We start from the raw sequence: 111529 nt of genomic DNA, 5'->3' as shown, positions 1-111529 counted from the left end.
TTGCAGTGCTGTATCGTGGCCCAGTGAGAAGTACCAAAGTGCAGTTGGCTCCAAAATGAAAATCCACACGTGAATCACACAGTACAGAACGGTCACTTCAGAGGAAAAATAAGGTCAAGCAAACAGCAGGATTAAGTTTTGCCTTTCTGCTCAACCTGGTTTACTGTCCTTCCAGTTCTGATAGTAAAAAATCATCTCTGCTTGGAAAGCTTGGAAATCAAACCAAACAAACTTTGAAAGAAAAAAAAGTAAAACCATATTTCATCCTGATTGAACACAGCTCTGCTTATGTTTCAGACCAATTCCTGGTGTGAAAACTTCTCCTGACCCACCCAAACGAACAGTCCTGAATTTATGGAGATTTGTTTTCAGGTTCTCTTTGCTCCTCTGATGCTGTTTTTCAGCCTCCTCTCCCCTCCTTTCTGCTGCATTAAATTACAAACACTGCAATAAAACTCATTATCACTAGAAAAGGAAATTCTTTCCATGGGAATTAGAAATCAGAAGGTCCAGGAGGGTTTGTGCCACTTACCCTGTGCGTTTGGTGATGGTCCCCAAAGTCATTGGCTGCTTGATTTGAGCCAGAGGCAACACCACAGTCAAACTTGGCAGGGGCAGCAGTCGAGGGTTCCCAGGGTTGTTGTTGGTGAAGTTGTTGTAAGTGTCTTGGCTGTTCAGTTTACCTTGATGGGACAGAGATGGAATAAATCACATTACTGGAAATTTATCTTCATTTATCGTTTCTAAAACTGGCTGAAATAAGAGGGGAAAAAAGAGCAAAAAAAGAGACAGGAAAAAAAAAAGAAAGAAAGAGTTCCTGTTGCAATAAAAATACCTACAAAATTCATCTTCAGGTAAAAAATAAACAACAATAGAAGAATAAATATATGAGGCCAAGGAAAGATTCCCTTCCATGGAAGGGAAATTTTTCCTCCTGCTGCTGCTTGCCTGACAGTTTTGCCCACCAAGAAGTTTTTGAGTTGTATTTGAAGAACAAGCTCTGGATTCCAATTCTCTATTTTAGGAAAAAAAAAAGGGAATATCAGGAATTATTTTCCTAAAGTACCACATACAGTGTTGGTAATTGGGAGCCCTGGAAAGGTCCCTTTTGCTGTCTCCATGGCTAAATACACACAGAAGAGTCATGAGCAGAACTAAGGCTGGAGGGAAACATCAAGTAACGATGAATTAAAGCTATGCCAAAATACATGTAAAAATCAAGACAGTATCAAAAAAAAGTAATAAATTTCAGATTCATTTAAAAAAAAAAGAAGAAAACAAACCTTAGGTACTGAGGAAAAAAAAGGAAAGGGAAAACATAACGGAAAAGCCCCAAGAACCCTAAATTTAGCTTGTTTCAAAGAGGTCTGTGCTGGCTCTGAGCCCAGCCTGGATATGCTTTCTTACTCCCTCTATCACTCTGTAGTCACAACCTTTCATTCTGCAGTTGGAAAAGGAAACTAACTCCAAATTTCATGGCCGGTAAAGAAAGAAATGTGAGGAAACCCAAAGAAAGAAGCGAAACAACAAAAAAAAAAAAGGGGCCAGTCTGTTTGGAGCAGAACCCAAAGCACTCTGAAGAGCAGAGCAGCCCTGAATGAAAAGGTTTAGATCATTAACTTGTTTTGCTGTGGCCTTGCCACGCCGGGAACCGCTGGCTTTGTTCGGGCTCCAAAGGAGCCACACTGGGAATGAGGTTCCTCAACAAGCTCATTCTGCACAGCCCCTGCCCAAATGCCAGGCCCAGCCACACAGTCTGCAGCCACCTCTTCACAACCAGCACAGCAAAGGCTTTCTCCCAGGAAGCTGCCTGAAAAGCCTCAATGGTACTTCAGATGGATTGAAAATAGGAAAAGGAAGGCGGAAAAATCCTAATGAATGTCTCAGCATCCTAAAGACACTCGAGGCTTCCTCTCCCTTTCTTTTAATACGATGGAGCTGGAAGCTTAGGGGGGTTATTGGTTTTTTTTCCTGCCAAGCCCCCAGACCTCTGCATCCCAGACAGGCACAATGAGAGAAAGGATGAAACCCCAAGGTGCGTTTTGTGTTGGATTTCCATATGCAAAACCTTCAGCTGAATCAATGAAATACTTGCACGCAGAGAAATTTACAGACTCCTTCCTACATGAGGATGAGCTGCTTTGCTTCCATACAAACTGAGGAATCCCAAGGATGCTCAGAGAACTGCAGGATTAAGTCATCACTTTGAAGTTTTCTATTAATTGTAGTAACGACATCCTACAAATCCTTAGGCTGATACAGAAGAAAACACAGAATAAACCAAAACAAAAATCACTAAACTATAAATAGAGAAGGAAAATGAAAAAGAAATACTGAGTGGAACCAAAATCTAAGATGATTTTGCTTTGAAAAAAAAGCATTCAGGGGGTCAAGCAATTAATTTGTAAATATATATTTGGAAGTAGAACTTAATCTGATGTATACAAACATCAGTAAAGAACTAACTAACCCTAAGCTCATTGCACAGCACTTTGCAGCAGAAACATGAGCCAGAAATTCAGCTCTGATATGACAAATGAAAGAGCTGCAAATACCAAACATATGTCCCAAGAACCATTGCCTGCCAACCTGTATTTGCTGCAGAGACATTCGGTTGCTTAACTGCACAGAAATGGAATTACAAGTGATACAAGTCAAAAAATTAAAAGCTGGAATGCTACGAAAAGGAGAGAAATTATTTCTGATGGCAAAGTTGTTCTTGAAGATCTGCCTGTAATAAAATTAAGATGGTGAGGATGATTAAGGTTAAAGAAAACCCTCAAATTTTCTAGTGTGCTGCTGTACCCACCCACAAGTGTGACAAATTCCCCCTCCATTCCTCCAGCCCTTCTAAGTAGGAAGCTGTTCCTGCAGGAAACAGGAGTTGTGTGTGCTCAGGGCTGGACCAGGCCAAAAGAGCACAAGGAATTCAGTCAAGCATCAACATTATTCCTACAGCTCAAGCAGTTCTCAGCCACTGTCAAAGCCCAGCAACAAACAAGCTAAAGTATAAATCTGCTAGAAATATCCAATCTGTTTGATAGGGCACAATCCTGAGCTCAAGTGCCCTCGTGGCATGTGACAGTGCCTCAAAGTGTAAATGCTGACTTGGTTGTACACTGACAGCTACACACAGATCACATCCTATTGACTACTTAAGGAATACTTTCCATGGTAATTAGAGAGAATTAATTGTCACCATCACGATTCCAGGGCAAACATGCTCTCTCAAGGATCACTCTGAACATTTCCAGTGGAGCATCCTGAGTGAAGAGACACTTTCCCTTGGTCATCACCCAGAACATGAGCTTAGCTTAGAGATTTTTCAGCTCAGAGTTCAAGAGCTGTGTACAGAATACATCAGAGCCAGTTTGGGCTGAGGTTTATTTTCCCATGTGCCTGCATTGCCTCTCAGCTTGGGCTCAGGACTTGTATTATTTCCACTCAAATATTTCAGACCCAAGGTCCAAATTCCTGATCATGGCTAAACCCAAGTCACCAAACTCCTACACTTAATCCTAATTCAGCCTTTCAGACTTCCGTTGGAGAAATATGAAAGGAAAAAAAGTCTGTATTCATTTAAGTTACTGGTAAATCTCATTAATTTTACTAAGGGACTTGAAAAAGCTGAGGATGTTGTGCCTATGGAGTCTGACAGAAGTTTATTTACAAGTGCAGCATCACATTGGATAAATGTTGCCTACTGAGACCTGGAAAATCCAATCCACTGTCACCTCGTCCCCCAAACCTGAGCCACATTTTTCCAGACATTTTATTCCACTGATTCTCAAAGGGATTAAGTTGAGGAGGAAAGTGAAGAAAGAAAACAACAATGGGCTTTGTTGGGAGCACCAGGGTGAATTCCCAAACCAACCATCACTACCAGACACACTTCCACCGAGGAGAGAAGGGAGGCCTGGAAGTGCCAGACAAAAGAAATCCCAGCAGAGAAAGAAAAAACAAATTAAAAGTACCATTATAAAATACAGATGCTCTAAGGAAAATAAACTTGGGAAGATTTAGTGGTTTCTGACAAAGCTGGACATCTGTGGAAAAGCCATCAGGAGCAGCTCCCAGGTATGGCCAGATGGGATCAGAGTGCTGAGGCATCACCTGTCTCCTTCCCACAGCCCTGGAAGAGACACCTCAGCTCTCCACACACCTTCACCACTGCAGGGGTCATTACCAACAGCTAAACTGTTATTTATGATCACTTTATTTATCGACCCTTTAAGATGCTCTTCAGGTCTGACCAAAGATTTAAACATTTCATCAAATCTCACATTTCTAAGTTTTCAAAGTCTATTTTTGGATGTGAAAGAAAAGTTATACCAAGGGGAAAACATTCAAGACTCGCAGGCTTCTAGGCTTGTGCGAAAAGCAATCAATCAACTCAAAGCAATTAATCCAGTGACTTGTCCTCTTCTGATCAGCTAAGAGCCTTGATGAATTCAGGCCAGATTTCAAACTGCTCCGTGCTGGAGCACAGTACTTCAGGGCACTGAGGAGAGAGCAGGAAACCAGCCTGATCTTTGCAGCTCCTAATGACATAATTACACCCCCAAACGCAGCAGGGCAGAGATCCCTGCCAGCCCCAAGACTTCCAGGGACCCTGAAAGAATCCTGCTGATGGCTCTAGTGTTCCTCTGCCCTGCAACTGAGTCCACACACAGTTAATGCAACCAAATCACTTCTTACCTGGTTTAAACTGAGGTTGAGTTCTCAGTCCCACAGATCCCATCGGTGCACAGGCAGCAGCCTCAGCCTCTCCAGCAGAGAGGGAACTCACTGACTCACAGCCAAACTTCAAAAAAACCCCATACCCTCACACCTAAGGGGTGAAAACAGCACTCCCCCACCAAACTGAAATTTAACCCTTTTCCCCGTTAAATTTCAGCATGGACATGACATGTCTCCCTGGCCAAGTGTTGTAGGATACTCTTAGGCATAGAGAAATTCCACCCTGATAGTGAGCAAAGCAACAAGAACTCGGCCCAGACATTTGGTTCTGGTAGGAAAGTAATGACCAGAAGGATTTTAGTTTCTCTATACACTTCCCATGAAAAACTAAAGTGGTATTAAGCACCTCTCAGCCTTACAATAAAATGCTTCTATGTTGATTTTTTGGTTCATTTTTCTTCCATTACTCTAACACCAAAAGCTTAGTAACACAGTGTCATCAAAACCCAAACCCCACTTGATTAGCTTTTACATCTTACAGTATTTAACAGACTCCATTTCAAAGGGTCCCACGTAGTCTACTGACATTAACACTACATATAAACATCTATAATTTGGTAAATAAAAATGCAGTAACTCCAGGCTATGCAATCATGTGGAGTTACAGGAAAATGAACCGTGTTTGGCCATTATTTCTGTTCAGTGTAACACTGAGGAGCGAAATATTCCCTAATCACATAATGCAAAGGAAATAAAATCCATGCTCACTGGCAAGCAAAAAAAAAAAAAGAAAAAGAGGCAGGAAAATCAGAAGTGTCATGGATGTGATGGTTTATTTTGCTTTGCTTTTGATTCAATACAAAAAGTTTCCCGGATGAGAATGGAAAGCTTCCCAGCTCCAGTGCCAAGACTTTCACCCTCATTTCTGACCTTTTCTCAGACATGTTCCAGTGTAATCTGTAATCTCCTAGAGTCGGAAGAGGAAGCAGCAGCGCCCTGGTGAGAAATGCTGCCTGCTGACCCCGTGCAGGAGCAGAGGAAGCAATGCTGCCGCTCCGAGCCCTCTGGGAAGGCTGGAGAGACAAACTCAACAGCATCCCGAGAAACACGCCCTGCACCACGAGCCCCAACTCCTGCCAAAGTGAGGCCTTCCTTTCATGTCCTGCTGGATCCAGGCAAACACGTGCTACCTCGCTGTGTAAAATGTTAGAGGTTTTCCTAGAAGAAGTCAGGAAACAAATTATTTTAGCCAACGATCACCTCTCAATTAAAGTCGCATTGCCACTTCCTTCAATTGTGTCCTATCAAATTGAAACTCATTTCACACCCTAACCCTCAATGCTTCCAGCACAATTAGACCCATTAAAGGAGGAATATTAAGGCTCAGCTACACCATGTGTACACACAGCACGTAGCTACTGAGAGCAGCTTTTTCTCTCAGCTAAACTGGTGCAAGGCCAAAACCTATTACTAACTTGATTCCACTGGAGAAAACAACACAGCCTGTTGTTTTTGTAACATTTAAAACTGCTTGATAGCAAACCTTTGGAAGCACAGCTGCTCTGAATCTCACCACTGCCCTGAGAAAGCAGAACTTGCTCTCTGTTTGCAAGGCAAGGCATGTGATGGCAACAGGCTCCTAGGTCAGAGTGCTCTGCTGAGATGTGCAAGCACCAGCCCAAGTGTCTCAGCCACTGATGAGACAAAATCCTCTGCCCTCTCACCCAAACCCCTTGAACTTCAGCTCTTCCAACTGCTCGTCAGCCTCATCCACTCAAAATCTCCTAAGACTCCCCTCCTCCTTCTGAAGTTTTTCTTCTGCTATCATCAATTTCAGAAACTTTGTCCCTTGGTTACAGTGTCCCACTGATGCCCAATAGTTTCCTCTTGTCCTCAGCAAAGGTTAGGAGAGAGAAGGAACTGCCATGAACCCTTTGCTGCCTGTACCTCTACCCGGCCAAAGATGGAAAGAACAGTTCCAACCTGGGATTTATACAATTAGTGATGTAGAGCTGGTCATTTCTCCTCCCTCCATCACAATTCTTTTCCTGCATGGAAAAGAAATCACACTGCCAGTCCAGAGGAATGAAAAAGGAGAGGAAACCATTCTGCCAGAAGAGCAGCAGTGTCCCAAGTGCCACAGCACCTCTCACGGCAGCTGTGAGGACATCCACAGTGTTAACTGCCTTGTTAACTATTTTAACTGACACAAATATCTGCTTCTTCCCTTGCCATTTCCCATGTTGTACAGACACCAGTTTGCTGTGCTAAAGCTGCTCAAAAAGCCACACGACGAAGGTGTCGTGAAGCACTTCCTCAGAAAACAAGCACCACACGTACAGATCTGGCATAAGAAACATCTTTCAGGATTTATTCAACTAAAAATACTGTTGGTGCAAAGACTTCAGTCCATTTTTGGGCGGAACTGAAAATGAACCCAACACAACTGGTCTGCCAGCTGCTGGCTCCAGGTTTGGCGCGGCCGTAACTTCAGCTGGACTCTTCCAGATGGTGGTTACCAGCCAAACCAGCCAAAGTGGCCATCCCACTCTTGGGCCATCTCCAGCACTCTCCAGGCACAGGCAGGGATGGCTCCAGACCTTGCCAAGCCCTTTGAACCAGCACCTTCAACTCTGCACAGATGGAAAGACTCCCAAGATTGGTTTCTGGTAGCTCCTGCGGGTGTAGCTACGCAGTACTTCACAAGCAAAGACGAAGGAGCAGTGTCATCCTCCCCACCCTGTGGTGCCAAGCTCTGGGCCAGACTGTGGCTGTAGCTCCCACAGCCCTGGAGTTGAGTTTGCAAACTCTTCAGAGCACAATGTGAGCTCAGAGCAGCGCTGCACTAATGAGGTTATCACACAGGCAGCCTCCGGGCACTGCCGACAGACTCTGCTCCTCCAGCTTCTTGCACATGGGAATTCTGCTCACACTGTCTGCTGGTGAATGATGAAGCGCTTGAGAAAACAAGTATGCACTATTGCTGCCCCTTGTCACGTCCATCAATCATAATTCATATCAACACAGCTCTGAATTCAAAGCCTGCTTTCAGGGATGGCTCCGAGATGCCTCAGCATTGAGAACTTTGGAGATTTGGGTGTCTCAGGCTTCTCTTCCAAATCATACAGAATAAAATGATCTTTAGGAGCTTGATTTTTTTTTTTTGATTGGGACAGCACTGTCAGAGAGACTGATCAGACTGTCTTAGAAACTGCAAAATGACTGGGCTGGGAATGTCTGAAGGACATCTCTGTGTGCAGCTGTGTTGGGTGAGGAGACAGGGCAAGTTTAGTAACAGCTCCTTACCTAAAGGGCTGAGTATTGATTATAAACTACATGTTTCTAAATCTGTGACTTTTTCCTCACCTTTTCCTCTCTGCCTGATTTCCCCTTGCTCTAGCTGTAACCATTAGGACAAATATTTTTGCATCTGAATTCAATCCGGGCTGAATTCACAGAATTTATCCCAAGTTATGTGGAAAAAAAAAATAAAAAGAGCCCTGAGAACCACTGCATTTGAGAACCTGATAATAATATCCATGGGTAATTATAATAAATGGCTTGTCTGAAACACCCCTAGAATAGGAACTGGAGCAAACCAGAGCAATCTCTCCCTCTTCCACCCACCACACACCCTCAGCAGCTCTGCTCTTTTACCCATGACCGTTAAGGATGTTTTCTGGCTCCGTGACAGCATCGTGACTCAGGTCATGAGAAGTGTCAAAGATGCATTTCCTTGAGATGGGAAAAAGCAACTGATTTTAACAGCCCACAAAGACTAAGCGAAAAAGAATAAGCCCAATCAGCATATTTAAGGGTAAAGAGAAACCTTTTCGAAGATGCAAGTATATTTTATTTACGTTTCTTTCCATAAAGTGTTCACGTTTTTCCAGGCTACCAAAAATGCACGGTTGATTTAAATGCCTGACTTAAGAATAATAAACTGGAAAAGAAGACCCCAAGGGCAGCACCCACTCACTGCAGGACCCAGTGCCAGTTGTATGGACAGGGAATCTGGTTCAGGCTGCAGGCACGAGGATTCCCTGGATTCCCACCACACCTCCTGCCAGGGGAAGCAGAAGATGTTTGGGCTTGAACAGCAGGTCCATCAGATAAAATGATTGTTCCCACCAGCTCTTGTCCCATTCCTTCCCCTTGCTGGTTACTAACACAGAGCTTCACATGCTTTCACCTTCCTTCATGCCAAACCCTCACCAGACAATACCCTCAATACTTCAACCTCCTCCTTCAGCTGATACAGACCCTTGAAAAACTCGATATGGTACTTTCTCACTTTGTGGTCAAACATATTCCAGGTTTGTATCAGGTGAGCAGAGCTACTTTTTGCCATGTCAGTGGCTGCAGCTCCCTTGAGCCACTTGCACTCCTTGACCCACCAACAAATGTCTGGACCGTGTCACCTCCCCTAGACTAGACCCCTCTTCTCCCAACTAATTCCAGCCTTTCCCCTTTTTGGACACAAATATCACACAGAGAACCTTCCCTGCATCACTCCTTCAGTGACCAACTCCTCAAAGCTCAGTCTCAGTGATGGTTTTTATGCTGATCATCCTCAATTCTCCTTAGAACACTGTATGAGTGTCTCTAACCCTCTGCACAGACACAATGTCCTCACTTAGAGGCCATAAAGCTAAGCACATTCCTCCTCACGGATCATTAACATCATTATTTATCAATTTCCAATTGGCAGCTGCAAAACCCGATCAGATCAGCTGCAGGATGTCATTACTCCTCACAGTGTGTGAGAAGGAAATGCACCAGCCTGTCGTTTATATTCCTGGTAACTGGATGGAAAAACATGGGTTTACTGTAAATTAATCCCAAAATGTCATTTTATTGAGTCATTTTCAGAGAAACACTGAAAATTCCAGCTACCACTTCTTGGCCTCCCTCAGTACCTGCCACTGACACATCAGCACGCAACCCTATCAAACTTTGCTTCAGTTTGATGTCACCAAGACTGAAATCATCCATCTCAGCTAGAAAACTTCTGTGGGACACACATCTGTGGTATTCCAGCTCCTCTCTGCCTTCCCCTTCCCTTCCTCTGCTTCAAACTCACAATTTATGTGGAATATTTGTCACTTCTCTTCCCAATGTCGAGGCAAACGTGCATATGCCCCAGTCTCTGATCTGTGCTGTCTACAGAAACCTGTTTTAAAACACTTTATGTACAGACATGAACTTCCCTGGTGACACAATTTATCAGTCTATTTCCCTACTTATCTGCAGGGAATGGATCTTTTCCTTCCACTTCAGAAACTGCCCAAAATAGACCACCCACCTCTGTCACTGCACTGATTCTTTATCCATTAGAAAAAAAAAAAAAAAAAAAAAGGGGGGGGGGGGGGGAACCGAAGGCAGCTAAAAACACATCTCACTTACAGGCAGTAAAAGCTGCTGGCCACTTCCCAAACTGGAGCTTCCAGCTGTTCCCACCTCTTCTCCCAGCCCTGCACGTGGGACCTGAGGGCAGGAATGGTCTCCCAAAGTCATGAGCAGGACATTCCCAGCAGGTGAATGAATTTTGCTATTCCCAAGTGCCTTAAAAACATGCTGAGAAACTTCAGGTGTGACCCAGAGAGAATGGCTGGGAGCTGCAGGGAACACATTGCCCAGAGTCTGTCCTTGTAATTCTATATTCTAGATGATGTATCATAGGTTATAGATCATATTCTGTTACATATTCTGTATTTGCAGTTATAATTTCGTACCTATGTTCTATGTTATGTATTATACATGATGTATTACACATGATGCATTATATATTGTGCATTCTGCTATTTATTATGTATCTGCAATCCTAATTTTGCAATTATGTTCTACATTGCACAGTATATGGATGTATTATGTATTCTATTCTGTAATATCTTTTGTATAGAATCATAGAATCATAGAGATAGAACCATTTCAACCCCTAAAATTCTACTATTCTATTTGCAATTTTGCAAGTATGATCTGTATTATGCACTCTATGCATGTATTATATATTCAGTATCACATCAGTGGTTCTTATGGGGTAATTAAATAACTCTTTGTGCCCACAGGAGCAGCTCAGTGTCTGTGTGAGTGGAACCAAGGCTCGATTCTCATCACCACCATCTATCTGCAGGTGTGTGGCACAGCCCAGGAGCTCCTCAGGAGTTCCCTGGAGAATCAGGAGGTTGGAGTCAGGTGGGGGTTGGTCTCTTCTCCCAGGCAACCAGCAGCAGGACAAGAGGGCACAGACTCAAGCTCTGCCAGGGGAGGGTTAGGTTGGATATTAGGGAGAGATTTTTTCCAGGGAGAGTGATCAGACATTGGAATGTGCTGCCCAGGGAGGTGGTGGATGCCCCATCCCTGGAGGTTTTCAAGCTGAGACTGGATGTGGCACTTAGTGCCATGGGCTAGTGACCACGGTAGGGTTGGACTGGATGATCCTGGAGGTCTCTTCCAACCAGGTTGAGTCGATGATTCTATGACTCTGCTGAGCCAAGCTCATCATAGATGACCCGTTGTGTCCCCAGCTCGCCCCGCATGGCCGGGCGGACAGCGCCCCCTGCCGGAGGAGGAGGGAGAGGCGCTCAGGACCCGAATTTCTCCTCCGAAACGAAGCTGGGAAAGGAATTCTTTCCTATGACATCTAAATAATTTTTTTTTTTTAAATAGCCGAAGTGTGATGCTGTGGAGAAACATGAGAATTACACCGTGATGAATGTTAAAAGTACATTAAGAAACACGCAGTTTGCTGTTTTCACAAACTCTATATCAATGACAAAAATTATGACAAAAATTAAATGGCAAAAAAAGAACATCAAGGGCAAAAAATTAAACGTAACAAAGAGCTTTTAAAGCACCGTGTTCAGGCGAGTGAAACTCTCCAAAGGAACTGCCCTCGGGCGCTCTAAGTTGTTATACAGTTAATTTTCTTTGAAACTATTTTTGTCTGCCTCTCTCTAAATAGGTGGTTTCTTAAGTGAGTGTTACTTAAAGGAAACCAATCTGTTTTTCAGGAAGGGCTGATGATGTCAGTCCTTTCAACTCTGCTTTCCCATAAGAATTCTTCTAGTAAAAGGAGTTTCGCTCTGGGAAATAGCGAAAAGTAACGTGAAAATATTTCAAGCATCCCGGGCTGAATGTTTATCGAGCTTCCAGTTTTATGCTTGGATTTTTGTCATGTTGAGATTGTAACAAATGAAGGAAAAGTGAGACCAAACCTGCTGATATTTCAAAGCAAAGATTTTGCAGTGAAAAACGTGCCGTGCTGAAATATTTATCAAGAGATTAATACAAGCCTGAGTGCACGACTGACAGAACGAGATGGTTTTTCATCAGTCTGAATTTATCCACTCCATCTCAGCGTTGCTATTAAACCCCAAACGGAGCCACGGTGTGTTACCAACAGTTTTTTTTGCAAAATTGATCTGTCCAAATAAATACTTCAATCCCCAACAAAATGCAAGAGAAATTCAGAGAGTATCTCGTTATTATGGAGTGGTTTTAGTAGGTGCAGGATGTGGAGTTGTAGCTCCAATGTGTGTTTAACTCACTGTGTTATGATTTGTCCTGATACTGGAAATTCCAACAACAGAAACTCTGAGCAGAGCTACAGAGACTTTATTTCTCTAACTGGTGGTGCAAGAGTAATGATATTAACACACGGCAAATTTTAATTTGCAGAGTAAATATAACAAGAGTTCTATATAGTTTTCGATCTTCCACATAAAGCACTGCATTTTTACAGCTAAATGCTCCTTGCTAGTCCCACAGAGGTGTCCTGAAGAGGCATTTGCATCATCAAGGACTTAGTTCTGCTTTAATTACACATCCCTCAATCCACACAATGTACCTGTGACCCAGGTAAGGACCACAAACCCCACTGGATACAAGCAAAAAGGTCACACAAGGCAATATTCTACCCTAATGTTCACCCCTACGACCAAGTGATGTCGTAATAGTCTTATAATAGTAAAAGCCCATAAAAGGATCCCAACCTAACTCAGATATTCCTGACAACTCACTCTGGCAATCCAAGGGAATGACAAAAATACAACCTCACTGGATTAGCAGACAGAGCAGCCCAAACAAAATCTCTGTCGGCTATAAAAGGTGCAAAGGAAATATCTTTTTTATCAGCCTCTCTTTAACAGTTTACTTCATTCTGGTGGAAAGAACAAAGCCAAACGATGATTCACTTGGAAATGAAATCATCCCCACCCCCAGTAAAGGCTGAGCTGGGTGGGTAAACAGTTCCTGGGGTGCTCCACTCAATGTAAATAGATTGCCTTGCTACTATATACACAGCAAACAGTTTCAGTTTGAGAGCAGGAGGGAAAAAACAAGTGAGAAAAATACGACAGAGCCTGAACTCCGAAAATATTTACAAGAACAAAAGCTAATCACAAGTTACCATCAATAGGTTACAACTGCTAATCATTAGATAACAAGTGAACACTTTGTGCACAGCAGTTCAGCCTTTTGGCCTAAGGTTGTAGCAATGATATGATAATGCAAGAGAAATATTATCAGAAGGATTAACAGCAGCTTTTTAACCTTAGGGTTTACTGAAACCTTTCTAGACTGCAAAGGATGTAAGAGGAAAATCGTGATGACATGACTCTGTGCAAAAAAATCCTCCAGTTTACCACAACCTCAGCCACTTAACCAACACTGGCCCAGTGCTCTCCAGGACATGGTTTTATTTCCTTTATCATCTGCTGCATTTAAAGGGATGATTAAGGAAAGTAAGTTATTCCTCTTGAAGAAAAGTTCAAAATTAAAGTAACTGCACACACAGGGAACACAGAGATTATTCCTGTTGTCACACAGCAGAAAGCTGATGGAGAAAATCAGCTGAAGATTTACCAGCAGAGCAAGTTAAAAGGAAAGCAAAGCATGAAACCCCAAACTGCTCTTTGTGTCTCACTCCTGTCACCACTGCCCTAACTCCCCCAAACAACAGTAATTTACCATCAGAATATGGGAAGGAGCTGCTACAATCTGAATAAACACATATTAGCTCACAAATTAAAATGATCATCAGGCTCTGGCTAATCCAGAGGACACACACACACACACACACACACAGTTCCTCTGTTCAGTCACTATGAACTCACACAATAAATATTACCCAAAATATTACAAGATTTTACCAAATAGACTCTTTCAAACCAAACTATTTTATCTCCTTTTCCTGTTATTTTTTAAGCCAACTCCTCCACACAATCCCCACACATTTCTCATGGAAATATTTCATAGGAAGGTTTACAAGTTACCAACACACAGTCTTAGCACGTGTCCAGGCCCTTCCACAGTGAGGAAGTGATGAGCACAATCTGTGTGAAGTCCTCCAGGAACCAAAGTCACTTTCCTGCCTTAATTCTCAGCCCACGTGCAGCTTTCCACTGGAGCTAAGTGTTTAAACAGAGCTCAATTTCAAGCAATGATGAGTGCACAGAGATCTTGAAAGAAATCTGATTTATTATCTTTCAAGGCAGACATCTGCAAACTGAAGCTTAGGACCCCTGAGACACTCCCCTTGCTGCTGTTCCCTTTCCCTCAGGAACTCATCCTGTCTCCTACCTAGACACTCTGCCCACCACGGAGCATCCTGGAGCATCCTTTAAACAAGAGTGCTAAATCTATTTAAAACTTCAAATGTACCTCAGAGTACTGCAAAGGCAACGATTTACTGCAATTTCCCTTGACAGAAAACAGAATTGGCTGGATGAAAGCTACACAAGTTGCTAGTTCCTTCCTCTCCTCTACATGATGCCAATGGTTAAAAGGGATGGGATGTGCCACAGCAAACCTTGACAGAACTTACCCAGCCTGTGTCAGGCCTGTACAGGGATGAGAGAAAGGAACATGGTGCATCCACAACTGTCTCCAAGGAGAAGGAAACTTCAGATCACGTTTTGGGAGCCTTCCAGTGGCTCCAGAACAGCCATGCACAAACCTTTGTTCGGAACAGGCCAAAGAAAGGAGAGGATACAGAGGCTTCTTCTGAGACAAGTCTGTTTCCCCTAATAATCACCAAGCCATGAAACAGTTCCTTTGATTCAGAGATCCCACAAAGGTTCTCTCTCTAGCAGAAAGCTCAGCACAGAGTTGGGCTTTCAGGAGCACCAACCCTCCTCATGATTCAGGAGGTTGGACCATATTTACTGCTCTCAGGCTGGAAATGGGTGGCTGCCCCTAACAAACTGCTGTTTAAACATTCACTTCCATGGAAGTTGGGACTTACTTAATAGAAAGGGAGGCATAAGGATGCAGCAAATCCCAAATCCAAACAAAGCAGCTTCTAGCTCAGACCTCATGGAAGAGAAGGGCAGGAAGAATGGCAAAGACAGAACTGAAGAAGTTAGGACAATGATTTCTGAAACCTTTTCCTGAGACTTCCCTTTCACATCCTTTGAGTTTCCCCAAAGCACATGGAATAATAGAATCCTCAAGGCTGGAAGAGACCTGGAGATCAAGTCCAACTGTTAACCTGTCACTCTGCTGTAACACACATCCATCACAGGACCAGGATGCACAGATCAATTCCCACAGATTTTTTACCTTTGCACGTTGTCACATTGCTCATACACACAAAAAGGGAGAAAAATCTGTGCCATGAACTTCCCACTGCCTTATTTCCACATTTCTCCTCCAGCAGTGTTTACTGGAGATATCCAGATGTGCTTTGTGATCATTGAGCAATGAGAATTTTAGGTAACTGCACTTGAACTCAGACCACATTCCTGACCCTGTGCTAGATGGAAACCAAACTTGGAACCTAAAGACCCCCAAACTTTCAGTTCAGAGTGGAAATTATCAGCACATCTGTGATGGCATCATTTACTTACATGGCAAAATTAGAACAGCAGTGACAGGTTGATGCTTGGACTTGATGAGCTTAGAGATCTCCTCCAACCTTGATGATTCTCTGAACCTTGTGGAGCATTTACACCTTATACGAAGCTAATCGACAACACAAGGAGGAGGAAAACAGGTCAAAGAGTGGATTTACCGTGGAGTGGTGATCCAGAGGGGCTGCTTGAGAGGCCTGGGACAGGGCTACAACGTCCTCCTTGCTTCGAGGTGAGCTCCTGCTCAATCTCTTCCAGCCCTGCACTCTTCTGGAAGCGACTCATGCGATTGACGACGCGCGGGGACATGTGTGTGCGCACGCAGGGCTGTCCTCCGTAGGGGTTGATGGGGAAGACGTGGGACGTGCCCCGGAGGGTGCTGACCACCACCCAACGGCAGTCGTGGCTGAAGGAGATGTCCTGGACCTGCAACACAGCAGTGACATGGCATGGAGTCACCAACACGCACAGCTCAGGCGCAGGAAATGGGCTGAGGTGTTTGAGACTTCACTGGAAATCACAGAATTTAAGGGTTGGAATGGATCTTACAGACCATCCAGTCTCAACCCTCCCTGCCCTGGGCAGGGACAGCTCCTCACTAGATCACTCAAAGCCTCATCCAGCCTGGCCTTGAACACCACCAGGGGCAGGGCAGGGATAAAATCCCTCATTTTAGGCAATAACTTGAACTTTGTGTATATATCAATACTTAGTATTCAGGACATGTTATCTAAATCATACATATTATTCAATATAAGCTGCAGTGCAACACCCAGTTCCAAACTTCATGTGCTTTTCAAAATATTCTGAGATTTTCCTTGCCAACAGGCCTGAACTTCTGAAAACAACCCACACTGCAAAGTGCCACAGAAAGCCACAAGAGCCTGGTGGAATTTTCAAACAGAACTGAGTTCTAAAACGAGCTGGGAAATTGTTTCAATTACATGTTTTGTATTGGCTTGTTTAATTTTTAGAGATTACCCAAAAAAGGGGGAAAGGGAGGGATGAGGAAAAAGGCAGAGATCTCACCACTGGGCCTGAGATTGATAAACACTGGCACAAGTCTTATTTTAGCTTTAAATGGTCAGTTCTGAAGCAAACGTAAAAATACAGTTAAACATTTTCCACTGTAGTTACTCCTTGCATAGATCTCAGATATAAAGTCCAGAAGGATTTAATTCTCTTTTAAGTTGCTTTACACAAGGCTTTGATGGAAAGCAAATTCTTGGTCCTGAAGGAATGCTTTAAAAGAGAGATTAAAGTTTGTTTCCAAGCCCGTCCTGGCAGACAACTCAAGAAAACAAGTAGTCGAGGTTAAAATGATTTATCATAGAGAAAAACAAAGCCCTAAAACAATTCTTCCCAACATGTTTTTAAAGGTAAAAGCTGACTAAAAAGACCCACGGACACAAGTGGGATTTACCACAGCAAACAAATATATAGATGAAGGATTAGTGTTCATTAGACTATTAAACAGCATAAATGAAATCCAATTCTTTCAGGTTTCATTGAGGCCAGTTTGACAATACACTAGGCACTCAAATTGGAGTAAACACTGATAAAATCGGACAAATATTCCAGAAATGCACTCCAGCTATTCCAGACAAAAGCAGCAAAGTATTCATCAAAGTACAAGTTTCCAACTGAGCCCTGAAGCCCTGGAGATAAAAAAAGGATTTAAGCCTTGTGACTGGTGACAAGATATTTGGCTGACAGACTGTCAGGACACGAAATGCTCCACCAAGAGCACAGAGAGAGACTCAGACCCAGCACTACACACCTGCTCCCTTCACTTTGGTGATGTACCCAATGAGCTGCTGGAGGAGCAGCTAAAGGAGCTCCAAAAAACCCGACAGGTTTTGGCACTTTCAGTGATTCTGCTATTACTGCCCTAAAGTCACAGCACTCAGAGCTCCGAGTTTGCTTACAAAGTGTTTCACCTTAATAGATGGCTGCAAAAGGATTAGAGACCCCACAGGGATTAACAAGAGCCAAAAAAAGAAAGCCCCAAGCCGTGGAGTCAGGGGAGAAACGATGGCACCAGGAGTATTTCAGTACCTGAAGGGGAAATTCTGCTGGTCGAAATCAAACACAGGAACTGTATACAACTTTTCCCTCTCAGTTACAACAGAACTATGAGATGACAGAGGCAAAAAATTCCACCTCGCTGTGCTACGTAACAGAAATTTGTGTTTCTGCTTTCAGACTCAGCTTGCAGTTCCTTAGGGTTATGTTGGTTTAGAAACTACATACAACAGCCCTGGCACATGACAAGCCAAGCCAAGAAACTGGGAAACAATCACTACAGGATGGTTGGTTATTTTATCTCAGTGTAAACATTGCACAGAAAAAAAAAAGTATTCCTGGTCTACAGGAAGAAAGTGTGGAACTGTGTCATGCAAAAGGCTCTTTGAAACAGTGATCAGACTCTGCAGGCAGTGGGGATCGTGGCTGAAACCACAGAGGCAGAAAGGGTTTAATAGTAATAACAAGGAAAAAAAGTGTTGACAGATGAGTGTGAAATGAATTAAGATTTATAGGAGCAGAGCTATGAAACTCAGTGGCGACAGAAAGTACTCTGGGAGCTACCACTGCACACACAGTGATTCCACCTCTCTCCTGCTGGTCCCACACTGTCCTTCCCAGACAAACAACGAGCAGCAGAACCACAGACACTTCCAGGAGGGAATTCAGAGAGTATTTCCAGTTTCATACCAGGGCATGAATTAAATACACTCCTACCCAGGCTGTAACTCTCCAGTGGACCAGGCTGAGAGGAGAATGCTCATCGTGGCTGTCTCAGACTTCAAAAAATCAGCTGTGTGTGTCCATGCAAAGCCCTATAAATCAGTGCTGCTCTGCACCATGCTGTTCTGTGCATTACACAGAGTTCTTGACTGCTCCTCATATAAACAAACTGCACAGTGGCCCATTAGTGGTTTTCAAGTTTATGCTAAGCGTTGCAATTTATTGCTGTCCTTTAGGTTAATGTACTATTATTTCATGTATTTATAATATATTTCTGGATTTGTTGTTAATGATGATGTAATGTTTAGATACCAGAGATCAATCAAGACCCCATAGTGTTTACAGATATATGTTAATAAAGTACAAAGTACAGCAGATCTCTCACGATGCAAAGTTTATTCTATAGCTCAAGGTCAACATCACATTTAATACTCATGTCTGTAATTCAAAATTATATCTATCCTCTTCTGTCTGGGCCAGGAAAGGGAATTACAGACCTGAGATTTTGTTTAACTTGGGAACCCTTAAGACATTTTCAGCTGCAATGCTAAATCTTTTTGTGGGAACATCAGTGCTGTCTCCCAGCTTCACTGCCATTGCTTCCTCCTCCTTTGTGAGCAGTTTGGTCCCTTAAGCTTCACACTCCATTTCATGCATCCAAAAGTCTTGGTGAAATCCCTGGATATTTGAAGTCCTCATTAGAAACACCAAAGCCTTTTCTGGCCCAAAGGAATGCACTTAAGGCAACCACAGAATGTTCTAAGGGTAACTGCACATCCTCCAAGTCACCCATGAGTAAACCAGAGCTGCTGTGACTCCTGTCCTCAGCTTCCTTCAGTCTGTCACTTCTCTCACCTTCTCCATTGGGTTCACACAACCCTTTCCACCAAAGAGTTCACCTCTAACCTCCATAAATTTCTTTCACTCTTCCACTGTCTTCATAGAATCATGGAATGGTTTGGGTTGGAAGGACCTTAAAAATTATTCAGTCCCACCCCCTGCCATGGGCAGGGACACCTCCCACCAGCCCAGGGTGCTCCAAGCCCCATCCAACCTGGCCTGGAACACTCCCAGGGGATGGAGCAGCCACAGCTCCTGAAGCTTCTTTTTTTCCAGGCCGAACAATCCCAATTCTCTCACCTTTTCCTCACCTGTTCCATCCCTCTAATCATCTCTGCCTCCTCCAGACTCACTCCAACAGGTGATGTCCTTCCTATCTTCTGTTTTCCTTCCATTACTCTTCTATGCTTCTAACTTCCCCTACCCTATTTCCCTGTGTTTCAAACCCTGTGATGTAAAATCCTCCAGAAAACTGAATGAACATTTAGCTGCCATACCCAGAGCAAGACAGTCAGGTCATTCAATCTATGGAGTCACGTCATGTGTCGACAGCCCTACTGGAGATCAGTTTTCAAGGCTGCACAGATCAAAATATCAGTTCTGAGATTCCAAAAATGTGGAGGAAATCACCTGAACCAAAGGCTTCAAAGCTGACACACTTGTTTTACAGAGTGGAAATCTACATAAGGGTTTTTGCTGTGTTTTTCCTGATTCCTACAGCTTCTCCAGACTGAAACACTACACTGATGAGAACATATACATAAAGCAAATAAAATTAAAGCATCCCAGCCATGACTGAAAGCAAGCAAAACAGTAAGGGCAGCACATACACCTATTTTAGGGGCAGCTGATGGGAGCTGGCTGGTCAGAGCTTGGCTGCTGACACAAACACGGGCAGTGACCTTGTTTACCAGTGCTCTGGGAGTGAGTGGCAGCACACACCCAGCAGCTCCTGCATTTCAGGCCTTCCACAAGTTCCTGCTCCTCTCGCTGGCTGCACAACACTCCCATGGATACTGGCACTGATTCCCTTAGCAGGGAGAAGGAGCTTTGCTGAGCTATCACAGCCAAATCCACTCCTGATGCATGTGCATCATGCAACAGTTAGAATCACAGAATCAACCAGGTTGGAAAAGACCTCCAAGATCATCCAGTCCAACCCTACCGTGGTCACTAGCCCATGGCACTAAGTGCCACATCCAGTCTCAGCTTGAAAACCTCCAGGGATGGGGAATCCACCACCTCCCTGGGAAGCACATTCCAATGCCTGAGCACTCTCTCTGGAAAAAAATCTCTTCCTAATATCCAACCTAACCCTCCCCTGGCAGAGCTTGAGTCTGTGCCCTCTTGTCCTGCTGCTGGTTGCCTGGGAGCAGAGACCAACCCCCACCTGACTCCAACCTACACACCACTATTTGAGGCACATCACTAAAGTATTTAACTATTCTGTGCAGGGAGATGGCAGAGAGAAAAACCAGTATCATTAAACAATGAGAAAGAGCAGCAGCACTGAGGAGGTAAGGGGCAAAATGCATTAGAAAACTGGTCTGTATGGGAGTTGTTTTGGTTGAGAAAATTAAGGAAATGATGTAGCAACGAACACAAATGAAAAAATAATAAAATCATGGACTGCACAAGATGATTTATCAGACACACACAGACTCAACTCTGTCTCTGAGCCCTCAAACCTGATTTCAGTTCTATAGAAAAGCAAGGGCAGGATCTGGGCACAGTGAGACATCCACGTGGGGCCTGGAACTGCAAATGCCTCTGCTCAGAGCTCTGTCTCCTTAGTGTACTCCAGCTACTCCTAATTGCTGCAGTTTCTTACTGTCTGCTCTCATCAAAGACTCATCAACATCCCTAAATCAATCTTTATTATTTCAAGTCTGTCCCCAGCTTCTTCCCTAGAAATAACAGAGTCTTTCTTCCAGGATCTATTTCAAGAACTGCAACTACACAAGTTTGTCAAAGGACAGGAAGAAATTTCTACTGACCACAGAGGTTCCCATCAAATGTTTGAGAGTCGTTCCTATGTTTTGCTACCTGGACATGGTATGTGACACAGCCTTGAGCAATCCCTGTGGAATCACATCCCAAAACCATTCACACATTCCATAGAAATCACATGTGTTCCATGGCAGCCCAGGCTGGAATGCTTTCCTCATTCCCTCTGTTTACCTACACGGCTGAAATCGGTTCTGGAGGCAGTTGGAGTCAGAATAACACAAACCTGACAGGCTGAGAGACTCTGGAGAGCCCTGGCCAGCAGCCTGCTGATGCTATCTGCACGTTTATTTGTTCTAGGCTGAGATAACACTGTTTTCAGGGATTTTGTTTTCTCTGTTTACCATTTCAGATCAAAGAGAAAGGATCATCAGGTGACAGCCTGACTTGCATCTGCAAATAAATGAGCTCCCTCAGTTCAGAACATGCTATACCTTCATCAGGAACCTTCTCAAGTGCTCTTGGGTAAAAATATGAGTGCAGCAAGTGTTGACTCACAGTGCAAGAGGTGAAGGACCAGAAAATGTGTCCTTAACCCAAACATACACCACATACACAGGCACATTTTTCCTCTTTAAAGCTGAACTGTGCATGGAACCTCTAAGAGCTTCAGTTCTCCCTCTGGCACTGCTGAATACAACCAGTGCTTGCAAAGGACCTTCCTGATGTTACTCAGAGCATCAGACATGCTGCTTTTTGTTCTCTTAAGGGAAAACAAATAAAATCTAAAGCATAAGTGGCACTTAAAGGCTAAAAGATATTAGTCTAATGTAACCAAACAGTGACTTCTGTCTGTGTTTGCAGAACAGTGACTTTGAACGTTGTGACCTTGGGACTTGCATCACTCCAACCATTGAATGGTCTGAGCACTTCACATTCTTCCATGGCCATTGTCCTCACAATTCCCCTCTGAGGCAGAGGTCCACTTTCCATCTTACCCCATCTTCATCTGAGTCACACGAAGAAGCCAATGGCTTTGTCAGGAACTGGGAGATCTTCACAGTCCTGACTCAATGCTGGAGTCAGTACATCAGGCTCCTGCCTGTGTCTGCTGCTCAGCGTCAGCAAATACAACATCATTTGCAGTAAGAGCACTTTAAAACTCAATAACACTCAGTTTCACGGGTCAAAGAGAAAAGGAAAGCCATGCTAGGAACAGGAGCTGTGAGGAGTCAGGGAGAATGCAGTACTCACCCTTCCTTTGTATCAAGGGCAGGGGAAGCTCAAAGCCCTTACCCAGAATGGTACCTAAATCTCCCTCAGCATGATCAAATCCTGAGCTGGCAGGGCACACAGGCCCCTAAAGAGAAGATCACTGACAGCTGACGTGTGGGTGCCATGGAGACACTGCTTGACTGCAGTATTTGATCAGAAAACACCATTATTAAATCACAACACTTGTCTCTTTTCCTTTAGCACACACAAAGTATGCAACTTGTCCACCTGAGATGCTTCTGTCTAGGAAGAAGAGATTTCCTGTCACCTTCTCTCAGGAGGCAGATGAGACATCCAAGCTACTGGTCTGCCCTCCAACCACTCCAGACAAGGTAAAACAGAGACTGGGAATTCAGCAGCCCTGCAAACTGGGATACTCCAGGGCTGATATTCCAAACTGGGTGAAATTACAGGTCACACATTGCCATAACCAGATCTACCCATCAGGATTTGGAACACCAATAAACTGGTTCCCATAGTTCTGCTCCAAGTGAAGTTGGCCTGTCATGAATTACACTGCAGATCCAGCACTTCTTGGACAAACTGGTGTCACAGAACACTCCAGGTGCAGCCAGTCTGTGCAGAAACAGCAATCCCATATAGAAACTTCCATGTGTCCAGAGCTCAGCCATGCAGAGAAGTACCTGAAACTTCTAGAAACACCATCCATGTACCACTTCTTTGTCCATGGACTCAATGTCTTAGAATGTCAGTAGTGAGTGTGAGCAAGGAACACACTAATGGATCACAAAGGAAGCAAAGAAAAATCACCACCTCAGCCTGTGCAAGAAGGAGATGTGGGTAAGTGTGGGGTGAAGCTCTGTGGGCAGAACCTCATGTGCCAAAGCAGATGATTTCAGCATGGCCATGGAAATCCCACATGCAACACAGGCATAATGATGATGTTTAAACAATTTATAATGGGTACTAGCTAAACAAATCCTGACACTGATAATCACTCATGTCCATCAACACAAATTAGAACTTTTTATAGCTGCAGTCCAGAAGGTGACCTTTAAGACCATTGGCCTTGATTCACAGTTAGCTTTAAACCAGGGGGAAGAAAAAAAGGAAAAAGGTCTGGTTGCAAATGTGTAAACACTGTTCTAACCAGAAAGGAGGTACAGAGGCTCCCAGTGTGGCTCTCAGAGTATCTGCATGGAGAATTTTATATTGAACAGTCTCCAAAACTCTTGTACATGAAATTTATGGAACAAAAGAGCAGCACCACCAACCACTCTTCTCACTAAACAACTACACATGCTGTTACTGCAAAAGGAAAAGATAAAACAATCCATCATATCATGCAAATATTTTAAATGCTGTGTATTGAGAATCACAGGTACCAGTGCAATGTTGTTGAACTACCCAGGGAGCTGTGAAATCCACCAACACACCTCAGACTGGCTAGAATTTTCTCCATTTTATGCCATTCCAAAAGCTATACTGTTCAAATCCCAAATGCAAACTGTGTGGCAAACTAGGAAAAAAAATTTACTATGTTGATCCTGAGAATTTTAATGCAATGCTTTCATGGAGATGCTAATACTATATCCCAAAAAAACCCTGTGTATCAATAAGGGTTTCTTCTCTAAAACATATTCTGGTTGGTTTCCAATGTGTGCCTTGAAAACAAATTTATCAGCTGTAAAAACCAGAAGAACATCTTTGTTCCTACTGACTGGGGTCCTGTGCTTTGCTTTTCAATATTGAGTCTTTGTATGAAAGGAGAACAAAAATAACTCTGAAAGATTAAGCTCATTACAGGACCTGCTCACAGAGCTGTGTGTACACAGATCTCATTGCTCTTGCTGTTATTTATACAGGTTACTTGTTACTACTAGATATGTTAGCCCATATGCACAATTTTTCCTAATTCCTTCTCACTTTCCAGACTGGTTATTCCTCCTTAGAGCAAACCTTTGCCTAGAGCAGCAATGACACTTTTCCAGAACCTTTCTTGAAACTCCCAATCATTTAAATCCCAACAGATCAAAGCATCATCAACCACTGCTACATTCCATAAAGCTTTCAGATTCAACTTCTTACAAAGACAAAGCAAAAAAAAAAAACTTCAGGGAAACTGCACAACTCATAGGAAAAAAAAAAGAGGAAAAAGGTTGGAAGGTGCTCAGGGTACCACAAGAACCCAAGCTGGAGTGCTGGGGTGATCATCAGAGCGCCCGAGGCCTCTTGCTGTCACACTGCTTTACATCTGCCAGGCTGTCACAAGCCTGTGCTGTCAGTGTGTAATTGCATCAGCAAGTGCAGGACTCGTTTCTTACCCCGTGGTGACATTTTTATTTGTGTACTTGAAGCAGGTTGCTCAGCAGTTACTCGGTGCTGCGAAGGTGAGGCTCTCCCAACGCCTACCAGGAGTCGAGCAGAGCCACAGCCAAACCAGCAGAGGCAGCTCCTTCTTCCCACTTCAGCACTAAAGCAGTTTACTGAGCATTGTTCCAATAAGCCTTTCAGCCTTTTCCACCCTTGGCTAATATCCAAACTTTGGTCTCGCATCTTTCCGAGTGGGATTTTTTTCCGCTGGGGAGTTAAATAGGTATCACCAGAGTCCCAGCAGGTTCCCTCACTTGGCTAAGAAAAGTTAATCACAGCCTTTTGATTAACTCTTCCTTTCAGCTCTTTAATTTGTCTGTCTGTGGCTTTTCCCCACCAAAAAGCCAAGCAAAGCCTGACAGTTGCTTCACGGGCACGAGACAAATGTTGAACATGTTACATGAGAAAAGGTTAAGTGCAAACACAGCCAATAATCAGAGCTCTTTGGAGGCAGTGCCAGATCTGAATAAATCTGACAGCACCTCATTGCAAAGGGCAAGAATTTATTATTGTCCAGGTTAAACGCCCTGCTCTTATCCCTTCTGTGGCTGGAACCTAAGAAAGGCTCTTTGTGTGCCGAAACCAACATTAAAGTGCCAACATACACAGAATCTATAAGGTGCCTGGGGATTATTCTTCAGCAAATAGTTTCACTTACTTTGGCTTCAGTCTCTCCCCTGTGAAGTGTGTACAAATGATGGACAGCACTTTGTGAGGATGACCAAGGATGTGTCAGGATTTGGAAAACGTGGAAATCGTGGCCTAATGTGTCGGTTGTGACCAGCAGCATCCCTGGGTAGAAACAAGAAACACAAAAGCACAAGAGGTTAATCACTGCAAAAGGAAAAGGTTGAGAATGTCTGTCAGCAAAGTTAACGTGGCTTACACTTGGGGTTTTGGAAACAGAAGAAAACAGACACAGAAAATCACTGAACTGAAAGGGATTCACCTCATAATCAGAACTGGAATCACATTATCAACATTACTACTTAATCATGAATAGAGTATTAAGCATTAACATAGTATGACAACACAAATCTATAAAAACTGACTGAATAATCTGAATATTCTAACTAAATCTGAGAACTGTGTGACCGAGATGAAGCACTGAAGTGATGAATGTCACAGCAAAACCCCAAAATGCTCTTCCCTGGGCACGAGCCAGGCTGGAAGAGACTGATGTTTCCAGAATCACAACTTCTGGAGAAGAGACAGTACCAAACCTCAGCCAAAACAACCCAAGTGAAAGAAACTGATTTATTGGTGAAAGGAGCAAATCAGAGCTGAGAGCTCTCGAGTGAAACACTAAATGAGGTACTAAGTTCATTGCTAACAGGTACTGAAATGATTCAATTCCATCAGCACAACCACAGTAACTCCTGTTTGCTGCTCACCTTTATCTCCCACCATGTGTCAGGCAATAACCCAGTTTGTAAATGTTTACAAACATATCTGAAGTCAATTTGCCATAAATTTATATCAATTTATATCAAAGTATTGTGTACACATAAGAAAAGCACAGCAGAAGTTAGGGCTGCATTAACAACTACAGGTGTATTTTTCTCTCTCAAACTCTCCACATTACTATGTTTTCCATGAAATTTTTTAAGTTCTCACCCAAAGGAACTCTCTGACATTCAATTAACATCAAGTACAAGGTGATTTTAGCAGTTTGACAGTGATATTGAGGTGCCTTCTAAACCATTTTCGAGGTACCAATCTATGAAGGAAAGCCAGGAATTCTCACATAGCTTTGATGGTTCTCCACATAAAGCATAGCTGAAATCTTTCATCCTTCAGGAAGAGAACTCAGTCTCCATGTTCTACACAACATCTCTTGAGAGGATAAATGATTAGCTCATTGCTGCCATTAAAGAGCATTTGGTTCCTCAGTTTATTTACACGTGGCCCCACCATTTGTCTTTGCTGCTCACAGACACAGGGCACGTTTGAAAGCTTTCTCACATCACCACTTGGAACATTGCAGAATTCAACTGGAATCAAATCCTCTTGTGTACAGAGCAGCAGAGAAACACTCTCTTAGCAAAGATTAAGTTTAATTAACTTTTCTCCCGGAACACCATTACATCACGAGATCAGTATTGGGTGTTTTCCCTCCATGGAAATCCTGGAATTCTCCTTCCCTTAAGCCCAGATGGAGGAATTTCAGTGGGCAAAGCCTTGACTTGTTGGCCCAACGTCACTCCCCAGTGCCACTGACGCTGGAGCAGGTTTTGAGGGCACATGAGGCACAGCAAAGTCCTGACACCTCCAACCAGGGCTGGTTATCATCAGAGACTGTGTGTGGGCACGAAGAGGCACACGAGAAGACATAGGAAGAGGCACATGAAAGACACATGAAGAGGCACATAAAGAGGAACACAAAGAGGTGCACAAAGAAGCACATGCCTTGACTCCTCTTGCCCATAACTCTCATAAAATAAAGACCTTGTGAAGATTAAAACAGACTTTCAAGAGGATGAGGCCCACCAGCAGTAAGGTACGAAACCAGAGAGATCCAAATTGCATTCAGAGACAAATTTCCCTATAAATTTCCCCTCTGCTTGACCACTGAGGCTGGCAGGGCTGAGGCAGAGCGTGAGGCCACCCAAGCTGCACTCAGCCTTTCCCTCAAAGTCACACAAATGCAACATCTCAGGTCTGACCTCAGCAAGATTCCCTCCAGCAGACATACTTTTACTGCTGCTCCGATGCCGAGAGCTCGAAATGAAAGGGAGTTTGTTATGGAGCTGAGAAATCCGTGAGTGCATTGGGGTATTATGTTTGGGCGGTAAGGCATGTGAGCTGAGGTTGGGCTGGATGTTAATGTTGGCTTAACTGGCAATTTCCTTGATTTGTAGTGACTGTGTTGATAGGAAATACAGCTAAAGTTGCTCTGGTGCAAGGCAGCCAAGTCTTTCGTGTGGGATTATGCACACAATTTGCATTAATTCTGTTCTGCAACATCACAAACTGCACTTCCCTCCCCGTGAAGTGTGCGGTCCTGGGTAAAACACGGCGTTTCCAGCAGAGCAGGCTGGAAGCAAACAGGGCTTTGTGTGCTTTGGGCTGCCACTCTTACTGCACTGAGGATATTCCAACAGATCTAATTCAACCCAGCAAGGTTTTATCTTCTCTGTTCCCATCGTTGCCTCTCCTCACACATTAGAGAGCTTCATACACAAGGGGGAGTATTCTTCAGATCCTGTTGGGTTCGGATTCCTGATGGATAGGACCTATGGAAAACGAGGAGCTGGAGGAGATGCCTCAGCAAACCTAGATTTGTTTTCTCTTCCCCCAAAGCACCAGAAGTGTTTTACAAATCCAGACCCAGGGCCGAGTGCACCCCAAGATCCCAGCAGTGTTCTTCATGAGCATCCCATCACATGGCAAGGAAGATCGTAAAAAAGAACTTTCAATGGGCCAAAAATCCGACTGGAACTGGAGACAAGAAGCTGTGCAATAAGCATGAGCCAGTGAAAACACTGAATTACCATCCTGCACTGCCCATCAAATCCCCTGGTGTTCAGCTAACCAGGACCTCGTGGCAGTGCAGGTGTCTGCGGACGGCGCTGTAAGCCCCACGACATGCAGACATGGTATCGTTTCACCCTCCTCCAAAAGTCCACAGACCTTTGCCCAAATCTGTAACCCTCTATTTAACCCTCTGTTTAACCCCAGCAGGACACAGCCTGAACACTCAACTTGGGCCCAAACAGCACAACTTGTGGCACACGACCCCACAGAGCCCACGGTGGTACCTGCTGGTTCCTTTGGACACACACACCATGTCCAAACAGCCTTTCTGATCAGTTCCAGATGATGCACAGAGCTCTTGGTTCCATATTCATATGCTTTGCCTTCAGGTTTTTGGGGGCTTTGTGTTTCTTGGATTTGGTTTTGGGTGTTTTTTCTCTCTATTTTTGCTAACTCGAAGGAGTAGAGAGGTGAAAGATAATACATTTGTGGGTGGAAAGGAATTGACTTAAAAATAGAAGGATGGGTGGTATCTGATCTGGCAGTTTTGCATGCCTAATCCAAACTCCTGCTGCCTGTCCTGTTTGGAATACATGCATTTTAGTAGATGAAAGCTGAGGGAAAACAGGCTCTTTGCTTGTATTAGCCTCTTTTTCAGTAAGTTAAAGAAGGACCTTTCACACTCCCAATTTGCATTTGAAGAGCAAACAGAGGAACTCGGATCAACACAGAGGTCCCAAGCACAACACCACAGCTGTGGAAGAATGTGCATTTGTAAAACAGCATTTGGAAATATCTTCCTCACTCCTGTTATTCGACAATAAATCACTGATGTTTTAGAACACTGGACTTGGGTTTCGTGGTGGTATTTTCCAGCTCTCCTTATTTCACCCTGAAGAATCCCAGTTTTCCATGATCACAGCTCAGCCACTTTGCTTCTCTCTCCATCTCCCTGCAACTCCCCACCAGGAATACCTAATCCCAGTGGAGGAACATGAACTGGAATCTTGGTGGTTACCTCACTTTCACTTTCAAGTGCAGGAAACTTCAACTCAGCTTTCTAAGCTAGAGACCTTGTGACAGTTCTCCCAAAAAGCTGTTTGGACGGAAATAGGGGTTAAAGCTTTCCTAAGTTCAGACCAAAATGTTTTCTCTGATGATGTACTTTATAGATGAATAATCAGAGATGAAAAGTGAATAATTCTCGAGGATTTCTTGCTTATTTTTCAAACTGGCATTAATCCCTGTTTAACAGATAACAGCTGAGATCCATTGAAGTCTTGCACACACAGGACTCAGTGGAAATTTATGTGTAAAACAGACATTATTTAGGATGTTTCTCGCTGCAAAGATTCTGATTTTGCTTATCCACAGGACGAGGCTGCAGCCAGATGAAATGAATGACTGTTTTACTGTGTGGCTGTTTTAAATCCACCGCGATGATTAAACCCCAGTTTTAACGGAACAGATATCCTAGATGAGGGGAAAACAAATTAGCAAAGCTTTGTTTTTACCTGCCCTAATTTACAGCTTCCTCCTTTCCCTGCATTCCCCTTGGGAAACCATAAAGCTTCTTTCAGGATAGAAACGTCTCCAAAAGAACACAGGGAATATCTGCATAAAAGGCAAAACTAGTACAGATGTAGACTGTGGGTTAAGAGCTATTTATGCAGTATCAGAAGACTAAACCAGACTCTGGCCAGGCCATAAACTAAGCCCACGCCCTAAATGAGGTGCCAAGCCACAAAAAGCATTTGCGTCAACTGGGAATACAAGGAAAAGAAGGACTTCTAATTATAGGGCCTGGAAGCGGAAGCCCAGAGTGATTAGGAGTTGAGGCGCTGCTGTATGTTTATCTGGGAGCTTCCTCCTGCTCTCTCTGGGCCTGGGTTTGATAGATGAGGGTTGGCCTGAAGGGTGGGACTGGAGCTGCTGCTGGTACACAGAGTTCTCCTCAGTCTGAGGGAGAAGGAACGCTCGGGATTCTGTGGCCTTGTCGGCACATAACTCTTTGCAGCCAGGCGTCACTGGTCAGCCCCAAGGGCAAATTAGAGAGCTGCCAGTCCTGCTCTGAAATCTGGGAAACCTGAGCTGCCCAGGCATCCCCACCACATCCTATTTATAACACCTCCCGAGCTGCAGAGCTGTTGATTGCACACGAACCAGGTCTGCGCAGCGGAGCAGAACGAGGAACTTCAGCAAGGCCATTTTGGGAGGGACAGGAGGGATTTCCACCTCCCCAGACAAGGGCATTGCTCACTGAAGGACTCACAGATGTCACAGAGTATTGGAAGGGACCCATGAGGATCCTTGACTCCAACTCTTGGCCCTGCACGGGACATCCCAACAATCCACCCTGTGCCTGAGAGCATTGGCCAAACACTCCTGGAGCTCTGTCAGGCCTGGGGCTGTGCCCACTGTCCTGGGGAGCTGTTCAGTGCCCAAACATCTCTGGGGGAAGAACCTTGTCCTGACCTTGGAAAGGTTGATGCTCTCTCCAAGATCATCCGAGTCCAACCCTACTGTGGTTACCAGACCATCAAGTGCCACATCCAGTCTCAGCTTGAAAACCTCCAGGGATGGGGAATCCACCACCTCCCTGGGCAGCACATTCCAATGCCTGAGCACTCTCTCCTTAAAAAATCTCTTCCTAATCTCCAACCTAACCCTCCCCTGGCAGAGCTTGAGTCTGTGCCCTCTTGTCCTGCTGCTGGTTGCCTGGGAGAAGAGACCAACCCCCACCTGACTCCAACCTCCTGTCAGGGAGTTGCAGAGGGTGAGAAGGTCTCCCCTGAGCCTCCTCTTCTCCAGGCTGAACACCCCCAGCTCCCTCAGCCTCTCCTCCATTTGTCTTGACAATGTTTCAAGTTGAAAAACAAAAGTCAAAATAAACAGTAAAACCAAAGAATTATTCTGTCATTAAACAATCACAGCTCAGTTTACCCTCAACGAGTGTTCTTCTGCCCACTTGCTCCGATCAATGGGAAGAACTTCTGCAGAGCCTTCCAATTTCCACCTCTCTAACTGTTAACTCAAGGCCACTGTCACGTTTCAATATAGAACATTTAAATAATCAGAGCAGTTTCAGGTCTGTTAAAGGTGCACTCAGGCATCCTAAGGGGACACAGTTTAATCTGTTTTACTGCTGGCCCAACATTAATTTTCTCGTTATTAATGGGTGGAAAATCTCTTTTGCAGCCAAGCAAGCATAATTATTTTACATTTTCAATGTGTTGCACTTCACAGCTCTCAGCTGCTAAGCTGGCAGCAGGAACACTCCTGGAAAGCAGATCAGTTATTTACCACATTTAAAAGGAAAAAAAACCCAACTAGGTATTTATAAACCAGCACCATTTCTTAGCTGTTTATTCATTGAGCAGCTTATTTGAAAAGTTTTTCTCTGTTGACACTTAAATTACTGTAATGGAACAACAAAATCAAGGTAGAAAAGTGAATTGAATTTGAGGAGTTCACTGGATGCTCCAATGGATGAAGAACCAAGGATTCTATGGACTATTCTCCTCCAGCATTGAGATACTGCAAGACCTTCAGTGACAGCTTCTCAATCCTTCCATTTGCCTAAAATCCACTTTCAACCCCCAATGTTAAAAGTCTGAAGTTCTCACAATCTTTTTCAACCTTTCCCAAGTCACTGGATCACAGCTGCACCTGGAGCTTTCTGCTCTGTGCTTTCCATACTGTTTGCAATCCTCTCTCCCATCTCCTCTCCCTCCTGCTGGAATTTCACATCAGTCATCTTGAAAACTCTCCCACTTCTTGTTCCCTGAGAACTCCTTTCTTCCTTTCCCAACCTGCTCCTTTGCAGTCTTCCTTACCACCTTGCCCCTAACTCCACAAGGATCAAGTCTTACACTCTCCACCTTTCCTGCCTCACGTAGAAGCTTCTCTTGGTCCAAGAACACATCCCACCCTGACCAGCCAAGGCAGCTGTGTGAATTGACACTTCTCTGTGCAGCACATGCAATAATACCTGTTAATTCTGTGTGTTGGAATGTACCTGCCCCATCCCATTGATTTCAAAGCTGGAGCAACTCCCAAACTGAGGGTGGACTTAGCTACAGCTACAGAAATGTTGCAAGTATTGTATTTTCAGTTTGCTTTTCAGGGCTTGTAGTGAAAGATATTGGGTCTCTCACTCCCTCTGAAGCAGTGAGAAGCCAGGATAGAATTGTCCACACTGCACTGAAGAGTAGAGAAAAGCTTTTACTGAGGAATGCTGTCCCAGGAGAAGACCACCACAAAGCTTTTGTAACAGAATGTCCTTTTCAGAGGCTCTAAGGCTAGTTCCTTGCCTTAACAAATTGGCAATTGAAGCACAGTCTCTACCAAAAAAAAAAAAAATCAAAGAGAGGATAATTCTCATCTTTCCTGGCTGCCCACAGCCACCTACTGGGTTTGTTGTACATATAGTTCTTGGCAGTGCAGCCTTCCCCCCACAGCCTGACTGAGCAATGAGGCACAAACCTTACAAAAACAGAACTGAGTGATTTAAACAACCTTCAAATAGATGTGCAAACTTCGAGCCTTAACCCAACTCCCAAAACAAACACCAGTAATAGATACATTTGCATGGATGCTCCTGGGAAGGAGGGATGAGAGCACAGCAGTGACAGCTCTCCAGCAGTGTGGAACACCAGGCTGAGTCCAACTCCAAGGGAAATCCTGACTCTGGGAGGTCCTGCAGCCCTGTAATAAGTTATTGCTTGTACTGTCACAGTTACTGTGCAGCTAGGACTTTTTGAAGGGATTCATGTCAAAGGCTGTGCCAACTGCACCACAGGAGAGGGAAAGGAGAAGACACATCTGAAGAGCAGCAGCAGTACTGTAGCTCCTGGAGCATCTCCTCTGAGACCTGTGGCAGGACAGACATTAGACATCCTGGATGGAGACCAGGAGGCTATGACCAGTTCGGGTTCTGCACCGACAATCACCACAGGTCACCAGAGGAGTTAGGACCCACACACCATTCCCTGTTCTGTTGGCCCTGGTAGCTCAGCCCAACTTCCAAAATCGGTCACTACATTATTCTGTGTAACTTGAGGCTTCCACAGAAAGTGGAACTCGAGGAAGAGCAGCACTGCAGCTCACACTGAGGATGGTCAGAACACTAACAGATGTCGTGGCATCCTGCAAAAAAATCAAGCTCAACATTTGCATGTCAAGACTCTAGAATTAGTGAACATATCTACAATTTAGGAGTAATTTCTACACCTTATTTTATCTGCAAATTGTGAAAATGGCATATATATATATATATATATATATATATATGTTTTCACATTCTGCTTATTCCACATCCTTAAGGTCTCATGACCAAAGAGCATTACAGCAACCACTGTGAGCCTCACAAAGCACCTTCTGCACGGGATAAAATGATGTTAGAGACAGGAACACAAACATCACTTCCAAACCTTCATTAAAACTGGCACCAACCAGCTAAAATTTAAGCTATAAACTCACAGTTCTTGTCCGTATCTGTATAATGAGCTTGTCAAAAATCACCATTAATGTGTGCAGTGATCAATAATTTTGGCATAAATTGGTTTTAACTGGAATAATTACAGTTGATTATAAAATATTCTCCTAGACATGAAAAGAAAACAGCTGATTTGGGCCACACATTTGTTGGCTGAAATCTTTAGTGTCAGGGACATCTAAAACTTGGTGGCTAAAATCTCATTAACTAAAAAGCACTTTCTTAGGCAGCAAACAGAAGTTTTACATTGACAAAATACATTATTTCCCTCTAAAAATTTGATGGTGTCACTAGCTTACTGTTTGTATTGGAACTAAAACATGGAAAGAAAATTGTGATTTATTAGTTATGCCTCGATACACAATTCAAGTTGCTTTTCTCTGTGTCTCAGAACAAGCAGCTTTTGGGTAAAACAATTTATTTGTCGTGCCAAATCCAGTCCAATCAGCAACTCGAGTTAACCTACAAAAGAATATTCATCCTTGTGCTTCATATTTCTAGAAATCCTAGAAAATCCCAATTTTATGACCCTAAACTCTTCCAAACAAGCAGAATTCATGTGTCAGTGCAACACTGAGTCCTCAGCAAGTTCTATTTTCAGCTGATCTCAAAATTTCCATCCCACATTTTGCAGACAGAAGATACTACTATAGGCAACAGGTTTTAGCCTTAAAAATACAGTAGAGACAGAATGAAAACTCAGAGATTTGGTTATTGGTCACAATTTTCATGGCTGGTCTAGACCTAAAAGCTGCAGCATCTTCTTCCTGTCCCACTCACAGCTCAGCATCACCCACAGCCTTTGCACGAGGAGGGAAGTGAAGAGAAATTCTCTCAGTTCCATCTCTATTAAACCTTTCAAATTCCAAATAATCTACTTTTTACCTCCTTTGAGACACCAGTAAGAAATGCCCAGATATTAAAAATGCATAAGTTTGACAAGCAAATAAAAAAGTTAAAATATAAAAAAAAAATCAATATTTTTAGCTTCAGTGCTTATAACATTTAATTAAGCCTGGCATGGCTATACATTTTTCTGTTTTCCTAAAGGGTGGAGAGGAAGGTTAGAGTTTATCATGAAGTTTGGGGAATAGAACTGGTAAATAAGGTGAAAACCTCTGTCTGGAACTGATTTCTGAAGCACTGATCTGATTTCCTTCCTCACAGACTCTGTTTTTATTGTATTATCTATGGCTGTGGAGATCTTGCCCAAGTGTGGACAACAATCTCTTTAGCAACTCATATTCAGCTTGAGCACAAATAAACCATTTACAATTTGCCTTTAAATGTGGCCAAGCAAAGACAATTGACAGAAACAAAGCTGCAGCTCAACAGACTCTAAGCTGACTCTTAAAAACACATTGACAATCGCTGCAGCATGGAGAGATGTGTCTAATTTACACACAAGTTGGTTTTAATTATCACAGTTCATAAAGGCCTTTATACCTCGGATCTGTCTGAGTGAACAGAGAGGATTCAGCTCGGTTTGGATCCTCCTGAAACTCAGCACACATCCAGCCTGCAAAAAGGACTCAAAAGCAGATTCCAGGCTGCTTCTCAGTGGTGATTTACAGTGATCCCAGTCGGAGGAGCCTCCCCAAGTGTGATGCTGGAGCTCCCTCACCACCCAGCGCGAGCCCCGGCTGGGGCACTCCCTGCCAACATCATAAATGCTGCCATTAAAATATTTGTTTTAATTCTGACCTCAGAGTCACAGCTAATAAACAAGAAAGGCAAGGAGAAATTGAAAAACAAACTGAATGCAGCTGTTGGGACTGGACATTTCACAACTGGGTTTAACTGCAGCCACCATGAATAGCTGCCATAGAGCAGAGCCAGGCAGGGTTTGCTCTTTGCTTGCTGCACGTGTAAATTTAACTGGATTTTTTACCTTGCCCTCTGAGCTGGGCTGCAAACAGTAGGAGCTGTTTGCTGGGGGTTCCTCAGCAAGCACAGATGGAGTTTGGGTCGTGTCACTGTCATCGTCCTCACACAGCAGTGCCCAGAGTTTGTGTGGGTGTAAAACATGTTTGTGTGAGTCCTGAGCTCGTTTCAACACAGCCACTGCCCAGGAGATTCATCTGTTAGGAACTCTTCAGAAAGGCACTACAGACTCACACAAGACACTCGATGCAGAGGGTGAAACGTGAAGTTTGTGCTGTTCCACAGATTTCCCCAAACCTACTCTTGAAATGTAAACTATTCTGGCTTTTACACGTCTTCACAAAAATCACCTTTCTGGAATGCACAGCATTAGAAACACTAATTAGATAATGAGGTACCTGAACATCCTGGAAAGAAATCCATTTAGAGCAGGGAAAAGGGAGTCACATCATGTTAAAGTTGTAGACAGAAATAATCAGATTATTAAACTTTAGGATAGGAAGACGATCAGATTTTTCAATTTCTTTTGGAACAGATTCCTTGAGTACAGAGGAAAACACAAACAATTACACCTTGCAAAAAATTAAAGCACATTGATGTGGTTTTAAAATATTTCCTCCTCCTCTGCTCAGCTCTCAGGTTTGGTATGTGAGGAGATAAGTAGCACCTCACAGCCCTCCAAAAGTAAACTCTGTTTTCTGTGTGTGGAATATTTTAATTACAAAGTAAAAACAAAACCTATAACTATTTATTTTAAATATGTGGAAATCCAACTTCCAAATCATTTATGTCCTTATATTGAAATGTCTTAGGAAAGTAAGGATAGGAGGGAGATCTGAATCTCCCAAATCACTCTGCAGTCGTAATTCCCAATTCCAGTTCAGACTGCAGTCCCAATCCCCAGTCCAAATCCCACTGCAGTCCCAATCCCCAGTCCCAAATCCCACTGCAGTCCCAATCCCCAGTCCCATCTCAATCCAGGACATTTGCTTCCACAATTCAGCTCTAATCCCAAGACCTTTCCATGAAAGTGAAGCAGTGAATCCTTTGGCCCCGAATGAGAAGGAGCAGCAATACAGCAAAGCCTGTGGATGAATCCATGCAGGGAATTTCCCTGGCAGCCCCTGCCAGGCTCTGGGCAGATTGTGTCTGCCATGGGAACAGGGAGCTCATTCCCATGGAGCACAGCTGACATCAGGACTGGTGAGGTTTTCCCTCCTTTCGAAATCACAGTGTCTAACACAACCTTATGAAAAATGAGGCTATTTGCTCAGCTCCCTCAGCCTCCAGTCTAGACACTCTCCAGTTCAGACTAATCCAGTTTACCATTGAGCAACTGATTCCAACTGTAACATTTAATCCTTCCCCTTCCCTCTCCTGTTTCCAGCCCTGCACACACTCACAGATCCTGGCAGACTCTCACCCACGATTTAAAAACTTTGCTGTAAACATCTTCATTTCAGTCACCCCCTGTGGGGTGTTCCTTCCTCCTGTGAACTTCCAAAACTGAGTCCAGGTCACCTCCATCCAGAGTTTATAGAAGGAGCTCCTGGTGATTCACGTTAGGGAGCAGAGAGGATTCCTCTGCAACTAATGACCAGAACATTCTGCAAATGGTTTGTGTCCATTTTTTAATTATATGGATATATATATATAAAACATAAACATATAAAAATATAGGTAAATATTATATACATATAAAAGTTTAAAGCCTCCTAATGATAAATTCTCATATAATGTTGCACTGACAGAAAAAAACCATCTGAATAACCACGAAAATATTTGCTGAAATTTTTCATCCTGGCTACATTTTAAGTAGGGTAAAAATTCAGCCATAATAAATAGAGACTTCAAGACCAATAGTGCTGTGCTGCACCAGGTAAGAGAAAGTTGTAAAGAAAGAGAAATCCAACCTGGCCTGGAACACTCCCAGGGATGGAGCACCCACAGCTTCTCTGGGGAACCTGTGCCAGTGCCTCAGCACCTCACAGGGAAGAATTCCTTCCCAATATCTAACCTCAATTTCTCCTCTTTCAGTTTGAACCCATTATTTTTAATACCTTACATTTACAGCCTGGAACAGGCCAAATCACCCTTCCAAGAACTGGAGGGAGGCTGTGCTGTCCTGCAGATCACAGTAACACAGCACATGTGCTCACCCAAACAAGGGTATCATGTTGGTGACACAACCTGCAACTCAGTGCAGCTAACACATCCCAGATAACCCTTGAGTGGCCAAGGTCTGTTGACTATAATCCTATACTGTGTTTCTGGACCCAACCCAAAGGTATCAAGATTTTCTTCAGGAAAAAAAAAGAAATAAGCAGGGAAAATATGAAGCACAGGTTTGGGAGCAGAGCTGCACTGATGCAGTCTGAATAATTAATCTAAATTACCTGATGTGAATTAGCAAACAGCACTACATGCTGTCTGGACACTCTGCCCACAGTCAGCTGGACCTCAGTTCAGCCAAAACTCACTATTCAGGCTAAAAATAAATCAGGCCAATGTTAATGCTAAGTAAAAGGATCCACACAAAGGCTTAATGTGATTTTCATTTAATAAGTGAATTAAAGTAACTGTGCTCAGAGTCTCTTTGTCAGTATAAGCCTCTTGTTTCCACTACACCAACATCTCTGCCAGAGCTACATTAATAAAGTCCCCAGACTATTAATATTACTTCACTTCCTTCTATTATTTATCCTCATCTTCAGAAGTTTTCATAAAAGGCTTAAAGTCTTGCTAAAAGTCAGCAGCCACCTCCTTTGTTCAGAGCCAGGGGTGGACGTGGTGCTGTGACTCTGCTGCAGCAGCTGCTCCCACAGAGCACGACGTGGGTGCTCAACAGCAGTGCAAGTTATGACTTACAACTCATCCAACTTATTGGCCATTCCCAAGCTGCAGGAATTATCCTGCTGGTCATCACCTGCACTGTGGCCCCACAGCTCCTTCCTCTGCCATGAAGTATCTCACCACAGGCTGTGGTGCAAATATCACTTCATGGGAAGGGGTTGTGGTAAAAAAAATAAATCAATAAATATCACGTGTCTGTGCTACTTATTAGGCAAATAAATGGCAAAATCCAATCCCTGTTTCCTGCTAATCCACAGCAATTCTTGCATGGCACCTGGCAATGCTAAATTTATTTCATTGATTCAATATTGGAGGGATGTCTAAGAGAAATAAAACCCTGAGTGCAGCAGAAGAGAGACCTTATCTTCATGTAAGTCACTAAAGCCACCACTGACATCAAAGGCAGTGTATAAATAATCTTGATTTTTGACCTGTGCAGAGAAAACTGACACTGTGGAAGAAAATGATACAGGAAAAAAAAAAACCAAGAAGAAAACAACTAACAGAGCCAAGTTACCTGAACTGGGCACTTGGAATTGCATTTATTAAGCTCACTGATGATGGGCTCACATCATCATTCCCAGTTTTACCACTGGACCCTGTTAGCTCTGCTTCCCAAAGACTCAGCAGCAAACAGCAGAGGAGGACCAATTCTTGTTCACTTTTATTGACCTACTCCATGTCTTACCTCTTAAAATGAAAAATGCCAAGCAGAGAGGCCGTAACAACACATGCAGGGACCTGGCTCTCAGAAATTCCACAGGACTGAGGGATTTTGGGAATGCCTGGCTCCAAGTTTTCTCTCCCTCCACCCCCAAACACCCCCAGCAACCCAATCCCTACAGCAAACTAAACCAGAGAAATCCTGAGCCACCAGGGACTGCAGCTTTTCTGCTTTATGGCTTTTTTATTTTTCCCTCTTAATGCTAAACATGATTTGCTGCATGTTTTAGCCTGAGACTTTTACAGTCTCCCTAAAATCAACTGCCTCAGAAGCTGTTATTAACAGAAGGGTCTGGAAGAGATATATGCAGGGCAGCAGTAAAAAAAATCCAACTCTGGTGCCTCCTAAATATGCTCCGAAATGATATTTCAAGTTGGTTATTTTATTAGTCAACCAGTTTCAGAGCAGCCATGGATCTAATACAAAAAAATAAAAAAAACAGTTAAATGTATGCAAAGTTTCTCTGAAAACCTCAAAAAAAATCATATTTTTTGGGGAACAAATACCTGATTGCCACTTACTAACTGTAGGGAGTCTCTTTGCTGCTGTTGGATTGTTTTCTGGTAATCCAACAGTGCAGCAATATATTCCCAGGAGCTGCTCTAGCCATGACACCCACACAGTGTGTACTCTTATTTTATCACAATTAACTTATCCCTAGCAAACTCCTTCGATATGAAAACATAAACAGCAGAAACCATAAAAAAAGAAAAAGAAATGCCTCTTACTGGCAACTGATACCTTTAAATCCCAGCTGAAAGTGGCTGTGGCACTGCTTTGCTACACAACAATCCTATCTCTCCCCTGACCCTCAGTGCTTTCCAGAGTCACTCAGGACTTGAGTTTGGATGTTTTTACACACAATCCTACCAGTTTTACACACCTGTGCAGCTCCAAGGGTGAGACATGATGAAATGAAGCTATTTACCAGCCACAGAGGATAAACAGTGGAGTGAAACAGAGCAATGTTTGCCTGCACAGCCCAAGTGAGTAGTTGCTGTGTTGCAGCAGCACAGACCCTGCTCGAAATTCTGAGCAGAAGTGGTTTTTCCCTGCAGCCAGCTGAGAGATGAGGACAGTATCAAACACCACCTCTGTTTGTTCTCTGTAACCAGCTCAGCCTGATTGCCAGTAGAGCACTGCAGAATGGACTGAGAGGATGTGAGTTCCAGCCCTGGCTTCAAACAAAATCCTGCCTTGATGTTAAATAAGGCACCCAGAACCCTGTGCTAAGTGCTGCTCTGACTGGAGGCAACTCAGGGAAGAGTTTGCAGCTGCTTTGCTCTTGCTGTGCCCAGCACATGAGGTACGAGCCATCCCTCCTGCAAACACCCCATGGCACACACCACTTGCAAGAGGTCAAACACACCAATTAAAGAAGTGTTTTGCCACTAAACATCTTATTGCACTGCTAGATCTAAGGTCTAAATCTAGATCTCAGATCTAAATCTACAACTCTGCCATACAAAGGATTGTGACTGCAGCACCTGAGCAAACCAAAGGACTTGATCAGAATAAAAGTATCCCAATAACTTGCAAAAATATCCTTCGGTTTCAAAAACAAGAAGTTCATTGGGTTTTGCACAAACATTCTGCTGCCCTGACATTTGTATAACCATAAAAACTGTCTCAAGGAGGCACTTAATTAATATCTCTAAGCCATTCTAACTTAAGCAGCTGCATTTATTTCACTTTATTAGCATTGCTCAACTCTAGGTATTATCCTTCCTACAGAGCACAAAGCAGGACGAGTGTTCTGGAATAGCTGATTCTCAGTTCAGTGCACAGAGCTCCACAAAAACCTCTCTGAGAAGCCAAGGCAGCCAGATGAGAATACAGCTTTTTCTGTCACAACCTCCCAGGGAAAACCCTGTGAGCTGCACAGTACTATTAAGGAGTTCTGACACAACAGATGGGGTGTCAGAGTAACACCAACTGGTCGGCAAAAGTGAAAACATAAATGACAGACATTTAGTTTTATTCTTTGAAATGTGACTTCACCCTCAGCATCTTCATGGCATTTAGAAATTGTTCATTTGGGCAAGGGGAAGCTGATGACACCAAGCTGTGTGGGGCAGTCACAGCTGGAGGGAAGGGATGGGACATCCAGAGGGACCTGGACAGGCTGGAGAGGTGGAAGAATGGAAACCTCATGAGGTTTAACAAAATGAAGGGCAAGGTCCTACATCAGGGCCGTGGCAATCCCAGGCACAGCTACAGGTTGGGTGGGGAAGGGATTGAGAGCAGCAGTGAGGAGAAAGACTTGGGAGTGACAGTGGATGAGAAGCTCAGCATGAGCTGCAGTGTGAGCTCAGCACAGAAAGACAATGGAATCCTGGGTTGAATCCAAAAGAGTGTGGGCAGCAGGGCAAAAGAGGTGATTCTTCCCCTCTACTCTGCTCACTCTGACCCACCTGAGCACTTTCCTGACTGCTGCTGCCACCAGCCAAAATGTTCTTTGTCTATAGATAATGAATATGCTGATTGTCAGAATAAGATCTATTAATCCATGAGGTTTGTAGTTCTCTCTGCTGTCCCTGGTCACTGTCCCTTTACAAAGAGCAAGGAGAGAAACAGGTACTTTTGAGGAGTTTCTTTAAAGTATTTCCAGATCACAGTTGGTTTCACTCAGGAGAGAGAGCAGAATCACGAACTCTTCATCAACAAGACCCATAATGGCAGTGTAAGTTACTTTAAAACCAGGGAAATGATTAATGTAATGGAGAACCACGACGGTACCTGCAACTCCTCCAAAATCATGGAGCACATTCTTTGATAAATAAAATATAAATAAAGGCAGTGTTTACTGTCTGCATCTCATCTGCATCACATGAAACAGCAAACTGACTCACCACTGGGGTTAAAAGCCATGCAGCAAATAGGTTTCTCATGTGCAGGGAAGTGAGCCACGATGCCATCGCTGTCTGAGTCCTCACTCACAAGCACCTGTGGCAGGAAACAGAGACAAAGGTTAGGAAGGAAAACCAAAGAGAAAACACCAACTCACTCATCCAGGAATGGATGTATTAGATGTCCACAGTGGGGTGAAATCACAGTGTAGCTGTAATATATCACATACAATACACATAACACAAACAACCCTCTGTTATTTTTTCAGGTAAAGAGGCATGAGACCTGCTCTGATAACCTGATATGAACTAGAGAAGATTATGCACTTCATACCTCGATTTCCTATTCATTTAGCCTATTCTAACAGGAGCAAATAGAAAACTATTCCTGGTTTGCTCCAGGAATTAGGAGTGGCTGTACAGCAGCTCATTACAGCAGGAGTCTGTGCTGTGCAGGGGAAGAACAGACCAAAAGCCCAAAGAAAGTGGGTTTGCTTTCCATCAGTCACACAGGTGGGAGCACTAGAGGCTGCATCCTGCTCCTGCTGGGGATCTGGCTTTGCAAAGGACACAGGAGATGCCAAGGACTGGGAGTGTTGTGGAAGCAGCTGCATAATAGCAGCTAACATGAATTTTCTCTGTCTTGGAATTGCCTCAATGGCCTTGAAACAACAGAATTACAAAGGGTATTAATAAAACCCCTTAAAAAAAAGCATGGTCTCATGGAACACCTTCTTGTGAAGAAAAAAGGAATGAAAAGCTAGGAGAGTTTTCACAACAGAGGGAGATTCAGTGAGGAAGGAAATACATCTCCTGGAGGAAGGGACAAAGGATGAGGTTTTGAGCTTTAAACAAAAAGCCTCTTTGAAGCTGATAAAACTCCTGGGCCAGGCAAAAGCAAAGCTGACTGTGAGGACACAGAAAGGGACACCCAAAAGGACACAGCATCAATGTCCAACTGCATGAAAAGCAAAGACACTCTTAAACTGATAGAAAAGAACCAAAAGCTGTATGGGCAAAACACATGCAAGAGCTGTAGGAGGATTTTATTCCTTGATTGCATCATCTGCAAGGCTAAATGAAGAGAAACAAAGGGGAAAATCTGTCAGAAAAAGACTTTAGAAAGGGCTTTGTGGTGAGCAAAAACCACCTTCTTAACAAGATACTGCAAAACTGCCCATTCCAAATTCAGAATAATTTGTCTGCTGCTTCCAAAATAATCTGAAAGGTTTTTAATACTTCCTATTCCTAACAGATATCAAAATAACGTGAGGATATTTTTATGCTTCAAAAAGAGAAATCATCTTTAAATGCTTAGAGCAGTCACGTAATGTGGATGGAGAGGCCTGAGCCTGCCTGACTCGGAGTGCTCAGATGACTTGGCACTGTCACATCAGCACAATTATGGTTTTGCTTTCCCTTGTCAGCATTTCGTGCTCATTCCAGAACCACTAACCAAAGGGTCTGGAGATCTTCCGAAGAGCTTTTCAAAGAAACACTGTTCTCCTCTCAGCCTCTATAAACGGCACTAAATAACTCCTCTCCATCATCTTTCTCACAGCTCCCACTTTTGGGCTTAGCCTAAACTTTTTGCCCTAATTAAAGGTACATGAGAATGAGAAAGGAACAGCATAGAGCAGCTTCACCAGAGAAATAAGAAAGTATTTCAATCCAGTTGTTAAAGAAAAATATTTCATCTAGAAATGTGTTGGTATCAACAGGATGTAAATCATGGCTAAACACAGTTCTGTAGGATATTTCACGTGCATCACCTTTGCAGGCTGGAAACTAGATTAATTCAACTTGGCTTGATTTGAAAAAGAAATCAAAACTGATAGATCTGCTGCTGTTATCACCCCTGAAACATAACCTCCTGCTCAACACACAGCAAACAATCTGTGGCAAAATAATCTTTAGCTTTCCTCTAGAAAGAAGCTACAAAGCAAACATTTTACAACAGTAAAAACTGTGAAACACCTCAATTGGAGAATACAATAAAGCCTAATCTATATTTATATGCTAAGTGATTCCATATTTTATTATTTTTTCTTTTTCAATCACTGCTTAAAATGAACTCCCTGAAAAAAAACCCACACTGTGTCACTCCCTACTCACCAGCCACAGGATGGACATTCTTTGGACTCACACATGGAAACAACACTCCCTTGTGCAAGGGAAGATGAAGTTGAAAAACTGTTTTGTGCCTTTATAAAATGGCATGGAAAAATTAAATCCTTTTTGGAACAAAGTGCTTTTTTTAACCCGAATTTCTATTTCACTTTCAGGCTGCACTGCAAGATTTGTCCTGTCCTTCCCCTGCTCTTCTGCAGTGCACACCTGGGGATAACACACATCACATTTTACAATCCCAACACTACAAAGGAAGGGAAAAAAACATCCAAGGAATTGGACTTAACTACACAATCACCCAAAGAGGAGCCTCTTGTCCCTCCCAAACCCCCCACCAAACCTAACCCTGGTTCCCATGCTGACAGAGCTTGTGCAGCTTTAAATCTCAGTGGGATTTTCCCCTTTTTATACAACTGAAGGAAGTCAGAACGATGGTGCTCTAACACACAACGCTTTACCCTGGAATATTTTCTGCAGTAGAGATTTTTACAAGGATCTAAGTGCCTCAGTGCAACAGAGTCTGTAGCAACAAGGATAGATCAAATTGCTCAGATTTCGGGTGGACAAGGATGAAGACTGGAGCTGGAGAGCAATGAAGAGGTACCCAAGGGCTCTGTCACAGGCCTCACAGATTTCAGAAGCACTTCTTGCAGAAGCTGAAGTGGAAGATGCTGCCTGCAAAGTCAGAGGGGAGCTATAGGGTAAAAAAACATCAACTCCACAGCCACATGGCACCACCAGCTCCTCTCGGCCAGCTGATGGTTTCTGACCACTGGAAACAGCAGAGTTGGAGATTTTTCCTGGAAATCAAACCAGAGGGACAATTTCCCTAATAAGATGTGAATTGCTGTCAGGGAGCTGGAAGGAAGCAGCTCATTCAGCTCCCCAGAGCAGGCAGAGCCCACAGGAATCCCGAGGCTGCCATCCCAAACAGGCTCCTGATCCAAGGTAGTGGCCTCTAACCACTCGACCATTACAAGCAAAATCATCACAAAGTCTCTCATTGAGGAAGGTGCTTCAATCTTAGCATTACTCTCATAATTGCACAGTCACTGAGGCTCATCAGGATGCTCCTTGCAGAATTCCCTAAAAACAACTGACAAGAAAGAAACACTAGGACTCTTCTACCAAGATGCCCCTGGAAATGAGCACTCCTGGTGCCCAGAGAGTATTGAGAGAGCTACAACATGATTTTCCAAAGAGCTTCCAGCCAGCAGAGCCCATGGATGTGCCAAACCAACACCACAGCTCCCAGGACAACTCTGTTACAACAGAGCACTGGAGCTGATGGAGATGAATCCAAGTCTCTTTATCTCTCCCTAAACCAAGGAGACAAAACACCAAGGGCATCGTTCCATTTACAGCCAGCCACCACTGTTTGCTTTGAGGGCAAGAGATAGCTCAAGCCAAAGCTTTTTTCATCCTGTGCCATATTTTTCTTCATCCCTTGTGTTTTCCATACTGCTGAACAGAAGCCACTAGTAATTATGCCTTCAATTATTTTAATCTTTAAAGGCAAATTACACCACTTATCCCAGCGCAGACATGTTTTTAAATAAAACATGAAAGTAACACAAATAAAAATGGGCCCAAATCGAATCAAGCAGCTCCTATTCTTAATACAATTAAGAAAGAGTAATCCCATCATCATAAAAACAAATCGCTTTGGCAATATTTAGAACTGGGAATATTATATCCTGAAGAGATGTTTGGTGTATAGTTAAGATCTTCATTGCTCTAAATAGCTCGAGTTGGTGTTTGATTCAGTTCTGAGGCACAAACACCAACCCCCTCTGCCCTGAGCCCCCATCAGCCTCCCCCAACTTATAGCCAAGGTCAAACATCAGTGGGAAAGGGCTAAAAGTGATAGATCTGTGGCATTAACTACTGCTCTCCTTTTAATAGGATCCAGCATAAACTCAAACCAGCCTCACGCTCAGCCTGAACCATTTATCTGAGACAAAAATGTCTTCTTGACAAAAACCAGATCTCCTTTAATAAAAGTGAGGCAGACAGTATTATGCTCTGAGGGAATCCTGGTGCTCTTTTTATATTTCTGTACATAAAAAAAAAAAATCTTCTGTAATACACAGAGATATAAAAAAGGGAAGAAAATCGAGGCCAAATATCTGAGCAGCAGATTAGCCTTTGTGGAAACTGCCCCTAAAATAAAGCCCTGGTGTTAATGACCAGTGGAATTACAGACGTAGTTAAAGTTTTATTATTGAAGCTGCTTTATTCTTTGAGCTTCTTTTTGCTTCAGACCAAAATTTCACAACAATTCCTGCTCCTGATAAGCATCGTGGTTTGGTTTGGTTGCTATCAGCTCCTCACCAAAGGAAAACCAACTTGAGGAACTGCAGCTTTGTCCTGAAAATTCCTCTTTAATGCAATCAAAAGCTGATGAAGAATAGGAGAAAAAGCCTCAAAAATGCTTTAAAATATGACTAGATCAACATGTTCTCTAGTTTTTGGGAGTTACTTTGACAACATGCCCTGAGCTCCCTGAGCGCTTGGCGATGTCCCCTCGGTCTCAGCTCTCTGCTGAGGGCGCTGAGAATCGACTCCTGGATTTTTAAGTGACCACAGATTTCTCTGTCAAGTCCCTGTTAGATGCTGAACAGATTTGCACTCAGTCCCCAAACTGGTGTCTCCTGAGCAAGGCCATTCTGGCAGCTGCACGTGGGTGGCCTAGCGGGTGAATTCATTAAGGAATACAGAAACAAAGGTCGAAAGAAAATCATTTTTTCTTTCAAACTCAAGCCAATAAAGCCTCACACATTTAATTCCAATTACTGAAAAAGAGGACATCTGTCCAGCTTTAGTTTGATCCATCCCAGCTAATTAAGGGATTCAAATAAATACTCGTTACCTCGAGCTGAAAAGTTTGCTAACACTTCATTAGGAGGAAGTTTAAACAAGCACACGACCTTGTTAACATATTTTGGTTTACCACAGACTTACTTGGGCATCTCGATAATTATTTTTATTCCTTTTACAAATATCTCCTGACAGCCAATGTCAATAATTCCACATTCCTCTGCATTTGCTTAATGACCTCATAATTCCCATTTTCTCCAAGTAGAAGCACCAATTAGGAGAGTAGGAGCTATGACATAACTGCTGGGGAGGAGAGTTTATTACGATGGCTACCTTTGTAAGGTTTATTAAATAGATTTTCCCTATGGATTTAATGCTGGAAGATTAACATTAGGAGATTCCTTTGGTCTTTGACTGTGTATTTTTCAGCAGTGAGTTTGCATTTCACCCTCTGCCGTGGCAGTGCACGAAGCACAGCGAGTTCCAGCTCATGGTCCCTCGATTTGATGCCTTTGAAATGGGAGAAATCATAAAATAAACTAGTGAAAACTTCAAGCTGGAGTTAGTCCTTCTGGCTCAGGTCCAAAACATGTTCCTTAATCGTCCCACTGGCAAATAAATTGATGTGTTTGTACACACAGAGCAGTTCAGTCCATCCTCAAACCCTGTGCTGTGCTCAAAGCAACAGAACAAGCACTTGCATCGTTGCTTTGCAAGCCTTTAAATACATTCACTTACTGAAAAACCTGATTCCCCACTGAAAAAAGTGCTTATTTCTCCCTCAAAATGACCTGCTTGGCTGCCTGAGATTTACTGTCGTTTTCTCTCTCTTTCAAAAACAGATTTCTTCCTTTTCTTTTTACCGTATACTATCTTACAGATCTATTTTATTACTTGCAAATGATTTTATTTCAACACCCAAATTCTTAGTTAGGCTGTGCAGGTCGATTGAAATCTTTATAGAGCTGAAGGAGGGATTTATTTTATACCAGGAGGCCACTGATGATAAGAAAATAACTCCTTCCTCCTTCTGAAATTCCCTTCAGTTACAGGGACTGAACCCCTTGAAAACCACACACAAATCTCTACAGCTGCTAACACATCTCTGATGAACAGGACAAAAGGCTTTCCAAGTGTTGATTCAGCCCAGAAAACACTTGGTTGGCATTACCAATTCCTGGGGTTTCCCAGTGCATTCAGGAAGCCCAAAGCTGGTGATGGGCACAGCCATCCTGCAGCAATCAAACAGCCCAAAGAGGCACCTTCAGCACAGCAGGAAGCAGAAATTGCCACTAAGTGTTTGTTTGGTCCCACTCAGACCTCGTAATTCCTGGAGGCTGAAAACTGGGATGATAAGGCAAGGGGAAATAGCTTCAAGTTGTGCCAGGGGAGGTTCAGGTTGGATATCACAAGTGGACATGGCACTTCATGACATGGTTCTGTGGGCATGGTGGTGTTCAGTTAAATGTTGGACTTGAGGATCTTGCAGGTCTTTTCCATCCTTAATGATTCTGGGATTTTATAAACCAGTTTTCTTGATGGAAAAACCATCAAGAAAACCAAGAGTGACCTCCACAAGGCAGTCACTGTAGGGCAGTGGCTTTCCCTAAGACACTGACACTGGGCTTGGCATCAGCCAACCTGCTCCATCACTCTTCCATTCAGCCCAAGTGCTGGGAATGATACAGTTTGGATGGCTACTGTCAGCAACAGAAGAGTAAAATCATTCCAGGAACAAACAGAATGAGGAAGACCCTGTGGAGCTCACACTCACATCTGGAATCAGCTCATTGCTCACCCAGCAGTGTGTGCTGGAGTCTGTGAGCAGTGACAATCAGCTCACAGAGATATTTGCCTCATTTAAAGGTCAGATGTGTTAAAACACTTGCCTGAACTGAAGCTTCACTCAATTCTGACATAACACCCAGCCAGGAGTGCCCAGCCAGTACAAACATGTGCCATCTACACTGGCCTGGCATTCCTTGCAGGCTTGGCTGCTCCTGCCAGCCCCAGATCCCTGCCAGGCTCCTTGGGACTCATCAGTGTAACTGCCAACATCAGGAGGGACCATGTTCACATGAGGCTGCGTGCACAAAACTTCCATTTCCACTGGAAATGGAGCTGGAGAAATAGGCAGGACCTCAGTGGGGACTGGGAGTGTTCATATCAGGCACCAAAACTTCCATTTCCACTGGAAATGGAGCTGGAGAGACAGGCAGGAACACAGTGAGGACTGGGAGTGTTCACATCAGGCACCAAAACTTCCATTTCCACTGGAAATGGAGCTGGAGAAATAGGCAGGACCTCAGTGGGGACTGGGAGCACCCACTGTGCTCCCCACGTGAGCAGGTTCTGCACTGGGGCAATGTGGAATGGCCATGTACAAAGTGTATTTCTTTCTTTTCCGTCAACTTTCTTTTTGCTAGAAGCAAACTACAGTAAGAAAAGATTGTTTAAAAGTCTTCTGCACCATGAAAATCTAACCAGGTTGTTCTGCTGGAAAGAAACAGAACACTAATTCCAGCTGCAAATGGCAGCTCTGAGAATAAATTAACGATTTTACAATGTTTTAAACCTCAGCTCACACAAATCTGAAAGCAATACATACATACAATCAGGATATCCAACTCGGAGTCTCCTTCCCTAGAGATTCCAGGCAAAAATCCTTTCCCTAGAGCTGATGGCTTATTTATGTTAGAGCAGCAGTATTTGGACAAGGCAAGCGTTATCATTTTTACAGCTCCTCTCCTGTAGTGCCCTTTCGGCTTGAGAGCTCCCTACTATTGCTCAGGTCAGAGGACAAGTTCATAAAACCTCTAAATCATACATAACAAGACTTAAAAACCTAAGATCTATCATTTTTTTTCCCCCTAGGCCTGTGCAGAAGAATCAAAGCCCAGACAACGAGCAGCACAAGTAATGACCACATTAAACAGACTTCATCAGAAATTTATGAAGTCAAATTTTTCTCTTTTTTTTTTTTTCTTTCTGGTTATATATGAAGAGTCAAAACACCTTTTTATTTTTTTTTTTTGTCCTGGAAACAAAAACAAACCCCAACAGAATTATTTTCAGACCTGACTCTAAGATCTTAGGTAAATAAAACCTTTTTATTCCATTCTTTTCTTTTTTATTCTTTTCTTTCAATTTTGGAAGAAAAGGCCTATAATGTTTTATGAACAATCCCCTTTCAATGCAACATTTCTTGGCTAAGCAGTTCCAAAACTAAATCTCAGGAACAACCAGAACAGGGGTTTGATTTTGTTTGTTTTCAAGTAAAACATTTCATTTTCCTGTCAGGTAAGAAAAGAAAATAACTTGACTACTGATGTGTCCTTAATACCTTAGTAACTCACCTACAATGAGCATCATAAATACAGAGGAAAACAAGAAAAAAGGAAGGTTTTTTTCCCTTTCAAGTCAATAAATGTGACCATGAGGAAAACAATTTTACAGACTAGTCACAGAATAATGAAGTGTGTGGGAGCTCTGCAAACACTGAGTCCAGGAGCAGACACCAGTATTACATGACTGAGTGAAACAAACAAACAAAGACACAAAGGCAGCAGAAAACACCAATTCAGTGTGAATATGGGGTGGATTTTGGACCAAATGACTTTGCCTGATGCAGTAGATATTATTACACACAGTAAATTTACTGTATCATTAGCAAAACAGTGCAAATGGCTCACAAAACAGCATCAGCCTTGACTGCACTTTACTGCTGAGATTTACATAAAATTATAAGATTTTATACTTCCTAACCAACTTCACCCATCATCCTTTTTAATCTGGAATTCAACAGTTCACTGTTTGCAGCCAATCATGTTTTCCAGCCACGTCACACATGAACAAATATGATCAGACTACATCCCCAGCTGATCAGCATCCATCAATGTCAATTAGGAACAAGTGTTAGGGAGACAAAATGTGACACTTCACACTTGATCTTGTCAAAGTGTCACATAAATACCTTCAAAGGACAATATATACTTTGGCTTCCTTTCAGTCCTGAGCAGGATTTGATCCCAGCTGTGTATGCCTGGAAAAGTTTCTGACCTAGCAAAAAAAACCCCTCATTTCTTTCTCATTTGCAACAGCACAAACCACATTTTCCCTGAGATTTTTTTTTGGGTGAAAACACACGTTTTGTCGCTGTGTAAACTATTACCTGTCCTTCTGCCACTGTCTCTGTGTCGATGATGGTGACAATTCCAGGCACCAGAGGACTCCGACGGATGTTGCTGTGGGCTAGGATCTCCTCCTCGGTGGCTCCTGAGGGCAGAGTCCCTGTGAGCTGTGTGACCACCTTCCCCACCATGGTAAGTCCAGTCTTTATCGTCTACACAAAGGAAGAAAACCAAGGAATAAAGTTCAGGGCTGTTTTGTGGATCTATCTGGAATTTTTTTCTTCTCGGGGCAGTTAATAACTTAAGATTGTGCACAGGTAAAATGGGTTTAGAAGTGATGTATCAGCTGCAAAAGGCTGGAGCAGAAACAGCTTGAAAAAGTTGTGCATCTTAGCAATTGGAAGTATTCACCTCTGTTTGGGAATACAATTTTCCTGGGAAAAAAAACATTTTAATGTTTAAACATTTTAGTCGTTTAATATTTGAAGTATTCCAGTTTTTCCCCCTTTCTTTAACTTTGTTTTTACTTATTCCAAGAGCATGGAGAGGCAGCAGGATCAAAGGAGGAAGCCCAGATGGGTATGTGAGGGCAGTGCTCATACACACACACACATAGCCCCTGGTGCTGATGCTGACACAGTTTTGTTCTCTGCACAGTGCAAGACACCAGGAATTTGGCCTTTGCTAGGTGTGACACACTTACTTGGTCCTCAGCATTTCAGCCTTTTGCAGCATTTCAACTGAGTATGGGAAAATGAGAAATGTCATCCTCAAGGTCCTGGAAAGGAGAACTCCATGCCCAGAGCAGCCACATCCCAGCACAACTAATGGGACTTTCCAGGCTCTGCATGTTTTCCAGCCGTGGGTTTGAAAACATAATCACCAGTTTTTATCAGCTAAAGATGCTGGAGATTGTTTTTATGTTGCTTTATTTTATTTGGAGAAAGAGGAAGATTAGACACAGTAGGAGAAATGTGGAGAGAAAAAACAATCCCAACTACAACTTGCAATGTTTTCTCCTTGAATCAAGGACTGTGCCTGATTTGCCTGCGAAGAGCTGAGCAGATTTATTATGCAATATAAATAAGAACTAGCAAAAGAGATCAGAATGGAATGACACTGTAACAAGCCAATTCTTAACTAAAAAGACAAGCTAAGCTGCCTGCTAAATTGCCAAAAAAAAAAAAATCCAAAAAAAAAAAAGGCCCAGATCCCAGGCTGAAACCAAGGAGCAGCCACAAATCAATTGCAACTGCTTTGTTTAGTGCTAAAATCTCAAACTGCAGTGATTAGAAAACACATTAGTGTTCATCAATTAGCAGCCAAACGTTTTGTTTTAATAATTCATGGGAAATGACTTACACAAAGTCTGTTAGTGTGTTGTCAGGAAAACCTCTGCAGGGCCAACAGAACCAGGCGCCACCGGGTATCGATGGGCAGCCCAGCCAGGAAGCTTGATTAACCTCTGAGATGCCTCAGCTGATGGACTCACCCCATTACTGCTAATGGAGATACTTCCACTTAAAATCGAGCCAGGCCTTGAGCACAGCAATGGCTTTGGGGTTTAAAGTCTTTAGTAATATCCTGCCATTTGTTTCTTGTTATTCCTTTTTAGACCCGAGCGACGGCAAATGAGAATAAAACGAGTTTTACCAGTGGGTGAAAAAATGTAACATAAAGGAGATATTGATAGCTGAGGAATGGAGTTAAAATAGCCTCGATGCCATCACAGGGATGGGTTTCAATTTTCCTGATAAAAACTGACGAGGCAGATTTTTGGCTGATAGTGAAAATCGTATCAAGTGATTCGTTTTTATGGCAGGAAGGAGAAATCAGTAAATGCTCCATGGTAAAATCATAGAATCAACCAGGTTGGAAGAGACCTCCAAGATCATTCAGTCCAACCCTACCGTGGTCACTAGACCATGGCACTAGGTGCCACATCCAGTCTCAGCTTGAAAACCTCCAGGGATGGTGAATCCACCACCTCCCTGGGCAGCACATTCCAATGCCTGAGCACTCTCTCCCTAAAAAATTGGGGTTAGCTCCGAAATATCAGTGCAAAACCATTACAGCACTTACTGCCCTGTGCTGTGTGTACATTTGCAAAAACCTCCCTGGTAATCTTTAACCTTTCCCATGCCATATCAGCTGTGCCCTCCATCCATTAGGGCTAATGACCTTGCTCTCACATAAGCTGTTAGTCCTCATTAAGAAGTTATCAGGTAACAAGAGAAAACAGATGCAGCTTTTTTTGCTAAATCGCTTGGCCACTATAGGATTAAAAGATATGGAGAGAGAATCAAGCAAAGAAGTTATGAGGTGAGAAGGACTTGGTTTATAATTTGATGCTAGATGTTTGACAGGCCAAATAGGTTAAAAGTTTGCAGTGTCCCAGTTGCTTTGGCACTGATGGGAACCTGCCAGGGAAGTTTGCTTGGAAATGAAATGAGAATACTGGATCCAGTTCCCTTTGGAAAGCAGGTCTGCACATTGTGCACACACACATGATTTACAGGCTCACGTGTACCTTATCTGCTTCGAAAGAACTGTTCACAGTCATGTCAATATTAAAGCAATACGTAGATTTAATTAAACTAAATGTATGTGCTCCCAGCTCGTTTAATTGAAAAATAAGTACAACTTTAATGAGCTGAAAAGAATTAAAATGCTTCTTTCAGTGCCTGTTAGGCTGGTTTGTTCCAACAAAGGCCTCAGGTCCTTTTAGTGGCAGCACAATAGATTGTTCCTGTTTCTCATAATAGATACATTTTGCATGGTTTATTTGGTTGCAAATGAAAAAAATCTATAGAAAGCAGAGAGAGATATCAGAAGGATATTGTCTTAGGAGTCAACAGTATGGAAGCCTCACACAATCCAAACAAAGTGAAGGTTCAATCAATTAGAGCTTTAAGTTCAAACTAAATGTTTGTTGAAATGTTTGTGCTTTGCAAAGAGGTTTTCCTTTCCTGCTCTCGCCCTGTGTTCTGAAAAGAGGGAAAACAGGGAACAAACCTATTAGGAAATTCATCTTAAACAGCAAGTTTAGGTGCTGGAGATCCCTGAGGATGGGGAAGGTCTGTGTGAATGAGCTGGGACGCGGTGGGGTCAAACCAACCACGGACACATAAGTGTCTCTTCCTAATTCCACTTCTTTGCTGCATCCAAAATGGATAAATATGGATAATGCCAACAAGAAAATCCACAGTGGCTGCTTATCTCAAACCAAGCACCTCAATATTCTCCCACTGCCAATAACAGAGTTTGTTCTGAAAATTAATCTGCTTCCCTTCCAGCTGGAGTGAAAATAATCTTCATCCCATAAGGAATATTTTCCTTTTTTTCCCAAATGCATCCATTTTTATCTTTGCTAATCATTAACCTAAATGGGAATATTGACACATTTTCTATTTCCTTGGTCAAATGACAGGAACTATCAAAGCTTTTAGAACATGAACAGCTTAAAATCCACCAAATTGAAAATAAGAGATTGGGCTGGAAAAATGAGAGAGAAACAGGAAAAAAAATCAATGTTCAAAATAGAAATCTTCTAGAAATTACCAAATTGAACAGGAAGATGATGTGAAGGAATTCTTCAGACTGGTAACATTATAAGAAGAGTTTTGGCACCAGCACCAACCACCCCAACAGGATCACAGTTCTGACCTCAGTAATCTGGGCCCACAGGGACCTTCTAACCCCCGAGAGAATTGAGGAGGAAGTTTATCTGCAGCACAGATCAACACCTCCCAGTGAGGACAAACCCACTGGTCACCAGCAGGACATGTCCCAGCAAAGGGAAAACCATTAAAGTCAACATTCTGTAATGCCATGGAGATCTTCTGGAGAGGATCTGGAAGGCAATTCTCAAAATTGACTCTGCTGAAGTGACTCTTTGCTGTCAGCTTTTTCTCTTTTGTCTGAAGGTTCATTCCCTTCCTTCAGTAAGAAAATTGAAGCCAAACAGAGAGAGGCTGTAACCCAAGCTAATCTGGTGAAACAAGAACTGCTATGGAACCACTCCTGAACCCAAAGGCAGCACTGCAAGGAAAAGGACTTGGCTTCCCAAAAAAGCTAATTCCTCTGCTGATCAGAGCAAAGGAATCACAAAGCACTGACAGGACACAGCAGCAGTGGAGGTTTATAAATGCAAACTTACATAAGGAAGGAGTAGAGTTGATGCTGAGGCAATGAGATGGCCAAAGAGCCACAGATATTTGGAGCACCCACTTGCCAACAGGTCAGCCCTGCAGTTAGCACAGAAGAACACTTGCTGGCCAGCCAAGAGCCAGAGAAATCACTGAGCACTGAAACACTGCAGATTTACTCTGAGCAGTCAGGTAACAAATTCATACACTAAGGCTGAGATATACTCAAGAGCCAAACTGTGCAAATATTTAAGAGTATATTATATTAATCTCGTCTATTGAGCACCAGCTCACAGTGAGGAGCACGAGCAAAGTGCTGTGCAAACACAAAGTAGTGCAGGGACTGTGCCCTTAGGATTATCTGCTTCTCTCACTCTCGCTGTGAGTTTATCCAGAGGCTAACAATCTTTTCTCTCCTATGATTATAAACATGGTTTATCTTCAGTATCCATCTCCATGATACAATATCACTACTTCAGTGTGATAAATTCAGCTTAACAGCGGAATTCCTGGATTATGATCCTTAGCTAGTCCTGCTCAGCAGGGAAGGTCAGCAGCTCCAGTGATCTGCTGGGAGGATTTTACCACATCTGATCAAAACTGGCTGATCAGGCTAAGCCAGTGGGTTCTTCCAATTATCCGTGCTATAAAAATCGTGTTAATGATGCTAAGATTGTAGGAGTTTGGGGAGATCTCTCCCCACACCTTTATTTTTGCTCTGCTGGTGGTGAAGGCACACAAAGATCCAATGAATCACCAGAGCAGCAATTCCAGTTCTCTTCAACAATGTAAAAAACTGTGATTTTGCTCCTCCTCCTCCAGCCACGCTGTGATTGTGATGGACTCTGTCTGTTTGCATGTTTTGCTTTCACATGAGCTGTGTCTCTCTGTGGCTTCTCCTAACTGTTGTTTTCCTCAGTGCCACTGAGCTCTCTGCCCTGTGCTGTCATTTCATGCCTATTATTAGGTTTGTTTTGTTGTGCCTATCAGAAATGAAAAGGCTGGTGGTTACAAGGAAAGCTTGTAATCAGCACAGAGCTCACCAGGCAGTGCCAAAACTCGCTCTGTGTGTGTGTTTGTGTGAGAAAAATCACAGTTTGGCACAACGCTGCAGGCAAGGAAAGGAGCTGTGAAGGGAATAGTAACACAGAAGTTGTCCATACTCTGGTTGAAGATTTTTCCAAGCTTTCTTTTGATCCTACAAACCCTCAGACATTTCTCTGAAAACTGAGGGATATTAGAGTGTCATCTGACCTAGGAAAACGAGGCAAAGGAACCTATGTGTAAACAGTCATTAATAAGCTTCAAAGAAGGTAATGAATTAGCTCCAGTACTGTGCTGTCATCCTTCAGAGAGAGTCAAATGCACAGTGCAAGTGTGTTGGAGTCCAAAAAAGCACCAGGCACTTGTAAAGTCACTTTTCACAACGCTAAAAGACTAATAATTCACCGTGTCGATGTCTAACCCTACAAACTCGTGCCATTACGAACAGCCATTCACAAATCCATTTTACTAGGACTTCCCTCCAACATGAATAGCTGTTCATAACAAATACAGCTCTGAAAGATCAGCTGAGGAAGAGAAGCAGTTGGGGGAGAAGCAAGTCAGAGCTCTGCAGGACGAGGAGCTCCGGCGCAGAGCTCAGGGAGGGGGTGATGCCACACAGCACAATTCAGCAGGGAAACCTAACAATTCTCTTCCACGATAACCTCTCTCCCAGAGCAGATGATGTACTCACTTTGGCAGCACTAATGACTGTGGCAGTGTAAGACTGAATGTTGTCTCCACAGGCTCCACCACGGGACTGATGGCATCGGATCAGCTACGAGAAGCAAAGACAGCAACCAAGTCACTACTATTAAACTACACAAACCCATACCCCATTACCATAGCTCTTATTTATCATGTACAGTGGTGTGTTTTTTTCCCCCTCCCAAGAGCAGAAAGCCCTGCTGAGACACTTAACCCCTTTTTATAATCTTCTGGGTGCCACCCAGACTGTCGCGTCCTCCGCTCCAGTTTTCAATTACCAGCTGAGTAGTCACTAAGAATTCATAAACTCTGAATACGGTGGGATTTTGGGTCTGGCAGCACTACCACAAATAAATTTAAATAAATATAATCAAAAGCTTTAGCCATGGATATGTAACATTAAATATCAGCCATTCTAAGAATCCCAGTGTGGCTTTCTCCTCCTTTTTATGACGAGCGAGGAAAGAAACGACAAAGGCAAAGAGCTGCTTTAAACTCTGCCCTGAACAGATTAAAGGGTTTGCTTTATATTGCCTTGCTTCAACATGAGCAAATCAAAACAAGACTCCTGTACCTGCCAGCAGCCTCCAAAAGCAGGTTTTGCTTTGAACCCTAACTAACCATACAATCTGTGCTCCTGACTGAATAAAATGATACCAAACTGGAGGGATTTTGCTGCTTGCACACACAACGTGTTGCCTGGTTAGCTGTTTTAGCTACAAGAGTGTTTAAAAATCACTGTAAGATGTATTTGTTCCTACAGGCTTAAGTTTTCCTCCTTATATTTCAGCATCGAAGTTCCAATTAGGGAGAAAGGGAGAGATCACAGTGGATTTACCTGGGAACACACAAACCAGTTAAACTCCCTTTGTGATATAATTATTTTGCTGATCAGGGACTTCTATTTTGTCAGCAAAATACAACTTTTTAAATGCCAGGCTGACTGGTTTTCCAGCCCCAGTGGCAGGGAAGGCAAGGCCTGAATTTGGGGGTAACTCAGCTGTGCTGGAAGAGGTGTAACAGCAAATATATTTTTTTGTAAAATCTGTCTCCCTCAGAACTCAGCTCTGGGAACAGCTATTCCACTCACAGGTGGAAGGGTGAAAAAACATCTGCTTTGAAAGAAAAATAAGGCATTAAAGCTGAATTTAGACTTTTCAAGCTATAAATACACAACCACTTCCCTGAGTCAGGGCTGGGTGAAAGGAGTGATCAGTTCTTTGCTTGGGAGCTATTTTATTTGCCTCTAAAAGTAACAATTATTTAAATATTTTCCTTTTTTTTGCCCCTAACATTTCCCACAGAGATGTGGACATTTTAATGCTATTTTCTAAGCTCTAGAGCACATTGCTGTAGTGCTGCAGACAAACCCATTGGGTCAGTCCAGACTCAGTTTCTCCAAAAAATATCTAGGAAGTGTTGTGCTCACCTTCACAACTGTCTGTTTCAAAACACAAAATTGGGTTGATTACTGAGTTACCTCACTGCAGACACGAGTTAATGTCTGTCCTCTCTGCCCAAACATATTCATGCCTTCCATGAGCTTAAATCAAAAGTGCAGAGTAAAGATGTGAGCTATAAAAATACCTCCTAATGTGTCATTTTAATGCAAATCCTCTTACAGATCTTCTTTTCCACACACCATTTTTTTTGCCTGAGACTTTTTTTTCTTCTTCTCCCCTACAGACACAAAACCTCGAAGTTTTTTTGGCTTCAAACCTTCCCTTACCTTATTTTCTGCATAAGCAAGCCAACGGCTTCCAAGAGCAATAGGGTTCATGTTTGGCCCTGGACAAGGATAACAGCCTGAAAAAGTTGGAAAACAACATTCAGAAACATCTTAACGACTTCTCACAAAGAATTTCACTTATTGCCAAGAAAACAAAAAGTCCAAACAAAAAAACCTTTCAGTTGCTAATATCACTCCGTGGCTGCTTTGCATTTTTGTTCCTGGAGATAAGGCTGTGGTTAGATGAGCTATTTCCAACAGTTAATTATGTGTAAATACTCGGTTCTCCTTAGGTTTGCAGTTTTAATGCCATTTTGAACCAGGGGGGTGAGGGGAATATTGAAGTTTGACTCGATTGGGTTTGGATCTTCACATCTGAATCGATTTTACTCGATGGACATTCAACTTTTGCTGAACAGTTTGTTCTCTTCAAGCTCTTTGGGATGTTTATTGCACGAAGGGGTGGATTGTGCTTTTGGTTTTGATTTTAGTAGCTCCATATACAAGTCCTCAGCCCCTCAAAATGCTTTTGGTTTTGATTTTATAATTCTATATACAAGCCTCAGCCTCTCAATATACTTTTGCACACACTTTGCTTTACACAGTGAGAGAATTCCCAGTTCCCTTTAAATCAGTGGCAACATTTCCACTCTTCTCCTGCTTTTCATTACCTCTGTATTAGCATGAAATATATATATATACACACATGAGGCTGAGCATCAAATAGAGAATTATCCCTGAGGACTCAAAGGTGAAAACAGCTATTAGTTCTAAGAGACAAAATAGCTGCAGATGAAAATATGGCAAGGCTTAGAAATGAATCAGGCTCATGTTAAATGGCATTTAATTGATGAAGTTTATAATATAGAGGGTTATAAAATTTTAGCAGTAGTTCTAATAAATATTTTGGGAGGAAAATAACTAATTTCCATGTCAAAAAAAAATCTTTTCACGTGAAAAAATCAGGAGGTGAGAAGATGGGGGAAAGGAGGAGATTCTCAAGCAAATGGTGAATCTCAGTCTCCAACAGTTCTCAGGCTAATAGAGTCAATTTAGGAATTGATATTCTCCCAGTGACTGGCCAAGGAACAAAGTGTTGAGAATCTTAGTGTGTCTCACTGGAAGGAGCCCTGGGCAGCTGGTCCTGTCCCAGCACACAATGTTTTAGGAGAACACAAACAACACAGCTGCAGTTTTTAGCACAAAATCCTTAAGAAAACCAGAAATAAAAGCAGGCACAGCCAGCTGAGCTTCCATGTGCCTCAAATCTCTCATCTCAGCCTCTGACACTGCTGTGCCAACCACAGGAAGGAAGCACAAACCGATCCCTGCGAACACCTTTTCGAACAGACCTCAAAATAACACCAATGTTTAGTGAGAACAGGGCTTAGAGAAGTGCAGGGGCTTTGTTTTCACTGCTGGCAGAAGAGAGAGGAAGGTGTGAACACGCTGGAGGGAGTTGGCACTGCTGTCTAACACCACCTCGATGGGGTTTGCTGTGCCTGCCCAGAGCTCCAGCAGCACCAAACAGCTCTGGATCTCCTTTCTCAGGGCCCAGCAGTGAGAGGATTGCAAAATCCAAGAGATCACAGCAAGCTATTTCAAAGGTCATAAAGCAAAGGGAAGGAGAGAAGCAGCAATTCATCCAATTAAACCCATCTCGGGCCGGGAAAGCAAACCCAAGTGAGTATTTGGTAAGGACTTATCACCGCCTTGATCTCAGGAAGGAAAACGAATTCTGAAGAGATGATGCCACAATTGTTATTGCATTCCAGAAGTGCATAAAATGTGGGTAGCCAGAGCCTCTTAAGGAACAAAGCAAGCAAAAAAAAATAAAAAAAAAGGTTGTAAATACAGCCCTGGGTTGTAAATACAAACGTGTTCTTCCGATGACATTATAGATCAGCAGCAGTGAGGACTTGGCCTCAGCTGCTTCTTATCTGGGTCAGGAAAGGCATTCAGGTCCCCCAAACTGATTTTTTTTCTTCTCTTTTATGTATAAAATACAGCATTAAAGCTGTCAGATGATCACCTTCATCATGTAAATCTCGACAGTGACTTGTGCTTCCCAAACTCCACGAGTGCCTTGGAACATCCCTGCAGGAGACTAAAGGAGTCTCAGCAATTCAACAACATAGTAAAGAAATAAAAAATAAAGGAGCTGTTCTCAATTACTTGAGTGAACTGAAGTAAATGAAGAACTGCACAAAGTATTGCTCAGATCAAAAATGGATCGTATGGTAGAAGAGATGCCTAGAAAAGCTGGGACTGCGCTCCCCAAACCCACTGGTGCTGGTTTGTTCCATGAACTGGGCTCAGTCAATCAGGCTCCACACACAAATCAGCCAGTTCTAAGAATAAACTCCACAGAGGTCAACAATTCAGCTCAGTCCTAAACTTTACTCTCCGACACGAAAAAAAAAAAGAAAAAGAGCTATTTCCTCCCTTTCTTTTCTTTGCAAGTCTCTGCATTTTGGAAACTTGCAGCAGCACAAGGATAAACAAAGGGTTATACTTTATGGGAAGGAAAAGCAAATTGTTTTTCTGCTTTCCAAAAAAACAGCTGGAGTCAGCAGAACATCATCTAGGAGGCAAATGAAGAGACAGCGCGGCGTGACCCGTCGGGCTGGGCCACCCAATCCTCACCAGCCTCACTCCCTTAAAGATTAACTTCTACTAAACTTCCAAACAACAGAGGGGAAAAGCCATCCTAAGCACTCCCAGCAGCAACTTCAGCGTGTTTACAGCAGGAAGGAGCAGAATGAGAATGCAGAACTAACTGTCAAGAAGACCAAAGTTTCCAAGTTTTAATGACAGTATGGAGAGGTCATCCAAGAAAAGATCACTCAGGGAAAGTCTTTCCAAAAGGACAGCAAACCAAGCAAGTACTAAAAAACATCTGACCTTAGAATAAGCTTTGCTGGGCCTATCTCTCACAGAAATATAGGTGAAAACCTACTGGAAAGTACAAGTTTTTGAGTACAATCCTCTCCCTCTGAGGAGGAAATACACAACTATAAAGCTGTGAAATAAAATCAGAAACAAAGTGCAGGTTTTTCTGCTCATTTGGTGCCCAAAACCTCCAACTGGTGCTGCCCTAAGCAACACTGAGGGATAAGAAATGGGATTCAGGCTCCTTCCCAACAGGGACTTGGCTAACAGCATCCCTGTCCCTCATATCCTGTGCCTTGGTTTTCCCATTTCCCATTTTACCTGCAGGGAAATGGTACCATAGATAAATTCTTTCACCTTAAAATTCCTTAGTTTTTTCCTTTTTTTTTATAACTGAGTTATAAAATGATAATCTGACAAACTTGTGCTTATTTGGATTCAAAGATGCTTTTAGCTTACTTGTTGCTGTGCTGACTTTATGTATTTGGTTTGACTGAGAACACAGGAACCTCAGAAGTTCAAGTTCTCCAAAGAACTACACAGATGTTTGCTTAGTGAGTGAGTAAAAAACATCTTTATTTTACATCACTTTTCAATTACTACCTTTGTGGTAACTATGAGAACCTCTACCACCTTCTGGAGTCTAAAATAAACCAAATCAGCTCCTCTACCTTCTCTGAAAATTCACACTCACGTCCACTTCTCTGGCTCTGGATCTTTCCATTGGTCTTAAGCTCCTACAGAGAGCTAAGCCTCCAGTCCTCCTCTTAAATTGTTTTCCAAAAGCTCATCCTGGAACTTTGGTAATGGCAGTGTGAACGCACAGACAGCAGCCAAGAGGAGAAAGGCAACACATTCCTCTCCTCCCACTTTGCTTTTAAACAAACAGCACATTGGGAAAATGCTGTTGAGAGGAACAAAGTCATTACAAGCCATGTCAGCTAGGACAGAGTTTAAGCCAATAAATCACACAACATGCCACTATTAAAACTTGAACCATTTCTTCTGGGGCAGCTCCTCATCAAACTTCACAGCTGTTTTGCTAAGGAAAGCAAAAAAAAAACATGTAGCTACACCAATGAGTATATACATAGCCCCAAAGGCTCAGGATGGGATGGAGAGTTGGGGCTAAACACTGTAGGGATTCCCAATATCCAGAAAAACTTGGCAGTTGGCTACTTCAGATCCAAGCACATGAACTTTGGAATCCCACAGGCAGCTGAGAGGCTCTTTGGGAGGAGCAGAGCTGTGCATGTTATCCATGACACCACTCCAAGATCCAAGAGGATCTCTGGCTGTGCCCTGGGTGTCCTGTTCGCTCCAGAGATATGGATCATGGGGGTAGTTTAATAACAATTCCCCCCCAGAAGGGAGAACTATCATGGTTCAGGCTGCAATTTTTTCCACTTAGACCTTCCTTGGAAACATCCTACAGAGCTAAGACAACCTTACCATGGCAGAGGATTCACAATGTGTAGGGATAGGCAACAGGATTATAAAATCTTCCTCAGAGTCTGTCTCTGCTCCCAAAACTATGGAAGAAGTGGCATCTCTTAGGAAGGAGGGACATGCCATTGGGATAGGATGCAGCCAGCACACACATGGAATGCTGGTGAGGGCAGGATCACCTGAGGAAGCAAATTTCTGGATAAACCAGGAATTTTCTGTTTCAGTGCATGGAGAAGCTCATTAAAGTGACCTGTTCCACCTTAAGTGCACAATGTTTTTAAGCACAGTTTTCTCAACAAATTCCAAGAGGAGTAACTCATCCCAACCCAAATTATTTGCCTCTAATCATGGAAGGGATTTGCTGGATATCACTTCAAGAATCAGTGCTATTAGGTATTTTCAAACAAACTGTTACAAGGACCCACTAAACCTGTGCTACCTCTCTGTCACTGGAGCTAATAAACCATTTGCCATCTTCCCTGGGTCTTACAAAATTCCATAGGAATGCCATTCCAAAACTGCATCCTTGCAGGCCCAAGCAGTCAGCAAACAGCTCCATGGCAGAGAGCAATAAATAACTGCTGGGGTGATGCTGTTCTAGCACAAGCATTGTTTATTCCAAGCAAAACAAACCCTATAAGTTGTTTTATCTAATATTTTTTGTTTGCCTGGGTTGTTATTTTAGCATCACCGAGCAAACTAGTTTTGTTGTTGTTTATAAACTGTAGAAAGTCATATTGTTTATAAATTCCTCTGGGTTCCTCCTAGATGAAAGGCCCTATGTAAATGTTAGTACTCTCACACTGCCACAGACTTTCCAAAACTCTTCTATTGTTCTTGTACTTCCTTCTGTTTAGGGAGCACCCATAAAACGGAGCAAACCAGCAGGATCCACCCCACTGGGGAGTCAGGTTTGCCCTCCAGAGCCTTTGGCTTCTCTCTTCTTGGTTTTTGAAATCAGAGTGCCATTATTGCTACTCAAGCAGCAAAGAACAAACCTTCCAACCTTGATGATTCTATGACTACTATTGTTATTTCTACACAGATCTCCTTCCCTGTCCACTCTATCGTGGCAGTTTTGGACTTTGATGATCCTAGTGAGTCCCTTCCAACTCAGGATATCCCATGATTCTATGATTTTACTGTTACTCCAAGACCAATCCCAGAGCTTTGACTAAAAAAGAATCTATGTGTCCTTTAATATTCATTAGGCCTCAGTGTTTCTCTTAGCACAAATCTGACTGATTTCAGGACAATATTTAATCTCAGGTTTACTTGCTTTGTCCAGAGACTTGGACAGTGATAAATAACAACATTACCACAGAGGTTGTTGTTTCTGTGCAGGACACTGTGAGTAAAATGGCTTTTTTTGGCCTTTCACATGAAGGATTTGGGTGCTTCAGATAAAAATAACTTGGAGAGAAACAAACTGTTTCTCTTCCTGTGCTCCAGCTCATTTTTAAACCTGTCAAAGGCAGAAGATGTGACAGATAGACATCTTGGGGACTGACTCCTGTTCTGGCTTTTTGCAGCTCTCCTCGTGTATTTACACTTTCCTGCAATAGAGTAAAAACCTCCTGCAAGCAATGAAGACATTTGTTTCCACAAATCTACACCAGGGTGCCCTGAAGATCCTTCAAAGAGTATTTCAGCATTATCCTGTGAGACACTGATTCCCACAGTCAGGAAAAAAACACCCTTAGAAATCAGAGTGTTAAAAAGGAAAAAAAAAGCAGGATCAAACCAACATTTCTCAGGGAAGGCAGATAAATATGACACCAAGGAGTGTATGTTCATACATATGTGTGTATGAGAACAAAAAGTGCCTATAGCCATTCCCAGGAACAGACCTGGCTCCTCTCCACTGATCAAGGAAATAGAGTGACTCAGGATCTGCCTTCCCACCTGCCTCGAGGACTTTCAATCCAAGCTGAAGATCTCCCCCACGGACACAGGAATCCTGTCAATGATTCTCCAGTGTGGGATAACCAGGAGAAAAGCCACTCCCTGGTCACAGCTGAGGAGGGACATGTACAACCAGAGCTACTTGAAGAATGTGACTCTTCAGGCATTAAACCTTTTCATAAGACACTCAGTGTTCAAAGCAAAGAGCCCCAACTGCTCCCTGTGTGCCCATGAGGGAAAGGAATCCTAACACAAATGGCCAAACAAAAAGGCTGAGATGATTTCCAGATCAGCCCTGAGACAAACTGAACCCACCAAATCATTCCTGGTGTGTGAATGTCAGTGAGAAGAGGAACACCCAACCCAAACTGCAGATCAGAGCATCAAACCCCCTTTGGTTTGGGGTTTGTCACTTTGGGAGGTGCAGGTAGGGTGAATTTAACATCTACTGAATAATTTTTGGCTTGTGGTTAGACAAGTCTTTGGAGACTTTAGATACAATAAAGTACTCTGACTAAAACCTGGAAAATTACCTCTTAGGGCTCTGGCTGTACAGCATCAATAGAAATGTGGTGCCAGCTAATGGCTGCAATAACTGTCTCCATCCCTGGGGAATAATGGATGGAGGATATATCAATATGAGGAGTGGAAGGGGCAGAGAAACTGAGCAGGCACTCGTTATCGGACACAGAGATGATGCCACATGCATGATGTTATCTGTGATAATCTTTACTCAGGGCCCAGGGGGTGGGAAGGATATTCTTTACAGGGAAGAAAATATCCATCAGGTCATATTCATAATCATCAGCGTTGCACGAAGTAAGCATTTTTGGAGAAGGGTTGAGGGAGCACTGATGTAATAGAAATCAATGAAATTCAGCTTTTCTGCAGCTATTGTTTAGAGCAAAGTAGGGGGGGAAAAAAAACACAAAACCCTGTGCATCAATTTGGTGTCTGATTGTTGAGTCACGTGCAGAGTTCAGAGAGAGGCTCTGAGGCAAAGCTGAAGTGAACCACAACAAAACTCAGTTATCAATTTCAATCCACACCTTGAGACAACCAGCAAAGGAAACACGTTCTTAATAGAAGCATCCAATGAATTTTTTTTTGTCAGCACTTAAAACAGTTTAGGAAGTGAAATTCCTGCTTGGCTTTATCCTCCCCTTGGTGCAAGTCCTTCCTTAGGGAGTGGAGCTGGGGAGAACAGAGTGAGGGATGGGAGTTCTCTGCTGACTGATGCTCTGCCTTCCCTGAGCAGACATTTAGAAATCAGAGCACCCCACAGGGTAGATTATGGGATATCCTGGTAATTTTTCCACAATAGCTACAGTCTGTTTTCCCTCCACGTTCAAGCACCTGTCTTAAATTCCCTCCCCAAGCCTGGAGCACCTGTACCCTGAGGTTTGGTTACAAAAGGCACAAATAAAACGTGTTGGCTCTTTGCCATCCGAGTCAAACCAGCACACTTCCATCTAATCCCAGGCAGGGGGAAAAGAAAGGTTAGTTCTGTGTCAGATTTGCTCAAGGAAAAATCAGGAAACGCAGGAGTTAAACATCCCAACAGCAGCACAAACTTGACCATGTTCTACATCCTGAATATTTTATGGTATATTTATTGTAACAATATATTAAGCTACACATTCAACCACAAAAACAAAAACAGAGAGACAAATACTCCTCATGTGCAATGCAGCTGCATTAGCATTTCTGAGCAACTTCACAATTCCTGACACTGCTTTTAATTGTGTATTCTGCATTTAATTTCCAGGTATAAAGAGGCAGCCAAATGGGCCAGAGCTGCTGCTTAATGATGTTCGGGTTTCAGCTGTCTCAGGGAGGTTCTGAGCCTCCCACACCACTTGGCTGATCCAGAGGGAAGATGTGATTTCCACATCACCACCAAATCTTCTGGAACCAAAGGATTTTCTTTTCCTACAGTGCTTTACACCCCAACAGAAAAGGCTTCAAAGAGCTTGTGATCATCAGTAATATTTTCACCTTTGATGCCCTCACTTCTGCCCAAAAGCAGCTAAGAATCACAGCTGAGAATCTTCCTCACGCTGACAAATTCCTGTGCAGCCAGTGACATCCTCAGAGCCACTGCCCAGCAAAGGGGCACCAGGATGAGTCCTCAAGGGACACAGGGATGCTCCAATCAGGGAAGCAAAAAGGCCTGAAAGGATTTTTCTGAGCTTCCTTTTCAGGGATTTCTATTTTTTTCTATTTAACTGGCACTGCCCCTTAATAAATCTTAAAAACAAGGCAACAAGAGAGCCCAGTTGTGGCCAGTTGGCCCAGGCCCAAAACTCCCTGCAGCTAACTAGGGAGCTCATTTACATCGAATTTCAAACACATCAGAGTAACTTAAGCCTTTAAAGACACACTCTGAGGTGGAAGAGATTTCAGCACATATGAAACGTGAAAGCTTAGACAAAGCTTTTCCTGCAGCCTCCAACATGCCAGAGCACAACACCCACCTGGGAGCAGGAGCTGCTGAGCTGCAAAGTCCTCAGGACAACTATTCCCCAGCACAGGGCCCAGAAACACATTCATCCAGAGAAAAAAGCACATGGATTTGCTCAGTCACTGCTTCAGTGGCCACCACCAAGCTGGAGGTGACAGGGCAGGGCTGTGGTGGCAGCAGCTCCAGCTCTTGGAGAGTCCCAAATCACACAATCATAGGATCAACCAGGTTGGAAAAGACCTCCAAGATCATCCAGTCCAACCCTACCATGGTCACTAGACCATGGCACTAAGTGCCACATCCAGTCTCAGCTTGAAAACCTCCAGGGATGGGGAATCCACCACCTCCCTGGGCAGCACATTCCAATGCCTGAGCACTCTCTCTGTAAAAAACCTCTTCCTAATAGCCAACCTAACCCTCCCCTGGCAGAGCTTGATTCCCTTCCCCAGCCTCATTGCTCTTCTCTGGACCTGCTCCAGCACCTCAATGTCCCTCCTGAGCTGAGGGGCCCAGAGCTGAGCACAAACGTTCTGTGCCAAACTAGGGTGTCCTGAACCAACCTTGGGAGCTCAGAACTCGAGCAAAGTTTGAGCAAATCTTGAGCTTCTTCTATTAAAAACACAGCACAGCTCTTGATTCCCTTCCCCAGCCTCATTGCTCTTCTCTGGACCTGCTCCAGCACCTCAATGTCCCTCCTGAGCTGAGGGGCCCAGAGCTGAGCACAAACGTTCTGTGCCAAACTAGGGTGTCCTGAACCAACCTTGGGAGCTCAGAACTCGAGCAAAGTTTGAGCAAATCTTGAGCTTCTTCTATTAAAAACACAGCACAGCTGGAGAGACACACTGTGAGTAGTTTCAGGAGGGCAAATCTTGAGCTTCTTCTATTAAAAACACAGCACAGCTGGAGAGACACACTGTGAGTAGTGACATTTCAGGAGGTTGGGATTTTTCAAGTAATTTGGGCAATATCTCCTAAAAGTTTCTTTTATCCACTTGAAATTTCACTGCTTTTCCACAGAAATGCACTGCAAATCAAAGTCCTGGTTAGGGATAGGGGAACTCTGTCCTCAAAGCACAGGTCAGTGGGTTCACTTTTACAAACAAATTGCAGTAGCTTTTTTAAAAAGAAAAACAAGAAGATAACTGGAATAAAAAAAAAAAAAAAGGAAAAAATCATCAAAATACACATTTAACTGAGGTAGGTTTGTTTACTTTTGATCTAAAATGAATGCTTCTACCCCAGTTCTCTTCAGTGGAATAAGGAGTGAGGAACAGAAGGACACACATCTTTTCCCATTTGGCTCTTGTCACTGAACTCCAGCAAATTCCCAGTATCTTACATCCATGGATAGGAAGAAACTGACACCTATTGGCAACTTTAATATTACTGCACAAAGCTGCAAACTCTCCCAAGAATCAGCTTCTCCTGCCTAGATTTGTCTTTCAATACAGAGAGAATAGAAAAAGACCATTTAAAAGTTTTCTAATTGTGACAGAAAATAGGTCCAGAAAATTTCAGAGACTCCTTTTTTTTCTGCCCTTTCCAAAGCAAATGATGACCTGCTGGAGCTTTGGGACCTAACAAAGTAAAGGCACATGAAAAACTCAATGTGCTTGTGCTGAGGAACACCCAGAAATAAACAGGGGGCAGGTTGCTGTTGATGTGGGTTTAATTGCTGCTTGTGTGTATAAAAGTCCAAACCTGAGGCCAACTGAACCCAAGGATTTTGCAGCTCCTGATGGATGTCAGTGTGGGTGACCTTCACACAGGGAGAAATCAAGTACAGCAGAAGAGTCAAATATTCACAGGGTTTGAGAGGGGTTTTTTTAAGCAACAGATTTCCTGAAATTCCAACTGAAGCCATGGAGACCTGTTTGGAGGATTCAGACATACAACAAACCAAACAATCTGGTTTATCTCTCTCCACCACCAGAGCAAAAGGTCTGAGCCCAAAGTGATACCTACTGGTAACGAAGAACTTTTTGGTGAAAGTGCAGCTGTCAAAGGCAGCAATTTTCTCCTGCAGGACCACCACAAGTATCCTGAAAACACAGAAATGGAAGGTGCACTTGAGACATTAAATGTCTTGGTTTAAAGATTCAATACCTAAATGTAATTATTTCCAAAGCATCAATAGAAGCTCTCCAGTGACAAAGTGCCAGGTCACCAGGACCTGGCAGTTATTGAGGAGTCTCTCTCCTCCCAACCACATAACCTTCAGTGCAGGAAGTACACAGACCTGATACAGAACAACACAGCACATTTATGATAGACCTCCTGCAGTAAAAGCTCCATTAAAAAGAAAGAATGGAATTGCAAAGATCCTGAATCACTTTCCCTGCCTCAAATAACAATCAGATCATGCAGAGGCAGAGCAGCAGCTCAACCTGAACCAACCCCAGTGCTCATTTATTCAGCCATTTTATTCATTAAAAAGCAGGGGAGGGTTTAACAGCAAGAACATCAGCACACACAGAGTTGAGCAAAGCAGGATTTGTGTCAATTAGCAAAATGAGAGGGGTGTGATTATGGATTCACCTAATGTTCTACACTTTTATTGTCTATACCTGCTCATCACCTGAGACAGAGACCAAAAGGACATGGTAATTAGGCAGGAACCACTGTGCTGCCTAAAATATAGAGTGAAGCCTCTTGGAAGGTTTATAGGCAGGTTACACCTTCTCCCACAATGATCACTCCCCCAGACCAAGTTCTTAAAGTCCTGACATGACAGAACCACCTGGGAGAAAACTCACCAGCTATATGGAACATTGAGCAATGTGCCATCATTAATAACCTGATTATTCTCTCATTAGGAGACTGGAAGACAGTACTTTTTTAATTAGCTGACAGTATGGAGCATCATTAAATGCTGTTCCAACAGTTGGAATTGTAAAGATGTGATGTGGCAAAAAACTGATCACATCTCTCAGTGACTGGAACACACAGCTAATGCTTCATGTGAACACTCTGATTGTGTGTGAGTCTGGGAAAATCACCTGCAAAGAGGTGATGACTCCCATCAGTCCCAACAGTGTCTCTGGGTACAGGTGATGCTTTATCACTCAGCACCTTGTAACTCTGTTCTCCCTATTTCTACCTGTTCAGCCACAGGACACTTCATTTTTCCCATGAGAGCTCAACACCTGTAAGATTTTGGTGAAGGACTAGACTAAAATCACAATCTATACCTTATCAATTTGCTTGTGGATGAGTTCAGAGAGATAAATAATACAGTTTTAGTTAAATAACACCTTCCAAGTGCTTAAACAGAGACAAAAACTAGTAAAATGTATCAATTCTGATTTTTACAATGCCTAAATTAAACCTATGAATAATGGGAAGATTTAAAGTGTGCATATATGTCTATATATATCACATATATATAGAAAACCTATGGATATGTGACAGGAATATTTGCCAATCCTGTAGATTTTCGTTTTCCCCTCCTTGCAGACACATAACTTCCTGCACAAATGAACCCTCCCAGGTGGATGATTCTAGAGCATAAATACATAAATAATAGGCAGTTCTCCCTTCTTTCTGCAGCTCCAGTTATATTTCAATTCAGATTTTGGACTCCCTTAGTCTACAGCACAGTTAACACACCTTAATCCTTGCACTTGGCCACATCTAATGCATTTTCAGTCTGAAGCACTGAGCTTCCCTGGGATAACAACAGGATCTGATGCATTCCAGAGCAGCAGCTTCCCTGGATACAGCCACACAGCTTTGAAGTAGCTTTTCCATCTTCTCCACTCAGGAAAAGAAACATTAGCACCTGGAAAGACTTTTTTAGTTGGGAGAAACTTTGAAAGACGGTTTGCCTTTCGACTGTTTTTACAATTGTTTTTTTTCTGCTGCTCAGAGGCCAAGCTGGAAAGATTTACTGTCATCACACTGGGCACAAGGGAACTTTCAATTTTTCAAGGGACAGTTGCACAGATAAGTCCTGAACTGCTCCTGACAGCTTAAAGGAACAGAGCTCTCACCAGCTCAGCCACTCCAGGGAGAGGATTTCGTGACACAACAATCACAGCCACATCCTACAGCTGATGGGGATAACAAAGACCTCCAACCTTTACTTCTCTAAGTGTTCACACCATCAAAATACCCCCATCAGCAAACCAGCTGTGGAATTAAAGGTGTTTGTCCAGTTGTATTTTTCCTCTGTTACATCTACTTGACCTAAGATCATCATTACATTTAGATTTTGATGGTCCAATGTCTGTTTAACAAAACCTTTGTGGCTTCTAAAGGGGTTTTTAATTCACTTGGTTTCATTTATTTATTTTTATTAGCAGTTTACACTGCAAACTTCCCTTAGCTGCACAGGTTTGCTCTGTCCTTTGTGGCCTTCACACATGGTTACTCACTGCCCCACAAACCAGGCACAGAAAACACATCACTCTGATGTTCTCCCATTGATTATTTGTGTTATTCTCCACCTTCCTGACTGCAGGACCATCAGTTCTGGCAAGCAAAAATGCATCTCCACAGAAATGCACTGATTTCTTCATTCAGAGCTCTACCTTCACCCCAGGAATGGGATTGCAGCACTTCCCTAGGGCACCTGAGGACACAGTGACTAAGAACAGTAATAGCTGGGTGAGAGGAACATCAATGTCAGCAGCACAACAACGGCCTTGGACCAAGTCACTGCAGCAAATTCTCCCACCAGCAGTGCCAAGGGATCAGCAAGATCCTCACACAGGGATCCTGGGATTTCTCTTCTGCCTTGAAAGAATGTGGCAGACTCCAAGGGTGTTCAGTTTTGTGTGTCTGGGAGAGACAAAGGTTTAGCTCAGAGAAGCCTGAACTCATCGTTCCGTGGCCACAACAGTCTGAGTTCTGTTTGAACTCTGATCCTCAGCCTTCAGAGCCATTTGCTGTCAGGTATCAGGCTGTGTTATCCCAGCTAGGAAATGCTGCTCTGTTATTTGGCTCACTGGAACATTATTCCCTGTAACCCACACACTGCAGCCCAGGAAATTCCTGGATGTGCAGGAAGGCAATACATGACAGACCAACAGAAGACACAGAAGAGAGACATAAACTCCTTAGTGCTCCATACTGTTAAAACTCTCCCTGATCCCATTTCTGGCATGGATAAGGTGGATGATGGAGGATTTCCACGATTCCTGCTCACCCTCATGACAACTGAAAGAAGCTTAAATGATTTCAGATGCAAAATGGTTTGAGCTTCTTAAACAAAAGCCACTGGGGAAGCATATTGTCAGAACCAAACTGGAATATCCCTTGAGCAATGGAGAACCAGAGCTGTGCTTACAGGGAAGACAAAAAAATTGTATTTCTTACTGCAATTTTCCAGGTCTCACCCAGGAGGAAAGCAGAGGAACCAGCCTTACCTTTTATTGCAATGCAGGTCATAAATAGGAGTCTTGAACTGGATGGACTTGACCATCTCTCCTGTCCTCAAGGAATACAGATCCACACAGCAGTAGGGTGGGCTGGTGCTGCAAGGGATGGACAAACAGATTTTAATGGAAAGAATTAGAGCTTTTAATTATTATTGAATTGTTTTAGCCTCCTTACCTCATTTAGCATGCTAAAGGAAAAAGCAGCAAATCATTAAGCTTGGAAAAGACCTCCAAGGTCAATGTGTCCAACTTTGGACAAAAGGTTTGAACTGGATGGACTTGACCATCTCTCCTGTTCTCAAGGAATTTGACTTGAGGTCAACCTTGGACTAAAGGTTGGATTTGCTCCAGCAGAATGCTGGAGGACAGAGGGTCAGTGTAAGCCTTCTCACTAAGGGAAGGGATGATGAGAGCTGAGTTATCATCTCCATGATCATGGCCATGAACCTGCAGTGTGCAGCTGATTATCAGCACTTGGTTTCCTGTGCCACAAATAAGACTTCAGAACCTCAGCAAAATGTAAGCCATGAAGTTTTAGACCATGTTCTAGTTGAAAAACAACTCCACAGGGTAAGATTCTACTGAAGGGAGGACTTTCTTCAGCCTGAATCACATGGCTTGGCCTGATAGGGACCCATTACCCAGAATTTACATTACATCCCTGATGGACTTTTGTTTGAGCTCTGCAGATCTTTTCAACCGCTTTGGGTGACTTTTATCATTTCAGCATAAATAAAACTCCGAGGCCATTCCTTAATAAAAAGGCTGAGTGGGAGAAAGTGCTGAGTGCTGCGATAGGGCCGAGGAAGGTAGTGGTGGAAACCATTTTACAAGCTGAGGAGAAGCTTTGATGTGGCAGTTCTGTTCCATAACACCTTCTCTCCCCTCCAAGAACGCATTAAAATCTTGGCTACTCCTGGGTCAAGGGATATGAAGGAGCACAGACTGCCAGCTGTACAAACATCTCCTGAGCATTGGGAGAAGAGGGTGTTTCCCCTTGCCCATATCTGGTTTATTTTACAGACTTTAACACAATTCCTGCCACAACACTCACTTGTCTTTTGGATCTGCTCAAGCTGCTCCAGGATTTTCTGGAGAGTTGGGAGTACAAATACTAAGTGTTTACCTCCAGTGCCTCAGGATAATACAATGGTTCATAGAGTAATGTACAATAGTCAATGCACACAAAGAACTGTCGCAGAAAGAATAGGAAAAAAAAGAAGTTTTGACATTTTACCTACTGAAATTCTGCCCAAAACACACATTTTTCTAGGCACATACCTAGGCCAATAACTAGAGGGTGCTAGTCATTACTCTAGGCACTTCAAAGGCCCTTCAAAAACACTTTCAAAACAGCGAGACTCGAGTGGAGTTCCTTGAAGCACATGGAAGTTCATTGCTGCTAGAAAACACAACAAACCACTGCAAGGTCTATGTACAAACTTCTTTTTAATTAAGTAATTTATTACCTACAGCAAATGATGATGTTGAGAAAAGGGTACACAGATTCCAATGTCAAAATGGAAAATGTGTGTTGGGGGGGGTTAAAATGATTGTCTCAATAACATGTTTTCAACTTGCTGGGAGGGGAAAAAATCAAGGATTTTAATTTCATTGTTCAGTAGAACCACAGACAGAGGATTCTCCAGCACTGATGGATTTCAGTTCTTCTCCAGAGATTTCTTTCTGAAATTAGGAATGATCTTTCTTTATCCTCCTTGTATGCTATTTATCCCCTCAGCCAGAAGCAAGATCAGCTCTCCTAGAGCAGGAGAATGAGGCTGATGGACATGGATCTAAGGAAAGCAGAAGGGCAGGGATGGAGCAACACCACAAGTGCAAGAGGCTGCAAGAGGCAGGACTAGTTTGCCACCACAGAGTTACAGCACAGTGCAACGTTCTGCACTCAACTTCCCTCGCTAAATTACCAAACAAACACACAAATATTAAAAATGACACCACCTATGAGAACAAAAAAGAACACTTAGCATCATCAATCTACTTGAATTGCAGCTGCACAACCAGAAGGCTCCAAACTCCCAGAGAACACCACCAAACCCAGCATGGATGGAGCCACACACACTTGGAAAAGCTTCTGGTGCCCATCGGAAGTTCTCGAAACCTTTGAGCTGTGTGAAACTCCAGTTACTGCTCTGTTTCACAAAGAGCTGTGAGGAGGCATTTCATCATGGAGACACTGCAGGTAGATGTGGTTGGAACCCACCAGCTGAAGGTCTGTGCTAAAACCACCATCATTTGGGACAGAAGAAAGCAAAAAGACTCCTAGCCAAGAGGAGCCAAAGGTTTGTGTCCATCTCAGCACTGAGCAGAGCTCTGACCACATCACTGTACCAGTGATGACTATGCAAAGAGGAAGAATTAAGACAGAAATATGAGAACACTGGGGTTTGCAATTTGGCAATAACATTGTCACAAATCAAATCCCTGTGAGTTATTCCCTCAGATTATAGACAGATTTTCCTTACGTTTCCTGACTGTCAAACTTGCTGTCCCACTTGCTGTCCCACTCAAAGCCAATTGTTAGTGGATTCAAATGAAGGAAAACTTTAGGAAAAGGTGAAACTGCATCAAAATATCAATGAAATTACATGAAGAGATGACATGGAGCTACAAAATGAGCATGGCATCAGAGAGATTTTAAGCAATATCAGCACAGAACAGCTATAAATATGTTCCTAACAGCCCACCAAAGTCTGTCACACTGCTCTAAAGATGACCTAAAATTCAGGTTAGGATTCTCCAGTGACCTGTTCTCGCTGTGGTCACCCCCTGATGCCTCACAGAAGGACAAGCAAAGCCAAAGAAAACCAGAGCACAGAGTTAATTAAGTGTATATTGGAAAAAACTCCTGCCTGAACCTTCACACTGGAAAGTTGAAGCATGAGGTTTGATTAGGATCTTTGCAGTAATATTATTAACATGTTGAGACCACAAAGGCAATTCTGTTCTCCTCAAGGGCCCTGAAGAAGGTTTGCTCAGATTAACAGATTTCAGTGCTAAAAGGATCATCTTCTCTCTCCAGGCCATGCACAAAACAGCCCAAAAGCTCAAAGAAATGACTTTTTACCAAGCAACCTAATCTTGTCTTAAAAGACTTCCACCAACAATGAGTTCTCTATTTTTATGTCAAGTTGTTCCAACATTTTGATCACTTTATTTTTATGAAATTACTTCTTTCCAACCTAATCTTAAAAGACTTCCACCAACAATGAGTCCTCTATTTTTATGGTAAGTTGTTCCAACATTTTGACCACTTTATTTTTATGAAATTACTTCTTCGTGCGAGGCAGAATTTGTGCTTACTCTGCTGTTGAGCTTCTGTGTCTCTGTCAACAACACACAAAGGCTTCACTGCATTGACCTACACTCGTGTGTCAGTCAGGAACCCTTAAAAGACTTCCACCAACAATGAGTCCTCTATTTTTATGGTAAGTTGTTCCAACATTTTGACCACTTTATTTTTATGAAATTACTTCTTCGTGCGAGGCAGAATTTGTGCTTACTCTGCTGTTGAGCTTCTGTGTCTCTGTCAACAACACACAAAGGCTTCACTGCATTGACCTACACTCGTGTGTCAGTCAGGAACCACCCAGAGCAATCCAAGCACCAAGACTCAAGTGAAAAGGACTTTCAAGCCTTAAGTTTTCAGCTTGTTTTCCAGCCCTATCACAGATCTGCAGTCCTCTTCTTCCCTCTGCAGCATTCCCTCTTCTTTCCCAGGGAAGCACACCAGAATGCAAACTCTAACAAACAAAATACCTTCAAGGATTGTGGGTTTTATGCCTCAAACACCACAGCAGAAAAGGCTTTCAGTGAGGCTTTCATCACCTAATGGCTCTCTGCATCTCACCTTTCCACAGGAAGAGCTTGAAAACTCCACTCTGTAACTCATTTTCTAATTCATGGTGCTTAACAGATTCATCCCAAAAATCAGGAAAAGCAGAGCAAGACTTCTGAGAAAGTGACACTTCCCCCAGAAGTGTGTGCTGCAGTGAGAGCCAAAGCAGCACAGACATTTTAAGTGCACCACAAATTGCAAAAAGCATGGAAACACTTAATTCCAAATAGGAAAAACCTGTACCGACCTTGGACACATGTTACTAAATCCAATCCCTTAATACAAGGGAGGAAATTATTTGCTACAGCACTGAAATATTTGTGTTAGAGACAGAAATTTCACTCTTGCATCTTCCTCGAAGATTTTGATCAAGTCTATCAGTGAAAAAAATTCCATGTTATCCTCATCCTTCACTGTCTCATGGGCTTGGACAGTGCTGTGCTGGGTTGGAAGATTATAAACCACTGCAGGAAAACTGAGTTCCTTCTTTTTCTGCCTCTGCAGCCACATAAATCCTGATCTGCAGGTGACAATAACTCTTTTCCTACAAGCTGTGGTCCTGTGCAAACCTCTCCTGCTTTCAGGCAGATGATCATAATTAGCTGCCCAGGTATAAATTACAGAAGGCAAATGCATTAAGCAACTCTATTATTTTATACCTATTTAACCAGGCAAAGTTATGTCCATTTTATCGTTAGCAAAATCGATTCCCGATGAAGTTAAACTTCATTAAAAGGCAAAACTTGTACCTAAATAAATCCCATTCCCACATGACTACAAGCTCTGTGCTCAAAGAACACTCCATGGCAAAGGTACATCAAAATCAGCTTATTAAAGCAGTTCAGTTCTTTGCCTTATTCTTCCTGCCCATCCTCAGCTATACGTGACCATTTGTAAGTGATTTTAAATCAGTCCTGTGCACATTGTTCTTTCCAAGGGCAATCACAGATGTTTTTGTCATCCATTCACTTATCAATTTAATTAAAGAGCTTTGCTATTACCTGGAAGAAAATATTTGTGAAGCTTTGAGGAGATTTAAGTGCTTTTAATGAAAAGCTAATTCCATGCCAGGGAATTGCTGTTTACTCCCAGACTCTCTGCATGGCTAACTGAGCTAATGACTGACTTCATATTGGGATTCACTGATTCTGAGCAGAAAACACAAGTTGTTCTCTGTCTACACCTGTTCCAGGCTCTGTTCCATGACAGGAGATTACAAACCTCAGTTTCTTCCACCAGATTTCTGTTTCTTTGAAAAAATGATCATCATTTACCTTCTTCCTCATATTTTCTCCCTATTTAGGGGTGACACTTGCAGGGAGAGTGTCACTCCCATGGCCTGGAGCAGCTGCCAAGTGCTGGCTCTAAGTGGCCAGGCCAGGGCTGCCCTTGGGAGATCAAGTGCAGCCACTTCCCAGGACAAGAGCAGGAGGGACACTCTGCACACATGGACCACAGCAGTGCCAGGAGCACACAGACACCTCCCACACAGCAAGGGAAGTCTCAAAAAGCACTGGAGGAAGAGCTGAGATGGTAAGGGGGGAAAGGAGATGGATGTGCTGCACTGATTTGGCAGCATGGTGAGGGAATGAAGGAGCTAACACTGACTCAGCACTCAGCAAACAGTTCAGATCTCTCACACCTGTGAAAAGCAGCTTCCAGCCCATTTTTAAGGTTCAAATCTGAGAATTTCAGGTACATTTCAACTGCTCAAAGTGAAGGACTTTGGGCCAAATCTCAGTGATGTCAAACTGTCTAGTTCCATTCTCTTAAGAAGTGCCCAAAGAAGCTTTTAGTGACAAGAAATGTACAGAAAGTTTCCCTTAAAATACTCCAGAATATTCTATCGTGTTAAGAAATACAAAGTGATCATATGTGAGAGCAGAAAAAACCCTCTATTATCAAATTCATCTGGAAATTCATACAACTTTCTGTAAGAGGAGCTCTGCATACTACTCTTTCCTAGCAGAGCTGCATCAGCTTCTTTAAAGGTGTCAGAACACACAAAACTTATCACCAATAAACAAGGTTCTAAAACAAAACACAAAGCAGATTTTAGGCTGAGTTTAACCTAGAAGAGCCAAACAACTATCCTTATGCTACTAAGAAAGAAATGTGGGAAGAGAGGGATGGAAACAGTTTCAATATAAAATGTGTGTCCACATTTTTGGTTGTTTTTTTCCCCTCAGTTAAATGAAGCAAATAAAATTAAAACCAGTCTAATGGCTGTAGGGAGATCTCCCACTCTATAAATATGTTTTGCACATTCATTTAGAAACCCAAACTAGTATAAAGATTAATTAATTGTTCCTAATAATTTACTTCAAATTGAAAGATCAAAACAGGTATAATTATGTTTAAGACATGTTTCTGTGGACAAAGAGCATTAATTGTCTCATCAAAAAGAATAAAAAGAGCCTATCAAGGGCTTATAGGTGATGAACAGTTATCTGAACTGAGTGCCCAGAAGTCTCTGTTCAAGTGTTTTCAGGCATGGGAAAAGATCTGTTTATTGAGAGAGGTGAAATTCTACCTTAAATAGATGAGCAAAATGTTCAGTTCAATGCAGCAAAAAGCTAGAAAAGGTTGGAAAAAGTGGAAGATTGTTTCCACTCTTGGAGTTCTGTGAGGGAACAATGTGAAATAACAAATTTTCTTGATGTTCCTGGAACAGATGTTTTTCCCCAAAGGAGGTCATGGATTTCTTAAGTAGCTTCAACAACTAATGGATCCACTTTTATTTTGTCCACACACTGGTATCATCATAACAGATATTACAAAAGTAGCATCAGTTCAAAGAGAAAATTAAAAGGGGGAATCCTTAAAAATATTAAAATACTTAGCAACCTTCAAATTACTCTCCTTGTGGCAACAGACAGCTCTTCCCACATCCTGCCTTAGCAGCAGCACGTAACATGTTTGGTCAGGCACTGTATTGCCCAGGGAGGTGGTGGAGTCACCATCCCTGGAGGTGTTTCAGAGGCATCTGATGCTGGAGGATATGATTTAGGGGTAACAGCAGTAACAGATTGATGGTAGGACTTGCTGCTCTTAGAGATCTCCTCCAACCTGGATCATTCTACGATTGTGTTGTCTGCCCATAACATCACTCACTCTCATCCCCAGAAGAGACTTGCTCGAGGTGAAGTGGTTTTGTTGGGCCTGTTTTCAAATTTCCAGGTGCATAAAGGTACCCCACGAGCCTCCCCCCACTGCAGAGCCCCTCAGCCTGTGCCTGGCACTGGAGTGTAAAATCTAGCACAAGCTGCCTGCTCAGCTGGGGCATGGCTCTGCCCAGAGACCCGAGTGTGACACACTTTCCACTTCACTGAGACACACCACATGTTACAAAACAGAGCTGTCCCATCATATTTGCAGTTAGTTAATACAGCCAGATTAGCAGCATCTCAGGAGATTTGTTTATCTACAAGGCTTACTTGACCGTAGCTATCACTGAGGGGAAGTACAGCTGGAGCTCCACGTTCACATCACAATCAAGGGTTGTTTTTTTTTTTCTCTGAGATATTCTGGACTAGATTTTGCTTGTGTGGAACCAAACAGTGCTTTTATACACAATTTACAAACCTGCACTGGCTGTCCTTGAGCATTCTGTGAACATATGTTAAAGTGGAGAAAGTGCTGTAAATCTTCAAGGACATGAGCAAAGATGAATGTCAGAAGAGAACACACATTTCTCACACCTCTATCACAGACTAACATTTCTATGATCAAAGTTACAATCTGGTAGATGTTTTTCCTCTGAAAATATAGAATAAAGTACATTTAAAGAGTTGTCTTCTCCTTCTCAGTGTCAAATGGAGCAGAATTCCCCACTGGCACAAAGGTATGGAATTTGTACTGTAACTGCCACACAGATCTTTAAGATCATCCACTATGGACCAAAATAAAAAATGCATCTCAAGAGACAGTCACATGTCACAGCTTAATAGGAAGGATCCAGAGAACAACTCTGAGGGCAAATTGATGGTGAAACACCTCAGCTGCAGCCAAATTTCAGCAAGCACAGGTAGAACCCAAACAGAGAATCTTGTGGAGCCAAAGCCACAGCTAGGCCCAGATTTTAGAAACCACCAACATTTACAACACTTCAAATCAAAACCAAAGCTTTTTTTCTTTCCTCTGAGGCATTTACACCAATCAGTGTAAATGATCAGTGGTGGATGGCTATAGGAATAGGAATATGGAGGGAATATGGAGGGAATATGGAGGGAATATGGAGGGAATATGGAGGGAATATAGAGGGAATATAGAGGGAATATAGAGGGAATATAGAGGGAATATAGAGGGAATATAGAGGGAATATAGAGGGAATATAGAGGGAATATAGAGGGAATATAGAGGGAATATAGAGGGAATATAGAGGGAATATAGAGGGAATATAGAGGGAATATAGAGGGAATATAGAGGGAATATAGAGGGAATATAGAGGGAATATAGAGGGAATATAGAGGGAATATAGAGGGAATATAGAGGGAATATAGAGGGAATATAGAGGGAATAGGCTAATAGAGATGCAGCTAAATATCACAGCACAGATGCAGTTAATTGTATATATTTGAGGCATATTCCTCTGCCACCCATGAACATTGGAGCTCCAACTTGTGTGTGATTCCATAACCCACACCAAAAAGGCTTTACCCACAACTGGGAACAGGCAAAAGTACTCCGAAGGACCAAATATTCCATCCTGTTGGTTCTTGCAATGAATTTCTTTAGATTCCAGGTTCACTTTTCCTTTCTGTGCTTTCCCTGATGACTCATGGACCTGACAGACCTATTGGCATCTTCTCCTCTCCCATGCCATCACCACTAGCAGCAGTTGAGCAAGTGTCTCCACACCCACCCGCGCCGCCGTCCCAAACCCCACACAAAGCCCCTTCTTGGCCTCAACATGAAACACAAAGCCTTGCCCCAACCTGCTTTATCTCCAATGCCTCTTCCCTCCGTGTCATCGGCGGCATAAGGAACCTCTGGGATTGTGCAACACTTCATCACCTCTGCATTAAGCAGCTTCTGCCTCGAGTTGCATGACAGAGACCATTAGAAGACATCTTTCAGCTGCTCAGCAATCGACAAAACCTTAATTGTTTCTGTGCTAGTGTATGGCTCAAATTACAATTTTTGAGAAGCTTGAAAACAATCCCATTTCTAAGCAATAATTAAAGGGTTTTAAGAGTGTGTATGACTGAAGTTGAGCAGAAATGAGCTTAGATCTTATGGTTAAAGCACTTGAAAAGTGCCGTGAACAACAAAGCTTCTCTGAGGTTCTGGTCACATCAGGTAGGCCAAACTTTTCCCAAGTGCCCATTAATTATAAGCTCTGAGGTATTTCCTGCTTTGCTTTATGCCTTGACACAGCAGAACCATGTTCTACACATGTGCAGAACTGTCACCACAAATGAACTCACCAGGAGCTGGTTTGGAATGATGAAACTCTACCTGAAAATAATTCCTCTTCTCATTCCCCTTCTACCTCACTCATTCCCTGCGAGCAGCCAAACCAGTATTTTCCTTAAACTGACCTGAAGGCTGAAATCCTCCAGGAATTGCTTATCAAAAATAACCTCAGCTTCTGTTACAGCCTTTTTCTCACTGAACTCACCGATACAGACACCTCTTTCCTGGACCAGTTTGCATAAAACTGGGGGAATTTCCTAGTTAGATGTGGCTGATATTCCCAGGAGGAATGCCAATTGCTAGGGAAGGGCAGACAGAAATGCTGCAGTCTCACCACAGTCACCTAGCACAGCTGATGCTCCAACAGTCGTTCAAACTGTGCAGGCAAAACTGACTGAAACATTTAGTGTTGTTTTATGGATGTCTCATCTGTGAAACATGAAAATTATACAGCACAAACATTCTAGTCATCATTTAAATCACACTTAATTTTAAGAACAAGGTTGTGAGCAGCAATCCAAAACTGCATAAAGAGTCTCCTCCTCTGACTATATTCCCTGGTCTGAATTTAGAGAAGGAAGGGATTGAGCAAGATCATTTTCTAAGCATGTGCCTTATGTTTCCACACAGCAGGAGCCTCCCAAATCTCTGGTTAGAACTGCTGAAGAAAAACTTACGCATTTACCTTTGTAAATTTGAATTTTTAAAGGTCCTGAAATATATGAATTTGGCTTCAAAAAAACAATGAAAGAATGATTACATTAGATTTTTTTAACAGATTCCACTTCCTGTGCTTTAAGTGTCTTTTTCTGTGCTTTGGAGATTTAAAAGAAGCTAATCCACGTATGAATGCTTGAGCTCAGCAAACTCCTCTGATGTTTGAGGGGAGAAGGACTCAAGAGAGTCAATGGTAAGAGAGAAAAAAGCATCTACTACCAGATGCAACGTTCAAACACTGAGGAGCTGCAGTGAGTTACTCCAGTGGCAGCAGCTGAGCAGCAACAAGGGCTGTAAGCTGAAGCAGTTTGCAATCAGCTGCTCCAAATATGAGCAAGAAGTGACAGCAGTTATATAGGAAAAAAAACCACCAGATTAAACAGCATCTTCCTTGGACTGATTGAGAGCTCAGTACCTGAGGTGTGTGTGTTCTCAGAAAAAGAGACCAACTTCCATCCTGCGATTTCTACCTCTTTTGCAAAGCCCTTTAAATCCTTCTCATAGCCTCTAACACAGACACAACCCTAAAAACATATAAGCAAAGCAAATCTAATCCTCAAGTGTTCCCCAGCTCTGTCACGTTGATTTATAACAGTTATTTCTAAGACAGACAAAAACACACAGATGCAAACAATTACTCTATTTTTGTAGGCAACAAGTGAGGTGGGTGGTAACTGAGAAATTTTGAAAAATCCTGTCACAATATTCCTTTTGCTGTGCAGTAACCTCCTCACACAACAAACGGTCGCCACATCAGAGGCTTTCCAGGGCCTGAAGGGCCACTTTGATTCCAGACCGCTGCAGGCATTAGTGGGGACGTAATTAGGGTAAAAAGTTCAACCACAGCTCCATGTCTAGAGTGCTGCCAGAAATAAATTTCCTCTCATTCACTGGTTTCTACTGTACCCTCCCTGAGAAACATATTGAAAACACATTTATCTTTGTAGAGTTTGTTCCTCTTCTAATTAACTTTATAGCGTTTACAGTATTGAATAATTTAAAGTGGAATTTAAAGTGGCCCTGGAAGCAGCAGCTTTGCCTGTAATGGTGCTGTGCATTATCTTTTCCCTGTGGTGCTTCTTTTGACAAGTTACTGGGGGAAGGTTTGTGCTCCAGCTGGGTTGGTCTGGCTGAGCATGGAGACTTCCTCCCTCATCCCTCTCTCCATCACTCCACGCACGGAGGGCTGGTACAGCAGGGAAACAAAACTGTGCCTCAGCATGGAAATGTGCTCTCCCAAACCTCCACACTAGCCTCAGGATCGCTTGGAAAAGGTTTATCTTTTATATAGTTTAATAAATCAAAGCTTGAGAAGGTCAAAACTACCCATAGTTCTCACCAAGTGGTCAAAGTTTGACCCTGAGTACTCGTTTTCTTGCAGTTTTGATCCAAGATTAACAGTTTATTATAGTTCAAAGGTTGTTTCTTACCCTTGTTCACTCAGATGAACATTTGGTGTATCAGGGGAACATGAGAGCTTTCCTACCCTTGGGATGTAGAATCATAGAACCAACCTGGTTGGAAAAAACCTCAAAGATCATCAAGTCCAACCCTAGCCCATAGCACTAAGTGCCACATCCAGTCTCAGCTTGAAAACCTCCAGGGATGGGGAATCCACCACCTCCCTAGGCAGCACATTCCAATGCCTGAGCACTCTCTCTGGAAAAAATCTCTTCCTAATATCCAACCTGACCCTCCCCTGGCAGAGCTTGAGTCTGTGCCCTCTTGTCCTGCTGCTGGTTGCCTGGGAGAAGAGACCAACTCCCACCTGACTCCAACCTCCAGCCAAGTCCAGGGGCAGAATCACACATGGAAACAGCACCTTATTCCCCTAAAGCTCTATCTCAGGCAATTGAATATGTGAGGAAATTCACAGTACATTATTATAGTTACAGAATCAACTTACAAGCAAAAAAACCTTGGGATCCACAAGCTCCCTAAGACAAACACCATTCCATCTTTAGCACATAACAATCCCACCCAGCAGCACTACAAGGTTCCATCTCACAGGATCTAAAAGCTACCACACAACCTGCTAAGAGTAAACTGAATTTTCCTGCTCTAACCAGGGAGGATAATGTTTCTCATCTGCTGAGCAGAAGGAAACCTTTGCAAGGCAGCTGACACCACAGCACTCACTGCAGTTAATGATGCTCTACAAGAGCCTTTGGGACTCAACCCCTCAAAGGTAACAGAAATGAGAGAGCTTTGCCTGACTTGAAAGGTTCTACTGTGCTTTTTAGAGCAAAAACTGAGTTTGCTCTCTAGAAATTTTAACTTGAGAGTCTTCAAACAATCAGACTGGGAAGAAAAGTCTGAGTTTTGCAGTCTTCAATAGGAGACCACAAATATTTAATGAAATCTATTTGATGGTGTCCAACACAGCTGCAAATCACGACCATGTGGCCAACCCATTTTAGGTGTGACCTGAGAAAACAAGCTCTATTTCTGCACACCCCATGGCACAGCCTGGTGAGCCCATGGCATCACCACTGCTCATTTAAGGGCATTCCAGGAAGAATATTCCAGGGAGAGTTACTCTGAGCACTGTGAGAACTGTGAACAAGAACTTCATTCATCATAGCCTATTTCCTTCTCTTGGGTGATCCTTCCAGAAAGCTTTGCTGTTTGTCCCTGACAAATCATTTCACAGCTAATTTTAAGCATGAAAAGCCACAGACACTCCAAACTGGACACTGGATTTTGGCACTGCCCACTGAGTGTGCCAGAATATTAACACTTTCATCACTCTGTTTCTGTTGTTACTCAGCTGCTCTCTCCCCAAACCTGAGCACACCCAGAAGCACATTCCTGAGTCAGAGCTGGGCTAAGGTTAGCAGGATTTAATCTCCAGTAGCCATGTGAATAAAGACACTTCCTGAAAACCTGTTGTAAAAAAAAAAAAAAACAAACCTGCTGCCTAGTCAAACTTATACATTTTGTTTGCTCCAACTACTCCTCCTTCTTTCACTTACCCTAATTTCCTCTCTCCTCCCATGATTAAAAAAGATTACCTCTTGCTTCTCATGCCCTTACATGACCTCCATCCAATTCTTCAAGTCATCCACAATTTTCCATCACTTGACATCATTAAACTAAAAAAAAAAACAAACCTGCTGCCTAGTCAAACTTATACATTTTGTTTGCTCCAACTACTCCTCCTTCTTTCACTTACCCTAATTTCCTCTCTCCTCCCATGATTAAAAAAGATTACCTCTTGCTTCTCATGCCCTTACATGACCTCCATCCAATTCTTCAAGTCATCCACAATTTTCCATCACTTGACATCATTAAACTGATATGCATGTCTAAAAATAAATGCTGGAAACCTCACACTTGTCGAGGCTGCTGTTCCTTTCCATCAACTCTACTGGCCTCAAACTCTTCATCTCCTGTAACTCCTAGAACCATGGTCTGGAGCTTAGGATGCTGAGACTAGCCTGGTTTGCATCTCCTTACAGGAATTCTGTCCCCTAGGTATAATAAAATGCTTAGCTAGGAAGGAAAACAGAAAGAAAAATAAGGAAAATACAAGGAAAAAAGTCTTTGGAGTTTGGTTCTTTCTTGTCACCTCTATCATCCTCTGAAGGGCAGATTTGCCATCACTCAACCCATGATTTATTCCCTAATGATCTGATATACACAGCTCAGTTTCCCTTTCATTTTCTCCACTAGCTTAAAATGAAGCATTTCTTTAAACTAAAAGTATTGGTCCATTTATATTTGAGCACAACAAAAAGCACATTTAAAGTATGTTGGATCTCTCAGGTGTATATGAAGGTGTTTTACAGATCTAGTATGTTCCAAACTGGGAATATCTTACTGTCTCACTGCCTAGAAAAGCCATTAATATGCACCAAAGCCCATCAATGATTCTGTGTGTATATACAGATTTGTTTGCCCTATCACCAGGAACAAGCAGATATGTCTTTACAAACCTACACACACACCAAAAAAAAATTAAAAAAAATTATGCAGATGTTCTTTCTTTTTTGGTTTTCCTTTAATTTGTAGATCTTGTAATCTAAAACTGAAGTTGACTGAACCAACCTCCAAACCAGCACAGCAGTATCAGCCAAAGAACACAATCTGTTTCCCATTTATGTGTCAGACTGCATCCTTTTGGGGGGCTGTGAAAACTATTGTTTTGAGAGGATTATACAGGGAATCATGGACTGGTTTTGGTTGGAAAAGGACCTGTAAAGATCAGCTAGTCCAACCCCCCTGCTTGGCACTTCAGTCATTTTACTAGGTGGAAAATTTGACTGCCAGAATAACAAAAAAGTGTGCACCAAAAGCTAGTCAGAAACTCAGATCCAAAGCAAAAAATCTCGTGGAGAGGTATAAAATGATCACATACAAGAATAGAAAAAATATACATATTATCAGCAAATTGCTCTGGAATTCACTAATTAATAACAGGTAACAACAAAAACCTATTTGGAAACATCAGAATTTCCAGGCATGTTCCAGGAAAAGAGTTACAACAGCTGTAAATTTGAGCAGAGAAACCAGAAGTCAGAGATTTGAGAGGGTTGATAGGACAAATCCAAATGATGATCAAGGCAGAGCTATTTTTGCTCCAGAATCATATTCTCCTTGGTAGAACCTGCAGCAGAGTCTCAATCTCCTCATTAAATCAGGAAACCCTGATTGAAAATCTTCTCTTTGCAGATATTGAACTACTGATGAGTTCAGCTACTGGAAGGTTTTTTCCAGCCAACATATCCTCTGTGTATATAAACACTGTTTGGATTCAGCCAAACTCCTATGAGAACAGCACTTGCATCCCTGGTCAAACACTTTCTGATAAAGTTATTCTTACAGGACAGGGAAGAAGAGAAGAAAAACCACCATAAACAGTTTTGCAAGTTGTAAATACACAAAATACATCCCATAAATTCACTTCTCTGCCCTACATGGTGTTTACTGAAGACAATAACATCAATATTCCAGGTTAACACAGTAATAACACAGAGAAATTGAAAGACTTGATAGTCCTCCACCCCCAGAGTGAGTAAATTCTTAGCTGAACAAGGTGTGGCCCAGAATTAGTCTTACAACTGTAAAAAGATTTGCTCCAACTGTTGAGCCTGTGAGTGGCTGTGTAGAGGATTATCCTTGAAAAGCAAATATTTTGCTGCAGGTAGAGAGATAAATCCTGTGCATTGTCTGAGTTGGCACATCAAAGAGACATAAAATGCCTCAAGGGCCTTTTTTATTAGGAGAGAGACAACAATACAGCTCAGAGCACAGGACAAGGCTGTTCACTAAGTGTTCTAACTCAGAGAAGTAGATTTAATGTGTATTTTGCTAACAAATCGTGTGGCTCTAACAAGGCAACTTTGGTGTTTGTAATTCATTTGGTGAGTGTTGCTTGAAAGCATCTTTTAATTACCTCTTAAGACACAGAGACTGCTTTAGACACCACACAAGAATAAGTCTGACCAGGATTAATAGCAGCAAAGGTCAATCATAAAACTGTGATTCCACTGAGAATAAAATATACTGAAAATACCTCTCTTTGTTTTATAGCAAGAGATTCTTTTTTATTCCTTTCCACATGCTTAAGCCATAGGCAAATGTATGTTGACACACTGAAAAAAGGTTTAAAACCACATCCCAGTGTTATCCCCTGAGCAAAAAAGGAACAGAGCTGTGAAGATTCATCTCCTGGGGGTTAGGTGATGTTACAATCTAGATATGACTTTAGACAGGAAGAATATTCTTACCCAGAAGATCCAATGCTTTTGCACACCCCAAGCAGAGGTCTCTTCTCAGAGAAATTATCACATTTCTGAGCACCTAATAAAGGGGAAACAAAAGAGAAAAAGCAAATCACTAGGTGCTGTTTGTGTGACCTTCCCAGCTACAGGTGGGGCCAATGTATTGGGAGGGTATTAAGTGTATAATACAAAACTCAGCCTGGACAATGAGAGTGAACTACAAATAAATGGCAGAGTCAGGAGCTACTGTTGAAAGAGATCATTGAGGTTGGAAAAACCTCCAAGACCATCAAGTTCAGCCTGTGACCCATCAGCACCTTGTCACAGACCAGAGTCACTGAGTGCCACATCCAGTTGTGTCTTGGACACCTCCAGGGATGGTGATCCCTCCACCTCCCTGGACAGTCCCTTCCAATGCCTGACACTCCTTTCCACGAGGGAATTCCTCCTCCTGCCCGATGAGTAACACCAGCAGCAAAACCTGCCCTGGACTTAGGAGTTATTTTCTGTTCATCTCAGTTGGGGTTGGGATTCTGTGAGTGCAACAGGAGATACCTGCTCGTTTTTGTTTGGTAAGAAGGTGTGTGTGACAAGGCTGTCACCAGCTCTGGTGAGTTCCACACCTTGTCCTGCTGAGGTGCAAGTGGAACACAAGAGTGTTAGCTGCCAGGGCTGGCACAGCACAGGGCCATGCTCACAGCCTAGGAAAACAGGAGCTGAAATCCAAACCAGCCTTCACTAAGTTCCACCACCTACAGATTTAAGCCTTTAAGAAAGCAACTTCCAGTGAGGCTGAGGCTATTCAAATTCAAACCCAACTCTAACACCACAAGTGATGTAGTTTCACCTTTACCAGGTGCCACCAGCAAGGCCCCAGCAGCAGTTTGGCTCATCCTGGGCCAGTCCTGCCTGGCCTGGGATCCACTGGCAGTGGAATCCTCTCCCCAGCCTCAGCCACACCTCCACCCCAGCACAGACTGGTGGAGACACCACACTGCTTAAAATGGGGGTTTAAAAGTTTGGAGAACTTTGGTTTATTGCTGCACAAACAGAAATAAAACTAAAATGGAGTTTAAAAAAAATCTCAGTTCTGCCTGTGAACAATATTTTACTGAATTCCAGGGTGTTTTTCTACCCAACCTAAATAACAGAATAACAACCACCACTACTAAGTTTGCTCCATTTCCTTTCAGCCTTGGCCTTTTCAATCATCTGTCTACAGTTGTGTATGTGTGTGGTGAGAAAGTGAATTGCACTGTTTGTTCTCCATTATACACCAGACCCTTTGATCTATAAAGAATATTGGTGACACTGTCTGCTCAAAATGTAATCCCCAAATGCTGTTGCACAGCACTAAATCAGTGACTCAGAAAGGCACAACAATTAACAATATACATTTTCACAAAACAGACTCTGTTAATGATTAATAACTCAGGTACATGCAATTAATTAGTAACAAACACCGTTCAGTCCTCTCATCTGTATAAGGATAAGTCTTCCCTCCTCCACATTTGGGCATTTATAAACTCAAATGGGTCACATCAATAACTCCACCATCAACAATAGCTTTGCAAGTAACCTAAAACAGCCAAATATATTTCCCTTTTAGTCCTATTATTTCAAGCTCTTTTGTGAGTCAAACCTGCCCTGAATGTACTGACCTGGGAATTGATAAATGAAACATATAGTCTTCTTAAAACCTGGCAAACAATTTGTGTCCTCCAGTGCAGGACCAGATGAACTCCATTTGTTCAGGTCCCTCAGCCAATCTCCAGCACTAAGGGTGAAATGTTGACTCTCAGGAGTTCTCCAAGGGATTCAAGTGGAGTCAGGACTTACCTGAACTATTTCACTCTACTTTTTTCCTTCTTTTTTTTTTTTTTTTACTAGGATATATTAGTGACATGACTTTTTTTTTTTACTAATCATTGAATTTGGGGGTTGGATGGACCTTATAGATCATCTATCCCAACCCCCTAGGCAGGGACAGCTCCTCACTAGATCAGGTTGCTCAAGGCTCATCCAGCCTGGATTGAACACCACCAGGGTCAGAGCAGCCACCACATCCCTGGGCAACCTGGGACAGTGTCTCACCACCCTTAGAGTAAAAACCTTATTTCTCACATCCAACCTAAACTTTCCCTCTAATTTGAACCCATTACCCCTTGTCCTGTCCCTGCAGTTCCTAACACAGAGTCCCTCTCCAGCTCCTTGTAGCCCTTCAGATACTGAAAAGTTGCTCTGAGGTCTCCACACAACCTTCTCTTCTCCAGGCTGAACAGCCCCAACTCCCTCAGCTTGTCCTCATAGGGGAGATGCTCCAATCTTCTTAGCAACTTCGTGGCCTCTTCTGGACTTGCTCCAGCAGTTCCATGTCCTTCTTATGTTGAGCACACCAGAACTGTGTGCAGTGTTCTCAGGAGAGACTAAGATACATTAGAGACATGAACTCATGTTTCTTTAGGTCCAGTTCTCAGTTTAACAACAAGAGGAAAGGGTAGAAATGTGGTGAGAAGTACAGGGAAACAACTTCCCAAAATCCAAATGAAAAATCAGTTTCAACCCCCACAACACACATTGCTAAATGTGTCCAATAGGTGCTTAAACTACTGATTTTAGCCCGTAATGACTGAGGCACTCATTGAAAAAAACAAAAAATCCATTTTCTACCTCAAACAAATACTTTAGGAATGTAAATATTAATACTGTGGAAAAGGATCATTCCTGTGAGGACTCTGAGGGCATTAAATCAGGTTAATAGCTGTCCCATCGCTGAGATTGCACACAGTGCCATGTGTTGGTCTCTGGGATGCTTAATGGAGGCAGCAAACCTTTCCCAGTTCTGGGTGGGATTTAATCTCCCAAGTTCTGCTGGATTAATTTTCATTTGTAGAATTGTGTTTATTTGCATGTTGCACACACCTGCTGCACACACAGTGTTTAACCAAATGCAGTGGGATGATTGAAATGAAAAACAGCTAGCTAAATCCCCCCAAATACAAAAAGTATTGAAATCCTGTTGCAAAGTCTTTTTCTTAAACTCCTTTTATTCTAAATCCTTTTAATTCTGTCATATAACACTACAGCATTTAGAAAAAGCTGAAAATCCTGACAAATCACACAATTAAAGTAATGAAAACTGCCCTTCCTGCCAACAGAGGCACCACCTTAGCTACAGCTCCATTTAGCTAAATGAGAGATGTTTGGGGAGGTTTTTAAATCTAACTTCAGTTAGGATATTTAAAACTGAAAAAAAATAAAAAATCTATCTGTGGTTAAATGAAATTTCATACAGATCAACATTCAGAACTTTATGAAGTCAAAAGGTTATGCACACATCAAGCACAAAGCCGCTTAGGCATCGTCCTCCTGATGGGACTGTGAGGAGAGATCCTGGGCCTGCTGAGGCCTCTCAGTGATGCCAATAACAATAGGAACAGCAGCAACACCTTGAGGAGGAACGAAGTGAAACCCAGAGATTGTCAGAGGAACTCCAAATTGCTCAAAACAATGAAAATTACCCTCATTTCCCTTCGGCTCTGGATAAATGTCAGGCTCTGACCTATTTAGCCATGGCACATACACACCAGAGAGTCTGTTTTCCTGGGCTGTAATTCCACTGATCGAGTTCCATCACAGCCATTTAATACTGCAGTTCACCTCCTGCTCGACTAAACCCTCTGTTTTCTATCTGTCACTGAAAATCCTGTTGCAGTGCTGGTCCTGCCCCATCCCAGTGCAGCAGCCAGCCAGGACCTGGGAGAGCATGAGGCCACGGGGCTGGAATTCACCTATTTCACTGCTTCTTTCCAGGAGTGGAGGGTGAATTCAAGAAGAAAATGAACTTTCTTAACATTTCTTAATCACTTCCATTTCGTGTCTGCTTTCTTATTGGACAGAAACACAAAAATCCTCGAAACACAAGTAGTGAGGCTCCAGTCAGTCCTACGAGCAGGGTGGGAATTCCTTCCTCAGCTTCAGGGCAGCATCTCTACATGCTCCATTTCCTGTAGAGCTAAACTCTACCTGCACTGCTCAATGCCATGCCTGATCAGTGGTGCTGTGACTGCTGTCCTCAACCCAGAAATCCACCTGTTCCTTGAGGATTAATGTCCTAGACCACGAGCACTGTGTTACTCCATCTCCCTTACCTCCAGCATCCCCCACATCCTCCAAGTTCCTCTCCAGGACCTGCATCACAACAGCTGTTTCTTACCTTCCCAAGAAGTTATCACTCTAGAAACCACTTCAGCTCCAGTTATTTCCATTTCTGCTCCCTCCTCAGCCTATTCCACCTCCCATTTCCAAGACAGCACAGCAACAGTGGCTGGAGAACAGGATTGTGGCAGTTCTGTCACAGAGCTCTGCATGTTGATATAAAGCTGCTTTTTCTTCCTTTTTTTTTTTTTTCTGCACAGCATCACAGTTTTATTTTCTGATAACTACATAGTTTCTCTTTGAAAAAAAGACCAGATGACCAGAAACCATTTGCTGGAGATCAATGGTTCTTGAGCCACCAAGAACTGAAAACAGATAGACTAAATCTTGTTTGAATAAAACCATGAGGACCTATCAGTCAAACAAGGTGAAATTAAGATGTACTGGTCTGAAACACTGATGTGGTGTGGCCAGAACTGAACTGGTGGCTCACAGCACAGTGCAAAGCTTCAAAGGAATTCATGCTTTACAATGTGATGCTCCAAAATTCCTCCCTGTAGTACCTCTAAAAGGTTCACTTGCTATGTTGGAGAAGTCCATCCTGTAATTTCTATAACCCATTAGCCATCAACACTCATTATCCCCTAACAACCCACAGATCAGGCAGAGGACACCAAAACTCACACCTGCAGGACCCACCTACACCAGCCCAGCTCTGCTTTTTCAGCTTGGAGGGCCAAACCCTCTACACGTTGCAATTATTTTGGCCTTCAGGGAGTTAAACCACTGAGCCACCCAAGTGGTTGGACATACACAACCCTCACATCTGTCTTCCTTTGGAAAGCAACCCAAATATTATAGTTCCTTTCAGAATACCTGCACAGAAACCTGAGTCAGCTCTTGAGGTTCAAACCTTATTTTACCAACAGCAGAGATGTGAGCAGTAGAGAACAGAGAGAAATCTGCTGCAGAATTTCAACTTTCAACGGTTTTCAGTATCTCTGATTTCTTTCATTTCCTTTCTTAGCTGCTTTTTCCCCCTTTATCAGTCAATTTGGCCAGAACTGACTGAGAGATGTAGGACTATTATATCATCTTTCTACGAGCAGCATAATCTAGAAAATGGCAATAAATTAATTCAGCTCACTGGAGGAATTTATTTTCATAATGCTGAGGCAGGGAAATAGGTTTTACAGACAGTGACTGGACCAAACTTCCCCACACTGTCACCATGTCCCTTTTGCCAGGAATCAGCACACACAGTGCTGCTCCTGCAGCTTTCCAGGTTTCCTGGTTAGCTTATCAAAAGGGAGAGCACAGGGCAAAGAAGGTATTTGGCCAAGGGTTTGTAAAATGCCCTGGGAGAAGCAATGAAAAGTGGTAGACAGGAGCAGTAACTCAGTTCAGACAGCAACAATATTCTGATTTTGCAAGGAAAATATCAGCAAGGCTATGTGAAGTAAATGTATTACTGGCTCAGCACTGAATGCAGAGAGATTTAGGCAACAGACCTCAAAATGAAGTCAAAACAACCGATTTTTAAAGCTACTAGAAGAGTTCTGAAGCTTTTTTTTTTATTAATGACTTCATAGGTCAAAGAACATAAAACTACTGCAGGAACCCTAAGTAAGTTAGATTTTTAATTTTTCATGTTTCTGTAAATATCACAGAAATGCTAATCAGAAGAGACAAAGCACAAGATCAAGGTAGGAGTGTCTAAGGCAGAATATTTAGCAACATACAGAACTCAAACTGAGGATCATTTCAGTTCTACAACTATGAAATCCCACGGTCAGTAACATGTGAAAAATTGGGAAAACATCACCTAGAAGAGTAGGGAAAAATTAGACAAGATGCTGAACAAAGACTATGAATAATGAGGTTTATGTGGCTAAATAAACCCATTGGGTGAGTACAGAGGAACCTGTATAGCACTGAGGACACCACAAACTCCACTCATAAAATAAAATACACCTGATTTGCCCTTGGTTCTCTCACTGTCTCCAACCACAATGATGTTACCAACCCTGATTTCCTCTTCACAGAGAGCAGGAGCTAAATTTAACTGACAGAGCTCCAGCTTTGGGGTTTGTCTACCTCTTAACATTCTCTCCCTTCTCATACCCACCAGGTCACAGCAATGTGTTTTCAAACACATGCTTGGTTCATCCCAAGACAGAGTAACCCAGAGCCCAGCACAGCAGGCACAAATAGCAAGCTCCAGCCCAGCACCCAGAGCTTAGGGTGAGGAGGAGCCAGAGCAAAGCTGTGCCAAGCAGATGGCTCAGCAGATACCACAGCATGTGGCACACAGAGTGCCAGGGCTGTGTTCTTGTCCCTAACACTGACAGTGTCCAGTCAGAGATGTTTGCAGAGTCTAAATATTAACTCTGCAAGCCCCAAATCTGGTCACAGGGTGAACCTCCAGGCCCCAAAAAGGCCATTTATATTGTCAGCTGTAGAAAATAATCGAAGCCATGTCTACTGCTGAAGGCAATGGTTGATAGTACCTGACCACAGAGTTTAATATCCATATTAGTTAACATTCTTGACAGAAATCTCTCCATTTTTCATGGACACCTTGCCCAGGCTGCAGCCCAACCACACCACAGCCACACAGACATCAAAGTGCAGCAGTGCTGGGCCAGGTCAGGTCTTGCCTGGTTTGTTAGCTCAGACAAAACCTGCACTACCACCAGAGCAGAGCTGCCAGGTCAGAGCAGCTCCGGCAGCCAGTGCAGTGCTCCAGCATGGCACAGTGCCTGAGCTAACAAACCTGCCCAGATCTGAGCTGGCAGTGTGCAAGGCCAACTCCAGAGCCTGCCCCACGCTCCTGCTACCAGGGCACTCACAACCTGCTCCATCAGATTGGAGAAGGTCTCCCTTGCAGTGACCCTGCACCAAATGACTCTCCTCAAACACTGCTTCATTATGCCCCGGAGCACATGATGCAGCAGAGGATCCAACATCAAAGGGCTAGGGTTTTTTAACAAAATAGTTGACAAACTATTAAGTTCTGCTCCTGTAAAGTCACCAAGTTAAAGGCATGAGCTTGCCTTTCACACCTGGGAATGAGCTGCTTATCACCCACCAAGATCTGTTTCTAGGAACGTGCCAAGTCCATCCACTGAGAGCCTCCTATTTTCAATAATTCCCTTTTTACAGCTCTACAGTAAAATAGTGTTTGAGCCTGGTGATGGTAATCAGCTTCTCCTTTACAAACTCCTTTTATTCATTTCAGAATCATTAAAGCTCATGTGTTAGTTATCTAAGGTCTCTTATTACAGCTTGGCTTTTATCAGATTCCAGATACTGGTCAATGATACATTCATGTACTTTTAATCAAGGATTTATTTAAAGCAAGCCATGTAAAAAGAGACCAAAACATGTTTTTAAAAGGTTTGGCTTAATTTAATATCAGCTAATTTGAATAGTTTTCTAATGTAACATTGTCACATGCTAAATATATGGAATTTGGAGGCAGCAGGACAGTAACTGCTTGGAGGAGTCCATGAGCAGTGTGACTGGATGGAAAAATCAGACAGGACTGTTTGAACACCAGGAAAAAACAGAACTTCCAGGTCCTTCATTTACTTCATTTTCATTTACACGCTTCGTTCTCCTATTTTTTTCCCCTTTGAGAGAGGAAGGGGCACAGACATCCATTACTTCGTGCCACACAGCAAAAAAACCTCCACAGCTCCCCAGGAATCATGCAGTGTTCCAGTGAATGGAATTAAAGGCACAGCATACTTGGGAAATATTTTGCTTTAGTTGTTTTCACTTGGAGCATCACAAACTCCTATTTTGTGCATTCCCCTGCTCAGGAAATCACTGAGACAATATCAAATGTATTCACTGAACTTTTCACTTTCTTAACTTACTTTGTTTGAAGCACTCTGAATTGTTATTATCATTTGTTATTTTTGTAAGAAGGTAAACAATTAGACTTTAGGCTTTATTTTTTGCATTCACTAATTAACTCCTAATGCAAATTATAATCTGGCATAATCCCAACACCTTCACACTAGAAACACATTCTTTGCATCCACAAAGTAAAACATTGCAATCAGTTCAAACCAGACCCCAACAGCTTTTGGGCTTTCAGAAGTCTACAATGAAGTTGTGTTGAGTTGAACACTGTCTTTTTTTAAAGGGATTGACTTGTTTAGGCACAGTTGCATAAATTTTGCAGCAAACTCTTGCGGGGCTTAACTCAATTCCTGCAACAATCCTGTTAAAGTAAGTACTTGTCTGAGAACTTGATAAAATAGTGCTAAGCACTGAGAGGGAGGAGGTGCCTATTGGCACTCGAGGGATGATAGAAGTTCAACCACTGAAAAGGTCAAATTGAGTGAAGTTTACATAAAATGAGCAGAAATGGAACAAACCAGAAGGCAGTGTCACCCCAACAAACAAGCTGTGGTGTCTGTTCCTCTCCCTGGAGTGGAAAAGGAGTGTTTTAGAGCAGTTCTGCTGAGTTAGGAAGCTCCAGGTGTGTACTCACTGATGTGTGGAGCTGGGAGGATGCGAGCAGCTCGAACGGGGCCGTGGCGCACGGAGAAGAGCTCCTGAGCTTCACCACTGATCTGCAAAACAGTTGGGAACACCAGCGTAAAACACATACACACACTACTAAAACACACACATCTAGCACGTAAGGAAGTAGGTAGACATTGTATGAAGAGATAAGAAGGTGAATTTGGGAAGATTTTGCCTTTCCAACCAACCATCTCTAATTTTTCTAAGTGAGAAAGATCCTAGAAGCCTTGACCCAACTACTGATGATGCCACGTGTTTTAGAAGAAGCAAGACATGAAGTGAACTGCTGACTAACACTCACAAAAATTCCAGGAATCTGCAGCACAAGCATTTATTCAACTTTTCACATGCCCCCAAGGAAAATGCCAACCAACCAGTGATCCAGAGGGGCAAACGGGGTGGGAAAAGATGAGAGAACTTGACGAGTTGGTTCATTTCAGACCCACCAGGTGTGAAAATGTTTAAAAATAAGGGGTCAAGCTCATTAAGTATGTCACTAATGGCAATCTTGAAAAGATTAAACCAGAAGGAGTTCAGATGAATTTCCAGACTTCCTGCACTGGTCAGTCAGAATGTGTTTTCCTAACTGCCTGGTAATGGATCCGATATGGAACGTCAAACTCCAGGAAAATGGCAAACATGATGAAGCTCATTTCCAAATAACCAACTTAAAACAGATGTAATGAGACTGAGAACAGAGCCAACATGTTGGCATAACGTTCTGCCAAACAACTCACAGTGTCAGAAGGGAACACGATTTGGAATAAGCTTCTTAGGAATCAATAAACTATAAATTCAAGTGAAGTTTTTGAAATGTCATTTTATGGTTGTTTCCATTTCTTTCTGCACTTCAGCTCACACATTCAGGAAGTTAAAATACTCCTACTGTTTGACCAACAAATCACTAGTGCGGGACTCCAAGCTCTCAGCCTGAAATCTCAACCTTGAGGAATTTATTATCACTGCTCTGGGTAATGTGGGCAGACCCAAATCCAGCCCAGGGAAGCACAAAACTTCATAAAACCTTTCTCTGTGTGTATATTCTCCCTCAGGGGCACCCAGAGGCCTCTGCTCTGGAGTTTGGGGACCAGATTCTGTACAAGACACAGGAATGATGATCAGGAATCAGCTCAGGAAAGGTTTGCTGATCATCACTGATCATCAGCTGGGAGTGTGGTGTGAAAAAAAGAAGATAAAACTTGCATCCAGGAAAAAACAGCTTGGGAAAAGGTAGAGCACAGCTAAGCAGAAACTGAGGAAAACTGAAGAGAGATGAAAAAGATGAAGACATCAGAAAACAGCAGCAGTATGAAAAGGGAGAGGAGGGAACAGAAGAAAACTAGAAGGTTTTGGAACTATTATTATTGGCAATTAAAGGCTTTTTCCCCCCAAAGCATGAAAATGCTGTTTCACACGTGTTTGCACATCAGTGGCTATGAATGAAAACAAGAGGGAAAGGAACTAGCATAACAAAGGTATGGAAGAAGTGATTCCTACAAAGCAACCCAGCTCAGACACCTCCTTCCCTTTCTAACTCTGCCAACACATCAGCCCTAGCTCCAATCTACTTCAAATAAAGTTCTAGTCCCCAAAGTCAGATACACTAAGAAGGCCAAACCTCCTTAACTCAGGTTCTGCTCTTAAATATCCTGAGCTCCAGAGAGAATGTTTATTCAGCCTGGGATGCCAAGACCTGGCAGTGCTGAAAGTTGAGGTTTTCAAGGAAAAGCCTAAAATGTCCAAATACAAATGAAGTTTATTTGTCCTTCAGCAGCACCTAACATGCCAATCCCAGCACAGCTCTTCTCATGCACAGAATGCTCTTACTTTGTAATAATTAATAGTCATACTTTGAAAGATAATTTATTATTTTATATTGGGGAAAAATTACAGCCACAGGATCTGACAGTGACAAAGATGAGATTATAGGTATTTAGCTCCTCTCTGAAACTACTGTAATGTTTAATACCACATGGGAACAGGTCCTTTCCTCAGCCTGTGCAGGAATAAATCATGGAATGGTTTGGGTTCAGATAACTTCAGCCACCTCTACAGCTCATGTGCTGAGCAGTTGCTGAGTTGGGGCCAAAAAAACCCAAATTTTAATACATAATCCCACTGTAGACTTTGTAATGACAATACAAGATGTCACTCAAGCACTGACATCTTCTTTGCAATGAAAATTCAAAGGTCACAAAAAAATTGGACACAACACTGCAACATGGAGCAAAACACTAACACTTCACCTACCACAGCCTCATAAAATCAAAGGTTTCTACCAGGATTTCAGTTGTGTGACCTCAGTTGTTCTGTAGGGACAGGAACCCATAAAAGGCACTGCACATTGTTGTATGCCAAGAATTGGGAAGAGTTTGGTTGTTTCTCTGCCTGAAAAATGCATCAGGGCTTTGAGTGCAAGAGTTTCTTCCAATTTTAATTAAACCTTTTTAAACTCTACCACCAGCAGGAGATTCTGAATAAACAGTGATTAATGCTCATTTATCCATGGACAACGCAAAGTTTCGTTGCCATTGCCGAGGCCACACGAACCAGTTGTGACTGAAATCACCATCTTCAGGTTGCATGGTCTGATCTTCCTGCCAGCTCTGCCCTTATCTCCCTCCTGAGACAGCCAGCAGAGAGCCCATCTTTGCTCTGAACAGGACACTTATCCCACCAGGAACTCAAGAGGGACAAGGAGCTCCATGAAACAGAGGCCCAACCCCATGGCTGAATGGCCAAGGACTTTGTCACTGCCAGTTTGATCAGCAAAAGTCTCCACATCCCAATCCCAGTCCCTGGAGCTCCACAGTCTCATATGCATAGACAAAACATAAATAGACCTCCTGAATTGAAAGCAGAGCTCTAAATTCTTCAAAAAGCACCTGTGAAGCACGAGGCTGTGGCTGCCATGCTGGATTTGATCCAGCTAAGTAGCAAGTCCCCGTGGCAGCTTTCAAAGCTCTTAAAAGTTTTTCTTTCCCATTCCAAAGGCCAAGAATATTTCCAAGCAGGTTTCAAGAATTGGATATTAAGCTATAAAAGCAGCTCCAGGTACTTGCTGGAGGAAAGAGGGAATCCAAATTGACAGATCCAAGCTGCTGTGATAGAAGATCTCAGCTCTGCCAGCGCCTCCCATCCGACCACAACTCCCAGACCTACACGGGAGGCTGGAAGCAAAGAGCACATGGATTCAAAACTCAGCCCCTGCTGAAGTCTTCATCACTCTCTTCCACTGACAGCTTGAAAGAGGAAGAAGAACTCTCTTCTCCACTTAAGACATCTTGAGCTGCTGCTTTAAAACATGACAGCGCAGAGCTCTGGAGCTCTGCTTAATTTTTTATGACAGAGCTGCATTGTTTGGAGCAGAGCAGTTTGCACCCGTACAAGAAACTGAACAAAGGAAGTTTTGTTCACACTAAGGATAACTAATAGTTTCCAACCATAGAAAATGGTAAGAACTCTCTTCTCCACTTAAGACATCTTGAGCTGCTGCTTTAAAACATGACAGCGCAGAGCTCTGGAGCTCTGCTTAATTTTTTATGACAGAGCTGCATTGTTTGGAGCAGAGCAGTTTGCACCCGTACAAGAAACTGAACAAAGGAAGTTTTGTTCACACTAAGGATAACTAATAGTTTCCAACCATAGAAAATGGTTTTCACATGGGGGGGGGGAAATTTTGGGGGAGGAAGAAAAAAAAAAGTCAAACATACACCAAAGTGAAAGAAAATTGAGTTCAAAACTCAGTGTTTAAACTGCTGTGCAGTTATGTTAAAGGCAACTGGGGAATACATGGGAGGGAAAGGAAATGTATCAGGAGGAGATTTCAAATATTCTGATCCATGTTTTAAACATTATTGAGAGATTGTAAGAATTTAGATGCCCAAAGCATGTTAGAGACTTCTCTCAAGTGCCTGAGCTGAGGATGAAGTTGCACTTCTCATGGCAATGGAAGCTTGGAAATGGGTTTGGTTAGTTCCCTCAACATTCTCTCCTCATCTGCCATACATTTTGAGGAGTTTTAGCATGACCAGGCTGCAGGGCTCTGGGTAATTCTCATTTGGGGTGAGCTCTGCACTGCTTTTAATCCCCTCATGCCTACACAGTGTCACAGGCAGTACTGGGAGGAGGTAGAACACAGATACTAATACTCTTCATGGGTCTTCATTTCAGCCTTGACCCAGGGACCAACATGAAATGCCATTTGGAATCTCCTGATACCACCCACCACAGCCTTAGGAAAGGTTCTGGCATGTGCTTCTTTTCCAACTGGTGTGGGGTATGATAGGAATAAAAACCTTTCCAGCAGTTCTGCAGTCACTTAGGGAGTGTAAAACCAGAACATTCCTTGAACACTGGTAGAATCCTCAGTGTGAAAAAAAAAAAACCCAAAGCCTCAGAAAATGATCTGCACAGATGTTTTGCAAAGCCCTCAGACATTTTTCAGGGTTCCCAGGTCAGGTCAATCACTGCATTTTTCCAAGTGGCTAAACTGCCAAATCACAGGAGGGTGAGAGGAGGATCCCGAGAAATGCCAGGCCTGGCAGTGGAGCGGTGGCAGTGTGTGATGCCACCCTTGTCCAACCACTCCCCAGCATTCCAGAGGTCTCCACAGGGAAGTCACCTGCCCTGTGGGCTGACACATCCTGTCCCTATGCCACAGCCTTCAAGTGTCTTTGCTAAATATCCACCTGTGCTTGTTATTACAAGTTCCCTTTGGTAGTTCCTACTCCATTCAACTCCAGCTTTGCTTCTTCTTGTTTAACTGCAATGTGAACCATTAAATTGAGATGAATTTTCTACTTCTGAAACTTTCTGAATACATTGAAAAAGAATTTATCTGCCCCAAAAGCAGCCAACATGCATTTCCCTGCACGGGAACATCTAGAACAGATCCTTGGAAACCACATTAGGCCGAAAGCAGTTCCAGTTGTATCTGAAACACGAAACTGGGAGCAAGGGACAAACAAACTCCAAGTAAAACTCAAACGCTGCTCTGTTATCAAACAGGAACTTCCAGTCACGCTTTTGTGCCTTCCCAGATTTCTCCCCACTTAGCAAAGACATATTTTAAGAACACTTTTAACCTTGCCACCCCCATTCCCAAACAAAGATCAAAGCCAAGCCCCTTGGATGGACACCTTGTGCCTGGTAGGCAGCACAGACCGCCAGGCTGCACTCCCCAGCACTCCCAGCACCAGGCCAGGCCTTTGAAGCAGCACTAATGGTATCTCCCATTTGCAAGTAACACTTGTGTAGTCAAAGATCTTCCTCCGAGGAGATGTTAATGTGAAAGCACTCAGGCTGCAGAGAGACACCCACTCCTGCAGGCAGACTCCGGAGGTGTGGGCAAGTCAATGTAAGGCCATTACCCGGAGTGTTGGCTTAGAACCTGTCATAAACACTTCATAATCACTCACACACAAACGGGGCTGCCTGCAACACGTTATTAACTGCTGGATAGAGGCTCAATTGTACGAAGAAAAAGCACAATGCCACAGATAATAGCTTTCCTGAGGAGGTTTTTTTGGCAAATGGTTGCTTTTGGGGATTAAAAGCTTTTTAAAGCTGCAGGTTTTTTGGTTGGTTTTTTTTTCTTGACTGGACTAACTTAATTACAAGCTAAAGACTCAGCAAGGCCAAGGAGAAAGGTTTGTGTAATAGCAAAGGACAGGGAAAAAGTGTTGCCAAATAAACTCTTAAGTCAGGCACAAAACTGGTAGATTTTCCTGTACTCAGATGAAGAGAAGAAACACAATGGAGAAATAACAACGTGAAGGAAAAAAACAGGTTATGTTCCCTCCAAATTCGTTAGATATACAAATGCTCTGAAACACACAAATATGCTCTGAGAAGATATTGAAATGTTAAAGACTATCATTCTGCAAAAGTCTCCAGGACCATCTACCAGAGGAACCATTCCAGCACTGAGACTGTTCTAACACCCATGTGCCTCCCTGGAGGTGCTCTGAGAATTCCACAGAACAGACATGGGAATGTGGGATATAAAAATTTAACCTATGTGTATATTCATAGAATATATAATTAAATGAAGGGCTGACAAAGTGATCCAATATCTCTACAGCTGACTCCCTTTTTTGTGGATGGATAGTGAAACACTTCCACATTTGGCATTTTCCCCATTTCACTGCACTTCCCCCGTGCCCCTTACAAATCCTCCTGCAAAAACTCAACAGTGCTAAGAGAAACTCTCCTGGGATTTCATTGCTCTTGTTTTTTTCCCCTAAAATATTAAAGACTATCAAAATCTAGGAGTTATGAAGAAGTAAAAAACAGTGGGGAAAAAAAACCCAGAAGGAGGTAATATCATGTATCCCATGGCCTAACTTGTGGCTAATTCAAACACAAGAGAGAAAAAAAAAGAAACAAGGAAAAAAACCCACCCACAAACCCAAAGCAAACTCTTCTCCCCCATCAGGAAAGGTGTTCCAGCTGCCTGGGCTGACACCATCACTAAGGACTCACCAGCAGGACGAACAAAGTTGTTTATGGGGTAAGGACATCTCATCTGGATAAAACGCGGTGTTTTATATGAAATCTTTACCTGAAGTCGATGACGGCACCTTAATTAATTGATCAACTCGATAATTAACCAAGATGAAGAGCGGCTGCGCTCGCTCTTAGCTCAGTGTCTTGGCGACACCTCGTGGTGGATTTTGTGTCCTACAGCGCGAGAACAAAGCGAACCCTTCGCAACCACTTCAGGGACCACGATCAGGCTTCCAATTAGCGCCCGACACTAATTACATGCTCTAAACACACTCTTAGTACTCATAGAATCACAGAATGGGTTGGGCTGGAAGGGAACTTAAAGGTCACCCCGTGCTGAAATGTTCCTAAGTGTTGGATAAAGTTCCTAAATTTTAGTAACAAGGTACAAAATACTGAAGTGTAGTGAAGTATTTAGCCTTATTCCACTTTTATTAAACCCTCCTGCAAATGCAGAAGCTCAGCAGCTTTTTTATTTCCTCCTCTGCAGCTAACAAGAAGCAATCAGGCAGGGAAAAGCTCTCTCACACTCCTGAAACTCAAATTAATTCCACTTGTGGTGTAGAAATTAATGTTATTTTCTGCTATACTAAGCTATTGCTTTATAAATTACAACCAAAAAAAATCAGAGCAAGTTGTAAAAATGTGCACACTTCTTACAAACCAATGTATTAACACAAGGAAAGAACTCCATCCCTTCTCCTCTATTCCAAAGGGCAATTTAGCTCTTTAAGTTAAGGACTTTATGACCTGTATTAAATGTTATTCTGATGTTTCAAGAAATTTGGGGGAAATTCCCCAAATGAGGACCATGTGCCCATAACCCACTGTGCAGCCCAAACTCAGGTGGGGCCACGACAGCCTGAAATCAAAGCCATATGCACACAGAGGCTTTAATAAAATTAACATTGCAAATCATGTACATGACAAACATGTGAGTGCAAAACCCTGTCGATACTGTCAGACTTGCATTCCTGGCACAAACAAATCCTATTTTTTCCCCCCTTATTCCTGTCTGTTAAATTAAATCCTATCCTTTCTGGGCTCCAAAGGATTCCTTGATGTCAAACACTGCTGCAGATTGGAGTATGGAGATGTGCTCACCAGAAATAAAGTGCAGAACTCCTCAAATCTGAAGGCACATGAGCTCAAGAGTTTGATCTAGGCTCAGTATTTCCTTAAGATAAGCAAATTACACCTAAACCATAGGACATCCATGGGAAATGTCGAGTTTTACCACTTGCAGAGAAAATGAAAGGTAAAATATTGAAGAAAGAACACGAGTTGAAGAGCAGAGGCTGTGGCAGAGCAGAGAGGTGACCCCTGTACTCACAGGAATGCTCCAGACTTGCATCCCATCGCTGTATCCGATCATCAGCAGGAGTGGGGGCTCATTCCCAGTGCTGTGGATTTCATGGAACTCCATATTCCTTGATGTATCTACATTGGGGTTGAATATCAAAGCCTTTATTAGCAGGGCAGGATCAGACCCAGCTGCTGTCAGTAACACTAGATGGTGTTTCCTCAGTGCACATTGCTCTTGTCATAACTAAAAGCAACCAAAGTGCTCCAGGTTTTTGTGCTGGAACAGCACTGAAACAAATCCTTTCCAACAAACTCATTGCTGAAGTGTCACAGAGAGGTTAGAAAGCTTGAAAATTTCAAACAATGGGAGAAAAAAATGTGTGGGTTACAACAGGAGTAGTTTTTCTTTCTCCAGTGATTAATAAAATACAGCAAACTTTTCATTGAGAAAAACTGTAACAACAAAATAGATAACAAAGAGAGAAAATAAAATGCTCAAACTGGGCAAAATTATTGCTAGACACTCTGGGATTGATCTGTACATCAGCCTTACCAAAGGAAGGAAAACTCCAGGAAGAAAAGTGCTGTGGGACACAATAATCACAAAAATTAAGGTTTTTGAGTAAAATCTCTCTAAAATTACACTTTGAACCATGGCAGAATGAACCAAAGCTCAGTGCAACCATGGAAGCAGCACAGAAAGGACTTGTCTGGCGTGGTGAAAGAGGAGGTTTTTAGGCCCAATCAGATTTGGCTGCATAAAAGAAAAATTTAAGCACAATATGAAGGGATATGGAACACAAAATAAAGACCTCATGGAATCCCTTGCTCATTTTATCCAACTGCTCTTCCTTTCCAGGTTACTCTGAATTCTGTCAGAGCAGTGAAAACATATCTGGGACCTGGACTGGATTCAGTTGGATCATCTGGCTTTGAAATCAAACTGTGGATGAATTAAATTCAGCTCTATACTTCGTTTTCAACTACCTTAAATAAAAGAAATGTGGGTTTTTTGTTTAATTTGCAGACAGACCTGACTGAAATTACTGTACACAGACCCAAACCTCAGAGCAATCAGTGAGAGAAAATGAAGCCATACCATTTAAATCTGCATTTTCAAATCTGACCCAAATGATCTTCTCCTTTTCCTCCGGAGGTGTTCCACTGTAGGCCTGGACAAAAGGGTTGAAATAACAAAGTTGAACACTTTTTTCTCCCCCTATAGGAAGGAATGTGAGTTAAAGAATGAAAACAGCTACCTGCATCTCACTGCCACCAGTACTTGTTTCAAGGCTTTATGGTTCCATGATCAACATTACCACAGCAAACATCACTTGTTAGTGCAGGAATGACAAAATATACAGAACTCTCAATGTCCTGGGGCAGTCAGAAATGCCATGTGACTCACAGCAAGGCAGTGGGGAAAATGCAGTGCCTGCTCTCCTTGGAGGCTCTCACTTGAGGCACTTGGCCTTTTAAAACTCCTTTTCATTAAAAGCTTTGTGAGCAAACCCGAGGGAATAAAGAGACCTTCACTCCCCAGTTTATTTTCCTGACACGTCTCAACTCTATTTGTGACAACTTTAATGTAGCCATTTAAAAGAGAATAAACTGCAATTGCAGTGGAACAGATCCACGTTTCAGTCCTGTGTTCTACACACTCCCATAAATAGATGAGATACAAAAAGAAACTGTGAAGGAGCCTTGCAGTGCTCCCAAACTGGAGCTTTTACAGTCCTCAGGAGGAGCTGTGGTAGCAGGAACGTGAGCTACAGTAGAAATTCCATCACTTCCAACTGAATTATACCCAAATCCTGAGCAGTATTTGGGATTAAATATGAAAAGACCTTGTACAATCACTTCATACATGCCAGCAAAGCAATAACATGGCCTAAAAATACAAATCTAAAAAATAAGTGTGGGGTTTACTTTTCAAAACAAATCACATTCCATTGCTTGCAAGGCAAAGTGATCTGTAAAATAAAGCACAGACTGGAGCCTTTAACTAGAGAGGGGGAAGGAGGAGGGTGTGGAATGCAGAAATCTCTTCAATGAAACTTTCACTATTCTTCGTTTTTGCAAAATGCATTTCAAAAATTGGGATTAGTGAGGGGATTTTTTTCCCCTTTTTTTACATTAGTAGGGAGGAAATGAAATGGGAATTCCTGAGAGGAAATCCATGAGGAAACCAAGACACTAACATGGAATCATCAGGGCTGGAGGAGACCTCTAAGATCACCAAGTCCAACACCAAGGGACCCAGTTCAATGCTGCTGCTGTCTGTGGAGACTCTGACCAAGAGCAGACGTGAGCATCATAGTCATCACCCAGAGAGAAAGATCCCAGAAATGGGAAAAACACCCAAAAAGTACATCTTAGTAAGAGGCAGAGCAAGTATTGTGCCCAGTCTGTCCTCTCCCCAACTGTTCTAGGGCTAAAATTACCAGAGGAAAGAGATGAAATCTTCTCTCTGCTATTTATATTGTAGTTGTTAACTGTATAGCTCTGATTTTCATTTATTATTACTCATCAGAGGAAATCTGCAGCCCCAACAGTCAGCTGGTTTGCAGTCTGTGCTCAACAAACCAGGTCTTGGGATTCACAGGCAAAAAGAGAAAACATTTGGCCTTTGTTTCTCTGGGTATTTTTATTTTGGTCCACCTGACACACATTTCTACTGCTTTGTCCACTGAAAAAAATAATTCAAGATCTACACATACCTGTGGTACAACATCTTGGAGAAATGTAACAACACTTTCCATGTAGGACTGTTCCCTGGAAAACAGAAGAAGAGTTTCAGCTACCACTGAAATGGTCATGGATACAGAAGACACAAAAGCAGAGGAAACATGGACAAGCTCAAGCACAACGGAAAACACTAATTATGCAATGAGTTACTTAATATACTTAAACACTGATGATACAGTGGCCTGAAAAGGCACTTAGAGATTATTGTTGTCTAGTCTCCTGCTTGATTTGGTTATTACAACGTGAAAATGAGGGATTCAGCCAAGGGCTGGAGCTTTCCTTGGAAAACAAGGAGACTCTCAGAGCTCCTGTGCATTTTGTGCAATGATGGAGCAAAGTTGTGGCTCTCAGGGGCAGGAGATGGCCAAAACCTGAGAGAGTAAGGAGAGGCATTGTAAGATAAGGTTTTATAGCTTATTCCTTCCTGGAAGTTCATTAGCAGCAATGATTGGGTGAGTATATAGTGAGATACATCTGTCGTGGCAGATTTAAACTCAAGCTTTTCTTACCCCTACCCGAGTGGTGAGTCTTGTGCAACTGCTGAGTAACTCACAGCACAGGCTGAAGGTGTTACAAAGTGTTTAAACATGTAAAACGTTGGTGTTTGATGTCTTGAGTAACACTGACAGTGAGAACTAACCATCAAGTGTGAGATGAGCTAAACAGGGACCCAACAACTCTTCTGCCAACCGCTTTGCCCCAAATTAATTCTTATATTGTCATAATGTTTCCTGTGCTAACTGAAGATTTCTAATAGTGGCTAAGAAAAGCTGTAAACTAGGAACTCTACACTCCTGGTGACCAAAGGTGCTTCCTGAGGCTGAGCAAGAGTGTTTCAACAGAAAAATGGGAGTGTTTGGCACTGCAGAATGAACTACCCTGAAGAATTCAGCACTACAAGCAGCAACACTTGAAGTCAAATGCTGCTGAATCAGCTTAACTGTTTGACTTCTCTCTGAAAACAAAGATAAATCTAAAACAGTGTTTTAAATTTCAGGAAGCTTACCCAGCTCCTGACAAAACCAGACCTTGCTCAGCAACCCAAGAATTGCAGCAGCAGAGTTTGCCTCACTGCTCTGAGCTCAGGCCTTACAAGTGAGCTGTGGTTTGTGGTGCTGATTCCTCTTGGACTTATGTAGGTCACCCAAACTTGTCTCTGCACCTTCAGAGCCTTTATTGTAATGCTTGGCTGCAGGTAGAGTATTAAACACAGTGTCTGGAGCTCTTCTGGGAATTCCTAGCAGCAAGAGTCATCCTGTCTTCATGGTTCAGCTTAAGAAATGTGCTTTTTTTTTTCCCCTCCCCTCCAAATACATCTTGAAATTAGCTGATGTTTAGGAACCATTTTACTCTGTGTATATGCTCCGAATCACTCCTGAAGTTGGAAAAACTTGCAGGAAGAGACCTTGAAAGTGTTTAAAAACAACACAACTCACCAAAAAAATAATCTCTCGGTAAGAATTCAAGAATTTCACAGGATCAGCAAAATGTTGCTGTGTGCTGCTCAGCAAACACTGACTCACCCAAAGTCTGAGAGCTCTGAGGTGACAACAGGTACCTCAGCAACAAACAGCATATTTAAATAAAAAGATAATCATCATAATCACCTTATTACAGTGTTTTCTCTTGTATTTTAAGCATATCTTGAAGAAAAAGGTCTTTATAAAATGCATTTCTTGAGGAATTCTGCACATAAGAGTTCATGACTTGGCTGCAAGACAAACCTCCAACACAACTTTCTGTGCTACAACAGTTCCTTGTGCTCCTCAGCAAAAAAAAAGTGAATCTTGATGTTGAAATTATCTCCAGGGGCAAACTAACACCCCCTGAGGTGAACATTTCAATATAGAGCCATTTTGCAGCAGTATAAGCATCCCCAGAAAGGAAGAAAAACTGCTACGAAACTGCTTTAACAGACAGTGCAAAGACAACAAATCTTCTAGACTGTCTTACAGACCAGAAACAATTTTGCCATGGAATTATTTGCATGTGGACACAATGGAAAATTCAGATGGCCAAGCACAAAAATGGTCTCTTGGGTGCTCTTGCTGTAGAGATGGAGCTTCTTCCTTTCTTCTTGTTTTTTGGTTGTTTTTAGGTAAAGAAATGAAATCCAAAATTCAACTTAAATCCATAATTTTACTTAATGGAGGAGTTTAATGACAGGATTCTGTGTTTTAATACATCCAGCCCTGAGACAAAGTGTTACTGGACAGGACAAGGAACATGTGTAGCACATCCTTTCTAGGCTAAGGAAGAAGTTTGCATCATTGACCTACAGCCAGTGCAGTGTTTGTACAGCAGAATGGTGCAAACAGCAGCAAAAAATGCAACGTAGCACTTTTTAAAAAACATATAACTTCATCTTGGTGCACCAGTTCAAAGCAGCCCAGCTGGGGAGACAGTTTGACCTGCAGTTGTGAGACTTGTTCTTGGAAAACACTCAACAACTGCGGAGTCACACAGCCCTCCCAGCTGGGTTTGAGGAGAGAACACTCAGGTCAGGTGGCTGCACATGGAAATCAGAGCATTTTCAGCCAGGGCTCTTGTTCTAGAAGGTTCTTACGTGGCAGCTTGGGGACGAACCACCACTCCCCCGGTGCATCGGCTGGGGCGGCGCGGGGACTCCGTGGCCATGGCTGCGCTCACACACCTGCAAGACACATCTCCTCTGAGCTGCTGTTCACACAGCACCACTTCCACACTGCTGCCTGGGACAAACACCTCATTTGCAGAGGGGTTTGAACTATGGTAGCTCTGGGTGTGTTCTTCAAGGGGAGCAAAACTTCATAGAATCATCAAGGTTGGAGGAGAGCTCTAAGGTCATCAAGTCCAACCGTTAACCTGTCACTGCTGGAAGTCTCAAACCCTAAACCAGATCCTTCAGCATGAGATGCCTCAAAACACCTCCATGGATGGTGACTCCACCACCTCCCTGGGCAACATCCCAGTGCCTGAGCACCCTCACAGGGAAAACATTGCTCCTCACTTCCAATCTGACTCTGCCCTGGCTCACCTTATGACCACTCCCTCTAATCCTCTCCCTGCAGCCACAGCAGGACAGACATTCCCCAATCACTACATCTCCTGCAATGTCTGCAAAAGCAAAATGACCCACAGAGCTGCATGATAAAGTGGGAAATGTTACCCAAACTATATAGTGGTACAGGTAGAGTTGTCATCACCATTACATAAACCCACTATTTACTCATGGGATGTTGTCTTGGAAATTAATGATACAAAAATAATCTACAACCACCACTGCAGTGCACGGAACCGTTGCAAAACCAGGTTACACACACAAGGAGTGCGAGTTGGTTTGTGTCAGCTTCTTTGTGCCATCTGCAAGTTTTCCTTCACACCTCTGTTCTCCCTGTGAAAACTCTGTGTAACATTCCCAAAGGCAAGAAACACTTGAGGAGCATCACAGACCCCAGGCAGCCCCAAACCTGCTGCATCCTGTCCCTCTGCCCCAAACCAAGACGATAAACCCTGGAAAAAAACCAAACCCCCAAACTAAGCACATATAGTAAAAGGAAAACTCGAATCCCCAACGTGGTACCAATTACCAACATCATTTCAACTCGGTGCAGCCTCTGCCAGGGCAGCAAGGGGAGACAACCCCTCAGCCCCAGGGAAAAATACACCAACCGTGGGCAGCACCACCGTGGTCTGACACACACCTCGAAAACAGGCAGAGGGGCAGGGAATGGGTCATACCTGCCCTCACAAGGACACCTGCGGCTCCACCTGGGGCACTGTGCCCACTGAGCCCTCAGCGCCCA

General features: G+C 42.8%; 1 protein-coding gene across 1 annotated transcript; it reads right to left on the bottom strand.

Moving 5' to 3' along the window:
• Window positions 1-532: 532 nt before the first annotated feature.
• On the bottom strand, window positions 533-110394 carry BCAS3 (breast carcinoma amplified sequence 3; the record flags this gene model as incomplete). The annotated part of the gene is made up of 15 exons (XM_009076225.1): window positions 110311-110394; window positions 107717-107771; window positions 106096-106168; window positions 105025-105131; window positions 97147-97228; window positions 88488-88560; window positions 72750-72857; window positions 69346-69422; window positions 58671-58747; window positions 56928-57011; window positions 51083-51253; window positions 41965-42058; window positions 25336-25469; window positions 15695-15959; window positions 533-683 (listed from the first exon to the last, which is right to left on the bottom strand). Coding segments are annotated over exons 1-15 (1622 nt in total), but the record flags the coding sequence as incomplete, so codon positions are not given.
• Window positions 110395-111529: the final 1135 nt, after the last annotated feature.

The sequence above is a fragment of the Acanthisitta chloris genome, unplaced genomic scaffold (genome assembly GCF_000695815.1).
Source record: "Acanthisitta chloris isolate BGI_N310 unplaced genomic scaffold, ASM69581v1 scaffold15076, whole genome shotgun sequence".
Lineage (NCBI taxonomy): Eukaryota > Metazoa > Chordata > Aves > Passeriformes > Acanthisittidae > Acanthisitta > Acanthisitta chloris.
Note: the sequence above shows the minus strand (reverse complement) of the source record. Positions and strands in the feature narration are given on the sequence as shown.